This window comes from Eretmochelys imbricata, chromosome 9 (genome assembly GCF_965152235.1).
Source record: "Eretmochelys imbricata isolate rEreImb1 chromosome 9, rEreImb1.hap1, whole genome shotgun sequence".
In the NCBI taxonomy this organism is placed as follows: Eukaryota; Metazoa; Chordata; order Testudines; family Cheloniidae; genus Eretmochelys; species Eretmochelys imbricata.
Window position 1 is genome coordinate 39531587 of NC_135580.1, and position 144179 is coordinate 39675765.

Consider the following 144179-nt stretch of genomic DNA (forward strand, 5'->3'; position numbering starts at 1 on the left):
CACGAAGTATCAGCAGCTCTTTATTTGTTCATTGATCATGTATGCATTGTGCTAGAGGGCGATATAGAATTGTTTAATGGGATAAGTTTTTGAACATTCAAACCTGTTACTGCTATTTTATTATATAATTATTTTATATTTATAGCCCTATGCTAAGGAACTAGTTGAGTAAAGAAGAAGACACAGAAAACTTTTGTATCCTCAGCATCATCAAGATGTTCCTTTTAAAGGTCTCCTAATCTTCTTGTGAGATCTGGCAAGTTCAAGGTCACAATGATATAGTGGAGTTGTATTAACTTTTGTCCTGAAAAGGACATTAAATTTATATCACTTTAAATATGAATTACTGTATCCAATGTTAATATAAAATAAAGCTTTGTGTTATAAACAGCCCTACTCAAAACTAGACCAGATCAAAACATGGAATTTCCATTTTGTGGGAAACTTTGACACTTTTAAATTTTCCACAAAACAGAATTTCAGTAAAATATTGTTTCTGATACACATTGCAGTAGCTGCTGGCTGAAATTGACATTATTCTTGTCAATCACTGTTGCCCACCACTGAATAGCAGTTGTGAAACTGAGTTCAGCCTACATGGTGGGACTACCACAGAGCTGCAGGCTCTGGAAACTCTGGGGACTCTGACTCTGGGGCAACCCACATAGCAAGGCTGCCCATGAGTCATGGACCCTAGAAGTCTGTCCTAGGATTTCCATGCTCTTGGCTCTGCAGCTGCGATCTGGAAGCCCCAGGATTCTGACTCCAGAGCAGTACTTCAGGCAGGCTGCTGAGGAGGCAGGCTAGTGAGCAGGCAAGTTTTGAAAGCTGCCTGCCAGACAGACAGGCTTCTGCCATCCCCCTGTCTATGTTTTGATGGAAGATTCCTCAAAAGTAACACATTTCCACAAACCAAACACTTTCTGATTGGACAACTGTTCCACTGGAAACTTTCCAACCAGCTCTACCCAAAGTGCGGCGTATGTGGGCTGACATACTGGAGCTGTATTTGAAAAGACTCCTTTTTATTCTTTGTGTATAACAATAGCCTCTGAAGTCAGTGAATACTCACAACTTTCATGTGACAAGAGGGTCATTTTTTTGTAGCCCTCAGCCATGTCAATTGACTGGGGCCAGGAACAAGGATTATATAATTAGAAATTTAGAGTGCCTCAATATTTTGAGTGCCTGATTGGACACACCTTTTAGGAAACTATTTTTCAGAGGGTGGATACACATAAGTTTCTGAAAATTAGGCTCCTCTAAGGAATCTCCAGTTAGGCAACCGCTAATTGTGACACTCGAAACCACAAGTCACTTCTGAAAATCTTGGCCCGGTCTCCCACCTGTACTGCTGTATGTCACGTCTTTATTTTACAGTGTCTTCTTTCCCTTGTAAGGATGGATGGATGGAACGCTCTAATCAGAACCTGGTTTATATGAATTATTACTTTTCTTAAATTAAAAAACTAAACGGCAGAAGTAAAAGAGACCAGAAGTTACAATAGAGCAACCATTCCCTTTTGCCCTACACTTCACGTAAAGCTGTATCCATGTACATTTAATAATTTCTGACTTGTATTCTACTACAAAGAAAATATGATAGCAAACAATGAATCAAGCTCTTCTCCTATTAACCTTTGCATAACATAACTCAGTACATAACTGAATAATTAAATTAATATGGTATGCACACTGCAGTATATTGTTGAATTCTGGCTGTGCTTTAAGAACATTTGTTTTCTATTTGGAGATATTTGAAGCACATGCAAGTTATACAATCACATATAGACTCTGATCTGTTATCCGATAATTGATTGCTACTTCTGCTCACATGACAGAGTAAAATTAAGATAATATCCAGATATGACTGAAAGTTCATTGTTTTGAAAGGACAAAGAGTGCATTCTTAGCAGGGAATTCTAAGGGTCTCTCCTCTACCAAAGACTGCTGTCAGTAAGATTTAAGGAGAGATGACTCACCTCACAATTGGGTTTGAAAAGTAGTTTAATTTTTCTGAAATTCAGATCCATGAATTGTGCTGAACTTGTTTTTTCACTGCATTTTTGTACATTTATCGTGAAGAAAAATGAGCAGTTTCTCACACAAACACACACACACACACACACAGTTTTGCTCATCTCCCAGACCTTTCAAGCCTCACATCTGGGTATCGAAAACTTGTATAACAGATGACAGATCCTCCTAGCTAGTTCTCTTGAGAGGAGCAAAGCCTCTTTTAAATAGGACCTTAGTTCACTCATTAAGAATGAGGATCACCTTCCCAGCCTACAACAGTGTCAGCAAGCTCCTTTCTCTCTTCTCAGACATGCTACAGAAGAAGGAACTCTAGCCCCACCCCCACACACTCGGGAATTCCTCTTCCAGGGAGGGAGTCACAAGACCTGCACTGGAAGTTAATATTAACCCACACATTTAGTGCACCATGGGAGCAGCAAGGTATTAGCAACTGTCACCTGTACTCAGGAGTGGGTAAAAGGTGAGAAGGATTCCCTCTTTAGTATTTGCTGGTCCAATGTTAATTTGTACTAACACTAATATTACTGGAATCATTACTATTTACCATAAAATCATTTTTATTTGTGGTAGTGGGTCTGGAAAAAATGGTATGAAACTTTCTTCCTGTTAGTTAGTGATTAGATAGGCCCACCAAGCTTCGCATTTCAATTTTCTGATTGGCCATCCAAATTCAGGGCTGCTCATGTATAGAGTTGTTCAATGTCAGGGTAATTCCTATCTTCAGACCTACGAAGTACGTAATGGGGCCCTAGAAAAGCTGGTGTCCACTTAATAACACAACATTTTAAATAAATAGGATACAGAGAATATTCATGGTTGAACTAAAATGGGGAGGGCAAAGCGCCCAATAATTCTGAACTGTGTAATCAAAAATATTTACAGTGAAGCAATTCTTAGCCCCTCCGAAGGTTGGTTAGTATTACAGTAAAGGCTGACTATAAGGCAGGAAGCATAACCTTCATACAGAACGGTTTCTTAAACTTTTCAATAATGTGGACCATGTTAAGTGTCTTGTGGACATCCATGATTTCACAGATCACCTCCCATTTATAAATACCCAGACTGCCTCTTCCATTCATGATCACATAACATTCCTGTTGCAACTACAATTGCTGACATGGAAACGGAACATTAGGAAAGTGCTGCTATGGTGGAAGATTTAATGGCTGTCATCAAACGGGTCTTTTTTCTGTAGTTAGTCCTCGTTAATGTGTTAGCCATTCTTAATTCAGGGGGGAAAGGAAGAAGTAATTAAGTTCCTTTATGGAGTAAGATAGTTGAAACAATAAAAGCCACTGCCAAAGACACGAGACCACCTGGGAAGGCCTGAGCAAGAACTAACTCCAGAGGGTTATTGATTAATTGAAAATGCAGAGACTGAAGCATTGACCGGCTTGCAGCTGTATGTGTTTGTGTTTGCTAGAAGGAGAAAGCAATGAGACAGCCAGAGAAACAACTGTTATAATGGTTCTGAGAGGTAGCAAAGACAGAGCTCCTTGGGGCACAGTTCTGGCTGGAAAAGCAGGCTTGAAAATCGTGAGCAAAGAAAATGTCTGCTGTGCTGGTGTTAATTCCTACTGTGTTAAGTGAAACAGGACTTTGTGTACATTTATATAAATAAACAGGAATGCATAAAGAAACATCTGACTCCATCATCAATTTCTCCTCTTAGCAAAAGCAACCTGGCAAGGCCCCAAATAATGGCTAGCCACTTGGGTCAAGGGGCAACAGCACTTAATGTATTTTTAGTTGTCTTTTAATGTAATTTAGTAGGTGGAAACAAGGAGGAAGAGCCAGGATTATGTGAAATTTCCACACGGACTACCATCAAGTGCTTCATGAGCTGCAGTTTGGGAACTTACACTGAGGTTAAAACATGCTTTAAGATAAAGTCATTGTGGATGGGGCCAAATCCATTTTCAAATGGAGTTTGGCAAGCATGGTTTTAGCCCTAATACAAATTAGATGTACCATTGATCAAAGAACATTTCTGAAGCAAGTGAGGCTAGGGTATGACTAAGGTTAAGATTTTGTCATGGTTATTTTTAGTAAAAGTCACTGACAGGTCACGGGCAATAAGCAAAAATTAATGGAAGCCTGTGACCAGTTTGTGGCAGCTCGGATCTCCAGGGCCCCTGCCACCTCTGGTGGCTGGCAGCTTTGGCCCCACCGCCCCAGGGCATGGGGCTGAAGCTGAAGCAGAAAATGTCACAGACGTCTCTAAAAGTCACGGAATCCATGACCTCCAGACATAATCTTATCTTTAGGTATGACCAGTGCTTGGTTATGTAAGCTTATAGGTTAACTCTAACCCCAATCACACACACACTTAACCTGCTCACTACTGCCAGTTGAAAAAAGAAAACAAACTGATGAAATGGGCGGGGGCGGGAGGGTGGGGAGGGAGGACAAAGATGGGAATAGTTGGCAAATACCCAGAATTTTTCTGAGGAACACCATCACAAACAAAATTAGTTTGTTTATTCATACAGAATGCAAGTCTCACAAGTTTCAGAATTCCAGAGAGTCCTAATGACAATGTTAGTCCTCTAAGAAACATTTGTAATTTATACTACCTTGATCTGAGAAAGGATTCTGTTATTCTTGACCTGAGACAGTTGATAACCAGATCCTCACACTACCTAGATTTTAAAAACCAGTTTCATAACTTTGGTTAAGCTCATTGCTAGTCTTGTGAATGTTTCCATTACTGAGGGCTACTTACCATCTACCTTATATTCTGTTTAAATAACTTGCAGTCTCTCTCTCCTGTCCCCCCAGGCAGTCAGAATGCTGGAACATGTGAGAGACTTCTACACACAGAGGTAAAAGCAAAGTCCTTTAACATAGTTCACAAGTAAAAACACTCAGAAGATTTTTTGAAAAGATTTAACACAGTTTTTGAGGAGCTTCCTTCCCTCCCCAGCAGACATCAGGGAGACAAACCAGGAAGGCAGTGTAGACAGGATTCCAGGCAGGGAATCAGGAGATTTGGGTTTGTTCCTATCTCTGCCATTGACTTGTCTGATGACCTTTTAAAATTGGTGTGTTTCAGTTTACCCATCTGTGAAAGGGGGATAAAAACATTTACCCAGTTTTGTAAAACAGTGTCAGAAAATCATAGAGATCACATTATGACTCAGAGAGTGAGTTCTGAGATAAATGGAAGCCTTTAATTAGGTTAAACCAGTAGTTCTCCAAGTATTTCATTCTATGCATCATATGAAAAAAGATCCTCTTCTTCCCTCCAAAATCCTCAAGCCTTGTTCATCAAAATGTTAAATTCTGTGGTTCACTAGGAAGAGCTCCATGAACTACTGTTGATCCTCAGATTATGTTTTGAAATCATCATCACACACTGGGCTAAATTATTCCTGGACCTCTTTAGATTTACTTAAGCATGCATTACAAAATATGTTTTATCCCTGAGTGGCACAAACGTTCATTTGGCCCTTTTCTAGTCTTGATATACTGTATATTTAGTATAATACACATACATGTACACACACATACACTGGATATATCAGCTAAACGTCATTATTTTCAACAGTTTTACTCTGTCTCCAAATCAGTAGCTAAAAATATGTCAGACTCCTAGCAACAGAAAACTGCCCTGCTGAGTCACCTATGTTGATATAATTATAGTTGTATAATCCCAACACTTCTGCAGAAATCTGGATTTCTCACCCAAGGCAGAGGACACCAAGCAAGGAGAAGGGCTCTTATTTACAGACCAACCTCCTCCTGACTGTTATACTTACATATCTAAAACTTCTTGGTTTACCCCTCATTACAGAGCTCCATGTTCACATTAGTGGACAGAAGGGACAGGTAAGACTATATGTTATAGAGTGCAACACACTGTTCTCACTATCAGGCCCCCTTTTGATTGAAACAGCAGCAAAATATTTTTTTAAAGACAAAAACCTGTTTGGATCAAGTTTACTATGCCTTCAAAGATAATATCACCTCTCTCCAGATGGCCTCATTTACACCTAAAAATTGAAGAAAACCCCTGTTTTTACTATTCTGGCAAGAAACTGACAATCTCTGCATAGGAATTGATAAATGTATGCTTATTACTCAAACTCCAAGTAGCACAGTATAACATACTTAGGGCTAGTCTACACTACTTTGCGACATCGGCACACCGCTGTAGCACATCAGGTGAAGATGCGCTATGCCAACAGAACACTGCTGTAAGTCGATGTAACTTGCGTCACTCAGGGGGTGGCTTTTTCACACCACAGAGCGACATAAGTTACATTGACGCAAGCAGCAGTGCAGACAAGCCCTCAGAGTCAACAGCAATATCGTCAAATTCACATTGTTCCTGAATGCACACACAGAAAGAGGCAGTCCCTGCCGCCAAGATTTTAGCGTTTAAATACACACGACAAACAAGAAATAAGAGAAAGGATGTATTATTATTTCCCAAATATAGGTAGGGAATTGTGGTAATGGGAGTTAAGCATCTCAGTACCTTTAAGGATCTGAGCTAGAGAGATTAAGGCTCAGCTCCTCAAAGGTATTTAGGCTCCTAACTTCCATTGAGGCTCTGGGACTAAGTGATTTGCCTGAAGTCACAAAGGAAGCTTGTGGTAGAGCTGGGAACTGAACTCAAGTCACCTGAGTATCAGTCCATAACTACAGAATAACTCTTCTTTTAACAGTAACAATATACTATACCTACTTGCAGAAGACCATATTTTAACAATTCAGTTCGTTAAATTTATAAATTACAAATAAGTGTTCACTCTGTGCTTTTCAATTCTACCATTAATATAGCCAACCCAATTATTAACTAATATAATACTCAGTTCAGGTGGGAATGAGCTCTAGCTGTTAATTTCACCAATAAGCAGAAGGGCAGAAGCCTTCAAGCCCCTTCATTGTTCTAAATGATATCTAATTATATTTTATACATTTAAAGTATAGTACATCCGATGCTATTTGAAGAAGGGAGTGGAGCATTCCCTGTTTGAATGGAAGTCCATCAGCAATAGACTTATGAGAGCCGGACTGAAAGGGAAACATTATAATATCACCCTGATTCAGTGCCATGTTCCAACAAATGGCAATGATGAAGAAGTAATGGACAAATTCTACCTTATATTACAGATGGAGTTCAAGAAAGTACCGCGCCACGACCTAACTCTCGTCATGGGAGACCTGAATGCCAAGGTCGGTAAGGACAACACAAACAACAACAGAGCAATGGGAGGACATGGGTATGGCATCATGAATGAAAACGGAGAGAGGCTTGTTGATTTCTGTAATATGAATGACCTAGTCATCGGCAGAACCCTATTACAACATCGTAAAATTCACAAGCACACATGGTGTTCTCCAAGTGCCAGAGATAAGAACCAGATGGATCATATCATGATCAATGACAAATGGCAATGCTCACTGACAGATGTGAAAGTGAGAAGGGGTCCAGATGTTGGCAATGACCACCAGCCTCCGTCAAGCTAAAACTGAGAAATGTGGGTCCACCAAACAAGGGACATAGATGTTACAACATTGAAAAACTAAAGTCCCCTGAAATACAGAAAGCCTTTGTTCTGCAGTTAAAGAACAGATTTCAAGCACTTGCGGACTTTGAGGAAGAGGAGGGGAATGCAGATGAGGAGATCAACAAGAAGTGGGACAAAGTAGCAGGAATTTATAAACAGAGCCGTGAAGCCTGTCTAGAAGAGAAGGAAGGAGTGGATTACACCCAGCATCTGGAATGCCATAGAAAGCAGATGAGCCATGAAGAAAAAAGTTTTAGACACAAAATCCCAGAAACTAAAGGAAAAATACAGCGAGTAGTATAGCAAGGCACACTGGGAGGTCAAACAGCATTATATTGACAATCTGGCAACACAAGCAGAGGATGCAGCTGCTCGTGGTGAACGACGAACCACCTATAAAATGATGCGGCTTATCAGTGGTAAACGGCAGACACCAACAAATACTCTCATCAGGGACAAAGAAGACCACCTACTAACAACTGATAAAGAACAATAAATGTGCTGGACAGAACATTTCAAAGAATTGCTGAACCGGGAGCCAGCTAAAGAGGAAGCAAACATCCAGGAGGCAGAAGAAGATCTTGATATCAACACAGACACCCTAACTAAGGAAGAGATCATTCAAGCCATCAAATCCTTAAAAAATGGGAAAGTTCCTGGCAAGGATAACTTGAATGCAGAATTGTTCAAGATAAATCCTGAGTTAGCAGCATTTATCCTGGCCCCTCTATTTACACCAGTGTAGGAAAGGGAAAAAGGGTCAGATGAGTGGACCAATAGGGATATAGTGAAGATATCAAAGAAAGGAACCCTCAGTGATGGTAATAATTGGTGTGGTATCACACTTTTATCTGTGCCAAGCACAGTATTGTGTCAGATCATAGTTCAGCACATATCAGAGGCAGTCGATAGCGTTCTCAGAAAAGAGCAAGCTGGTTTTCTGTGGATGAACAGACCAGATCTTCACTCTGTGAAACATAATAGAACAGTACTTAGAATGGCAACAGCAACTCTACATAAATGTCATAGACTTTGAGAAGGCTTTTGATAGCATTCACGGGACCAGCCTATGGCACATTCTGTGGGCATATGGAATCCCTCTCCGTTTATCAACATCATCAAAAGCTTTTATTTCAACTTTACATGCGGTGTTGATGACAGTGAGCTCAGTTTTTATGTCAAAACAGGAGTACATCAGGGGTGTGTCATGTCTGCAATCCTCTTTAACATTGCCATCAACGGGGTAATGCAGCGTACAACAGAAGACATGCCAAGAGACATTAAATGGACATCTTTCTCATCCCTTGAAGACCTGGACTTTGCAGATGATCTCGCTCTCCTATCACATATCCAATACCATATACAGAAAACAACAACTTGACAACGCATTCAGCCAGCAAATTGGACTGAAAATCAACCGCAATAAGACAGCTACCATGACCTTTAATATTGCTTCACCATTACCAATATGGACAGAGGATTATGTTCTTACCAATGTAGAAACATTCACATACTTGGCAGCACCATCAGCCAGGACAGTGGAAGAAGCCAGGACATCCGGGACAAAATCAATAAAGCCAGGAACACCTTCCGGGGCTTAAATACAGTCTGGAAATTATCAACATACAAAACCAAAATCAAACTCAAGATTTATCAGCGCTGCGTGCTTTCAACATTACATTATAGTGCAGAATGCTGGGGAATGAGAAAGTATGACCTATCCAAACTGTCTTCATTCCATCCAACCTGCCACAGAAAAATCCTTCATATCTTTTGGCCCAGAACAATCTCAAACCAAGATCTATTGACACAGTGCAGCCAAGAGGATATGATCACCATCATTGCCAGGAGGCACTGGAAATGGATTGGCCATGTGCTTCGGATGGAAACTGATTCCATCACTGGAGGAGCAAGAAGATGGACACCTGAAGGCAAGTGAAAATGAGACTGCCTGAAAACAACATGGTGAAGAGCTGTGGAAGTCTAGCTGAAAAACCTGGGGCACAGCTGGGGAACCATTGAAAGACTTGCCGAAACAGACAGGAGTGGAGGAGCTTTGTTGCTGCCCTAAACACCAGAGAGGTAATGGGAACATGATGATGATGACATCCGATGCATTGGTCTCTGGCTAGGTTGTTCAACGGGTGATTGGAGAAGTCAACAGCTAACTGTGATGCAGGGCATACCCTTTGGGCATTTCTGCTCAAATACTATAAATAATGGAGAAGTGAGTGGGAAGAGTGATTCTTGTTCCAGGATATTGTGATAACTTCATGTTACTGCATGACATCTTGCAACTAAAATCTGTCTCATTCAGACAAGAAGTGGGTGTAATAGCAATAACATGCATGAAAACACTGTTGCTAAATACTGTGGGTGGCTGCAATAATGGGATGGATTGTCTCAATCTCCAATAAAACGTAAGACAGAATTTAGAGAAAGGAAAACTGTGATGATGCCCTTATGGAATGTCTCTCCAATTGCTCCTTTGCAGGGGGTGAGCTTTGATCCCCTGCCGAACAGGCTGAGAAAACTAACCTCCCAAGTCCTACAGTGGCCTCCCAAACTCTCTGGTGATTTTCAGAAGGTCAGGGTCAATTGCATGCATCTGTGCCCTCAGCAATTCTGCCCTCCCCACAAACTGATGGATAAGCTTTCTTTGGTAAACTCCACTTGATATGCATCTCTAACTCCAACTTGTTAGTTGTTCCCCTCTCTCACTCAATCATTCCTCTCTCCATGCAGCATCTCCTTGGTATCTGTACGAAACTGAGTTACAGAGCCTCAGCTCTGCAGAGCATAGGGGAGATCACACACATTTTGGGGTAGGATAGCCCTCATAGTGTGCAGTCTGTCTATGCTCAAGGATTGGTTTATATATGGGTTGAGAAACCATATCCTGAGCAGATAATACATGGATTGAAAAACAATCTGGTGACATTCCAAGTCAAATGGCTGGATTTCTGGAAATAAAAATAATTTCAATAGGGGAGAAAATTAAGTTATAGCCCATAATTTCATGAATAGTTTCCTTTCATCCATTCTTCTTCCAAATTATCTTAAAACACTTCCTTTACTCTTCTCATTATTTTTAAAAATATCTTCTTAGGCTTGAATCACGAGTCTTCATAAATCTTAATTCCACACATACATTATTCAGTCCTGAATAAACTGGTTGCAAAATGGACCATTTTATGAGATCTCATCTGCTTGTTGATTGGCACTGGTACTCAGAAGAGATGGAGCAAGAGGCAAACTACAGGTGAGAATCATCTGAAGAGGGGGAAGAAGAGAAGGAGCTAGAGAATACTGTATATGTATGAAGCGTTTATTTGTAATAATCTCTAATAAACAGCATTTTAATAAATTTAAAAAGAAAGAGAAGCCTTGTTAAGAGATGGACAGAATGCTGAGTCCTAAAGATTTCATGGCAGTTGGAAAGAAATAAAGGAGAACCAGGGAAATGGAGTAATTAGGGGCTTCCTTACCACAGCCCCTGCCAATAAGAGCTAATGAGGGCAGGGAATCAGCAATCATGTGAGAAGGGAGGAAAGACCATTGGTGAAGTCCTGGCCCCACGGAAGTCACTGGGAGTTTTGCCATTGGCTTCACTGGGGCCTGGATTTCACCCCAGGGGCTGTGAACAAGAAAGGGAGTGAGTTTATTAACTTAGTGGAAACTTAGTGTAAAGAAGACCCCCTCACAAGAAGCTGGGACTGTGTGACAGGTGATGGATCACTCGATGATTACCTGTTCTGTTCATTCCCTCAGAAGCACCTGGCATTGACCACTGCCAGAAGACAGGATACTGGCCTAGATGGACCTTTGGTTTGACCATTATGGCCATTCTTATGTTCTTAAGAGTCTGTTAGAGACTGAAGGGATAACCCATTGACCGCAAGAGCCTTTCAAAGATAGGGATTAGTCCTCCCATGTCTTATCCTGGCAGGAATTGAAGGATTAACCCCAGCATTCCCCAGAGTCTGAGGTTAACTCCAGCACTCCCAAGGGTCTGTCAAAGACTGAAAGATTAATTGTATACCTCCTCATACAGAGACAGGAATTTATCCACCCACCCCACATCAGAATTTAACACTAATGGAGAATTTAAACTTCCCTCACTCCTAAAACTTGACAGGGATAAACGATTTTATCCCAGAAGCAGAGGAATTTTATAGATGCAAAGAGAAATGGATTAAAATAGTTCAGAATCAAACCTTCAGTAAACTCAAACTAATCAGTTGGAGGAAACAAATATAATGTTTGTGTGTGTCTGACCAGGGAAAGGAATACTGTGTCACTTAGATAAGCGGGTTGTCTGAGAATGTTAAATATTTCTCTTTTTAAATAGGTTATTTAATATAAATATTATTACAAAGGGAAACGGCTAACCTTGGGGGTTGGCAAAAGATAGCAAAGGATATTTTGGAAAGAATGTTTCATGCAATGGTAAGCAAAGCCATGATTACAATAAGTCCGTGCTTCACATTTGGAGGCATCTTCTCCCCTCTTTTCCACCTAGTGTGGTCTTTTTTTAGTTTGTGCAAGCAATGTTGCCAACCCTTTCTGTTGGAAAATCATGAGTCAGATATGATTGCCCTAAAAATCATGAGGGATTTTTAAAAATGAAATATGGGTTCTCTTTATTTCCCTTCTGGTTTCTAAGCCTTTAAATGTGCTTTCAGGTCACATTTTCAACCTTTCCTCTGCAACCACACAGGCTAGAAACTTACCTTTCTAGTACAGCAGGAATCCCAGCCACCCTTGGACTGGCTGACTGATTTCTAAGGGTATGTCTACACTGGCAAGTTTCTGTGCCGCAAGTTATACCACTTTTATTAAAATGCTAGAATTAAACTGCTGTTGCATGTCCACACTATTCCCCTTGTGACACTGGAGCACATCCACATTAGCAGCTCTTGCCACGGCAGTGACAGCAGTGCGTTGTGGTAGCTATTCCACTGTGCAACTGGCCACAGGGCACTTTGGGAAGCGTTTGCAAGGCCTCATGGGGTAGGCACAGCGTCACACGATACAGGTTTCCTAATCCCATTGCACCATTGGCATCCTACTACATTGTCAGCTGCTTTACAACTGAAGTGGGGCGGGGGCGGGGGGGGAGAGAGTATGTGACAGGGATTGTGTGTGTTGTATGGAGTGGGGGAGAGAGACAGTGTGTTTTGGGGGACAGTGTGTCAGCATGCTGTCTTGTAAGTTCAGATAGCAGCAGGAATCAACCAGTCCTGAGGCAGGGGGAGGGAAAAACCCCTTCAGCCCCCGCCTCCCTCCCTGGGCTCTCTGCACAGCAATCTCTCTCTCTCTCTCTCACCCATCCCCTCCCCCCCCACCACCTCTTTTGTTCAACAGCATGAGCATTCCACATTAATGGTTTACTTTGTGTCCCGGAGCAGATCAGCACAGCACCCAAGGGCTGTCAGAAATGGTGCTTTGAAAGGGGAGGGGCGCATGTCTCCAGGGCAGCCAAGTTCAAAACAATGAGCAGAGCAGTCACCTGAGGCAGCATGGGACAGCTCCGGAGGCCAATTACAGCACAGAAGGCAATCAAGTGTCTACACTGGCAATAGAGTGCTGGAGCCTCTGTGCAAATAGCCTTACGAGTCTCGTCGAGGTGATTTTTTTTGCAGCGCTGCAACTGAGGAGTTTCTGCGCACAAAGTGGCTTGGCAATGTGTACACTTCCGCAGTTTGAGCGCAAAAAGCTGCTTTACTGTGCAGAAACTTCCCAGTGTAGACAAGCCCTAAGTAAAATTAAGCCTTACTCATGATCTTGCAAAACAACTCTCAAATGTCAGGATTTTTTTTCAGCCACTTGCTGGAAAAAATAAATTCTGACATTTGAGAATTCTACCCCAAGATCATGAGTGAGGTTTAATTTTACTTAGAAGTCGTGTCTTTTGTTATGAGTTGGCACATCTGAAACCACTACCCAATCAGCAAGTGAGGATGCTCTGTAACCACACAAAGAGAAAGATTACGAAGCACCAGCACAGAATGCCATGGGCCCACATAGTCTTTATGAAACCAAACAAAATAAAAGAGAGTCTGTAGACAAGAGCAGCATGAATTTTGCTGAATGGAGAAACATGCTATTATCCCACGCTGGGTGGGTGAGGTACTCTGGCCTGCTATGTGCAGGAGGTCAGACTAGATGATCATGATGATCCCTTCTGACCTTAAAGTCTGTAACTGCCAGAGAAGAGCAATAAAAACTAGCCAGCTCTACCTGGATCCATGAGAAAGATGGAAGCAACTGAAAGAGTGTTTCTTCTATGCTTTCTCTTCTGTTAGCAGGACAGAAAAGTTGCTGGCTAAGTTAGGGACAGACACAAAACTGGCTTCTGGTCAGAGGCTGCAAGAGAAAAGTCCAGCAAAGGGGAGAAGCAGGTGGAATTCTGAAAGCTTTCAACCTAGAGAACATGGGAACAAAGGGACTAGTTTTCTCTCACAATTTTTTACACCAATGAAACTCTTCTGGCTTCAGTTACCTAACTCCTCATTTACTCCACTGCAAGAGACAAATACGGCCCAAAGAGTCATCTTCTGGAATTGCTTGAGAATCCTGATATCCAGATATAAGACTCAGCAGGAGGGTTAGCCAGGTTTAATAGTAAGTGTGGGGGGAACACACCTTACAAAGGTTGGCAGGTTAGTGAGGGGTATGGTAAACCAGAATGAACTGCCTCTGTTAGATTTTCTGGTCTCACGCTGACTTCATGTTTACTTTCAGGGAAGTTACTTTATTTCCCTATTTTATATAATTCACTCTGTTACTATGGTGAGGAGGGGCCTATAAATAAGTACTAGAAAGACACAGACTGCCTTCTCCTTTCCCTTTGCCTCCACCTTCAGTTCCATCATCCATGCATACATATGTTCACAAAGACTAGGCTACTGCTCTCCTCCCATACCCAGGATTTTCATTATACATAGGAGGATAGGAAGGGGCTAGCTATATGCAGATGACTCTTAAAGGACCCAGAAGTAAAAACCTGCTAGTTAGGTACTGGTAGGAGTGTCGGTGAGATGCAGCCTGCATCAAAAATAAGGACAGATTAGGACTGTGAGCCGGTTAAAGGGTTTTAGTAAGTGTTAGGGTCAAATAGTCCTAAATATTTTACCTCAATAGATCTTAAAATAAATTTACAAATAGAGCTGGCTGAAAAATAGTGTTTTATTCCCCACAGAAAATGTCAACATAATTTTTTTTTCATTTATATTTAATGTGGAAAATTTTAGCTTTTTGGAGAGATATCAAAAACAAAAATATTCAGTTGAAAACCCAAATAGTTCAATCCAAAATGGTGCTGCAGTGCTTCACCGGAGTTGTAGTTCTGGTGCCTTATGCTATCATTCTCCTCTGTGTGCTGTTCTCTCTGACTAGATCACATCTCCCAGGATGCATCACTCTCACCTTCGTTATGAGGGGTGGGAGTGCATCATAGGAATCCATTGTTGTGGGGGATCATGAGGGATGCAGTCCAGCCAGACAACCCTGCCCATTGAGGAGAATGGGAACCTAAGGCATGCAGCACCATTTTGAATCCAAATGTTCAGGTTTTGGATGAAAAATTTCTGTGCAACATAGACAGACACTTTATATGAAAAAATGTTTAGTCAAAGACCCAATTTTTCTGTCAAAGAGTTTCCATGGAAAAATTTTGAACACCCCTACTTACAATTCTTTCAAGAAACATTCACATCACTTAATAATTTTTAATTTGTCAGTGTCTCCCACATTCAGTACCACATGCAACTATCTGTTTCCAGTTTAGGAGTTCATCTAAGAAGAGCTTTCAGAGTAACAGCCATGTTAGTCTGTATTCGCAAAAAGAAAAGGAGTACTTGTGGCACCTTAGCGACTAACCAATTTATTTGAGCATAAGCTTTCATGAGCTACAGCTCACTTCATCTAAGAAGAGGCAGCATTGAGCAAAAAAGTCTTTGTCATGCCTTCCTAGTTTTTTAATCTTCTTTTGAATTCCTTGGGATATGTGCTCAATGGTCAATGTCACATGGCCCTTTGAAAACCATCTTCTGTTCCTCCTAACTAACTGTAGATGGAAAAACTTGAACTCATGTGACCTTGGAGAATAGATCCTTCGTGCAGCATTTAATAAAATCACTAATGAATGAAAACACTTTTCAAATAATCCCAAATAAATTTAACTGTTATTATTCTCAGCAAATGTAATTATCTTTTCTTGTTAGACACCTAATGCCAAACTCCACATGATCCCCTCCTGCCTCTAGACCTGCCAAGACTTACTCATCTGGAGAAGAAAAACTCTCTCAATGGGTTTAATTTTAAGGTACTTTTGAAAGTCTTGCCATTTTGTTATGAAAGATTTAGCTGTGTGTTTCAATAAGAAATTTCAAATCTCCCTCATTTTCACGCTGTCCCATCTTGAGAGACATTGTTCTATTTCCCCATATGCTGTATACAGTAAAAATATATTATATCGTGCTATATAATTTGTAAAAAAATTGTCCAAGTCATCTTTTGTCTCAACTCCTGCAACTTCTGTCTTTCTGCATCTTAAATGCTATTGTTTCAACCATCTTCATTTCCCACCCTTTCACTTTCCTCTTTGAATCAGTCCACTGGCTTACTCATGCCTTCCACATCAAACCCAAACTTCTCATCCTCATCATATGTTCTCCATGTAGTTTAATAGGAAAAGTGTATAACTATCAAATATGGGAAATTATGTATGTATAGCCTTGCATTTTAAACTGATGAATATGTGTAATTTGTGTATACCTTAATGTTGCTTTTTCAGAAGGATTTTGTATTGTGTTTAAATTTTGAGATTAGTCATAGGTGAGCAGTATTTACTTTGGCTCTACTATTGTGATAAATATGCATTTCAAAGTTGTACCATTGTCATAATTATATGCATTTCCTTTATAGCTGATATGGATAGAGTTTGCTTATTACAGTGGTTCCCAAACTTGTAAAGCCGCTTGTGCAGGGAAAGCCCCTGCCGGGCTGGGCCAGTTTGTTTATCTGCTGCGTCTGCAGGTTCAGCCGATCACGGCTCCCAGTGGCTGCGGTTCGCTGCTCCAGGCCATACCACTTCAGCTTGCAGTTCTTCACGGTCGAGTGAGACGTTATATCACATGCCAAATGTTATCATACAGTCATGTTATTATGCATGTCATAGGGTACTGTATAATAGTGATCTACTGTCTTCTATGCTATATGGTACCACGTGACAGTGATACATAATCTTATTATCAAAAGGATACCATATAATAGTGATGATACTATCTCACACAGCACAGATCGGGGTGGGCAAACTTTTTGGCCCAAGGGCCACATCTGGGAATAGAGATTGTATGGTGGGCCATGAATGCTCACGTAATTGGGTGTTGGGTTGTGGGAGGGGGTTAGGGCTCCAGATGGGGGTGCAGGCTCTTGGGTGGGGCCAGAAATGAGGAGTTCAGGGTGCAGGAGGGGGCTCTGGGCTGGGGCAGTGGGTTGGGGTGTGTGGGAAGGGTGGGGGCTCCAGCTGGGGGTGCGGGCTCTGGGGTGCAGCTGGGGATGAGGGGTTGGGGGTGCAGGAGGGTGCTCTGTGCTGGGACTGAGGGGTTCAGAGAATGGGAGAGGATCAGGGGTGCAGGTTCCAGGCAATGCTTACCTAAAGTAGCTCCTGGAAGCAGTGGCATGTCCCCCGTCTGGCTCTTACGCAGAGGTGCAGCCAGGCAACTCTGCATGCTGCCCCATCCACAGCCACTGCCCCTGCAGCTCCCATTGACTGCAATTCCCAGCCAATGGGACCTGTGGGGGTGGCACTTGGGGTGGGGGCAATGTGCAGAGCTCCCTGGCCGCCCCTATGCATAGGAGCCGGAGTGGGGGACATGCCTCTGCTTCTGGGAGCCGTGCAGAGCTACAGCACACATGGAGCAGGACAACCCCCGGATCCGCTCCCCAGCAAGAACTGGAGGGCCAGATTAAGACATCTGAAGGGCTGGATGCGGCCCCCCAGCTGTAGTTTGCCCACCCCTGGCATAGACAGAACTGTACAATAGTGATATGCCTTCTCCCATACTGTAGATAACATACTATAGGGACACATTATTTCCCATGATGAATGGTATGCTGACGTACTGTATTGCATGCTGTAAAATACCGCATGATAGCAATATGCTATCCCCTATGCCGTATGGCGTTCTAGGAGATCGTGTATGCTTTACAGGAGCATGCCATTGCATTAAGCTGTCCATTAGTTATACACTGTGTCCTCACATCCCTCTCTTCTCCACGCTCCCTCTCCGGACAGCCCAGCCTCCTCCCCACCACCCTTAGCTCTTTCATTGAAGAATTTGCGAGTCCCTCCTCAGGTGAAAGGCGCCTGCTGAGCTGGGCCTGGGCGGTGATGTCACATCCTCCCGTGGGCCAATGGCAGTGTCTGTTTATGTTGGGCCTAGTTTCATATTCATAAGCGAAGGCCTGTGGGGGCACTGGCTTTGCTGCGGGAGGTTGCCGCCGCCGCCGCCGGAGGATTCGGCAGCAGCTGTGATCCAGGCTGCTGTTCTCTCCGCGGGAGGAGGGCAGGAGTCGGCGCTTGGCGGCAGCTCTGACTCCGTGTCTGCTCATTCAGTGCCCAGAGGAGTGAACTGGCAGAGAGCAGAGCGGAAGCGCCCGTCACCTCCCTCCCTCCTTCCCGTTTGCCGCGGACGAGAATGAGAGAATGAGCCAGAGAGACACCCTGGTGCATCTGTTTGCTGGAGGGTAGGTGCAGCCGCTAATGATTACTTCGGCCTCACCTCGTGCCCCATTGGCGTGTGCATGTGCAGAGCCTTTGTAATGTGATTAGCCGGGGAGAGGTTTGGGGGAAATGGGGCCTGTCAAGGAATAGAAGGAGGTAGGGGGACAAGCAATTCGCTAGCGTTTCTCAGGGAGATCCCCTTTGTGGGAGATGTTTCCCCGTTCCTAAGTGTCGGCGAGGCCCGGACATGCAAAGCAGCACCTCTCCCCGCGACTCCTCATTGCTGCAGCCACCAGGGAAATGGCTTCCAGATCTGCAGCCTGGTGCAGCCGCTGGGGTGGGGTTGCTGGCGGGGCAAATCCTCCTTTGCTCTTTGGAGAAGGTACGTGGTTGGGTCTCTACAGCCCTCGCTGTGGAGGGCCGAGGTGATTGCAGGGCGTGGGTAGTGGCGGCAGGGACGCTTGCCTGGAGGGTGGATGGGAGGAGGCCACGCACTGCAGTGTCTGCAGGATCCCTGTAGGGACTAGGGAATGATCTGCTGGGGGGTGTCTCGACTAATTCTCTCCTGGGGGGGGGGGGGTGCGGGCAAAGGATCGAGATGCTTGGGCTGAGAGTGACGTGGTTGGCCTTTGGGGTGAGTGAGATGGCTGGCTGCCGTGCGCGACGCGGAGGGAGGGTTAGGATGAGGACCGTGAACATGCAGAGGGCAGCTTGGGGGGAGGGAATGGGGTTTCAGGGCACTGTAGGTGGAAACTGGCGAGCGGGGATGTCAGAGGGTGTCTTGGGGCGGCGGCGGGGTTTCAGGGGGAGGTATCTGCGCTGCATGGATGCAGGGGCTGTTTGCAGTGCGGAACGCTGCTGGCATGGTGCGAGGTAGCCCGGCACTTTCGGGCAATGTCTTGCAGAGGTAGCTAGACGGGCAAGCGGGTGTCTGGGCCGAGGCTGGTATTGCTTGCGCAGGTACCAGGGTTAAAGACTTTCTCTCACCTCGCTCTTTCCTGTAAGGCGGCTCAGCTCTTATTCTGCAAGCGAGCGGGTTCCTCTCTCCTTCCCCGCAAACCCCAGCCGCTGCCCGGAGTCCCCAGGCCCTAGCCGGCGGCCGTGCAGGTGGCCTGAGCCCGCTGCATTTTCTCTCCCCTCTCCACCACGGTGTGGCTGCCTCAGCTCCGGATCCTGCTCACTCCTAGCCCGCCCCGCCCCTCCCAGTCTCTGCCGCTCTCTCCGGGCCCAGGGGGACCAGACGCCGAGCCGGGACAGCATCAGCGCCCACCCCCGCAGAGCCAGGCTCGGTCCCTCCATTAGTTCCGCTCCCGTTCGTTCCGGGGAGGGGCTGTCACAAAACGGAGACCACCTGGGTCTCTGAGACCTTCAAACGGAGACCGCAGCGTCTCCTGCCCCTCCACGAAGGGAAACCCGCTTTTCTTATCACTCCCAGGGGAGGAAACTCTTCTGCCCTTCCCTGAAAGAGGACCCACCTTTCCCTGCTGGCTGCTCGCCTCTTGCTGCATCCGCAGGGAGCATTAGGGGTGGTGGGGAGGCTGCAAAGGTAGGATCAACCCCCCCCCACACACACACACACCTCCCCCCGCCTCTGCTAGATAACAGCCTCCCTCCCGGAAATCCCTCTCCCACCGATGCTAAGAAATCTCCCCCAGGGGACACCCGACGGCAACCCCTTTTCCACCTCCCCCTGGCCGGGATCCACCCTTTCCTTTCCCTCCCCTCTTCTGAATGTGGAGGAGGCTGAGTTAACTCGTCTGTCTGCACCGCTTCTCTCCAGCCGCCTCTCCCCTCCCAGTGCTGCGGCGCTGGTCATGTGAACGGGGCCGTTGGAGCTGGGCGGCGATGTCACGTCCTGCCGCCCGGGCCAGCGGCGGTGTCTGTTCATGTTGGGCCCAGCTGCGTGTTCAGAAGTCCAGGCCCCTGGTTTGCTGTGGCTGCAGCCGCGGGAGGACGCAGCAACCCCGGCTGCCGTCATCTGTGGCCGGGGGCAGCAGGGGTGGGTTCGCTCTGGACAGCTCTGCGCTCAGCAGCAGTGAGGGACCTGGCAGCCCATCACCTCCTGTCCGCAGGGACCAAGCATGAGAGAGGATGAGCCAGAGACGCAGCCTGGTGCATCTCTTTGCTGGAGGGTAGGTGAAGCCACTAGTTTCTCTCTCTAGCCCCCACTCCTTATACTGCCACATGGTATGGGGGCCTGGCAGGTGAGAGAGGCTCTGATGGTGGGGGTGAATCTCTCTGTTTTTATAAAAAGAAAAGGAGTACTTGTGGCACCTTAGAGACTAACCTCAAATAAATTGGTTAGTCTCTAAGGTGCCACAAGTACTCCTTTTCTTTTTGCGAATACAGACTAACACGGCTGTTACTCTGAAATCTGTTTTTATATGGCCTCTTAGTGGAAATTGGAGGTGTACCTTGGGGGCATAGATGGCAGTGGGGTATTTTATAGTTTGTTTAATGGTATGTTTCCCAGGAGAGGAATGTGTCATGCACACATCTCCCTCCACCCTAAAGGCAGAAGAGATTGAAGAAGTGCTGCAGGCAGAAGCATGTATCTAGCTGGTAGCAGGGCCCATTGGCTGGGATGGTTTTTGAGCAGTTTACTGCACCATTGTATATTCTTGCATAGCGAATGAACTCATTGTCACTCTTGTTCTGCTGGAGGAGTTGGGTGCCAGGGGTCTGTCTTAATCTTCTCAGGATCTGTAATGTGAGGAAACTCTTTAGATGGCCTGTCCATTGTAGGGTTGCTTGCAGGGCCTTCAGACAGTTCTGAGGGTGGGAAGAGGGACCTAGCGTCTGGGTGGAGCAGGAGGAGAGGAGAAGGTTCATCTAGCCAAATCTTATAGGAAAGAAGGGCGACTTAACTGATCTGTGTATGCATGTGTGTAAGTATGGGGGGGGGGGTGTGTGTGTGTGTGTGTGTGTGTACAGATGCGAAGGTCAGGGAGGAAATGGGAACGGATTCAGGGTTAGTCATTTGGGCTTGGTGTTCTGGTGCAGCTGGGAGAGTTCTGTGAGGAATTATGAGGGTGGTCTATCTAGTTGCCCTAGTTCTTGATGGATGGGAGTATGGCCTGGTGGGAGGGCAGGTCTCTCTGATAGATTGTAGATTCAGGCTGAATCAAACTATAGGATTTGGGTGTGAGTAGACACTCTAGGATCTTAATAAGAAAAGGAGTACTTGTGGCACCTTAGAGACTAACCAATTTATTTGAGCATAAGCTCAAATAAAATGCTCAAATAAATTGGTTAGTCTCTAAGGTGCCACAAGTCCTCCTTTTCTTTTTGCGAATACAGACTAACACGGCTGTTACTCTGAAACCTAGGATCTTAATGAGCAGAATGTGTCTGATCCCCAGCACTTTCCTTGTAACAGTGCCTGGGCAGGTACAATTACTTCCAGTTTCTGCCTTCCAGACGTACAAGTGGAAGGAGAGGAGAAGTAATGCAGCAGCAGGGCCCAGGACAGCACCTCCTGGGTTTCAGCTCCTTGTAAAGCTTCAGAAAAGCCGGAGAGAGAGAGAGTCCCTGCTGCCTCTAACATTCTGAACCCTCATCTCAGCATCGTGACTTGACAGCTCTACAAAAGGAAGGCCAAGGGAGTGAGAGAAGTTTGCTTGAGAGTAAACACAAGGTTAAGGTCTGTAAACTGAATCAAGGCCAGATGCAGATTATTAATCTCTGCAGCTAATGAATTTCCCTGCCTTTGAGAAGAAGTCTGGTCTATTAACTTTGTGATCTGGCTACCAGGCCCTTCAAATGAGTCAAAAGTTATGTTGTGCAGAAGGTGCTGAGACACCTTATATTAACTTTTCATTGGGTGCTAGCCACAGATTTGCTTCTAATCCTGGCTCAGCATAGCCAAAAGTATGTATTCATTCATTTAGCAGTGTGAAATTTATTTAGGGTAACTGAACAACCCCTCTGTCACTTTAGTTTATAGCCTGAAGAGTGATCTTTTCTTGAATGATTCCTTTTATTTTAGATTTTGCTGAAGAATATAGAAGAGCACTTTAAAATATTGCTTTCTATCAGGACTGTTACCATATCTAATGCTCTACTCAAATCGTGTGTGGTGGGAACAATATGGGAAGGTAGGAAAACAGGATTTTATTCATCTTACTGGGGTTAATGTAATGCTTATGAAATGTTCCAGATATGGGACCAAAACAGAAAACTCCCAACATCACTAGCTTTAGGAGTGAGGGGGCAGTTCAGTCTTCATTTCCATTTAATTCTTGGCCTCTGTATTGAGACTACCCCTGAAGAAGTCAGTTGTAGTGACTTAATGATGCATACACATCTTCTTAGAACTGAATTGTGATCACTAGCTCATTTCATAACTGGCACCAAACAAATATCTGATTGTAACAGCTCTTGGCCGCTACCAGCTTGGTCTGGATTTTAAATTAAAGAACTAGAGTTGAAAGGATCCACATTCTATTTCTGATTGCCTTCCTCTCTCCACCCCCCAGCCCCATGTACGTGCCCCATATTCACATAGCTCCCTTTATAGCAGGCTTGATTGATTTTGTAGCATACTGAACTTTGAAAATTTATGCAACAACTACAACCTGTTTAGTGTTTTTAAAAATTAAAGCCATTTTACTTTGGCAGTTTCATTTTATGAAAAATAAGCATGTAAAGATGACTGTAAATATTATCAGTGTTTTATGACATCCAACCTAAAATAGAAATAATATTCAGTTATCTAAAAATAATAAACAATTAGGGTACCTCTTCTTACATGGGCTTACGTCCATTGAAATACCCTGTGTATATTGAAGCAACACAAACCTTTTCCTAGTAAACATTCAAGTTTTACTACATATTTCTGCTGGAGTAATTTGACCGCCAGTACATTTCTGCTCCCTCAATAGCTTTATGAAAGTGTCACTACCATTATGTGAAATCTTTATTACTAGTGTCACAGCAAAATTTGCCTTTTAGACTACTATAGATTTCAAAGATGGGAATCTTTCAAAAATATATCAAAATATGGTAGAAGTCACTTTTGGAGCTAGAAAGTCAATAGTGCAGGGAAACATCAAATAAGTATTGGCTTATTTTGATGTGTAGAAGAAAGATGAGTAGGAGATTCAAAGGTGTTATTAAAACAAGAACTTCGTATTTTGTTCACTTTGTAACAGAGAACTTAGTAAATTTTTCTGCTATTGGAACATCTAGTCTTAAAAAGGAAAAGCAATTTTAATAACTTTCAAGGAAATATTGTATTAAATAGCAAATGAATGAATCCTTGCTTTACTATCTGTATACTGAAATACCAGTATTCAGACTTTTTTATTGCAAAATAACAATTACACAGTAGAACCATAATTGGTAGATTCCAAGGCCAGAAGGGACCATTGGGATCATTTTGTCTGATCCAAAATAGAACTTCCCCAAAATAATTCCTACAGCAGAGCTTTTACAAAAACTTCCAATCTTGATTTAAAAATTGCCAGTGATGGAGAATCCACCATGTTCCTTTGTAAGTTGTTCCAAAGATTTTGTTACTCTGTGTTAAAAATATATGCCTTATTTCCAGTCTGAATCTGTCTAGATTCAACTTCCAGCCATTGGATCATGTTATACCTTTTTCTGTTAGACTGAAAAGTCTATTTTGAATATTTGTTTACCATGTAGGTACTTATAGACTATAATCAAGTCGCTCCTTAACCTTCTCTTTGCTAAGATAAATAGATTGAGCTCCTTGAGTCTGTCATTATAAAGCATGTTTTCTAATCCTTTAATCTTTCTCATGGCTCTTCTCTGAATCGTCTCCAATTTATCAACATCTTTCTTGAATTGTGGGCACCAGAATTTGATACGGAATTCGAGCAGTGGTCATACCAGGGCCAAATATAGAAGTAAAATAACCTCTCTACTCCTACTGAAGATTCCCCTGTTTATACATCTAAGGATTACATTAGCTGTTTTGGCCACAGTGTTGCACTGGGAACTCGTGTTCAGCAGATTATCCATCATGACCCCCAAATCTTTTTCAGAGTCCCTGTTTCCCAGGATAGAGTTCCCCATGATGTCAGTATGGCCTACAGCCTTTGTTTCTAGATGTATACATTGACATTTAGCCCTACTAAAACATATATTTTTTGCTTTTGCCTGGTTTAGCACACTTAATCAGAAGCTTTTTAATATTGTACATCAGAAGCACCAAAAGTTGATAAAAAGGATTTGTACTTTTAGATATACTGTCAAGCCTGGGTAGGTGTTACAGTATGCTTGTGCAATCACTGATACTGCTCACTTACAACACAGCCAAAGTACTATGTAAATACTATATTATTATATTAGTACTATATTCTAGACATGCATCAGGATCCACAGCCACAAACCCATGTGCCTATGCAGAGTCCCGCTAACTTCGAGCACCTTGCACTGGGGATTAGAAATCTGATGTAGGATCAGTGCCTTATGTTAGATTTCCAGTCACCTGAAGACTTGCTTGGTTGCACTTCTTAGAACTCTTTTTTTTTTTTTTTTAAGAACTATAAAATTAACCAGGTTTTAGCAATGGCCCTTTGTCTTCTGGTTGAGTCCATGAATTTGTATTCCCAGGTAATCTGGTGATGGGTACTAGATCGGGCATATTAACCCAGGCCAGGAAGGGGAAGTACAGAATATTTAACATTTTAAGATTGGAGAATCATGTTAATGGACTTCTGTATTGAGTAGCATCTAGATTAAGATTTTAGTCCAATCCAACCATGTACATTAAATACGTATGTTGATTGATTATAGGACCTTCTGTGAAAAGGTTCGTAGCAGGAATCATTTTAAAAAATCTGTACAGAAAAGAATGATGTACCTTAGTAATTGATTTTGGAATTCATGGGGGGCGGGGGCATCTTAGTACCTGACTTTGGAATTTATGGTGGGGGAGAAAGGGGTGCTAGAAATTGGAGAGTTACAAATGAAAATTAGTTTAGTAACCAGCATCCATGTTGGAGTGACTTGCTTTCTGTCCCAGAAATGCCCAGGGCCTTGGGGTTGCACAGAGTGAGTTCATCCTTAAAACCGTAGGAACTCAGGCTGTGTGTTCTCAGGGACCAGTCAAGGATAAGGCATTACAGTACTGCATAGGAGGTGGGAAACTTCTTTGAATGAGTGGTGTGGCTGAGCTGTGAAGTTCCTTAACTTTCTCTTGGTTTTTTTTGGTTCCCTGCAGCAAGTTGACCTTTCTCCTGAATAGGTAAACGTGCTGCATTGGTAGTCTCCAGGGCATTCTGCAATCTATACATCTAACCAGAAATCTTTGGAATCCTAAAAATAACTGAAGCTGTTTGTTTGCCTGTAGTTTTTAGTGAATCTCTGTAAAATACTGAAACAGAGTTAAGTCTTTTTAATTCATACGATGAAGGTATACTGTACAGATTAACAGTGTTAGTGTCTAAAAGGAAGGATTCATGCACTGATAGTTCCCTGTGTTCAGTTTAAGATGTTAACTTATTGCTAATTTGGGGGGTGGGGGGAGTTGTTTTTTGTTTTTTATTTTGTACCGGGCCTGTATGATTAGACTATTGGGAGGTCATTCATAACAATAAGGCAAAAAGTACTGCCAGCTTTATTTCAGTTGTCCTAACCACTGGACCAAACCCACTTTCCCAAACTTAAGACTCTTGGCGCAAATTAGTATACTTTGATATATTTCAGATTTAGTCCTGATCCTCTTCCTTTCCTAGGCTACCCCAATGCCCTCCTCCCTGCAACTTCCCCTTCCTCTTTTGCCCAAATAATCCTCTCAGAAAAACCCAATGTATGTTTAAAATTGAGACACTGTAATTTGCTCCATGAATTGGGTGTTACTACTTTGAACTTCTGTGCATTAAAAATAGCTGATGATATTTTGAGAATTGTGGCATATCTAGAATGTTTTGTTAGAAAGCTGATGTTATTTAAAGGGTCACTGTCAACATAACGATGAAGTTATAAACAAATTTATTTACTTCTGTTAGTAACAGAAACTCCAATTTATGTGTTACTATTTATGCTTTGTTTTTGTTTTATTTTCATGTTTTTGCAGTTCTCTCAACTTGGATAATGAAAATCAGTTCAGTGTCACTGCCAGATTCTTTGTGTTTGTTTGAAAGCTATCAGAATTTAAAAAAAAAATTAATTGGGATTTTATTTTTAAGCGGTGGAAATATTCCCTTTTGTTTTAGGCTTTTATAAGAAGGTGTTGGCTTTTTGTCATGTGCTTTTAAAAAAAAAAATTAAGTTTTGAGCTTTTAAAATAAACCAGTAAGACCTGAACAGCTGAATAATGAGCCTTTCTGCTGGCTAATATTGTTAGATCCTTTGCTATATTTTATGGATCAAGTGCATTCCCTGGATGCTTTGTTGTGCTTAACTAGGGTTGCCAGGGTGTTCATTTTTCGACTAGAACGCCTGGTCGAAAAGGGACCCTGGCGGCTCCAGTCAGCAGTGCTGACTGGGCCGTTAAAAGTCTGGTCAGCAGGGCTAAGGCAGGCTCCCTCCCTGCCATGGCTCCGTGCAGGTCCCAGAAGCAGAGGCATGTCCCCTCTCCAGCTCCGACATGTAGGTGGAGCCAGGGGGCTCAGCATGCTGCCCCAGCCCCAAGTGCTGGCTCCGCAGCCCCCACCAGCCGGGAATCGCAGCCAGTGGGAGCTGTGGGGATGTGGCAGCGCCTAGAGCCACCTGCCCACACCTCTGCATAGGAGCCAGAGAGGGGACATGCTGCTGCTGCTTTTGAGAGCTGCTTGAGGTAAGCGCCGCCCAGAGCCTGTACCCCTGACCCCCTCCCAATCCCCTGCCCAAGCCCTGATTCCCCTCCCACACTCCGAACCCATTGGTCCCAGCCTGGAGCACCCTCCTATACCCCAAATCCCTCAGCCCCACCCCAGAGTCTGCACCACCTCACTCCCCCCTGCACCCCAGCCTGGAGCCCCCTCCTGCACCACAAATCCTTCATCCCTGGCCCCAGCCAGAGCCATCACCCACTCCTGAACCCCAGCCCCTGAGCCAGCCCAGTGAAAATGAGTGAGTGAGGGAGGGTGGGGAGAGCGAGTGACAGAGGGAGGGTGGGATGGAGGGAGCCGGGGGGGCGACGGGACCCTCATAAAAGGGGCAGGGCCACAGGGGCGGGGCAAGCGTGTTTGGTTTTGTGCAAGTAGAAAGTTGGCAACCCTATTCTGAACTAGTAGCTCCCATCGACTTCAGAAATCTTTTTTTTTTTGTCTGAAAATTGTTTACCTATTGCTGTCACACCCAAGTCCCTACTCCTGAGAACACTTCCATGCACCTGCTAGCTTTAAACATGTGACTAATCCCATTCACATTAACTCCTAATGTATTTACAGTAACTCCTCACTTAAAGTTGTCCCGGTTAACGTTGTTTCATTGTTATGTTGCTGATCAATTAGGGAACATGCTCCTTTCAAGTTGTGCAATGCTCCCTTATGTCATTTGGCAGCCGTCTGCTTTATCCACTGCTTGCAGGAAGAGCAGCCCATTGCAGCTAGCTGGTGGGGGCTCGGAACCAGGGTGGACCGGCAGCCCCCCCATCAGCTCCCTGCTCCCCTAAGTTCCCCGTGCAGCAGCCTCCTAGCAGGCTATCAGTTGCCGGCAGTTCAGCTGTCCCTCCCCCCACTGCCATGTGCTGCTCCTGCCCTCTGCCTTGCAGCTGCTCTCCAGAGCCTCCTGCTCGCTGTATGGAGGGTGAGGGGGGGCAAGAGGGGGGGCTAATGTCAGGGTGTCCCCCTCCTCCCTGCTCCTGCACCCCGCTTGCCCCATCTCCATAGTGCAGGGGGGACACATGACAGGGCTCAGGACGGAGGGAGCTTCCTGCCATCTCAGCTTGCTGATTAACTTAACAAGGCAGTGTACTTAGAGTGGGGTCAGTGTACTTAAAGGAGCAGTGCGCATCTCTCTCTCTCACACCCAGGGAGTGTGTCTTTGTCTCTGTCTGCCATGCTGTCTCCCCTCCCTCCATTCGTTCTGCCTTGTAGAGTGTGAAGCTACATTAACGAGTTAACCCTTGCAGGCTTAGCCAATTGCTAGTTAATCATTTAGCAGTAAGGCATCCCCTGGGAAATATCCCACCCTCTGACTTCACCACCTCAACCAAGCTTCACACTCATTATGGACTGTCCTGCCTGGCCCCTGAGCTCCGGCTGGGGAGGCTAGCCCCTGGCCCCTCCCCCGCTGTTCCTTCTCCCCGCAGCCTCCGCGTGCCACCAGTGCTCTGACCCGCCGCTCCTGCTGGGCAGCACAGGCACTGTGGCTGGTTCTGGCCAGGTGGTGGGGCTGCGAGCTCCCGCTGCTCTGAGCGGCATGATTGGGGGGCGGGGGGGGGGTGTTTGGATAAGGGGCAGGGAGTTCCGGGGGGGGCAGTCAGGGGGTGGGGAACAGGGGGTTGGATAGGCGTGGGAGTCCAAGGGGGTCGGTCAGGGGTGTGGATAGGGGTCAGGGGAAGGCAACGGTGGGGGGGCGGTGGGTGGATGGCGGTGGGGTCCCGGGGGGGTGGTTAGGGTCGGGGGGGGGGTCTCAGGAGGGGGCGGTCAGGAGACAAGGAGCTGGGGGGGGGGGGTTGGATGGGTGAGGGGTTCTGAGGGGGGCAGTCAGGGAGCGGGAAGTGGGAGGGGGCGGGGGCCAGGCCATTTGGGGAGGCACAGCCTTCCCTACCTGGCCCTCCATAAGAGTTTCACAATGCCGATTTGGCCCTTGGGCCAAAAAGTTTGCCCACCCCTGCCTTTATTGAGACTGTCACTGTGTTAACTGTGCTGGTGTTTGTGGTGCTAATGATATTTAAAAACACGAACAAAGCCAGACTCATTTTTGTTACTGAAGTAAGTGGATAGCCCTTTGAATGCACACAGGAATCAGATCTGTTGTCATGGATGTGCCATTTTTACATACTCCTTTTTTTATAGTAGAGCCATGGTTTAGAAAAGACAGATACATCTCCTGTGTTGAAACTTAGCAGAAACAGGCTGAAAAAATGGCCTACAAGTTTCAGTGTGTGGACAGAGGAGCTTCTCTTGGTCTCAGGAGTCTGCCTGTACCCCATAATTCGCAGGTTTATGGCCATAATTTGTATATTAGGAGGAATAGTGATAGTCTTTCTTCATTTTTTCTTATTTATTTTAAATATCTTCCTACCAGTTTTTGTCTTGTGCATCAGTGGATTTACAGCAAGGTGCCAATTGTGCAGTCTTTAAATCATCAGGGCTCTCTGTGGGCACAGGAGTCCACTTGTGCAGATCAAATTGTGGCTCAGAACCCAAGATATAACACAAAATTACGAATCAGAGGCAAAGTTATAGGCTATAAGAGGAACATGCCACAAAATATTTGCTAAAGCTGATAAGGCTTTTGATAAATATACGTTTGAAAATACAGTACCTGCCAGATGTAGGCCTTAATCTTGTGAATTGCTGTGTGCGAGCCCTGGGTTCAGCCTGTGCAAAGCAGCTTTTCGATATTGGGGTGTATGCGTTAAACTCTCCAATTAGAAACCATTGGTTTTGATTTGCATTGTGACATGACCTAGTACCTGACCCCTTCAAAAAGTTACTCACAAGCAGCTTTACTCACCTGAGTTAGTCACTGGGACTACTGACGGGAGTAAAATTACAAGCATAAGTATTTGCAGGATCAGGCCTTGAAATAATTAACAAAATACTGACTGTTCTATGACAGAGAAGTAAGTGTATCTCTTCTTTTTCATATTGGCTCTCTAAATCATGATTTACAATGATTTGTGTTAAGCCACAAACTAAAAAAAGCCTCCATCCCCATCCCCTCAAAAAGAAGTTAAGTCTATGGGGAGGGTTATGGGAGGAGAATGATGAAGTTCTTTGGTGATAGCAGTTTGGTTATAGCAGTAAGACTCAGACCTTAGTGGTTCTGGAGCTAAATTAGCAATCAACAATACCCAAAAAAGCCACAGTGGTGTGAATTCATTGTTTCTTTTAGTATTTTTATATATAAAAATCAGGATACTTTTACTATGTTGTTAACCAATTGTAATTGATTAAATACTAGTGATATTATTCTCTCAGTGAAATGGCTGAGCAGGTATTACTATTAGGGACAAAATGAGATCAAACTAGCTAGAGACATATAGGGTAACGGGAAAACATTCTACAAATATATTAGAAGCACGAGGAAGACCAAGGATAGGATGGACCTGTTGGTGGTGGGGGGAAGCACGGGGGGTGTTTGGAGGAAACAATAACAGAAAATGTGGAAATGGCAGAGGTGCTTCATGACTTCTGTTTCAGTTTTCACCGAGAAGGTTGGTGGTGATTGGATGTCTAACACAGTGAATATCAGTGAAAATGAGGTAGGATCAGAAGAGGCTAAAATAGGGAAAGAAGTTAAAAATTACTTAGACATATGAAATGTCTTCAAATCACCAGGGCCTGATGAAATACATCCTAGAATACTCAGGGAACTGACTAAGGAGATATCTGAGCCATTAGCAATTATCCTTGAAAAGTCATGGAAGACAGGAGAGATTCTAGAGGATTGGAAGATGACACTATATATTTGCCCATCTATAAAAAGGGAAATAAGGACAACCCAGGAAGTTACAGACTAGTCAGCTTAACTTCTGTGCCCGGAAAGATAATGGAGCAAATAATTAAGCAATCAATTTGCAAACGTCTAGAAGATAAGGTGATAAGTAACAGTCAGTATGGATTTGTCAAGATTAAATCGAGTCAAACCAACCTGATGGCTTTCTTTAACAGGGTAGCAAGTCTTGTGAATGGGGGGAAGTGGTAGACATGGTATATCTTAACTTTAGTGAAGCTTTTGGTACTGTCTTGCACGACCTTCTCATAAACTAGGGAAATGCAACCTAGATCGAGATACTCTAAGGTGGGTGCAAAACTGGTTAGAAAATGGTTCCCAGAAAGTAGTTATCAGTGGTTTCACAGTCATGCTGGGAGGACACAATGAGTGGGGTCCTGCAGGGATGAGTTGTGGGTCCAGTTCAATATCTTCATCAGTGATTTAGATAATGGCATAGAGAGTACACTTATAAAGTTTGTGGATGATACCACGCTGGGAGCGGTTGCAAGTGCTTTGGAGGATAGGATTAAAATTCAAAATGATCTGGACAAACTGGAGAAATGATCTGCAGTAAATAGGATGAAATTCAATAAATACAAAGTACTTCATTTAAGAAGGAACAATCAGTTGCACAAGTACAAAATGGGGGTCATAGTGGACCACAAGCTAAATATGGGTCAACAGTGTTACACTGTTGCAAAAGAAGCAAACATCCTTCTGGGATGTATTAGCAGGAGTGTTGTAAGCAAGACCAGAGAAGTAATTCTTCTGCTGTACTCTGCACTGATTAGGCCTCAACTGGAGTATTGTGTCCAGTTCTGGGTGCCACGTTTCAGGAAGGATGTGGACAAATTGAAGAGAGTCCAGAGAAGAGCAACAAAAGTGATTAAAGGTCTAGAAAACATGACCTATGAGGGAAGATGGAAAAAAATTGGGTTTGTTTAGTCTGGAAAAGAGAAGACTGGGGATGGGGGAGGCATGATAACAGTTTTCAAGTACATAAAAGGTTGTTACAAGGAAGAGGGAGAAAGATTGTTTTTTCTTAAACTCTAAGAATAGGACAAAAAGCAATGGGCTTAAATTGCAGCAAGGGAGGTTTAGGTTGGACATGAGGAAAATCTTCCTGTCAGGGTGGTTAAGCACTGGAATAAATTGCCTACACGGAGGTTGTGGAATCTCCATCATTGGAGGTTTCTAAGAGCAGGTTAGACAAACACCTGTCAGGAATGTCTAGATAATCATAGAATATGGGGGTTGGAAGGGCCCTCAGGAGGTCATCTAGTCCAACCCCCTGTTCAAAGTAGGACCAATCCCCAATTTTTGCCCCAGATCCCTAAATGGCCCCCTCAAGCATTGAACTCACAACCCTGGGTTTAGCAGGCTAATGCTCAAACCACTGAGCTATCCCTCCCCCCCATACTCAATTCTGCCTTGAGTGCAGGGGCCTGGACTAAACAACCTCTCAAGGTTCCTTCCAGTCCTATGATTCTGTCAACTACAGTTGGTTAATAACGTAATAAAAGTATCCTGATCTGTTAATATCTTAGCTTATTAATTAAATCACATAGTGTTTTAATATCATGTGCTGCAAAGAGCTACAGGAGACACCTTAAAGGGCTGCTTGTGAGCCTCAGTCTGAGTAACACGGCTATAGAATCTCTCTTTAGTAAACTATAGTAGTTTGGCCATCTATTAATAGTATGCCCGAACTATGAACACAAAGAAGTGGGTGTTTCTTTCTATGTATTTTTGGTGTCCGTCTTAATAAATAAATTATGTGTGCAATAAATATTGAAGACTAATATTGGGAATTTACTTCTATACAGTGGTAACACGTGTTTCCTATTAAAATGCACTTTGGTCTTATTCATGCCACTGTCAGAGTAACTGACCTATTTGTAAATAACCTGTACAGACATACAAGGAACTTTATGTTTAGCGCATGTCTGATATTTCAGTTCTTTACCCACAGATTCTGTCTGTTGAATCATAGTGAAGGGGCATGGACAGATTTATTTTTGTCAGTACTAACAATTCACATTAAAATTAAATTTTAATTTTGTATCTTTTTTACAATGCATTTATTTTCAGGATCAAGGCTTCACTTAGTGTTTCAGTGCCAGTTTGGTAAGCCTTGTGACTACAGTTAATAACTGCACTGTATTCAGTTCCTCAACGTTTGGAAGTTTTCCTTCCATCCAGACAAGTAAACAGCTGATGCATTATTACAAAATCGCTATTGAACCTTCCCCTCCCTACACCATTCTCTAATCTGGCAGGTCAAGTGCAAAAATCTAGAGAAGTTGATTGTCTGTGTGGTGGTGGTGTGTTTTTGTTTTGTTTAAAAATGCTAAAATAAATATTTTTACAATATTTTTTTACTTTTACTTTTCCCTGGAAATGAAAATGGTTTAATCTCTTCCCATCACCAAAGCTAAATGAAATACAAAAAGTAAACAAGCTAAATGATAGGGGGTGGGAGGGAAGATGTAAGGGCCATTAACTACGCAAGGGCCATTGTCTTAATGTAACTTTTTACCTTACAGTATCCTTTTTGGACAACCAGCTGTACATAGGAGTACAAATCCTGTGCCAAGGAAAAACCAGTGGTGTTCATAAAATCACTGCTTTGATGACAGAGCAAAAAGTAGAGAAAGAGTATCGAAAGCATAAAGGGCTACTTTAGTGGTTGGCTTTCCACTGTCAATTGTACCTACCTGTTAGTTCATATTCTTTCTGCTTATAGTTACATTTTTAATAAGGCTGTAGTATGTGTCATTAAACAGTGTCTGTTACAGTCTCCAGGAATTTAGTGACCAGTCGTTGACTGCAGGCATATTACTCCTGGGGGGACTCTGTGTCAAAAAATTAAATAATTCTGCATATTCTATTTGTCAAAATAATGCAGTATAATAATACCAGTTTCAATTGTTTTGGTAATTTTATTTAAACTACAATACAGAAAAAAGTCACAATAACTATTCAGGTTTCAGAGTAACAGCCGTGTTAGTCTGTATTCGCAAAAAGAAAAGGAGTACTTGTGGCACCTTAGAGACTAACCAATTTATTTGAGCATGAGCTTTCGTGAGCTACAGCACACTGAGCTGTAGCTCACGAAAGCTCATGCTCAAATAAATTGGTTAGTCTCTAAGGTGCCACAAGTACTCCTTTTCTTTTTGTGAATAACTATTCAGTATTTCCTAAACACATGAAAGTTAAGTTACAAACACTTGGTAACTAATACCTTGTATTCCAATTATAATCCTGGATTTTAATTTAAATTACATTATGGAACACCAAACAGCGCAAAAAAAATAAATAGAATGTCATTTTAAATTGCTCAGACTTTCACACATGAAAGACCTACAGTTTTGCTAATAATTGACCTTGACCTGGCTGGGTTCTTTGGGAAGTGCTTGGTTTTGATTGTCCTGACATTTTGACTGCTTGGTAAATGTTTTATTTGCCCTCAGAGTCTCTCCCCCCCGCCCCTTTCTTCTTCTTGCAATATGTAAGTAAAATAAATCCTGAGCTGTAATCTAACTCCATTGTGCCACTTTGGCACAGGAGAAAAGTGAGAAAGCTCATAGATCTTCCTTGCTGATTCCCTTACTGTCATTTATAAGGATTTACATCACTCTGGCAATGTAGGGGCCTTAAAACTCTTACAGGTTTTATGCTCCTGCGGGAATTGACTGAGAATGGGAACAGTTAACTGACAATAGGAACATTTAACAATGTTACTAAGCAGGCAGGCTGCTACATTTCTGCCTGGGGGAAAGAGCTTTCCTGGTGCATAATAAAAAACAAAACAAAACGCCCCTACCCCTCCACGTCCCAGGTGAGCTGCAATAGCAAGCGAGAGGGAGTTTCTCTCTTGCTTGTTGGCAGGTGCGCATGCCCAGCCCACCCCCTGACGATGATCAGCCCATGCCTGGGCTGCCAGGGAAGAGGTGCGTGTCCCCTTGCAGATTTCTTTTGCACTTTTCTTTGCGGGGGGCACAGAAATATGCAGGCCATATGAATTCTGCACTCCTGTAGGGGCACAGAATTCTGTCAGGAGTAACGTATGCATAAAAGTGAGCTTCTTATCTCCATGTACCTGTCTTCTTAGCTACTGTAAGCAGGTGGTTAAATGAAATATTATAATCCTAACAGATGGGCTGTACTGGTACTTTTTTTCTTAATATAGTGAAACATGGTTCACACTGGTTCAGGTGTTGCTGAAGAGAAATGGAAATGCTGCAAGAATCAAGCCCAAAGAGAGTTCATTGTGAACTCTACAAAATTATCCCATGCAGAGTAAGTGGAGAAGGGGTGGAAATAAGGACACCAAATGTCAAGCTCTAATGAAAGAAATGGGTCTGATTTTTTTTTTTTTTAAATGTCTTTTTACTTGAAAGCAAGGGCTGAAACTCCATCTCCAAGGGCCTTGTTGGATGTCAGTGTCACAGCCTGCAGAGCTCGTATGGTATCAAATAGCATGCTACTAACAAGGGTCACTTTCAGGTGGCTTCAAATCAGCTCCAACACCAGCCAAAGAATGAGGAGGTGATTTTAGCCTTAACTTTCCGTGTTACATTTAAAAACTGTTAAAGGGATTTGTACCTTAAGATGAGAGATGGTGGTGGGAATGAATCTTTTCTGTCAGTGTGTAGTGAGACCTCTTTAACATGCTACCCCAAGGCCATTAGCTTATTTTATCAGTGCAGCTGACACATCTCCATACTAAGAGTGTTAGTGTTTGCACAAAGAAAATTGTACACAGTTGCTGTTTATTTGTAGCTGTCATAAGACCTACAGCTCTCCCCTTGTTATGTACTTCCACGTACACAACCATCCGAACACATGTTGGAGCTGTGCAGGAGAACTCTTAATGTGATAACGAAATAGAAGCTTTCACTTTAAAGATCTTCCTATTAAACAGGACTAAAGAGAGAGAGAGAGGATAGTCTTGTGACTAAAGCACAGTCTGTGAGTCAGGAAATCACGGCTGTGTTTCTAGCTGTGTCATGTACTTCTGGTATGATCTTGGCTAGTCATCTAATAGCTCCATGCCTCAGTTTCCCTGTCTATAAAAGTTAATATTTGCATCTCTTCTAATGGTGCTGAGACTTAAAGGTTGTGTAGTTCTTTGACTGATAAAGAATAGCATGCCCTGTATCAGCAATAATTCATATGCAGAGTGTATATAAATCTACACTGCAGACTATGGCATAGGTTATATGAGTTTATTATGTCAAGCATTCACCATATATGCTATCATTTTAGAAATGAGGCACTCTACAATTCTTTATCCTACATCCATGTAACTGTGAGAGGAGAAAATATTTATATCTGTCTCATTAATAAGTAAAATCCAAAAAGCCTCTTTTAAAATAATTCACTGTAATAGTTCTTGCTGTTTCCCTTTCCTATACCCACTTCTAAATTTCTAAAAACATTCACTTACTCTGCATTTAAATGATCTGCCTGCACAATTCTACTTAATCTAAAAAGGGGCACTTTTACTGTATATTAATAAAAGGAAAAAAAGCATCTCAAACCACAATACCTAAATATTGAAATAGCTATATTTGTTTTTTACCCTTATTTTGAAAATAACTTAATAGATTAGTGGTTCTCAACCTTTCCAGACTACTGTACCCCTTTCAGGAGGCTGATTTGTCTAGTGTACCCTCAAGTTTTGCCTCACTTAAAAACTCAGGCTTTGGCTTCATCCCCGTGCAGCAGGGCTTGGGCTTGGCCCTGGTGACCTCATTAAAACGAGCTTGCCCACAGTTTGGGAACCACTGATCTAATATATAGAACAGTATTAAAAAATCATTGTGCGAAATTTTAGTTTGTACTGAGTTTGCTAGTGCTTTTTATGTAGCTTGTTCTAAAACCAGGCAAATAGCTAGATGAGTTGATGTACCCCCTGGAAGACCTCTGTGTACCCCTGGGGATACATGTACCTCAGGTTGAGAACCACCGGCATAGATGATTTAAATAGGGGTGAAGAGATTTCCTAGACGGGTCCTTTGAATGCCAAGTTTCATTCCATTTAATTTCTTTTCCCCTTCAGCAAATAATTTTTAAAAAATGGAATCAACATAGTCTAAACTTATCTGAAGAAATATATGTACTAGTTCCTAATTTAAATTACTGAAACCTTCACAGATTAATGACTTAAACTTGGTAAAAGTTCAAGGTAACAATAAAGAATGCTTTGTAGTTTTGCATTTTCTAAAGCCTGCAACTTTAACTTTTTGGGAAAAATCTTTTTAAAAAAACCTTACTTCAAATGTGTACTGCAAGGTATTTTTGAAAACCTTGTTAAAAATAACTGCACAAATTTTAAAAGGTAAGACTGGATGTTTTACAGCTAGCCTTTGGGGGTGAGGATGGGCACGGGGATGGGCACAGATTTTCAAATTTTCCACTTTTCCAGATTTGTGATTGATTAAGCAGTGGAAGGACAAATAATTTCTCCAATCTTATAAAACTGTGAAAGTTTTACATAGTTAACAAAAAGATTGGGCAAAAATAGTATTAAGTAGGTGGCATCCAATCATTAAAATCACTATAGCAGCCTTACAAAGTCCTAGGGATAGAGAGTAATGCTTAATACTGTTTGGAGGAAAGGCTACCAAACTTTCAGATGTCATCACATAACATCCCTGTGTGAACTACCTACATGTAAACAACTTCTGTAGTTCACACAGGGATGTTACGTGATGACAAATGGGACAGGGGTCCTCCATATGATTGTGGATGAGAGGGGAAGGGATTCAGAAGACAGTCTCCCAATGTGATCCACAAAAGGAAAGTCTGACAATGCCTGGTGCACAGCCCTGGTGCATGCTCTAAATGTGTGAAATAACCACCAGTAAAACCAGGCTGGAATAAAGTTTGTGTGGGAGAGATCAAGATGGCTTCTGATTAGTGTGAGATATATTAATATTTGGTATCTTAAGAACCAACCAGTGTGAAATCAAATGCTGTATTACCAGCTTAGTTTTCTACTGGTGAATAGCATTCATAGGTAGCTTTTGTGGTTGATAAGGTAATGGTTCTGTGTTTGAACCTGGGCTACTATTTAGCAAAGCAAATCCCAGACCTTGGACCTGCAAAACATTTGTTCCCTGAAAGTATAGCCCTGTTCTTTACTCATTTGGATCTTAATATTCTGCCCCTCTTCTCCTGCATCCAAGAAAATGATATGTTTCTTTTCCTTACAAATTGGAAGTACTCAGCAAGCAAAACATTTATGGGATAGAAAGCATAAGTACTCCTTCTTTTGTCCTGGCAATGTGAATCTGAAGCCAGTGTTAGAAATAAATTTATTACTATGACTGTAATGAACGTTGTATCTTTAGTGTTCTAATGCTTCGCCCTAGCTGATGTCATGTACATACCATGAATGGAAAAACAATGCAGGCATTTATTGTATAAGTCTGGTTTAACATGGTAATAGCAGCAGTTTCATATATTCTTGATTGTATATCGCTTTGTGTAAAGATAACACATTTGTTAACATGTTGTAGCATTTAAAATATATTCAGGCTATGGATGGAAAATGTTCCAAATGGCATGAAGTAGAGAGTCAGTGCAAAATAAATTGCACCTCCTTTGTAAAGAACTTTGAAATCTAATGATGAAAAGAGTATATAAGAGCTAGGATAGAACAGGTCTGTTATATATGTATATAGTTGTATGGCTGTAAATAAGAAGTTTTAGTTTTAAAATTACTTTCACTACCAAGTTAAGATATGTGCAGTTAAATTAATAAGCTAATATTCTATCGTACTTCCCTAGGCCAGTGGTTTTCAGCCTGTGGTCCGTGGACCCCTGGGGGGTCCACAGACTATGTCTAAGATTTCCAAAAGGGTCCACGCCTCCATTCAAAATTTTAGGGGCCCGCAAATGAAAAAAGGTTAAAAACCATTGCCCGAGGCTATTTTAGCTTTTCTATGTGTGAAAGTGCTTATGGCCCCATCACTATATTATTTGAACTCCAGTTTTGGAATCTATTTAGTATTTAATACACAGACACTCTTTGTTAGTATGTTGAGACGCCTAATCCCTTAGTGACTGTATAGTGACTCAGGGTGCTGAGAATAGAAATGGTCAAGAAACATGTGCTTCTATTTAAAACTTGGAAGTTAATCTAATTCACTTTAGACTAATCTTGGAATTGGAGAAGAGACTGAATGGATCTGGGGATTGGTAATGAGATATTTCTGGGTCACTCATTTCAATGTAGTATGGGTGAAGATGACCAAACTTTTATTATAACTGTATAACTGTTTGTGAATTTAGTCTAGTGGGATGCAATACAGAAACCATAATCATAATTGGCATGAATTTTGTGGCCTTCTGTGCAGCAGGAAAGGATTGAGGATTCATACAGAAGCTAAACTACGTTTGGGTGGGAAGTATATCAGTACTGAAGCATAGTGGCAGGGTGAAGAAACTCTCACTGTTACCTGTTCTTTGGATAGAGTGGATTTCATTCTCCTGGGTTCTGTCTCTGGGACCTTTCATGAGCATTACATTAATTTTTTTAGAATCACTATCTATTACCGGAAAGTTTTAACTCCTAAGGTGAAATCCTGGCCCTGTTGAACTCAATGGGTTTTTACCCCTAATCATTAAATGAAACACTATATGGTAATATTAACAGGTAGGTGAAAAGAGCTGTTAAATCAACAGAAGTTTTAAACAGTTATCAGTTTTGAGACTTTCCTAGTCTTTCAACAGAAAATATTTGATGGTTAGAATCTTATTCCAAACAATGCCCCCAGTTCTGCCTTCAGCTAAGCAAGCACCACTTCTATTGAATTCAGTTGGAGTACCCCTAGTGTAGCTGCAAGTAGAATTGGTATCATTATATTTAATTTAACAGTAAGGTTCTGACTTAAATCTGCAAAAATTAGAATGATCAGAGTGAAGTCTAGAACTCTGGATTTATCAATTGGGGGATTGTTTATATAAACTCATCTGGGAAGTGGAATAATATTTAAGCCTTTTTTGAGGTTGAGGCATGTACTTTTTCAGCAGTGGTAGCAGTAAAGAACCATTGGTGTTCTTCATGCCCTAATCATGATTCATGTACTTTCTATTTTTACTTATTTTCCCTGAGAGGTTTTTTTTGTGCGAAGTGTGCATTGAGCAGATGGGTATGTAGATATTAGTTAAAGCAATTATTAGCACCGCACAATAATATGAGTCCTTTACAAAACTGTCAGAATGCCATTTACTTGGCTGTGTTGTGCTGCGGGAGGGAGGAGGAGGAGTGATGCAGCGCTTCTCAAAGATGATTGGCGGGACTGTACAGTGAAACTTGAAAGGACCGTGGTTCTTTCCATTTCTAACCAGATAAGAAGACTTTCATTTTCCCAGATTCAGGTCCATTGTGGTCTGTTCTCTGAACAGTAAATCTACTTCCTTGCCTTGAAGAAGTAAGCCAGTAAATTGTCAGAAGACTATTGCTTTCCCTGCTACCATTGCCAAAATTTAAAGCGGGGTTTTGAAATAATCTGGAATAACATAGCTCTTAATAGCAGGGGAGGTAAAGAAACCAGTAAGGCAAAATGTTAACATTTTGCCTTACTGGTTTCTTTACCTCCCCTGCTATTACCTGTGTATAGTGCTAATGTACTGTGTACATATCCTCATATAAACACCCCAGTTTTGCATATTGGGAATGTTAACTGCTTTGGTTTGATCAGGAATGCACCAAAAATTAAGAAGAGAAGGTTAAGTTTCAACCATAAGAAGCTAAACATTTTAGACACTCACCTTCCAGATCAGAGAGGACCTGTATGCACTATAGGTAGTGCACTTTTGCACCAATCAGAGTGACTTGTTTTGGCAGTTAAAATTTTCACTCTTAGTTGTGGGATTAACAAAGAGAAATTGATTAATCAGTGTCACTAGTTCAAGGGCATGTAGTAATAACTACACTACTATCATGAATTCAGATTATTGTTAGCTTCTCTATCACCATGATCCTGAGCCATCTTCCGTTTAGCTAAAGTAATGACCTTTCTAGTTCCTTCATGGCTTAGAATTGCAATAATCTTATTTCTTTTTGCAGATGTGGGGGTACTGTTGGTGCAATTCTGACATGTCCACTGGAAGTTGTGAAAACACGGCTGCAGTCCTCCTCTGTTACACTCTACATCTCTGAAGTTCATCTCAGCACTGTGAATGGTGCTAGTGTCAATCGAGTAACTAGAGTATCTCCTGGACCTCTCCATTGTTTGAAGTGAGTACTATCTGCATGTTCCTGTTCTTCTGATCCTTTTTAATTTTCATGGGGTATTATTTGTTTTTTCTTTAGAGATAATGTCAGACAGCCCCTAACTTTTTGCCTTCTAAAACATAGTTGGTTTGTGCACTGAGGTTTTTGAATGTAAGTTCTTTACAATGTAGTCCTGCTACAGTCTCCACTCCATAAATGGTTATCTAAATGTAACATTTGATCACACTGTGAGAGAATAAGATTGGACTGGAACTTCAGCCCCAGAAGAACTGATCCTTATACTAAGGAATGCCAAACAGTATCAAATGATACAGAATGCTCCTAAATATGCATTTTATTTTCATGGCATTTATGTTTGCACAAGAATGTTTTCAATGACCTTGCTAGCCAGTCAGCACCCTTGTTTCCCTGTAATTTTTCAGATGACTTTGATAGCCAAAGAGATTCTGACCCAGGGAGGAGTTCAGGACCCTAATACAGTAACTCCTTGCTTAACATTGTAGTTATGTTCCTGAAAAATGCAACTTTAAGCAAAACGATGTTAAGCGAATCCAATTTCCCCTTAAGAATTCATGTAAATGGGGGGGGGGCGGTGAGGTTCCAGGGAAATTTCTTACACACACACAGAGTATAAGTTTTTAACAAACAATTTAATACTGTACAGAGCAATGATGATTGTGAAGCTTGGTTGAGGCGGTGAAGTCAGAGGGTGGAAGAGGGTGGGATGTTTCCCAGGGAACTAGCATTCGGCTGAGCCCTCAAGGGTTAACACGTTGTTAAAGTAGCCTCACACTCTACAAGGCAGCTCGAATGGAGGGTGGGGAGACAGCATGGCAGACAGAGACACACACCCTGTGTGTGGGGGTGGGGGGAGAGAGAGATGCTCTTTGCCCCTTTAAGTATGCTGACCCAACTCTAAGTACATTGCTTTTAAAAAGATCAGGAAGTTGAGACAGCAGCTGCGGTCTCTCCATCCTGAGCCCTGTCTTCTCTCCACCATGCCCTATATGGAGAAGGGGTAAGGGGTGGGGGAGGGAGGGGGACACCCTGACATTAACCCCCGCTTCCCCCCTCCCCTGCACAGCAAGCAGGAGACTCCCAGGAGCAGCTCCAAGGCAGAGGGCAGGAGCAGCACATGGCAGTGGGGGGAGGGACAGCTGAACTGCTGGCAATTGGTAGCCTGCTGGGTGGCTGCTGCAAGGGAATTTAGGGGAGCGGGGAGCTGATGGAGGGGCTGCCAGTCCACCCTGGTTCCAAGCCCCCACCAGCTAGCTGCAACGGGCTGCTCTTCCTGCAAGCAGTGGACAAAGCAGGCGACTGCGAAACGACGGTATAAGGGAGCATTGCACAACTTTAAACGAGCATGTTCCCTAATTGATCAGCAACAAAACAACGTTAACCAGGACGACTTTAAGTGAGGAGTTACTGTACAACGTGACTTGGAAACATGGTTATCCCTTGTCTTTCCTCCTCCTCTTATCTCTGATAACCAAAAACTTCATGGTGGTTAGAGAGTAGCTGAAGAATCTCTACCCTGCTTCTGCCAAGATCTGGAAAGCTGCTATTCAGTTTCCCAACACTTTCTGTTATAGGTGTATTATTGAAGTTGCCTGACACTTCCCTTTCCAAAATCCTGTTTTCACTTGCTTACAACGTTTCAAAATTTTAACTACCCGTGCTTGAAATTTTCCACACTTGGGAGTCTCTCAGGCTGGGAAAAATACGTTGTTTTGCACATGTTAAAAGAAAAAAAAAGGAAAAAAAAAATTCAGGCAAACTTTTCTAGCGACCTCACATTTTGGAGCAAGAATTTCAAGTTTGTTAGGGAATGGGGTGGCTTTTGTGTCAGAGTTGTGCCTTAAATTTATTACTTTAAATTTCAGAATAGCAGTAATTTTTATCCCTGCCTACCAATCAGTTAATCAAAAGCTGGATATAGCCACCTGAAAGGGTTCATACCCGGAAGGTTCCACCCAAGTTCTGAATGAACAAGTAGGGTGAAACAACAAAGGATCCAAACCCTGAATCTAACCTCTAGGGCAGCAGACTAGGCTCTAGCATCAAGTGGTGGTGCTGCTGCAACTGGATGAATTATAGCAATGTTCCAGTTTGATGGACTGGGCCTCAATACTGTCCAGTTGTTAATTATTTTATACATGAATGATGTTCCTTCCCTGATTGTTGGTCTACACATTACAGGTGAAACTCTAGCTTCATTGAAGACCATGGGAGTCTTGCCACTGACTTCAGTGTGGCCAGAATTTCACCCTTCATGTCTTAGGCTAGTAACAGGTAGGCTGCATCTAAATCTTACTCCTGGGGACATTCTGTGCCAAAAAATTAAAAATTCTGCTCACAGTATTTTAAAATTCTGCTAAATTCTGCAAATTTTAGTTTGTCAGAATAATACTACAAAATCACACCAATTTCAGTTTATTTTGGTAATTTATTTCAAAATATCTGTCAGCAAGTATGTCTTTAACAATAAAGGCACACTCTCTACTTCTGGGGGAATTTGTGTGTGAGAGTTAAACCCACGATGGCAACCCAGTTCCTGTTTCTCAGGTCCTTTTCTCCCAGCCCCCTGCCCAGAGCCCAGCCATGCTTCCCCCCCTACCCCCCGCCACACACACCCCCAGAGCCCAGTGGCGGCTAGCAGCACTGCAGTCCATTTCTGTGGGGGAAAGGAAATTCTGTGCACACAATGTTAATTTCTGCAAACTTCTGCATTGCACAGTGGTGCAGAATGCCTCCAGGAGTAAAATCCAGAGCTTTCAGTTTCTTAGGTTGTTCAGGTGGCAGTCTCAATTTAAGGATAATTCCATGGAAAAGTTGTAATTGATGCTAATGTTCATAAGTTGCAAAGAAAGAACAATTCTGGGACTGGGGTGTGGATGAGAAGCAATGAACTGCTGTCCTCGGTAAAGCCTTGCAACCTGACCTGAACCCAGTGGTATCTGACTATTAGTGTTGTGGTTGGGTTGGGTCAGATCATCTCTGATCATTGGGTTACCAATAACTGTAGTGGGTAGTTAAAAATTTCAGAAAGAAATGTGAGTTGTTAAGTAGACAGTATTCCTTAAAGGTCATCCCTGATGTAGTTCTCTAAAATATGCTTTTTACCAAAATATTTTAAGCTGATTTTTATCAATGGATGACAAATTGATAAAACCTAGAGCAATCTGAATCTAGCTTTGGTTATTGTTTGTCCAAACGCACCCATTTCCCACTGGATGTGTATATGTGTGTATATATAAGTAATTGAATTTAGACTCCCAGGATAGCTCTCCAGAGATCCTATTCTTGCTCTCCTCAGATGAAAGCCTGAGCTAAAGCCACAGAAGCACTACTGAGTGTTGGATCATATTAAAGAAGTTCTGTATTAAAATAACAAATGAGTTTGATTCCCCATAGTTTAAATTCCAGAGTATTACTAATTAAGAGGTCTCTTGGTTTTTGGTACTGTTTCTCTCCCTCTATGTGTGAAACTTGCAAGCTGCTAATTGTGTTAGTACATTCTAAGACAGAGTCTGTTCTCAAAGCAATTCACAGAGAGAGAGACTCAAAGCAATACTCTAACAACAGAAACAGCACCCAGAGACTCCCCGCCCTTTTGTTGTATTAACAATTGTGATTAAAATAGAGCTAGAGGATGTACGTGGATGGATGCTTGGTGTGGATAATAGCTGAATGATCAGGGAGGTGCCAGCCTAAGAATCCAGTGTCCATCGGCTGAAGAAGGCGTCAAGTGGAAATAACCAGAGGACCCCCGGAGGGCAGACTGGAATCCACCCAACAGCCTCAAGAATGGGAGAACCAAAGAACAAGATAACATCTAGCAGCACGGAGCCGTCAGGAATGTGCTATCTGCTGATTGATTAAGCAACAACATGATGAAGCAATTCCCATAGACTGGCATAGGAAGAAATTCCTATAAAAATAGACTCTAAAAAGTGAGAACTTCGGGGTCTGATTCTGCAAACCAACTTCCAGAAGCATCAGATGAGCATCTGACAAGGCCCTGCTCCCTTCTCATGTCCAGGCCACCTGGCCAGTGGCTTGGCATGAGCAACTCTAAGGCTAGTAACTATGATAACAACCTTGCAGAACCTGTGTGTGTGTGTGTGTGTATTTGTATGAATGATTGTGTAAATAAATATGAGATTGAATGGAATGTTATAGCTATAACTAACTGCTTATTATGATTCTTTCTGTATTCACAATAAATGTGGTATTTTGCCTTTTTCCCTTTAATAAGATCCTGCTGGTTTTTATTTTATTGGTATAACATTTGTGGAAATTTAAAGAGATATTGTCAACTTTATTAATTTTTTTAAAATTAACTAAAAAAAAAATGCAGTTTCTGATGGGACAGCCTTTTAAGATAGTTTGCTATTCTTGATTTGTATTTGAGTAGTATCTACACACGCAATGAGGCAGTCCCTGCCCTACAGAGCTGACTGTTTTAAATGGACAAAGGATAGGAAGGGAATAGAGACACAAAGGGTATGTCTACACTACAGAATAAGGTCGAATGTATAGAAGTCGGTTTTTTTAGAAATCGGTTTTATATATTCGAGTGTGTGTGTCCCCACAGAAAATGCTCTAAGTGCATTAAGTGCATTAACTCGGCGGAGCGCTTCCACAGTACCGAGGCTAGAGTCGACTTCCGGAGCATTGCACTGTGGGTAGCTATCCCACAGTTCCCGCAGTCTCCGCTGCCCATTGGAATTCTGGGTTGAGATCCCAATGCCTGATGGGGCTAAAACATTGTCGCGGGTGGTTCTCAGTACATATCGTCAGGCCCCCGTTCCCTCCCTCCCTCCGTGAAAGCAAGGGCAGACAATCGTTTCGCGCCTTTTTTCCTGAGTTACCTGTGCAGACACCATACCACGGCAAGCATGGAGCCCGCTCAGGTAACTGTCACCCTATGTCTCCTGGGTGCTGACAGACGCGGTACGGCATTGCTACACAGTAGCAGCAACCCCTTGCCTTGTGGCAGCAGACGATACAGTACGACTGGTAGTCGTCATCGTCATGTCCAAGGTACTCCTGGCCACGTCGGCTGGGAGCGCCTGGACAGACATGGGCGCAGGGACTAAATTTGGAGTGACTTGACCAGGTCATTCTCTTTAGTCCTGCAGTCAGTCCTATTGAACCGTCTTATGGTGAGCAGGCAGGCGATACGGATTGCTAGCAGTCGTACTGTACCATCTTCTGCCGAACAGCCATGAAATGTGGATGGCATGCAGTCCTTCTGCACCGTCTGCTGCCAGCCAAAGATGTAAAAGATAGATGGAGTGGATCAAAACAAGAAATAGACCAGATTTGTTCTGTATTCATTTGCTACCCCCCCTCCCCCGTCTAGGGGACTCATTCTTCTAGGTCACACTGCAGTCACTCACAGAGAAGGTGCAGCGAGGTAAATCTAGCCATGTATCAATCAGAGGCCAGGCTAACCTTCTTGTTCCGATAAGAACGATAACTTAGGTGCACCGTTTCTTATTGGAACCCTCCGTGAAGTCCTGCCTGAAATACTCCTTGATGTAAAGCCACCCCCTTTGTTGATTTTAGCTCCCTGAAGCCAACCCTGTAAGCCGTGTTGTCAGTCGCCCCTCCCTCCGTCAGAGCAACGGCAGACAATCGTTCTGCGCCTTTTTTCTGTGCGGACGCCATACCAAGGCAAGCATGGAGGCCGCTCAGCTCACTTTGGCAATTAGGAGCACATTAAACACCACACGCATTATCCAGCAGTATATGCAGCACCGGAACCTGGCAAAGCGATACCGGGTGAGGAGGCGACGTCAGCGCGGTCACGTGAGTGATCAGGACATGGACACAGATTTCTCTGAAAGCATGGGCCCTGCCAATGCATGCATCGTGGTGCTAATGGGGCAGGTTCATGCTGTGGAACGCCGATTCTGGGCTCGGGAAACAAGCACAGACTGGTGGGACCGCATAGTGTTGCAGGTCTGGGACGATTCCCAGTGGCTGCGAAACTTTCGCATGTGTAAGGGCACTTTCATGGAACTTTGTGACTTGCTTTCCCCTGCCCTGAAGCGCATGAATACCAAGATGAGAGCAGCCCTCGCAGTTGAGAAGCGAGTGGTGATAGCCCTATGGAAGCTTGCAGCGCCAGACAGCTTCCGGTCAGTTAGGAATCAATCTGGAGTGGGCAAATCTACTGTGGGGGCTGCTGTGATGCAAGTAGCCCATGCAATCAAAGATCTGCTGATATCAAGGGTAGTGACCCTGGGAAATGTGCAGGTCATAGCGGATGGCTTTGCTGCAATGGGATTCCCTAACTGTGGTGGGGCCATAGACGGAACCCATATCCCTATCTTGGCACCCGAGCACCAAGCCGGCGAGTACATAAACCACAAGGGGTACTTTTCAATAGTGCTGCAAGCTCTGGTGGATCACAAGGGACGTTTCACCAACATCAACGTGGGATGGCCGGGAAAGGTACATGACGCTCGCATCTTCAGGAACTCTGGTCTGTTTCAAAAGCTGCAGGAAGGGACTTTATTCCCAGACCAGAAAATAACTGTTGGGGATGTTGAAATGCCTATATGTATCCTTGGGGACCCAGCCTACCCCTTAATGCCATGGCTGATGAAGCCGTACACAGTTTTTTTTTTTTCTTCTTTCTAAGCTTCACTAGCCTCTGGGAAGGAGAAGATCCTGTGATCATTGAAACACATGCAGCTGGTGGAGAAAAAAAAAGGGACAGCGGTATTTAAAAAGACACATTTTATAAAACAGTGGCTACACTCTTTCAGGGTAAACTTTGCTCTTAACATTACATACATAGCACATGTGCTTTTGTTACAAGGTCGCATTTTGCCTCCCCCCACCGCGTGGCTACCCCCTCAACCTTCCCCCCTCCCTGTGGCTAACAGCGGGGAACATTTCTGTTTAGCCACAGGCAAACAGCCCAGCAGGAATGGGCTCCTCTGAGTGTCCCCTGAAGAAAAGCACTCTATTTCAACCAGGTGACCATGAATTATATCTCACTCTCCTGAGGATAACACAGAGAGATAAAGAATGGATGTTGTTTGAATGCCAGCAAACATACACTGCAATGCTTTGTTCTACGATGATTCCCAAGTACGTGTTACTGGCCTGGAGTGGTAAAGTGTCCTACCATGAAGGCCGCAATAAGGCTGCCCTCCCCAGAAACCTTTTGCAAAGGCTTTAGGAGTACATCTAGGAGAACCGCGAATGCCAGGGCAAAGTAATCCTTTCACATGCTTGCTTTTAAACCATGTATAGTATTTTAAAAGGTACACTCACCAGAGGTCCCTTCTCCGCCTGCTGGGTCCAGGAGGCAGCCTTGGGTGGGTTCGGGGGGTACTGGCTCCAGGTCCAGGGTGAGAAACAGTTCCTGGCTGTCGGGAAAACCGGTTTCTCCACTTGCTTGCTGTGAGCTATCTACAAACTCATCATCATCTTCTTCTTCTTCTTCGTCCCCAAAACCTGCTTCCGTATTGCCTCCATCTCCATTGAAGGAGTAAAACAACACGGCTGGGGTAGTGGTGGCTGAACCCCCTAAAATGGCATGCAGCTCATCATAGAAGCGGCATGTTTGGGGCTCTGACCCGGAGCGGCCGTTCGCCTCTCTGGTTTTCTGGTAGGCTTGCCTCAGCTCCTTCAGTTTCACGTGGCACTGCTTCGGGTCCCTGTTATGGCCTCTGTCCTTCATGCCCTGGGAGATTTTGACAAAGGTTTTGGCATTTCGAAAACGGGAACGGAGTTCTGATAGCACGGATTCCTCTCCCCATACAGCAGTCAGATCCCGTACCTCCCGTTCGGTCCATGCTGGAGCTCTTTTGCGATTCTGGGACTCCATCATGGTCGCCTCTGCTGATGAGCTCTGCATGATCACCTGCAGCTTGCCACGCTGGTGAAACAGGAAATGAGATTTAAAAGTTCGCAGTTCTTTTCCTGTCTACCTGGCCAGTGCATCTGAGTTGAGAGTGCTGTCCAGAGCGGTCACAATGGAGCACTCTGGGATAGCTCCCGGAGGCCAATACCATCGAATTGTGTCCACAGTACCCCAAATTCGAGCCGGCAAGGCCGATTTAAGCGCTAATCCACTTGTCAGGGGTGGAGTAAGGAAATCGATTTTAAGAGCCCTTTAAGTCGAAATAAAGGGCTTCATTGTGTGGACGGGTGTAGGTTTACATCGATTTAACGCTGCTAAATTCGACCTAAAGTCCTAGTGTAGACCAGGGCAGAGAGGTAAAGTGACTTGCCCAAGATTACAGAGCAAGTTGGCGGAAGTCATTGAACCCATGTCTTCTGGGTCCCCATCTTAGGCTGTATTCACGAACTATTCTGCCTGCCAACATGATGTGTGGTGATTTTTTTTAATAATCTTGTTGCCAGTTTATAGTGGCTTTCTTGTTAATATTTATAAGGGTCCCTTAGAGAGAGAGGTGTGACAAAGGCCCTGATTCTGCAGTGTGCTCTCTGGTCAGACCCCTGTACCTGTACAGTGCCCCATTGGCTTCAGTGGGACTCTACAGGAGTATGGATCTGTCTGTACAGACAAGATTGCAGAACCTGGCCCTGAGTATACAGGCAAAACCGTGACTTGCTCAAATGCATGAAGTAAACTAAAAAAGGAGAGAAATGTGTGTAGTCTTTTTCTTTTAGCAGCTATAACCTATTCAGACAGAAGTGTGTTTTTCTCAAATTCATGATGTCCTTTAAATACAACTAGAATGGCTGACCTTGTGTTGTGAAAATATTAGTCAGAATCATGTACAAACTAATCCTGTGTCTACATCCCAGCCTGACACTCTACAGATCTTTCCAGGCTGCTGCTGTAAGAGGCAGCCACAGAGGCCAGTACATATGTGCCTCCTCTCCCTGAAGTTCCAGGTTATCTCATCAACAAGGATGGGGCTTCCTGTTATAATCTAGGCTGGGGGGGGAGAACATGGCCTCATCTCACAGATGAGATTAAAATCAATATATAAGATATTTTATTTTAAATAACAACTGGTTAAATAACAACTGGTCTAACTCCCTGTGACTCTCTTTCAGCAAGTGAGGCCAATCATGCTGTAGGCTCAGATCCTGCCATCTGTCCTTTACTGATGAATGTGTGCAGAGCTGCTTCAGAGGGACTTTGCATGACCACAAGTGTTGGCCCGTGCAGATCAGCTTGTAGGAAAAGAAATTTGGAATAAATCCTTCAATGTGTTTGGAAATTCTTTTTAACATGGCAAATTTGTTTCAGTATATGTTGTTGTAGTGGTTTGCAAAGTATTTTTGGAAAGTTGCTAGCACTTCAGTCATTTCAGTTGAGCACTTTAGAGATTGTGAAATCACCTCTAACTTATTCCTAGGGAAATTCTGTGAGACTGTGCACCTGCAGAACACCCCTCGTCCCTGGCAGAATGCCTATGCTTCCCTGCAGAAAACATCAGGAAAGCATAGTTGCCCCTCCAAAGAGGCAAGGCATGGGTGGGAACAAGGGGTTACCTGCCACTGCTTACCCCCCCCCTTCATTTCTGCAAGTGCAGAGTTGCCCAGCTGAAGGAGGCTGTGTCTTGGCTCTGCTGACTCTGCAGCTGAACACCACCTCCTGGTTCCTAGTGCCTGTCGTGCTCCTCTTCTGTGTGCTGTGAGCCTTCCTGTTTTCTGTGGAACAGTGTGTGCCCATGGTGGGGTGAAGTGGGGGGGGGGGCAAAGGAGGGTGTGCGGGGGGAAGAGGTAGTGGGGAAAGGAGAGGGGGTGGAATAGGGCACAGGGAGGGGAATGTGGAAGTGAGGGGAGGTGGATGGGGCATGAGGCAGTGCGGGAGGGGGATGAGATGGGGAAGAAAAGGAGACGGGAATCACAAGGGGAAGCAGGAACCTGGCATGCGGCATCCCTTCAGCAGCAGCCAAGGTCTCCCCGTTAAGCGGGCCAATTGAACCGTCACCCTGACAAACCCTGTCCCCTGCACATCCAGACCCCCGCTCCACTGAGCCTCAACCAGCTGCACCTGGACCCCCACCCCATCAAGTCCTACTTCCCCAGACCCTTCCACTGAGCCCCCCAAGTCCCCTGCTGAACCCCATGACCCCACACCTGACCCCTTCACACTGAGCCCCACCCCCCCGCTGAACCCCATCTCCTCACATCAGACCCCTCCCCCACACACTGAGTCCCAACCACTCTCACCTGGCTCCCTTGCAGAGACCCATTGATTGTCCCTGCATTTTCAACCCCCCCGCCCCCCAATGAGCACTTGTGCACCCAGAGCCCCCAGTGAGACATCCACACTGAGAGAGCTCACACAGAAACCTCTCACTCTACACCTGGATCCCTTCCACACTAAGCCCCTCCACACTTGGATCCTACTGGGTTAAGCCTGCCCACCCATACCGTATGTGCCTGGATTTGCAGAATTTTAAAATATGCGCGTCAGTTTTATTTTTTTGGCACAGAACTGGCTTAATTTTTTGGCACAGAATTTCTGCAGGAGTACTAACTCATTCTAACTAATGAAGCTGAAATGTTGTCAAACATCTAAGAATGCTCTTATACTTCATAACCAAGAGGGATTGTGATTATATAATGCCATTATAACTTTGTGGAACACAGATGCTTTTTTTATAAACTTTTTATCTAAATTTTTGGTTCTGTAGAAGAAGTAGGGTGATTAGATAGCCAGGGTGAAAAATTGGGAGAGGGGGCGGCGGGTACTAGGCACCTATGTAAGACAAAGCCCTAAATATTGGGATTGTCCCTATAAAATTGGGACACCTGGTCACCCTAAGCAGAAGAGTGTGATGGAGTGGTCACACTTGCTCAGAATTTGACTGTTTTCAAATGTTGGTATTCAGAATAGATTTGAAATCCACTTGAGCACTGTACTTTGTCTGAATGTGCACATACAACTAATGTTTTGAAACCTTTCCAGACCGGGGCATTTTACGCAACAGTTGAGTTTGCAGAACTAACTAATTCTCTTGTTAACCTGGATGTCATTTTTGAACAGGAAATGTGCCTGAGAAGTGTTGTCTGTATTGGATGGCATATCTAAACTGATAAGCTCGATGTCCTATATTGCAACATCGAGTTGGCGGTTAAAAAAAGTCATTTTAAAATGTGAACCTCCAGGGGGGTTTGCAGTGGCTCCGAGATTATACTTGTATTTCCCTGCTTTTTTTAAAGCGACCCCTGAAATTAGCGTCAAAGTTTAGGCTTAAACGGTTTTGGTATGGTCAACAGTGTGGAAGTTCAGAGAGACATTACCATGTCAAGAGATCAGAACAAATCCTATGCTGCTGTACACCTGCCTTAAAAGTCACAACCCTATGGGACAAGTATTCAAAATTCTTATATATTGACATTAATTAATTTAAAGTTTCCCCTTATTGCTTAGTATTTTTTGTCCATTCCTTTGCAAGTCCCTCAAAAAAGCGTGGTGGTCTCCGTCCGCCAACACTATTCCCAGAGCCTTGCTGATAATGGGCTCAATCCTGCAAGACGCTGAATGCCTTGTTCCCGATCTAACAAAACTTTTATGCCTCTGGTTAACTTTAAACCTGAATAGTCCCACTGCAGTCAGTGTGATTACCCATGTGATTAAAGTTTATTACACGCTAAAGGGCTTTCCTGGATTGGAATCAGAATGCTGAGCATTTTGCAAGAATGATCCAAATGGTAGGAGAAATGGCTCCGATTTAACCTGGATTTTCACCCCAGTAACTTCATTGGGAATTCTTGATATACAAATCAAAGAAGAATCTGGCCCCACAACTGCTGTATGGTAGGAGAGGAGCTTCTGGAGGCTGAGGGAAGGGAATAAGATATGCAGCTGAGTTGCATGCTCTCCAATGTATCTGCCCTATCTGTCTCTGTTCATATTATGGTAGGGGAGGCTCAGGCCCAAAATTAGTATTTGTCATTTTCCAGACACAAAATTAAGTTTAAAAATAGGCTGAAGACTGAATACTCCATTGAATATCTGACAGCTCTGTGAATCTTTTGAGTGCTAACAGTATTTTTTTCACACTTTAGAAGACTTGTATTTTGCTAGAAATCCTATTGTGCTAATGAAACATATAATACATTTTTTAAAAATACTAATTTAAATTGTATGCTGGAGGGAAGGAGGTGTTAGCTTTTTGTATGTAATGTGGTATTTTCCTGTAAGTTTCAGCATACATTATAAATTTATAGTTTAAAGATACTATGCTGCTGTGTGTGTTGTAAAGTTGAAGAAATTTTGTTGAAATAACCAGAGATCGTATTTTGGTGTTTGCTTGTTTGTTTTGTGGTGAGTTTTTTGTTTTGTTTGTTTGAGGAGTAGGGAGTGGCTTGCATCTGATTTTTGCCTTGGTTAGATTGGTGATATTAACTGGAGTTAATTTATCCCTAAAATGAGAACCTTTTGGATGTTGGGAATTGTTGTATCCAACTCTCCTAGAGTACATTTTTCTCAAGAACCTCCCCAGGTGTCGTATTTTATTCAGTATTAGGGATAGAGGTTCGTGGGAGAAAAGAACAATAAAATTAAATGTTTGGTCCCACATTCTGAAAACGGTACACAGGAATCTACAGCAAGATGAATAGTCCAGCAGTAATAATAGATGGTAGCCATTTGGATTCATTACTAAAAGGACCCTTTTGTAGCTGGAAGAAAACATTTATATGTTGCTAAGCCCTAGGATTATCTGTGTTCTTTACACATGAAAATGTGAAGTGAAACTGAGAAGTGTGTGTGTAATATAGCAATGATGTTATAAAGAATTGAATTAACTTTTTGTGCATATTTTAGGAAAATTAGGTTCTTTGTTTGCAGTTACAGTATTAAATTGTTAAAAAGAATAATTAGTTTGTATGTAAAAAATGAGCAAATCTTAAATTTAACTAAACTATAGCACTAATATGTAGGCCAGTTATACACTTCTAATGTGTATTTAATGTTTCAAAATCACTTTTTGTTTTCCAGGATGATCTTGCAAAAGGAAGGTCCTCGTTCTCTGTTTAGAGGGCTAGGTCCTAATTTGGTAGGCGTTGCTCCTTCCAGGTAAAAATCTAACCATCTATTCAATAAGTGAAGTAATTTTAGTCTAGTGTTTAAACATGTGTATGTCAAGATTTAAGGCATGGGGGACTTGCTTCAAATGAACTGTTACATCTGATGTGGAAATATTTAGTGGTAAGGCTACTTTTTCCTCCCCTTTGTATAACTTCTAAATTTGAGAGAAACAGGATAGGCCACTCCTGTACAGAGCAACCCCTACTGGGCAACCTCCATACCTGCATCTCTGTATCTACAGTAGTATTTTGATAGTGCCCATCTCTGAACTTTTCAGATGTCCAGTTTTGTACACAGTGAGGTATACAGTATTCTCACCTCCAGGTTGCAGGGATGTACGTGTGCATTATGATGAGTATGTGACTCTGAGATAAAAATAAGGACACCATTTCCTATGATGTAAAGTAGTAAGTAAATATACATTTGAAATCTTCAGTTAACTTGTCCTCTTCAAGAGGACAATGGGGGAAAATACTCCTAATGCATTGGGCCTGACTCACTCTCTGAGATCTGCTAGCAAAACATGGGTTTGAGGCCTCCTGCAATGGAAAGTCCCCTTTGGAACTGGGAAAACGCACAGTAATGCCAGCTGTCTGCAGCCCCCACACCATCTGGTCCTAGAGCCAGCTAAAGCAGCCAAGGAATTGGTGGGACCTGCCAGTGCAGGAGCAGCGTCAGGGCACACGGCGAAAACCTGCTGAGCCCCTGTTGGAACTTAAATCTGCCCTACCCATTGGAATCTGATGGGAGGGCAGTAGTGATGCTGACATTTACCTTCTTCAGGGGTGAATGCTTCTGATATACCTGTCTTGGTAGGCACAGCATTGTGCAGTTGCACTTGCTGGAGAGACTCAAGCCTCATATTTTGAGCAAGCTTAAACAGAAGCTGAGATTCTTTTAAAATAATAATAATAATAATGGATGGAAAAGACCCTAATATCATTTCAAAATAGCTGGTAGGCTGTGTGGTTAATCGGTATGGCTGCTTTCTGTTCAGTATTTGTACCCTATGTATTTACAATTATATCTTCCTAGTGCTGTCTTATAGTCCATTCCACGTATTAATTCCCCTTTTCATAAAGACGTGTCTCCTAAACTTGATTCATTCTTAGCTTCAGCTCATCATCTCTGTCTGTTTTTGAGCCTGCTAACTGCCTGTAGTTTATGGAGTCCCCTTTTTGTATACTTTCCAACATTTTAGGGGAAGATTTCCAAAGTTGCCTAAAGAATTTAGGAGCACAGTCCCTTTAGGTGTCTTTGAAAATCTAGTCATTAAGCCCTAACCCTTTCTCAGAGTTTATAACCCTGCAGACAGTTTATTATCCTTATTTCCCTTGCTTGTACCACTGTCAGACATAAGAGTTGCTGTCATGTGAATAAATACTTGTGTAGATCTTTGGCATGCTGCACGTGGAATGTTGATGTGGTATCTTTCATGACCTGTCAAAATGATCCCAAATGAATAGGCTGTTTAGTATAGCTGAGGGTATGTCTTCACTACCCACCAGATCGGCGGGCAGCAATCGATGCAGTGGGGATCGATTTATCGCACCTAGTCTAGACGTGATAAATTGATTCCCGAGCATTCTCCCTTCGACTCCTGTACTCCACGCCACGAGAGGCGCAGGCAGAGTCGACAAGGGAGCAGCAGCAGTCGACTCACCAAGGTGGAGACACCATAGTAAGTGATCTGAGTACGTCGACTTCGGCTATGTTATTCCCATAGCTGAAGCTGCATAACTTAGATCGATTCCCCCGCCACAGTGTAGACCAGGGCTAAGGATCATATTACTGCTGTAAATGCATTAGGTAAAATGTATCCTTCATGTTACTTCATGCTTTTACCCAAGAATAAACTCAGCACACTGTGCTTGCGAATTTGGCTTCTGTTGTGAGTTACTAGTTCCCAAAATCCCTTTTAGGGACTTTGTCATGCAGTCTGCTGGAACAAGAAGTTAAAAGAGCAATTTATTTCCTACTCTTTTGATTTTTAATTTGTTTAACTTTAGAGAACACTTTGTAGTGTATATTTTGCTTAATTGCTATTAAAATGACTTTAAACATTTTGAAGACTTGCAGAAAAAGTCTATTTAATGCAGAATACTGTGTGTTTTTGTTCTGATCACAAATTCAGCACCAGTGCTTGCAAAAGTATACTAATCCCGCAAGTATTCTTACTGGTCTTTGCATTCCTGGCCCAGACTGGTTGTGAGATACTGGAATGTAAAATTGCATCATTCTGATTATGATCTTGATTGCCCTCACTTAATTTCTGACCAGATTACTGGGAGCAGAATTCTCTTCATCTGCTTGGGTCAAAGTCACCATTTTATACTATCTAAAAGCTGGCATTCAGTGCTTTCAGAGGGTATAAACTTATAGCTAATAAGCTTTTAGCTCCAGCTGTTTTCAGGATACCAACTGCTAAAATTTTATAAGAATTCAAAAGAGGGGAGAATGAAGATTTATAATTAGAATTGTAAAAACTGGAGATTGAAAGTCTCTTAAATCATTAAGTCTCCCTGGAAATGTGGGGTGGGTGGAGATTGTCTTGTCCCTAAACACTCACTCTTGGCTTATGGGAAAGCTTTGGATGTCATTCTTTTAACGAACTGATGTATGGGAACAGTTCAGTTTATTTTCTTTTACTTTATTTTGTTGTTGTTGGGTATCTGTACAAGAACAGAATCTGTTCTGTTGCTTATTTCTCCACTTGATGTCATGAATGTCTGATATTGACAGTGTAATTGGCTTCAGTTGTCATGAGCGATGTCGTAATCAGCTACAGGAGTAGATCAGCATTGCAGAAACAGATTCTGTTTTCATGCAAATATCCCTCATAAGAAATGAAAAAATTCTATTTAGAAACAACTCTTTCCTGTATGTGTGAGATTTTCAAGTTTTAATTTCTCATCAAGTTTTCATGAGACATTAGCAACCCTTTGAAGGTACTCTGTTCTTATTTTAATTAAATGCTTAGATTTTGTTTAAATAGCTTAATTCTTTCACACTTTCAAAAATTTCCCTTCACAGATGGACCTAATTAAAAAGTTTTTGCTTTACCCAGTAGGAATCTCTACTTAATAACTATTGCACACTGTAGAGTAAATGGCTGATCATCTCACAGTCCTTAATTAAATTATCCTCACAACACTACTGTGTCTTAGGGAAATGCTATAAACCAATATTATAGATAAGGAATTGAGACACAGGTCTCTGCCCAACATTACTCAAAAAGTCCGTGATAGAGTAGAGAATTGAATTCAAGTCTCTAAGTCTCAGGCTGGCACCCCAACCCCTGGGCTGCCCTTCACTGCACAATTTTTAGTGGCATATTTTTGATCTGACCTTGTTGTACAGACCCAATATGTAAACCACTCATATACCATAAATTCTGTTGGGTAGTAATGGAGCCTGTGGTGTTAATTACTTTCGCACACCAACCTGAAAACTATTATAAAAATATTTCATGTGTACACAAAATTAATTCTAAATGGATCTCTGCTGTACATTAATTTTGTTACATGGGTTACCTTGCAATCTTCTCTTTTTCAAAAAGAGGCTCAAATACGGTAGCTTGTTTTTTCCAATGTTCTCACTAGAATTGTCCACTCGGTAATGTGTTTAGCTTTATAAATTAGCACATCCTGTTTTTTTCCAGTCATCAGCTTTGATCAAATACTGTTTGTTTCAATTAAGTAATTTGGTAAGTGGCTTTAACAGCAGTTCTTTGTTTGAATAAGCTATAAAGAAGCTTGTTTCATAACACATGCAGCATGCTCAACTTGGTTCAGATCCCATTTAAAAAAATTTACGCAGCATAAAGCAAGCACTTTATCATTTTGCTGGGAAGAAAAATATGTTTGCATAACTAATGAGGTTAAATTAATGTTTATATTTTCAATCCTGTAGATATTATATATTTCTTTAAAAATGCACAAGCCTTATCACCAACCTAAAAAAGGCAGTAAGCATGTATGTTTTGTATTCTTTTACAAAATAAGTTTCGTAGTTGTAACAAGCGAACAGTAACTTTTTAATTGATAAAGAAATTAGTTTAGATGCTAATAAACACAATTTTATATAACTTTGTATTTGATGCAAATTTACAAAAATTCTTTGCTACTCTTCATTTCTTTTACACAGTTAGAAAGTTAAAACGCTTATTCTGAGAGTTTAAAACAAAACTGAACAAGGAGAGAAGACTGGAAGCTGGAAAGGTGGTATTTCCAGTTTACCATGTAAAATGCGTATGTTTAATAAAGCAACTCAGAAGCCAGAAATAACCTTATATCTTGCCACCCTAAGGCGGATCTTACATGTCAGTTACAAATGTTTTACTTGTTCTGTCATTTGGTAATGCCATTAAAATGCATTTACAAATAGCACTGCTTGAACTGCATTGTTGCGGTGTCTGCAGTAACAACTCCATCTGCAACTTAAGCAAAGCATTGCCACTCAGCATAACACAGAGGCTTTAGTCTCCATGTTCACAAACTCCTCTTATATGCACACACCTCCTCTCTCTTTGAGGTCCGTTGGGATTGGATGCATTACAGAGGTAATGAGATAGGAAGATTGTAAACTGACCCCATTCCTTTAATTTTTTTCTTAATTCTGTTTCGTCATTCCTAAATATTCCAACTGCTTTGCAGAATTATTTTTTGAACAGCTTTCTGTCTGTATTCTGCAAATATTTTTTAGAGTGGTAACCGTGTTGGTCTGTATCAGCAAAAAGAACGAGGAGTGCCTGTGGCACCTTAGAGACTAACAAATGTATTTATTTTTATTTATTTTTAGTGATTAGCTAACATCTTGTTGCAGTACAGTAGTATAATGAAGCCAGTGTCTCTCATGCATTAGTGCTACTTGTAGGTACATCTGAGCATAAGGTACAATAACATAACTTGAATCTTATTCTAATTTTAGAGCAATATACTTTGCTGCTTACTCAAATTGCAAGGAAAAGTTGAACAATATTTTTGAGCCAGACTCTACCCAGGTACACATGATTTCAGCTGGAGTGGCAGGTAAGGACCTGTAACTTTTTGCCCTCTTTATTCTAGAGGCTTGCTAATGATTGAGAGGCTATGATGAATGTGAAATTATAAAAATAAGAAGTGCCTGAATGATTCTGGATGTAGTAGCTAGATATCTGTGTAGGTGCCTCTTTCCCCTCCTCCTCTCACTCTTTCTCTCTTCACCTCCCCTCTCCCTCCATGTTAAATAGGGAAGCCAGCTTGAGAACAAATGCATAAAACTTGCCCTTTATGTTAATGGGTGTCTGTAACTGTGTATGCGTGAACAAGCTTCTCTAGGAAAACTGGTATGCATATGGTAATTATTTTTGCTTAGCAAACTAGAAACAATGTTGTCTACATTACTGTAAAATTATGGAGACAAAAATATATTCTATCCCCCGTCCCTTGATTTTTTGTTACAACTTTTTTAATGTGCTGTATGTTTTGGCTTCTCTGAAATATGCTTATAGGTCTTGGTGAAGTGTACATCTGTCCCATGTTCAAATGCTAAAATATTTCAAGTTTGTTTTAGTGTTAAGTAACCCAGATTGTGGCTATGAAGAGGGATTAGAAATTAGATTGCAGAGTACATTGATATATTGGCCTAGCACCTCTTGAAATCATAAAAAGAACAGGAGTTCTTAAAGACTAACAAATCTATTGTAGCATAAGCTTTCGCAGGCTCCCTTCCAACTCTCAACTCTAGGGTACAGATGTGGGGACCCACATGAAAGACCCCCTGAGCTTATTTCTACCAGCTTAGGTTAAAAACTCCCCAGGCACAAATTCTCCCTTGTACCTTGGGTTTAAGTAACGCTGCCACCACCAAGTGATTTAACAAAGAACAAGGGGAAAGGACCACTTGGAGTTCCTCTTCCCCCTCGATGAAGTGGGCTGTAGCCTACGAAAGCTTATGCTTTAATAAATTTGTTAGTCTCTAAGGTGCCACAAGTACTACTCATTCTTTTTGTGGATACAGACTAACACAGCTGCTACTCTGAAATCATAGAATCAGACTTAGATAGATCCAGAATGAAATGGATCAGTCACTTAAATATAGTCCCTAAAATATTTCCACCAGCACAACAGAGATGCCACTCAATGTTACTTGGTTCGTAATCTTTATTTGGGGGTAGTAAACTAGGGGTATGAAAAGTCAGGTTGGTAAAATTGTGTTGGGGAAGTACAAATATCACTTGCCAGACAATACCTGCTGCTTATGATGTCCCTCATATTTAGATGTAGTAAAAAAATATTTTAAAAATACTATTTATTCTATGCATATTTGAGGGCTGAACTTTGGCCGCTTAAGCACAACAGAAATGAAATTGGCTAATTCACACCAAATTATGTAACCAATATATGATATTTCTTGTCTGTGGTATGGGCTTTAAGAATATCAAATGTGCAGTTAATTGTGATAGACCAGTGGATCAATGTGGAAAACCCTGGAATGTCCTAAAGCAGATAATTGACTGTGGCACATAGAATTCAGTATCTAGATGGGAGACCAAAGTGGCATTAGATCTATGCTTATGTAATATAGTGATGGGTGCTACAGAGAAATCCAAGAGAGATAAATAGTAGTGAGGTTTAACCTTCCCATGATAGAATGAGGTGTTCCCTAAGGCCAGAAGTTTGAGGTTTTTTTTAAAAATAGAAAAGGCATGGAACTAATGCCTTCCTGGAGGTTGCAGTATCTTTGCATCACATGGCTGTGGATTTTATGGGTGAGGAGGACTGAAGAGGAAGATAGAACAAAGAAAACTTAATTATAATTCATCCCAATCAATTAACTGCTTCAGAAACCTTGCTTATGTTAAAGCTTTTTCGATTACCTGTGTTCTTTTTTCTTCAGAGAATTTTAAAGAAATGTTATTTTTCTCTTGACAAGGAGCTGAAGACATGAAAATGGATTAGCAATCTTTTTTTTTTTTATTGAAGACCACATATATAATGTATGCAATCCTGCAAATAAATGTAGGTTCTGAATATCCCTGATCTCTGAAAGTTCTTGTACTCATTGCTTCCTGATGAAAAGAACCTCTGTAAATATATACAGTTGCAATGTTCCCAATCCGCAATACTGATTCTGGGTTTGTCAGTTAGTTTTGTATCTGTTCATCGACTTTGTTTCCTACCCCAAAGGCTGATACTGTGATTTGCCTTCATCATTATTGGGTGCTGGATGAACATCCTTGAGCCTTAGTAGCCATCTGCCTGTTTGTGGTTACATTTGGAGGCGCATACTGCACACCAGTTTAATTACTGAGGACACTTTCTCCCATTTCTGTGGCTGTTTTCTTGCAATTATTGTATCAGAGTACTCATGCAGTACTGATGAGCATTAACATTTAGCTTTGCAGTTATGCACCTAAACCACATGGTTGGTGAAACTGAATGCCCCATGCAGATTCACACTGAAGGTAGCTAATTTTCTTTCTTTCTTGAAATAGCCTAGTACAGTATGCTTTAGAAGCCATGTAAAACAAAGTTCTGGGCTAAATATTAATAATCTCTTGATTTTAGCACATTAGGTATTAGTCTGATAGCTACTATAAAGGGCCATAGTTAAAATTTAACATAGCTTCTAGAAAAATGCTAACCTTGTCATTTTTATAATTAATTCTAATAATGTCTTTGAGAAAATGCACTAAAATAAGCTATTAACAATTTTGTGTGCAAGATTTGTATTGCCGTACAATGCAAAGTAACTTGAAAATTAAGAATGCAGTAAATCCTATGATTCTAAATCCCAAGGACAGAATTGTAAACCTCTCTGTAAGTACTAATTTGTTAGCCTCTTGAAACTGTCTCACATTAAAAACTTGTTATGATTGTTTTCTTACTTAAACTGTATGATGATCAGACAAATTACTTGTTCCACCAAATAGTAAAACTGATCAACTTAAATATACATTTTTGTAGCTGCCATTGGTTTCAGTAGTAAACTGAATTAAGTGATTTCACATAGTATGCTTTTTCTGTTCAGATGGTACTTTTTTGTTTAAAAAGCTTCTAAAATTTAAAGACCACATGTTGCTTTTGTACCATGCAGCTCGTCTTCTGAAACGATGATGTATCCATTGATTTGTTATAGGTAATAATAATTTAATAATAAAAAGACAATGATTTGGTGTGTATATATATTTATATCCTCCTTTAAGGAGAATTCAAGACACTTGTCTTTAATGTTCCTTGAATATTACCTATAGCTGTGGCTCAAGAAAAGAACTTTATTCATTGCCTAACAGTATACTGTGCAGTACAAAATTTGATAAGTACCTATATCTTTTTAAACAGTCAAACTTAATCATGGAACTTACGATGATTTTTGTGAGGCCCTTTGTCTGACCGGGGCCTAGAGCCTTGATTCAGCAAAGCATTTAAGCATGTGTTTATGTTCCAGTGACTTAAAATAAAGTTGTGTGCACGTAGCTGAAGTTAGAATTTGATCCTAAAGGTTTAAACAAGGAGTGGAAGAATTGTCTTCTGCACATGACATTTTCGGAGCAAGGAGAAATTAAGGTACCTTCTTCACTCTTAAAGAAAAAGTTCACTGTAATTTAAGGCTTATAATTCCTAGGCCTTACTCTCCCTTTACAAGATACAAGTAACTCACTGAAATCAATAGCAGTCACTCTTATTCTGTGGCAGATAACTTGTGCCACTGGCCTCTATTAGTAATGGAAACCGCATACAAGTGGAAATTGACACATGTTTAAGCTTTCAGGGAGATCTTCCTTGTAACTGTATACAAGCTTCCAACATTCAGTTCACATCACTTTCATTCCTAAAATATTACACTTTTGTATGAACAAAGATGTTTATAATATACAATTGTACTGCATCCTTTCCAGTCCAGTGGATCATGAGGTTTTTTTCATACTTAGGCTGTGACCGTATAGAAAACATTCCTTAATGGAAACAAAGATATTTTTGTGTCTGTAAAGATGTTTGTTAGTTCCAAAGTTAGTTCCTTCTTTGTTCCAAGGTTGTACCAAAGGATTTAGCACACCATATAAATTCTGCTCTCTGTTACACTTGTGCAACCCTGTTGACGTAACTGAGGCTAGAATTCTCCTTGTTTTTGTCTGTCAGTCTGTCCATTTTGCATTTTTAATTTTAAAAATGATCCACAGGTTAGTTTAAATTAAGTACAATTGCAAATCTTGGCACAGTTAAGGAGAACAGAGTCAGTAAACGTTGTTTGAGTCTGGAATGCAGGAGCCAAATGCAGTTTGTAATAAATTTTTGTGTCAGGTTAGATACTAATTGACTACAGTAGGGAAACATTTTGTTTTTGTGATTTAAACTAAGCAGTATGGACAGAGTATTGCTGAACGAATAGCAAATAAATAAATATATTTGTAGGTCGTTACCCCATTGATGTCAGTGACTTCTGGCAATACGAAGCCTGGCCCTAATGTCAAAAGACATCTAACTATGTTTTCTCAGCTCTGTGTGACAAGGTTAGCATTTTTTTAACTGATTTTTTTGGTTTCTTTTTTTAATATGTGATTATAGGTAAGTATTTACAAGATGTCAATTTGAACTGCTGCAAATGGCAGAAATTTCAGTACTCAGTGCATTTTACAAAAATATTTGAATATCTGTGGCCTGTTCTGATTTTTTTTCTTTCTTTTTTTTTCTCTAAACTTTTAACCTGAAAAAGTTAGATCTCACAGTAACTACTTCACAAATCCTTCCAATGGGATTCAATTTGTACACATGTGTCTGATGAGGTCACTGCTTGTTGTTATGATACAGAAAAGCCTGTGTCTATTTTAGGCATTTACTGTACATTTCTCCCGTGAAAAGAGTGAGATCGTGTCATCTCATGCTCCCCATCCGCAGGTCACTTCCTGCAGAAATATGGACTAACTTAAACCTCGTGAGTACTGAACTGAGCGTCTCTTGCAGCCTCTAGTGTAAGAACCACACTTTGGGTTTGTAATATCTATTAAATACACAAAATAAGGTGAATGCACTTTTGTTATCTGAATTCCAATTTATGTGCATTGTGCAAAAACATTACTTCTCTTTAACTCTGGAGTAGAGTTGTGTTTTGTTTTTTTTTTTTAGTGCAGTTCAGGGAAAGGTGGAAAATACCTTTCACTGATAGCTGCCATTTACTTAGCCATGTTGGCTAATTAAAGGTCCCTTGGTGATTATAGCCAGGACATTTGATTTTTCAAAGTATTTCAGAGCTGCATTTAAAATGCTGCAGCTGATATCCTGTGTTGCCATAATGTATCAAAGACATCCTCTTCTTTTACCTCTTTCTTTTTTGGTTGGTTGTTTGGTTGGTATGTTTTATTTTACTACTTTGGATTTTTAATCCAGCATTACGTATTCACGTGCATCTGTGTCCATTACAGTTGTCTTATGGATAAAGCCAAACTTTCAAAGATGATGCAGAATAGGAATACCTGGGATCTTACCTGTTTTTAGGTCCAAGTCAATTGTTTGGCTCCAGAGATAAACTTAAATAATTGTTTCAATCTGAAATTCAGATATAATTTGCAAAAGGCACTAGATAGCAGACAGCAAAATTAAGAGTGTTATATTGATCAGCATCTCTGATCTGTCCATTTAGTGTTCCCTTTACAAAACTCATGTAAAACTAAAATACAGGATATTTTATCAAGTGACAACATTCACTTGCTCCTAACTTACGAATTACTCAGTTAAAATGTTGATACTATGACATTTGGTACTGTTTACATTTTCAGAGTAAAAGCCGCATGAGAGAATGGAGGACACTAGGCCTAGGGAGCCACACACAACACACTAACCTACCCACCTACCTTACTCTGGAACGGGGGAGGGGGGGGGGGAGGGAGAGAGTTTAAGCTGTCTTGTTCTTAACAGTCGCTCTGCCACACGCTTCCTTTGTGACATAAGACAAGTTATTTAGGCCTCTGTTATCAAAAGTGTCCAAAAATTTTGAATGCTTCCATTTTTGGGTGCTTTACTTGAGGCCCACAGGGTCTGATTTTTCAGAAGTACTCACTACCCTCAGTATCTTGTGAGAATCAGGCCTCAAATTGGACACCCACAATAATTGACACTGATTGCAAGATTGGGCCATTCTTTAAAATAGGAATAATGCTTCCTTACCACACAGGGCTGTTGTAAGGTTAAGTTAATGAATGATTTGAGGTGTTCTGATATTGTGGTGATGAGTATAGGAAAGCCCATGAGTTAAATACAACAAAGAACATGTCACAGAACAGCTTAGAATGGGCATTCCTAGACAGGATGGGACCTAGCTACGTCTCATCCCAGCCTGCATGTATTGACAATGGACAGAGGCTAGCAGTGGGTGGAATTAAACTGCATCTTTTCCAAATGACTAGCAAGGGCCATTCCTGCTTCTGCCTGAGGGGGAGGTACAGTAACTCCAGCCGCTCCTACTCAGATGTTGCATCTCCATCTCACTCCACTACCTCCTCCGTATGGCTCCGGGGCCAAGAGCTTTACCTGAACCCTGTGAGATTGATTATCTTGGGTCAATAGGACAGGAGGAGACTTGGAGGAGTAAATAATTATTACAAATGCAATCTAGTGGTAACACAGTCAGGCATATCCTCTTTAATATAGAAGCATTTAATTAAATAGGAAAATTAATGAATACCAGGGGTGAGTGAAATACCTTTTTGTCTTGCTGTCTGATTTTAAAATTTAGTGTGTAAGTGAAAGGTTATAAACCTAAGTCACTGGACCAGAATCTGCTCTCATATTAGTAGGGGCCTACCAATTTCACAGCCGTGTAAAACATGTAATGAACCGTGAAATAAGCCCTTCCCATGAAATCTGATCTCCCTGAAATCAGCCGGGCTGGGGAGGGACAGGACTTGTCCTTCTCCTGCATGGCTGTTATGGGGGGAGATCAGACCCGTCTCCACAGGCGGTGCAGAAGTGAGGGTGATACACTTCTGTGCTGAGCAGCCACAGAGCTGGGCTCCAGGCTGCTGCTCCCCATGGCTGTTGCTGGAGCTCGGGGCACCTGGGCTTGGGGTTATCACTCCCCACGGCTCCTGCTATGGCTCAGGGCATCCTAGCGCTGGGGCTTCCACCCACTGCTCCCCCATGTGGCTCCTGCTGGGGTTCTGGGTGCCTGGAGCTGGGGGTGTAGTGGCTGCAGCTCCTGCCCAGGCTCAGGGACCTGGACTCGGGGCTGCATCCCCCACCGCTCCAGTCCCTGCAGATCCTGCCTGGCTCTGGGTTGCTTCTCCCGCCCGGGCTGTGGGTGCCTGGGCTTGGAGCTGCTGCCCCCCAGCACCATGACTCCTGCCAGGGCTGGAGGCGCAATGACTGCGGGTCCTGCCCAGGCTCAGGGACCTGGACTAGGGGCTGCATCCCCCACCGCTCCAGTCCCTGCAGATCCTGCCTGGCTCTGGGTTGCTTCTCCCGCCCGGGCTGTGGGTGCCTGGGCTTGGAGCTGCTGCCCCCCAGCACCATGACTCCTGCCAGGGCTGGAGGCGCAATGACTGCGGGTCCTGCCCAGGCTCAGGGACCTGGGCTGGGGCTGCCATCCCCCACGTTTCCAGCTGGGACTTGGGGTTTTCACCAGCCTCAGCTCCTGTCCAAGCTTCACTTCCCCCACCCCCACCCTGCCGGTGGCTCCAAATCAGGCTCAGGGTGCCTGGGCTCAGGGCTGCTGCCCCCTATGGCTCCTGCCCAGGCTCCAGGCTGCCCAAGCTTGGGGCTTCAGCTCCTGCCAGAGCTGGGGCACCTATTTTTCAAATTGTCCAGGGGCCCTGGGCTTCGGCCCCATGGGCCCATACGTTAATCCATTACTGGCCCTGACTAGCGGCTTGAAGCCCCTGGGTGGGGTGCTCGCAGCAGCACTGGGGAGATGAGACCTACCTCCACCTCCAGCAGCCTCCTCCAGGTATAGGAAAATCTGCAGCTGAAGTGAGTATGGCAATCCTGCAACCCCCCTACAACAGCTTTGGAACTCCCCCTCCCCCCAAAAAATTCCCTTTTGAATCAGGACCCCCACAATTACAACATAGTGAAGTTTCAGATGTAAACGTCTGAAATTGACCAATTTTAAGACCTTGTAGCTGTGAAACTGACTAACTGTGAATTTGTTAGGGCCTTACACATTAATGTAAATTTTCTATTTTTGGTGCAGATACTTCAGATTAACAGTGGCATGACTGAGAGCAGAATTTGGCCCTGTGTTTTCCTGTTTAGTGTTCTTTTTAACTGAAGGTATTTTTCTGGAAAAGAGATCTTTTCCTGAAAGTTCACATGCTCCTGCTCTAATTTCTCCACCTTAAATCAAAATCTTTGGCTTGAAAATGCATTCCTTCCAACCACAACCCATTGTGATGTTCTTGTGTAAGGATTATGATTTAAGGAAGGGAATAAGCAAATTCTGTTAATGATAATAAATACTGTTACAGAAATTAAGAATATATAAAGGGCTTGGTTACCCTCCACCTCTTACATTAGCATGAATCAGGCGTAACTCCAGTGAAATCCATGAAGTTGCTCTGGTGTAAGAGGCACATACTCTTGTAATAAGAGTTGTTTCTAAGGGGATTTTCTTTTTACAGATATTTTACACCATGCCCTTTTATGGACATTCTAACCCATCACTAACGCTAATTGGGTCTAATTCTCCATTGCCTTCTATATTGTGTAGTTATTTACAGATGTGCCAACTGGGTGTAAAATACTACCATTCTGTTTTGATAGCATTTTACACTTCCTGCACAGGTTTAAAGTACTGTGCATACAGTAACACCAAGGCACTTGTGCTTGTTTAGTTAAACCGAAAATCAAACTATCCTCATAAAACATAATCAAATAAGAGTACTTTTAGGTATATGCACTGGAAGCTTTAAAAATGCAAGTTACATGAAGATACTTAATTGGGAGGGCATTGAAGGAGTTTGTTCAAACACATTGACGTGAAAGGTTATAAACCTAAGTCTGTCACTCCCCACGGCTCCTGCTATGGCTCAGGGCATCCTGAGAGATTAAATTGTGTTTATTCGTTTTCTACCACTTTGGTACAGCACTGCAGCTATATCTTTGGAGGTATTTGAATGATCTTAGTAGCTGTTAAGAAGCATAGGTAGTTAAGGTTATTTTTGTAGTGCAATTTGGGATCTCAAATTAGGATTTAATCCATTTTTAAAAATGTAATAAACTCCAAAATAAATTTTAAAACAGTTAAGATCCTTTGGCATTTCTGTTTTTGAGTACTTCAGTCATTTGTGTACAAGTTTCCAGTGTAAACGTAGATGGTGATTGAACAGAAGTAACTGGTCTGCAAGCAGTTCTGCTTAAATATGTGTAATTGTAAATGATCTTCTTAAACAAACTTATCAAAGCCCTGTTTTGTGTAGCTGAAGTGCACATCAGAAATGCACTGAACAAGATACTCTTTGACACTTTCCCAGGCCCCTGAGTCCATCTGCTTGCAGATATGCAAGTAATGTGTGTCACTCAGGAAACACAAAGTATCAAAATTAATCTTTTGCTGCTTGGCAAATGTCCAGCTCTTCCCTTTCTCTGTTCCCTCCTGCAGACATGTCACCTGATTAATGGTGCATGTATGGTACTACAAAATTAAATTTATCCAGAGTTACATCTTACTCTGCTTGGTTGTGCAGGAGCAAGAGAAGCTTTTTTTTTTTTTTTTCTCAAGTGGACAGAAAACAAAAACTTCGAGAATTAGCCCTAATGCAAACCCAAATAGCTGCTGTCTGACTAGTTAGTAGTAGATATGCAATCCGTTTTTTAAAACTATTTTAAAGTTTTTATGCTTGTACAAGTATTCCTGGGGCCAACCAACAATCCTTGCTTTTGAATTCTAAATAAAACATTGGAATATTAATAAACTCTCCAATTTAACTATAGTTTATAGTTCAATATTAAAAAGTCTTTAATGTCCAGTAACTTGTGCCTTTTAGCTGCATCGTAGTAGACATTATTCAGTTTGCATGCTTTTAAACTCAGATTGTATTTCAGGTAGTAAATTAAGTCTGCAGAGAGTGTTTTTATACTATTTCAATTCACTTCAGTTACATTTGCAATGTGCTTTTATTAAAACATTTCCAAATTAATTGACTAATCTCAGTTTAGCTAGCTAGTCTTGCTGTTCAAAGGTGTCAAAAAGGGATGTGTATGAATAGATTGGCATAGAAATGTGTGCAATTGGGATTTTTTTTTAATATCAAGAACCTTTTTTGCTAAGAATTGAACATATGAAATGTCCGTGTAAAAAAAAGAGAGAGTTTTGGCTCTGGACTTGTAAAAGTAATAAAATATCAGTAGAGGCCTACAATAGAAACGTTTTTAAAAATCAGTGTAGTCTTGAGGGGTTTTTTTTCTCATGGACTGTACTTATTGTGTACATTTAACTTTTAACTAAGTTTGTGGTTTTTTTCATCACATTATCAAACCTAATTTTCTTTTAAATATTTGTTTAGGTTTTACTGCAATCACAGCGACCAATCCGATTTGGCTAATAAAGACGCGATTGCAGCTCGATGCAAGGTAAAGAATCCTTTTAATACTAGGAGGGTTTACCAATTTTATTGTCTAATAATTGAAATAGTAGGATGCTATTAAATTGATTCTCTCCTCTAAACTGTGAGTGGTTTTTATAGTCAGGATTTCAGTTGGTAAGGCCACACATTAACCTGATTCTAAGGGTATGTCTACACTACGAAATTAGGTCGAATTTATAGAAGTCGATTTTTTTAGAAAGCGATTTTATACAGTCCATTGTGTGTGTCCCCACACTAATGCACTAAACGCATTAAGTTGGCGAAGTGTGTCCACAGTACCGTGGCTAGCGTCGACTTTCGGAGCGTTACACTGTGGGTAGCTATCCCACAGTTCCCATAGTCTCCGCCGCCCGTTGGAATTCTGGGTTGAGCTCCCAATGCCTGATGGGGCAAAAATGTTGTTGCGGGTGGTTTTGGGTACATATCATCAGTCGCCCCTCCCTCCATGAAAGCAATGACATACAATCGTTTCACACCTTTTTTCCGTGCGGGCACCATACTGCTTTCAGCAGACGGTGCAGTAGGACTGCTAACCGTCATCGTCATCCACCGCTTCCACTGCCACTCTGCTCTCCTGGTGGTCTTGCAGGGCTGCTTCCGCTGCAACTCTGCTCGGCTGCTCTTGTCTCGCCATGCCACGGCAAGCGTGCAGTCCGCTCAGCTGTTGTGTCCTGGCAGCAGACGGTCCAGTAGGTCTGCAAAACTGATCATCCAACCAGCACTTCCCCTGCAACTCTGCTCTCCTGCAGACACCATACCACGGCAAGCATGGAGCCCGCTCAGATCACTGCGGCAGTTATGAGCATTGTAAACGCCTCTCGCGTTATCATGCCATATATGCAGAACCAGAAGCTGCAAAAGCAGGCGAGGAGGCGATGGCAGCACAGTGATGAGAGTGACGAGGACACGGACACAGACTTCTCTCAAAGCATGGGCCCCGGCAATTCGGCCATCGTGGTGGCAATGGGGCAGACTCATGCCATGGAATGCCGATTCTGGGCCCGGGAAACAAGCACAGACTGATGGGACTGCATCGTGTTGCAGGTCTGGGGTGATTCTCATGCGAAACTTTTGCATGCGTACTTTCATGGAACTTTTTGACTTGCTTTCCCCTGCCCTGAAGCACAAGAATACCAAGATGAGAGCAGCCCTCACAGCTCACAAGCAAGTGGCGATAGCCCTCCGGAAGCTTGCAATGCCAGACAGCTATTGGTCAGTTGGGAATCAATTTGGAGTGGGTAAATCTACTATGGGAGCTGCTGTGATCCAAGCAACCAGCGCAGTCACTGAGCTACTGCTATCAAGGGTAGTGACTCTGGGAAATGTGCAGGTCATAGTGGATGGCTTTGCTGCAGTGGGATTCCCTAACTGTGGTGGGGCGATAGATGGAACGCATATCCCTATCTTGGGACAGGACCACCAAGGCAGCCAATACATAAACCGAAAGGGGTACTTTTCAATGGTGCTGCAAGCACTGGTGGATCACAAGGGATGTTTCACCGTCATCAGCGTGGGATGGCCAGGAAAGGTACATGACGCTTGCATCTTCAGGAACTCTGGTCTGTATGAACAGCTGCAGCAAGGGACTTACTTTCCGGACCAGAAAATAACCGTTTGGGATGTTGAAATTCCTATAGTTATCCTTGGGGACCCAGCCTACCCCTTAATGCCATGGCTCATGAAGTCATACACAGGCACCCTGGACAGTAGTAAGGAGCAGTTCAACTATAGCCTGAGCAAGTGCAGAATGGTGGTAGAATGTGCATTTGGACATTTAAAAGTTCGCTGGCGCAGTTTACTGACTTGGTTAGACCTCAGCAAAACCAATATTCCCATTGTCATTATTGCTTGCTGTGTGCTCCACAATATCTGTGAGAGTAAGGGGAAAGAAATTTATGGCGGGGTGGGAAGTTGAGACAAATCTCCTGGCCGCTGATTATGCGCAGCCAGACACCAAGGTGGTTAGAAGAGCACAGCAGGGCGCTCTGCGCATCAGAGAAGCTTTGAAAACCAGATTCGTGGCTGACGAGGCTACGATGTGACAGTTCTGTTTGTTTCTCCTTGATGAAAACCTGCCCCCTTGGTTCACTCTACTTCCCTGTAAGCCAACCACCCTCCTCTCCCCTCTTCGATCACCGCTTGCAGAGGCAATAAAGTCATTGTTGTTTCAAATTCATGCATTCTTTATTAATTCGTCACACAAATAGAGAGATAACTGGCAAGGTAGCCGGGAAGGAGGGAATGACAAGGCCACACTGCACTTCAAAACTTATTGAATGCCAGCCTTCTGTTGCTTGGGCAGCCCTCTGGGATGGAGTGGTTGGGTGCCCAGAGGGCCTCTCCCTCCCCCACCCGCACCCCGCGTTCTTGTGCATCTGGGTGAGGAGGCTATGGAACTTGGGGAGGAGGGTAGGAAGTTATACAGGGGCTGGAGTGGCGGTCTGTGTCTTTCCGCCAGCTCTCCTGTTGCTCCCGCCACCTGTACTATCGCACATCCCTCATGTCCTCACATTCATTTTGTGCTTTCCTGGACTCTGGCATTGTCTGCCTCCACACATTCTGCTGGGCTCTTTCAGTTTGGGTGGACTGCATGAGCTCAGAGAAATTTCATCGCGAGTATGGGTTTTTTCGCCTTCTTATCTGCGCTAGCCTCTGGGACGGAGATGCTAGTGGCAGTGTTGAAACATTTGCAGCTGCGAGAGGGGAAAAAAAGGGAGAGTAAAATTGAAAAAGACACATTGGCCACTTAAAAGGAGGGGCTGATGTTTTCGGGTTAACATGCAGCACAAACCCAACTAACCCCCCTCTTCCCCCTCCCCCCCCCCCCACACAGACATCCAATTCTCTGGAATGATTGCTTCACCCCTCCCCACACCGTATGGCTAACAGCGGGGATGATTTCTTTTCAGCCACAGGCAAACAGCCCAGCAGGAACAGCCATCTCTGAATGTCCCCTTAATAAAATTCCCCTGTTTCAACCAGGTGACCATGAATGATATCACTCTCCTGAGGATAACACAGAGGGATAAAGAACGGATGTTGCTTGAATGCCAGCAAACATCAGGACCACACACTGCCATGCTTTCTTATGCAATGATTCCAGACTACATGCTACTGGCCTGCTGTGGTAAAGTGTCCTACCCTGGAGGACGCAATAAGGCTGCCCCCTCTCCCCCCCCCCAGCCTCCCGAAACCTTTTGCAAAGGCTTTGGGAGCACCTCCAAGAGAGCTTTATTGAGATGTCCCTGGAGGATTTCCGCTACATCCCCAGACATGTTTACAGACTTTTCCAGTAGCTGTACTGGCCTCGAATGCATCCCAAGTCTTCAGGGCAAATTAATCATTAAACATGCTTGCTTTTAAACCATGTATTATATTTACAAAGATACATTCACCAGAGGTGCCTTCTCCGCCTTCAAGGTCCAGGAGCCCTGGTTGGGAGGGTACAGTCTCCAGGGTGATAAACAGTTCCGGGCTGTCGGGGAGAATGGTTTCTCTGCTTGCCTGGTGTGTGCTATCAACTTCAACTTCCCCCTCCTCATCATCTTCCTCATCCCCAAAATCCTCATCCTTGTTGTGTGAGACTCCCTTGCAGGAGTCCACATATAGAGGTGGGGTAGTTGTAGGTTTTCTTCAGTTTTTTGGTAGGCTTGCCTCAGCTCCTTAAGTTTCACGGCACTGCTGCGGGTCCCTGTGATAGCCTCTGTCCTTCATGCCCAGGTTACTATTAAATTTCTCAGATTCTATCAGTTCAATCAAGGTTCACCTTGCTACAAGTTCAGCATGCCACCCTCCAGTTCAGTAATACTCTGTATCCTTGGAAATTGTTAAAGGGAGTTTTTCTGGTGGTCCTTATGCAAGCAGGAAACTCCAGGTGCTTAGGGCCAACCCTCATTACATGATAATCCACAGAGATAAAGTGATTTTAAGATTTCAACATAAACTTATTTCTAGAATTGCCTCTGAACGTCATCTAAAGCAGTTGTTCCTCCTATCTTCTTTCCTAAACCCTCCTCCACTCCAAGGGAAAAGAAACTGCACACTATGGACATCACCAGGGCCCTGTTATATTATCTGGATAAAATGAGAACTTTTAAAGTACCTCTGCACTGCAACTGGGAATGTGCATCCTGGCTTGGGTAGACAGACTTGCACTAGTCTCGCTTGATCCTGCGCTGAATAGTCCCTATGGTGACAGATAGCTGGATTAGGACTGCCAACTTTCTAATTGCAGAAAACTGAATACCCTTGCCCTGCCCCTTCCTCAAGGCCCTGCCCTGCCACTCCATCCCCCCCTCCCTCCATTGCTTGCTCTCCCCCACCTTCACTCACTCACTCATTTTCACCGGGCTGGGGCAGGGAGTTGCGGTGGTGGGGGAGGGCCCTGGGATGGGGCTGGGTATGAGGGGCTTAGGGTGAAGGAGGGGGCTCCTAGCAGGAAGGTGGGGCCAAGCAGTTCAGAATGTGGGGAGGGGGCTCTGGGATGGGGCAGGGGGTTGCATGGTAGGAGAGGGTATGCGCTCTGGGCTGAGGGTGCGGGCTCTGGGGTGGGTTCAGGGATGAGGGATTTGGGGTGCAGGAGGGGTTCCGGGCTTGGGCTGAGGTGTGTCCAAGCTGTGGTGGCTAGATCAAGCTTCCACCCATGCTGCAATGTCCACACTGATATTTTTAGGTTTCAGAGTAACAGCCATGTTAGTCTGTATTTGCAAAAAGAAAAGGAGTACTTGTGGCACCTTAGAGACTAACCAATTTATTTGAGCATGAGCTTTCATGAGCTACAGCTCACTTCATCAGATGCATACCGTGGAAACTGCAGCAGACTTTATATATACACAGAGAATATGAAACAATACCTCGTCCCACCCCACTGTCCTGCTGGTAATAGCTTATCTAAAGTAATCGTCAGGTTAGGCCATTTCCAGCACAAATCCAGGTTTTCTCACCCTCCACCCCCCCCCACACAAATTCACTCTCCTGCTGGTGATAGCCCATCCAAAGTGACAACTCTTTACACAATGTGCATGATAATGAAGTTAGGCCATTTCCTGCACAAATCCAGGTTCTCTCACTCCCTCACCCCCCTCCAAAAACCCACCCCCATACACACACAAACTCACTCTCCTGCTGGTAATAGCTCATCCAAACTGACCACTCTCCAAGTTTAAATCCAAGTTAAACCAGAACATCTGGGGGGGGGGGGGGGGCGGCGGTAGGAAAAAACAAGAGGAAATAGGCTACCTTGCATAATGACTTAGCCACTCCCAGTCTCTATTTAAGCCTAAATTAATAGTATCCAATTTGCAAATGAATTCATTGTTCTGGTTTAACTTGGTTTTAAACTTGGAGAGTGGTCAGTTTGGATGAGCTATTACCAGCAGGAGAGTGAGTCTGTGTGTGTATGGGGGTGGGTTTTTGGAGGGGGGTGAGGGAGTGAGAGAACCTGGATTTGTGCAGGAAATGGCCTAACTTCATTATCATGCACATTGTGTAAAGAGTTGTCACTTTGGATGGGCTATCACCAGCAGGAGAGTGAATTTGTGTGGGGAGGTGGAGGGTGAGAAAACCTGGATTTGTGCTGGAAATGGCCTAACCTGATGCTCACTTTAGATAAGCTATTACCAGCAGGACAGTGGGGTGGGAGGAGGTATTGTTTCATATTCTCTGTGTATATATAAAGTCTGCTGCAGTTTCCATGGTATGCATCTGATGAAGTGAGCTGTAGCTCACGAAAGCTCATGCTCAAATAAATTGGTTAGTCTCTAAGGTGCCACAAGGACTCCTTTTCTTTTTGCGAATACAGACTAACACGGCTGTTACTCTGAAACCTGCATTATTTGTACAATTTACTCAATACTACAAGAGACCTCTGGTGGCAGAATCTATTTAAGTGATGCAGGTAGCCAATGAATTGTGGATTCATACTCTTTCTGTATAACTCCATGTTAAGTGTATTTTCTCCACTTGTACTTTGTGAAACATCAGCAAGTGGAAACAAGTTTATTAAATTAATCCATTATTAACTGATCCTGTGTTACATTATGTGCGGTATATACACATTGTTTTATTTTCTAATATAAATGATCAGCTGAACTTTCATGTGCAAGTTGGGGATGCTGAGGACTAAAACTTTCTTTTTGTGTCCTACTAGTACAAAATCTGCTGGACCCAGTGTGCATAATTATTTGACCTCAATTGTGGCTTAGTGGGATCAGTTTATATAATGAATTACTGTTTAATGGTTTGTTTGCTCCTTTTGACGTTAAGCTATTGTCTTGTAATAAGTAACATACTGTAGGTAACTGGGGCTTTCAGCTCCTTAGTCTTAACTTTCAAATGGTCGTGCATTTATATACCTTGGTTGTCTCTGGTTCAGGCTGATTTTCGAACTTTGAAGATGAGAAGGTCTGGAGATTTGTCTGAGACTCCACAATCCTTTAAGTATTCAGTGCATCCTTTCACCCTGATTCAGCAAAGTACTTAAGCACGTGTAATACTGAAGTCAGTGGGACGACTTGAGTGCTGAAATTGTGCATGTTCTTAAACACTTTTGAATTGGAGCTTCTTTGCATTGCTTTTCCAGCTATATCCAAAGGTCTCATGTTTATAGCAAAACACTATGTAATTAATCATTTAAAATGATTATTGTGAACCAGTTCAATGTTCCTTCTCTTTCAGGAATCGTGGAGAAAAGCGAATGAGTGCTTTCGAATGTGTGCGAAAAGTCTATCATTCAGATGGAATTAAAGGCTTTTACAGAGGAATGTCGGCCTCCTACGCAGGCATATCTGAGACTGTTATTCATTTTGTTATTTACGAGAGTATTAAGCGAAAACTACTGGAATTTAAGACTGCTTCTAGTATGGACAATGAGGATGAATCTGTAAAAGAAGCTTCAGACTTTGTTGGAATGATGATGGCTGCTGCCACTTCCAAAACCTGTGCCACATCGATAGCATATCCACATGGTAAGAGCAAAGTTGTTCCTTAAGAGCCTGAGCCAAAGCCCAAAGAAGTCAGCAGGAGCCTTTTGATTGATTTTCAGCGTGCTCTGGATCAGGTCTCAGTAAAGGAATACTTTGTTTTAGCTACACTTCTGTCTATTGTTTGGTTTAGAAAATTGGCATGGGCAATTTATGATTCAGCAAATCAGCCAGAGGCTACAGTATTCAGAAATCAGCATAAAAGTATTTCTAAAGAGATATTTAGTCTGATCCCTTTGGGCAGTAACATTAATTTATACCAAGGAACAGCTGCAATCCAGTCCACACGGGTTCAGGGACACTAAGCCTTTGTTTGGACTCCTATATTATGCTCATTATTTGTGTAAGTTTCAAGTAACTAATCAACAGAGCTCTTGCTTTTCCTTTTTAATGTTTTGGGAGATATGTCAGCAAGATCTCCAATCTTTCACTATGCCATTCTTTTGCTCAGTTTTCCCCAGTAATGCTGCTTACTCTGTCTCAATCTAGCAAAGCACTTAAGAATGTGCTTAATTTTAAGGTGAAACAGTTGTGATTATTCACATGCTTAAGTGGTTTGTTTGACCTGGGCCACTCTAAAGCACCATTACTTCACCTCATTAACTGGGCATCTGGAAGTAGCTAAACTTTTAGGCTATTTTGCTCTTGAAAGGACATGGCTTGTCTTTTTTTCTTCCAGATTCCCAGCCCAGGTAATTGCCATGTTGGCTTTTTTACCTACAGTAACTCCTCACTTAATGTTGTAATTATGTTCCTGAAAAATGCGACTTTAAGCAAAATGATGTTAAGCAAATCCAATTTCCCCATAAGAATTAATGTAAATGGGGGGTTAGGTTCCAGGGAATTTTTTTTCACCAGACAAAAGACTATACACACACACAGTATAAGTTTTAAACAAACAATTTAATACTGGTACACAGCGATGATGAGTGTGAAGCTTGGTTGAGGTGGTGACGTCAGAGGGTGTAAACAGGTGGGATATTTCCCAGGGGATGCCTTACTGCTAAATGATTAACTAGCAATTGGCTGAGCCCTCAAGGGTTAACTCGTTGTTAATGTAGCTTCACACTCTACAAGGCAGCACGAATGGAGGGAGGGGAGACAGCATGACAGACAGACAGAGACATACACCTTGTGTGTGTGTGAGAGAGAGAGAGAGGCGCATTGCTCCTTTAAGTACACTGACCCCTCTCTAAGTACATTGCCTTGTTAAGTTAATCAGCAAGCTGAGACGGCAGCTGCTGCCAGGAAGCTCCCTCCTGAACCCTGTCGTGTCCCCCTCCACTCTATGGAAGATGGGGTAAGTGGGGTGCAGGAGCAGGGTGGAGGGGGACACCCTGACATTAGTCCCCCTCTTCTGCCACCCCCTCCCCACACACAGCTAGCAGGAGGCCCTGGAGAGAAGCTGCAAGGCAGAAGGCAGGAGCAGCACGTGGCAGTGCGGGGAGGGACAGCTGAACTGCTGGTAATTGATAGCCTGCTGGGTGGCTGCTGCGCAGGGAACTTAGGGGGGCTGCCGGTCCACCCTGGTTGCAAGCCCCACCAGCTAGCTGCAACGGGCTGCTCTTCCTGCAAGCAATGGACAAAGCAGGCGGCTGCCAAACGACATTATAAGGGAGCATTGCACAACCTGAAACGAGCATGTTCCCTAATTGAGCAGCAATATAACAACGAAACAACATTAATCGGGACGACTTTAAGTGAGGCGTTACTGTACTATCTAAAGAGTGTACAATGTTGAGGGGTTATGCCAGCTAAATTGATTAATTTGTTTTCATTACATTTATTGCAATGTGATGACCAAAATAACCAAGTGTTACTTTCTTTACACAGAGGTTGTACGAACAAGACTACGTGAAGAGGGAACAAAATACAGAGCTTTCTTCCAGACACTATCTTTGCTTGTGCGAGAAGAAGGGTATGGATCCCTGTACCGTGGTCTAACTACACATCTGATTAGACAGATTCCAAACACAGCTATAATGATGTCAACCTATGAAGTGGTAGTCTACTTACTGAATGGATAGCAAGGTTACAAGGCTATCTCTAGGAAGGTGGAAGACCAAAAGATTGCAGTGGACCACCAAATATCAATGCCAATGCGGTAGGCAGAAGAAAATTATCGATCAGGAACAGGCAGCTGTGGACGAAATAGAAGATTGGTTATAGGCAACCATGATCAATTTCCTGCCTTATTGTATGGTCCTTTTGTGACCATGTGACAAAGAAGCTGCTCCAAGGGGAATGCCTTTAAACACATCTTACTTCAAAATTGCTATTTTCTCTCCATGTGTTAATTTACATGATGCAAAACCATGAGCTTCAGTGATTTGGAGGGAGAGGGTCATATATTGTATTCTATTGCAAGGGATAGCTTTGTCCACTCATAATGTTTGGTCTTCAATACATTTTGTTTCAGTATATAATACCTGCTAAGGTGAGGAGGATGAAAGCATAGATTCATAACTTTGTATGTCTGAAACTTCTCTTCAACTCCATCTGAAGTCTCAAATTGATGAGACTGAGCTAGTAGTCGCAGCATGCAACTTCTGCGTTTCTGTCTCAAGGAATGTGGCACAGGGACCTAAAATTGAACTGTTCTGTCGCTACAAAAGGTGATATTGAGGTACATTCTAAGTTATTGTGTGAGAAGTTCTCATTGCTTAACTCTGTGGGATACCGGTCTCTTAGTATTGGCATGCTTGGATTTCCAGTTCTGCTGAGTCCTCTTGTTTTCATTATCATAGATCTCTGCTCCCTTTTAGAATCTAAGGAGGATCATAAGTTGTACTGTTACAACAGATCATGGATTCTCCTCACCTGATCTGTAATGTGACCCATACTACTAACACAGGGAATTGCAGAACAGTGTCTTTAAGGAGTCTTAATGAAGTGTTAAATTCTAACAAGCGAACCTGCTTTACATGATGCAGGATATATAATAATGTTCAATCAAACACAGCTTCATGCAAGCTAAAAGCAGCTTTATTATACTAAAGCTTCTTCCTGCAAGGCTTAGCCTAAAACTAGTGACTAGAGTACCAACACTTCTCCTGGGTTAAAGGAGGAGGGCACATACTTCACCATGTGTAAAGCTATAGGAAAGCACATAGATAAATTTCTGTGTAGTAACAAGTTTGGAGTTGCTGTAAATCATTTTCAGTGAAACCCCAGCTACTTGCAGAGTGATGGAGAAGATGGTAATTGAGAATATTTTGTTTAAACATTCCCCTTAAAAGTTGCTGTGTCCCTTGTTTCAACCTAAAGCTGGGTGCAGAACTGCGGATAACAGTATAACTCTGTCCTTTCAATTATCTGAATATTCAGGCATTGGTTTTAATTGATGTTTTGTAATACTAGTTACAGAATAATGCATTATGTTTGACACCATATGTTAGCTAGTTTGGTTACTTGTTCTGCCATAACTTACCAAATTTTCCAGAGTATGAGAAATAAGTTTCACATTCTGCGTAGTTTTTCAAACTCACACGTAGACCTTGAATACTTCCAAGATTAAATCTGCTGCCCTTCGGATAAGATGTTCACAGTGATTTTTGCGGCAGTAGCTTTCTATCTATAAATGCCACTACACTGGTATAACAAAGCAGTGCAATTAACTCCTCCAGTGTGGTACTTCAGTATACGTGAAACTGTGTGTTTGTGTGCAATGGCTTTATCTTACAAATGACTCCTTATGCACTTTGTGGCCTTTTTTGGCTTGTGATTTTTTTTCCTCCCATTTTAAGATTTTAGATATTGGTCATGCGCAGTTAGAAACAGTGTTCAATACACACAGATCTTTTGAAGCTAAGTGTGGGGTTTGATTTCCAAACACCTGTGCAGAAAAAGACATTGTTTGCAGTAGATCGCTAGGATCGATGTTCAGGTAGTTTTGGAGACTTTTATACATAAAAGTTTGATGCATACTGAACAACTAGTTTCTTGTTTTATTTTCCTTTGAGCATTGTAGTGTCCTTCATACTATGGCAGAAATCTTTTAATATAGACTTGCATCCCTTGGTGTTAGTAATACTCCGTAATAACTGCCTCTCCTTTTAAGGGCCACCTGTAGAGCACAGAGCATCACTGCTATGCCCGTTCAGCCGGGGCTTGGCTGCATTGATGTGCTTTCCTTAAACTGAGTATTCTTACCTGTTTTTTTAATACCAGAAGTGTTCTCAGTATAGCCTGTGCTGCACACATTTAGACTAACCGTGGCAATCTTTGTATTCCTATTAGTACAAGGAGATTATTTTTAAAAAAACACCTCAGTTAAGAAGTTTTCCCAGTGACCTCTCTATGGGAAATCTGCTAATGTTGTATTACTCATAACTAGCCTTCCTGGTTCCAAACATCAGTGGCCAGACTCCTCAGCTCTTGCTGTTGACACCAGCATTTAACGAACAGCAAAAGTTTAAGCGCAGTAATATGAAAGCCAAAAGTGGTTATAAACTAAAAGCTACGTTACAATAGCTAATTATGTGGAATGAATTACATTGAAAACACATTTCTCTTCAGGAGATACCAGGGTAGTTCAACTACAGCTGAATTTTAGATTTAGCAAGCACACAAGGCCCAAATTCATCCCTGCAGTTAATGGGTATAATTCCCACATTTCGATGGGTTGTACCTGCGTATTCCAGGGATAAATTTGGCCCACTAGATCCGGTCTGCCTTCAGTGCACATGCATCACTTGCGTTACCCTACAAGGTTGTGCGTGTGTTCATGCCTCACAGGGAGAGAATAGCTCCCACTGAATCTTGCTTCCAAAGGTGAGATATGTCAGTAGAAAGTTCTATCTTTTGTGCTTTACTCTCCTTGTTATCGACTGAAGAGAGACAATCAACCTCTTGTTCAACTTCTTCCTGGAGTTTTAATCCTTCAAAGACAAAACTTTTAAATTTCTTCAGGGGTGAACTTTTTCTGTAACAAAAACAATTAAACTAAATTATGTGTTGTGTTTTGTTTAAAAAGCTACCACAGTGTACAAAGATGCCTCTGAATTATTTCCCAAAGATTTTGAAATTCTTTACATAGTTTTCTTGGTATCTATTTTGAAAACATACAGAGGCAAACAGAAGATACAACATTCAATAATACTGATTATTACAAAGTTGAAAGAGGCGTGTACTTTGATGTTTGAGTCACCATCTCTTACTTGATTCGTTAATGTAGTTTACATTAAGTTATACCACCATGATTTTCTATCTAACAGAGGTTAAACCTCAGTTTTCTGGAAAGGGTAACATTTGAGAATGACTTTACATATCCATCTAATTTATATAAACAAACACCCATTCTTATTTAAATATGATATGTTATTTGACTTTATTCAACAGCTGGTTAAGAGTCAAGAAACATTGTATAATAAGATTGCAGGTGTCCACTTTAGCCAGACGGTGGCACTAGAGTGTGTGATGCTCACAGCAGCAGTGGATCTATGTTCCATTTAAACTTGTATCTGGTCTTAAACAATTCTCTGTCTTTCTACAGTACACTATATAACAAGAATATTTATAAAATAATGGCTTAGCACTGTAAATTATTGTGGCTGGAACTTGGAAAGCCATGACAGAAAATCTTCAATGGATAGGTCTGTATTTTATAATCCCTCTCAATCAATATCCTGGATTTAGAAATCCTTACGTGCAATGTGCAATGTTACAAAGCAAGGTGAGTTTTGGTGTACCAAATGGAAAGTTCTTCCTAACCTTAAACTGACTGCAAGATCTGCTGTTTATTTTTTCCTAATCTCTGATTTGTTAGCATACATTGTTCTTAGTAGGATCACACTAGTGATTGATGACAGGTTTTTATTTTTCTTTATAATGAATGACTGAAACGTCAACCTATCCATAGGTCTGTTGACATTGTACCTATGTAATTCTCCAATTACATGAGACACTCCACATATTTACTCTTTAATTCAGAGACGTTCAAGAATGACAGTTTGTGCTTTATTGCTATTTTTATTTTTGCCTCCTGATAGTCACATTTGAAACATTCCTTAGATTGTAGCATTTTAAAAAAGATTACTTGCAGAGAATTCAGATTGGAGACACTTTAAAAAATGTTGCTTCCTAAGTGTTTTTTATTCTAGAAACAAGCATAACACTGAAGTGTCCTAGTTTAAATGTATTACTTTCCAATTTTCTGTAATGCAGTTCTCGCTCTGTAAAAACTGAAGTCATGTAAGTTTTCAATTGTTCTATTTAAGAGAGTCTGCAAACCCTGCATATGTGAACATAATTATGCCATAGGAGTTGTAGCGAAACACTCGCAAATGACCATATATGTAGTTGGCTGTAAACTTTGTGCATTTACTCTGTATTTATATTATACGGCTAACTTTTTTTTGTCTGGACTATATTTTAAACTTAAAATAATAAAATGATGTGCTTATATCAAAGATGGCTGTGTGTGGTGTTGGACCAAGATTTTAAAAAAATAGATATCTGTGACTTTTATACTTGATACCTTGCTGGAGAGCTCATGTTAAAAATAAGACTAGCTGGGAAATCCCCACAAATCGTTTTGTCATGTGTCAGTATAAATACAGCTGAAAGCTACAATTTCAATTGTGATGTCTCTGAAAATGTCTGGGTTCTGCCTAGTTACTGTTAAGTGCGGCTTTTGGATGAGATAAGACCTGAGCTCTTGTCTAAATCTACGTGGGTATTAAAGTTCTTTATAACACTTTCTCAAGAGCAGGTATTTGACCTGGAATCCTTGGTCAACATATCCTCATCCTCCACTGTTTTGCAGCATCCTGGCTGTCCATTTAGACAGTTTTCCATGCCACACACGACTGCAATTCACTGGCGCAATGTGTGCCATCTATTGTATATAAAACTATCTGAGATCCTATGGGATAATATGTACTACAGAAGAGTGCTCTAGCGATACAAGCTGTTATATCCTTTGTCTAGTGGCTAGCTTATGCACAGCAATGCTACAATACAGCCCTCTACAGTTCTATAATGTAGAACACGATAAAAGCCTAGAACTAATAGAAATGTAAATTACTTGGTCCATAAAATATTTCCTGAGCCTGTAACTAGACTCCTGCAGCAAGTGTATAGTTACAAAACCTGATGGTGCAAATCTCTCTCTTGCTTAGTTCATCACACCTTAAACACATTAAACTTAGAGAGTGGTCAGTTTGGATGAGCTATTACCAGCAGGAGAGTGAGTTTGTGTGTGTATGGGGGTGGGTTTTTGGAGGGGGGTGAGGGAGTGAGAGAACCTGGATTTGTGCAGGAAATGGCCTAACTTCATTATCATGCACATTGTGTAAAGAGTTGTCACTTTGGATGGGCTATCACCAGCAGGAGAGTGAATTTGTGTAGGGGGGTGGAGGGTGAGAAAACCTGGATTTGTGCTGGAAATGGCCTAACCTGATGATTACTTTAGATAAGCTATTACCAGCAGGACAGTGGGGTGGGACGAGGTATTGTTTCATATTCTCTGTGTATATATAAAGTCTGCTGCAGTTTCCACGGTATGCATCTGATGAAGTGAGCTGTAGCTCACGAAAGCTCATGCTCAAATAAATTGGTTAGTCTCTAAGATGCCACAAGTACTCCTTTTCTTTTTGCGAATACAGACTAACATGGCTGTTACTCTGAAACCACACTAACCCAGCACAACATACTTAGCGCCAGGTTGTGTCCAGATGCTTCCTAGCTGCATGGGATAGGAAGGGTCACCCATTATGAAGCACAGTAACTGCTTCCTACACATGACCCTTTGAATGCAAGACAGCACAAAAGAGACCAAAAAGATTGTGCTCCTTCCCCCTGTGGTCCAGCCAGCTCTGTCAGAGAGCGTTATACTCCCTGAAGACTTGTAGAAGTGAATGTATACAGACTAACATGGCTGCTACTCTGAAACCTGAATTCCTCTTTAGAGTTCATTCTGGGGCTTTTCACCACTGCCAATGTGGAGTGATGCTTAATTGGCTTGACTGAGCCTTTTAGCACCCCCCTGCCCCATGTATACCAAAAACTTGTAATAAGGCTGACAGCACATTTAAAATAAACTCTTCAATGGTATATTTGCGTTTATTGATAACAGGGCTCTATACTGCCCTCTGCTACGCTGTTCAGAAGAAAGGGGGATTTAATGGAAATGAGTGATGACATGCAGAAGGGAAGGGGAAGCAGGGGCTTTGTGGCATGATCTGCTTTCCCCAACCTCTTGTGTCTGTGAAGGTTCCTCCACAGGTGTATACGTCTTGGGCTCAAGACTTTATCCCTCTCCCTGCACCAAATGATGCAATTCAAATACTGGAGTGGGAGGAAGGATTGTTTGAAGAGGGAATGGTGTAACAAGGAACAAAGTAGCTATTAGTACTGCCCCAAAAGTTGATCACCACTGGTTGAGAGTATGTAGCCTATCTGTAGTACCATATATAACTCTGCCAAAGCCTATGGTCAGGGAGGCTAGGTACAAATGCATGAAGTGCTCTATAGATTTCAAGTAAATGGAAAGAATGGGCTCCAAAGTGTTCTGCATCCGGTCAAAATACCAACTAGCTTATCCAAATACACTCAAAGAGCTAATTCATCCCATTGTGTTAGGAAGCTTCTAAGTCCCATCCTCAAATATGCCTCAGGTGCTTAGGAATGACAATTGCACTGAAAGGTGAGGGGCATGGTGGCTGTTCAGGCACTGGTTAAATCATTCCCTGTTCATCTCTTTAAGTTTGCCTTGAAGACTTGCATTTCATTTTGGACACTTCCTTCTTGCCCTCTGTCAGCAGCTGCCAGATCTCTGCACAATCCAAGTGCTCTTTTAGGCCCTGATCTTCCCTGGAGTGGTCATGCAAAGCATTAGTACATATTCATAGCAGGAGAGCAGCAGAACAGTGATTGCACAAATGCGGAGTAGGCTTTATTAAAAAGTAGCTAAATGGACTGAATTACTGTTAATGCCAGTAGGGAAGTCTGCAAGGAAATCTCACAGGCAAGAGCTACCTGGACTAGAAGTCCCATCCACTACTGTTGTCATGCCCTCACCTTAATTTGAGCCAGCTCTTAAGGATACGGCAGACTCGTTGCACAACTGCTGCAATTTTGAAGGCAGTCAAAAAATAAAAAGACATTCCCCTAGAGGAGGATGCTGGCTATGTATCCCACTCTGCACACGAGAACTTGGTGGTCCTGGTTGCCAGAGCAAAGATCAGCAAAATACACAACACTGTGCCCCAGAACCTGCACATGGATGATATTTTTTTTATGGCCAATGTGTTCACTAGTCTGCAGCTATTGGGGGGTAGAGAGGGGTGACCTGTCAGGCCTTACTGTGCAAACAGCAGTTCAATATGGAAATTCTGTATGGGTCCAAACTCTTCTCAAAGTAAGGCTGAGAAACAAAGAGAGGGTGCACAGGTAACTCCATTGCATGCAGATGTACACCAATGTATAACAGCCACTGGACAAAGTCTGAGCAGGTTTACAGTTTACTTCTGTTAAAATGTAAACAAAAGCAAATTACAGTGTTAATTTACTTGTTAATATAAACTCAAGTGTATATCTTAAAATAAATAAAGTAATACAGCTTAGATCTAAATAAGTGTAAATGTCTCTATTTTTAATATATTATTTCTTTCTTACAGCTATGAATTAAATTCATGTCACTTTCACAAAAGAAAGTTCCTGAATTTGGTACCATGATTTTTTTATCAGTTTTTTTTTTTTTGCTAAAAGATTGCTTTTGCTGCTGTCAATGAGCGCTGGATAGTTGGTGCAGACATCAGGAGATCAATCATTTTAATAAACAGTTTTTAAATCTGTCAACATTTCCCCCCTCTCCAAACAAACCTCTTCAGTTTGTCTTTTATACACTATTGCCAGCAAGCTTAATTTGTGCTGATTCAGACCATCATTATCCTTGACGTTTTCTGTCAATGGAGAGTGGTTGCGTCACAAGATGACAGAACTATTTCATAGATATAAGTGAGACTATTCAACATCAGAGGGGCAGAGAGTGGTTCAAAATGAACTGATAAGATGAAAGCATTTGGGATGCAGGTATAGAGGAGAGATTCAGTGGTGAAGTCTGGCACTTTAGAAAAAGAAAAACAGAACTGAAGCTGTACAAAATGTTCAGATGTGACCAAACAGCAACACCTATCACATGGCTATGAGTATTTTCAGCTGGTCTTTTTCATAGTGACCCAAAGGAACTTCTCCATTGAACAAGGATGCAGGATATATTGAAGCAGGATTAGGCAAGTGTCAAGGTTCCTTCCCTACTCTGAACTGTAGGGTACAGATGAGGGGACCTGCATGAAAAACCCCCTAAGCTTATTTTACCAGCTTAGGTTAAAACTTCCCCAAGGTACAAACTATTTTACCTTTTGTCCCTGGACTTTATTGCTGCCACCACCAAGCGTCTAACAAAATATAACCAGGAAAGAGCCCGCTTGGAAACGTCTTTCCCCCAAAATCCCCCCAAGCCCTACACCTCCTTTCCTGGGGAAGGCTTGATAAAAATCCTCACCAATTTGCATCGGTGATCCCAGACCCAAACCCTTGGATCTTAAGAACAAGGAAAAAGCAATCAGGTTCTTAGAGGAAGAATTTTAATTGAAGAAAAAGTAAAAGAATCACCTCTGTAAAATCAAGATGGAAAATACCTTACAGAGTAATCAGATTCAAAACATAGAGAATCCCTCTAGGCTAAATCTTAAGTTGCAAAAAGACACAAAAACAGGAATATACATTCCATTCAGCACAACTTATTTTATCAGCCATTTAAACAAAACAGAATCTAATGCATATCTAGCTAGATTGCTCACTGATTTTCTACAGGAGTTCTGACCTGCATTCCTGCTCTGGTCCCGGCAAAAGAACACACAAACAGAGAGAACCCTTTGTTTCCCCCCCGCCCCTCCAGCTTTGAAAGTATCTTGACTCCTCATTGGTCATTTTGGTCAGGTGCCAGCGAGGTTATCTTTAGCTTCTTAACCCTTTACAGGTGAAAGGGTTTTTTCCTCTGGCCAGGAGGGATTTAAAGGTGGTTAGCCTTCCCTTTATATTTATGACAGCAAGTCATGTTCTTTGGCTTGAAAAATGCATCTTTAGCTTGAAAAGTCATCCTCTTCATTTTAATATTTGACTATCTCTGCTAAAAAAAACATAGGAAGCGAATGCGGTGATCACATCATTTGCTTGGGAAATCCCACAGTGCTATTGTCAAGAACATGCTGTGGAGAGTGGCCCCCCTCTCCGTGTCTGGGAGGGGCTTTGGTGGGGAAGTCATGGATTCATGAGGACATGGATTTGACATTCCCTTTTTCTGTGTGACTATCCCTTCTCATGCTCCTCCATATAAATCCATGAGTCCATCCCTCTTCCTGTGGACATAGCCCATGTTTTCTGAACCTGTCAGTTTCTCTTTAACACAGCCTGGCAAAATTCTACTCATCCATCAGCAGTAATCTTTATTGACATGGAAGTAAAATATGATTAGTTTTCCTTTATGATCATCATCATATGTTAAGGGCAGTCAAGTAGATTTTTTTTCCCCGGGGCTGGTAAATTTTCATGACAATTGTGCTCAACTACTTCCACGGTTATTAAAGTTAAACCAGCTGATCTGTCATTCCCTGGCATGTTTCTTTCTTCTCAACTCCAGAAAAAATAAGTATCAGTAAAAGATTGTAGGTGCCCCCTATATATAATATAGTGTGTGTATACACACACACACACAAGTAACACTTCCAGGCCCTCTCAGTGATTACATTATTCACAAATTACTTAAGAGACTTCCAGTCAGATTGATACTGGAAATGTTTAAAGACTTGGGAATGTAGTTTAAATTCCTGATTAACAAAAATGATCCATTATCACTCACTCATTTCCCTAAGAGAGCAGTTGAAGGCAAATGGTGAAATATGACTGTGCAAAAAGAAAAGGAGTACTTGTGGCACCTGTTTCCAGTGTGGTATAATGCTATTCACTAATTCAGCAAAGCAATGAATGAAGATTTGAAGTGCTTTTCTTGCCATGATAAAAAAAACAAACTAGAATCAGTAGAAAAATATTGACCATTTGTTATGAGAGAGAAGAATAGTTACACCAGCCTCAGCTATTGTAACTGAGAAACCCATTTCCAGATCCTTATAGCTCAGCTGCAGGTGGAATAGTAACTCTCCCTTTAGCAATGGTAGCTCAGGCACGGTCAACACCACACCAGTGTTGAAATGCCATCACCACAAACAGTTTGACTCCCACTCCACTTTCAAAATATAGTTGCCCATTAATCCAGTTTAGCTGAGACTATCCAGGGTTTTTACCAAGGTTGACAGAGGTGGGTTTTTTACCAGAAGGGCAGCTATTGGAGAGTCCTCAAAGATTAAGGGGGCAGTTAGCTGTGGAGTAGCAGCTCTGTGAGTCTCAGGAGTCCTTTTTCTAACAGGCCAGTTATTGCACCAAATTCATGAGGGGAAGGTTCAGAATAATCCGGTTTCCAGGGATGGGGAGCACACAGAGACACTGAGGAGTGGGCAGCGAGCACTGGGACATGGGAACATTTGAAAAGGCCCTAAGGAATAAAGGAAACCCCCCAATGTTTCCAACTCCCTGGAGAAATAAAAGGAGTAACCTGGAGCACCCCAATCTGCCAATGGAAAGAGTGAGGAAAGTGCCCTGTGCACAGGGCCGGACCACCACATTTTTGGCACCTGAGGCTGGGAGCTCAAATGACGCCCCCATGTCTCCTCAGTTGGGCCAAAACTTTGAAAAGTCTCAGTTCTGCCTTCTTCCTGTTCTACTCCTCTTGTGGTACTGCTCCACCTACTCACCTCAATAAAGGAGAACTAACAACTTAAAATGCCTTGTTCAAAAATTTTAAGTAACACTTACATTTTCAAATGCCTGAACAGCAAATGTAACTTTTCTTGTCTGCATAGTAAACACTGGCGTTTTTATCTGTTTGAATAATCAAAGTGGTGCTCTCTGTGCCTTCGTGGCTGCAAAGATTTGACCTGCTTCCTGACCTGAAGGTCCACAGTCTGGGCCAGCTCATGCTCTATTGAGATGGTTGCAAGCCGACCAGCCTCTCCTTGTGGAGGTAGATGTGTTTTTATTAACTTCAGCTTGGAGAAGCTGCATTCTCCACTGGGAACTGTTACAGGAAGTGTTAGAAGTATTTGCAGAGCAACAAAAGCATTTGGAAAGAGGGTGGTCATCTTATTTGTGCACATATATTCCAGAACAGCCTTTGGAGTTGATCCTGTTGAAATGTATCTTGAAAGGGCTTTCAGTTCATCACCTAAATCACTCGCATCAATATCGCGCATGTCATCATATATCAACATGGTCTCTAGTGCCCTGCATTGCTGGTGTAGGTCTTCTTCAGGTATAGTGAGGAGTTTTGGAATATCATAGAACATCCCAAATATACTGCTGTGTTCCCTGAGCTGCATGAAATGTTCTTCAACTGACTGTATTGCACAATCTAGCACCTGGTTAAAGAATTCAACTTTGAATTGTTGTTTTTGGTCTCTTATGGGATTATCCCGTGCCTCGTAATCAAAATGTCTTCTTCTTCGGTGAGTCTTGTATTCCTGAATGGGTGGGAAAAAAGCTTCAGTGTGAAGTTCCTCTGCCAACTTCTGTGCACTCTTCAGAATGTTTTGAAATCCCTCATCTGACCGGAAAGCCTGTAGGTATGACTTTGCTTTGTCCAGTTGTTCCATTGCTCCAGATATATCAAGGTCAACACCTTGGAGTCTCTTGCTTACAACATTTATTTCAAACAGTATGTCATGCCACAACACTAAGCCACACAGAAATTTGAAGTTATGTATGTTTCTGGTGATTCCATTTCCCTCTGCCACTGTTCTCCCATGAACAGTTCCTGTCATAGCATTATCCTCCATAATGGCAACTATGGCATCATCTAGTTTCCCAATTTGGTGTTTGATAGGCTTTAATCACCTCCACTCGACTTTCCCATCATGTGGCACTCAGTGGTTTCAGTGTCAGAGAGGATGTTCCCAGATGTTGCTTCAAAATTTGCCATCGATGAGTTGATGTAGAGAAAAATATGAAGATGTTTTGAATTACATTAAAAAATTCAGCAGCCTCACTAGAAGCTGATGCTGCATCACTGAGTACCAAGTTTAATGAATGAGAACTGCATGGGACAAAAAAAGCTCAAGGGTTTAACTCTCGGATCCGTGTCTGCACTCCACTGTTCTTTCCTCTCCTGTTGGCACCATTATCGTAGCCCTGACCTCTCATCTTCCAGCTTTTTAAGAAGCACATTTGTCATACCAGCTCCTGTAGCATCATCAATGTCAATAAATTCTAGAAAATATTCTCTGACAGTCACCATTGCAGGAACATTTTCACTAAGTTCTGTTATTACAAAATGCACCATTAAAGTCATTTGTTCCGTATGGCTGATGTCAGGTGTGCAGTCCAGAATAACAGAGTAATATCTTGCTGACTTCAGATCTGCCACAATCTTCTGTTTGACTTTTGCTGCCAGTAACTGTATGATCTCATTTTGAATTATTTTTCCAAGGGTATCGATGCTGCAGTAGCTGCCAGGTCACCTGCACTCTGACTAACTGGAAGATCAGGCATCTCCTCACCACACACATCCTCAATGGTGCCGGAAGGCTCACCTTGAACATTTGTGTCTATGTATCTTAGGAGCACTCCTTCCTCCTTAGATAGAAAAGCATCCTTTGTTTTCTTTCTTTTTCTGAATGCTACCCCAGAGGGGCGTTTTCTTCTTTCATTTGTGACTGCTGTTCTGTGCCAGCTATAGTGGCTCTCAACACTCAGCTGAAGGGGACAAATAAGCAGGCTGGTAGCAGGGTCTGAGTGAGGGAAGAGATCAGCGTCTTAAGGGCCTAACTGGCTCCTACTACTTCAGCTGACTGCCTGTTCTCCTCAGGTGGGTTCAGGGAAGCAACAGGAAACAGGAAGCTCCCTGAGAAGCTGGTGTTAATCAGTCCAGGCTCCTGGGGGTGCTAGAGAGGTACATAAGAGGCTCCTCCTCCTCTCTCTCCCTGCAGCTCCTGCTGCTTTCTGTTATTCCCTCTCACCTTTTCGCCTGCCTGCCTATTATGTCTCTTGTGCCCTCCTTCCTCCAGAAGAGCACCCCACCATCTCTGTGCATCTAGAGCAGCGAGAATACAGATGCACCAGCAGCAGACACAGTTTTCTACACTCCGGGTCCTAGTGGTGCCCTCCCTCCCCAACCCTCCACAGTCTGGCACCTGAGGCAGCCACCTCAGTTTGCCTCATGGTAAGGCCAGCCCTGCCTGTACATCTCCCTCCCCCACCAATTCTGCAATTGAGAGAATATACTGAAGAGGCCAGCAGGGAAACAGGCCTGCTCCTCCGCCCTGAAGACAACTGATGGTGGCAAAATAACAGACAGCTAGGCCTCGCCCCTGAAGGAAACGGGAAGTAAGGGAGGCATTGTTTGGGGATGGGCAGGTGCTACTGTAGAGGCTAGGTGCTTTGCTGAAACTTCAAACTGTTGAGGCCTTGAGAATGGGGAAACCATCAGGTGGTCTCTCAAGGCCTAGCTCAGGGATCGGCAACCTTTAGCATGTGGCCTGCCAGGATAAGCTCCCTGGTGAGCCGGGCCAGTTTGTTTACCTGCCGCGTCCGCACGTTCGGCTGATCACAGCTCCCACTGGCCGTGGTTCACTGCTCCAGGCCAATGGGGGCTGGGGGAAGCAGCGGCCAGCATGTCTCTTGGCCCACGCCACTTCCCGCAGCTCCCATTGGCCTGGAGCGGTGAACTATGACCAGTGGGAGCTGCGATCGGCCAAACCTGTGGACGTGGCAGGTTAACAAACTGGCCCGGACTGCCAGGGGACTTACCCTGGCAGGCTACGTGCCAAAGGTTGCCAATCTCTGGGCTAGCTGATTCTCAGCATTATCCCAGAACATGTCTTTGAAATATTGGCAACTAGGAAGGAGGTGAGATTAAGTTACAGCATTGAGTGTCTTGCAGCCATTGCATCCTGCTTCATTCACTGCTGGGGCCTGCCTGCCCAAATCCAGCTTGTGTCTGGAAGAGAAAGTACTGTATAGAGTTGGTAAAAAACAACCCATTTTTTTACCCCCAGGAAAATTTTCAAATGAAAACTTTTCATTAAAATTTTTTTTGCAAGAAAATTTCAGAACACACCCACATTTTGTAGGTTTCCATTCAAATCAAAATTTTTGTTTTGATTTGGTTTTCAAAACTGAAATAACCTAAAATTTCATAATTTGGGTTTTCCCTTTCTCTTTTTTTAATCATTGAATGTAATAGAATGATGGATATCTAGGTCTCCAAACACACACACACTTTGCCTTTACTTTTAATTTTTTCAAATCTCTAACTTTGAAAAAGTTTGAGTTGCAAAGTTAACTTTTTTGATAACATGTGTAATTCAGTGGTCTGAATGATCACTCTCCTGCCATCTATTGATGAACTGGAGCAAAACAATTTCTGAACAGACCTTATTTGTGTGGACAAACCTACTTCCCCAAGGTAATCAACTTTGGCTGTTTAGGGTTAAAATTCATTTAAATCTTGATTGCAGCAGTAATTAAATGGCCTTATCTTTACTGTATGACCAAAGGGAAGCAGAGCTCTACTTCATATGGACTAACTGAAGTCACCATAGCTGATACCTCATTAGCTTCCATGAGGTAGAGAGCCAATACCAGGTGAAAGACAATGAGGAGACAGGTGTTCTGGTCTAGTGGTGAGGATTTTGTGTAAGGGCCCAAGTGCTATGTGATCTTCTGCCTCCAATAAAATATACTCAATTGGAGTGTCCTTGTTTCTTCCCAGTGGCTACTATTGCTAAAATCACTGATAAATTGGACTAGGGGCTGAGCTTTAAAGCTGGTGAAGAGAAAGCAGTAGCAGTGAAGTTCTCCCATCCACCCCCCCGCCCTAGTGAAATCATCAGAACTGAAATCACTAAGAACTGGGCTAGGTGGTGAACCTTAGAGCATAGCATCACAGCTACAAGCAGCATGGTGGGTGACAAACACAGCAGAAAAGGCACTCCCTACCCAGCAAATCCTACAGCTGTGATTACTAATAGCTGGGCGAATGGTGGTTGTGGTGCTGTGGGACAAGACTGGATTAGGCTGCACAAAGCACCCAGAAGAGTGGCAGTGAGAAGCAGCTGTGGTGAAAGGCAGAAAAGCAGTGGCAGAGGTAACAGGGACAAGAGGCAGCAGCAGTGGGGGTATCTGTTCTCCCTCTCCACACAGGAGGGTGGAGTTGAACCCACCTGAATGCACTCCTGGATGCTGGGACTTCGCTAATCTCAGACAACAAACTGTGAGTGGGAGGCAGCAAAGGGAAAGGGGCATGTGTAACTGTGCCTTTGTGGATCACAACTGAGAATACCACATTCAGGACAAACTGCTGAGAAATAAGGTAGACACACCCCAAAGAGATGATTATTCTTCCATAAAATATACCAAACCAGCAAGAAAAGTAAACTTCTGTTTCACCACACTGGTTAACAAGAAGTCATAAAAGCCGTTTTCTGGGGTATTCTAGTCCTTGTATCGCCCCCAAAAACACTGGAGGTAAGGATGAGTGGTTCTTTAAAAAACAAACAATCTCTTCAAATAAAAGGTTCTTCCAATCCCAAAGGACCAGCCACACACCCAGGTCAATATATAACTCAGATCTTGCCCCAAAATCATGCTGATTCCAATTCTTTAGTATCTAAAATCTAAAGGTTTATTCATAAAAAGAAAGGCGAAAGTTAAAATTGGTTAAAGGAATCAGATACATACAGTAATTGCAAAGCTCTTGGTTCAGGCTTGTAGCAGCAATGGAATACACTACTGGCTTGAAAAGTCTCTGGTTACTTCCAAAGCATTGGAAGGACCTCAGTCCCTTGGTTAGAATGCTCCCATTAGTGTAAGTTTAGAGGTTTGAGTAGGAAAGAGGCAAACTGGAGGTTTTCCAGGACCCTTTCTAGCTTCTGCCATGTAGCGGGAAACCCATTGTTTCAAACAGAACCCTCAACACAGCTTATGGAAAATCACAGGTGACAAGATGGGATTTGGAATCACATGGGCCAGTCACATGTCCATGAATGTTTTTGCTTAGACATAGCAGGAAAGTCCATTATCTGTAGATAGGCATCTCCCATGGTCCATTGTGAGGTAAGTATCCTTTTGATGGGCCACTCAATTTGAGTAGTCCCTCCAAAATGTGCTGGCTAGCTACCTGGTGGGCGTTACCCCAGGAGCAAACATTTGAAATCCAGGTATAGAGCCAATGTTCATAACTTCACATTAAAAAATGATACATTCATCCAGATAGCACAATCATAACCAGCAGATCATAACCTTTTCATAGACATCTTACATGCTACATTTTGTACAAGATTTATTGCAAATATATAACAGTGGCTGCAACAATGATCTATATAGTCAGATTTTAATCAGATAATGTCACGGCATGTTAAAAAAGGACATTTTGTTCACTGGACTTTCATATTAAGATAGAAAATAGAGGCAAAGGCCTAGTGCCCAAGATACTATGGGGTGGGTATTTTACTTATTATTTGCATACTTTTGAATCATTGTAGCTGAGTTGTCCCAATTAATGCTACGCTTCCTCTCCCCTTGACTCAGCACTTGTGAATGGGGAAGTATCACCGCAGTGGCACACAGGGGAGTATTTAGTTTTCCCCAGATCTCTGGATGAGAGCTCGAGCTGGTTTTGTAATTTTAAGAGGAACCCCTCGGGTGGTCAATTCTTTTTTGTCAAAGTCCAAACTTCTTGGTCAAGACCTAGTAAAGGTACAGACTCCAGAGAAAATAATAAAGGAACCCCAACAATAATAATAAGTAAATTAAAAGATTTCAGGCTCTGTTCAAAAGCATCTGGCAGACCAGATTTGGCCCATGGGCTGCCTATTGACTTCCCCTGCCCTAGATATTGACCTTGGTCCTTGTTATTGCCAACACCACCGGGCAGAGAGGTCACAAATGGATAAAACCAGCATGCCACTGCTTCATTTTCTTTCCACACAGTAATTACTATTATAGTAACAGTCTTTGATCTGAGGCTTTGCGAATGAGATGTTCACTGTAATGCAAAAATATGAAGGCCATGATTTTTAAAAATGGATGTTTAAAGTTAGACTTCTGAAACCTGATTTTCTAAAGTGCTGAGTAACAATCAGTTCCCATTGACCTCTGCCTGTTTATCCATATAATTTGTATGCATACCATTGGGTATGTACTGGTTCATAAGACTTGGATACTTTAGGGAAGGTGTGGCAACTGTTAAATTGTTACAGGACTATAAAAAAGAGTTCCAGCATATTTAAGTTCATTTGCAACTGATAACACTACCGCCATACAAATGTAATCTGAAATCCTGTAAAATGTACAGTTTGTAGGTGATGGGTGTCATTAGTTAATATATTCCAACCTAGAGCTATCCAAAGGAAGACAACTTCATTTCATGGTAACTTTTCAGGTTTCAAAACTTGTTTTTGTTCTGAATTCAGAGGAAAAATTTCCACCCCAGATTATTCTGAATAAGGCAGAACAGGGACTGGAATGTGGGTGTCTAACATCCAAGGCTAGTATCCTAATCATCAGGCTAACAGGTGCATCTCTCGCCCCCTTCCCCTCCAAATAAAATGTTATAAAATCCGATACGTCTCTGAAACATTTCAGTTCCAACAAAATTTCATTTAGCCAAAAATGTTCTGACGAGCTCTCAAACCCAGACTGATCATGGTTAATGTTAGCCTTGGAAAACACAAGTAACAGTTAAACCACCAAGATTTAGAGCAAAGCGTTAGTTATGCTAAATGTGCCCCAAGGTAGCAGTCACCTTGAACAAAAGGTCAAGGCAGTGACACCACTGCCCTATCATCACATATAGGCTTTCCAGAGGCAAGTTTGAAGTGGTTATCACTTGTCTGGGCATGTTTATCTTTGTGGGTAACAGAGGCAGCAATGGAAATGCCATTTAGAACTCCTTTATAGTGAACAAAGCAGGGGCCAGATTTCTCATACTTTTCTGAGTCATATGTTGTGGAAGGTGGATAGTGAAGCCAAGATGGAACCCAAAAGCTAGGCGAGATATCTTCACTCTCTCTGGTTAAAATATTAACTGAGAATAATTTGTCTGATAAATTTTTGGAATTTTACTTTAAATTATTTGGGGACACAAATTATTTATTTTATTTGCCCAGCTCTACAGGTCAGATAGTATTCTGTGAACAATATGTGCAACTAAAATTTATTCACAAACCTTTCCCACCACCCCCCATTGTTCACCCAGCTGTAATTTACATGTAGGCCAAGCAATTGTCTTTAATCTCATCAGGCTGGGTGGGGGACCTGGGATTTTTCTCATTATTCTTTTAGTCATACCAAGATGTATGATGTTATCACCAGATAACACTGGTTTTGCAAGAAGGTGGTTTTGGATATCCACATCACATTTCATGAGGAAAATTGAAAGTGGTAGGGAGGACAGGACTCAAGCCCAGCTAGACCTGGAGCTGTAGAAATTTGAACCACTCATTAACAATGGTGATCATCATCTCCAGAGAAACCAGTGAGGTAGCAACAACCATTTCCTTTTCAAAATCCTGGGTGGGCAATGCAGCATAGGTATTTCCTTAACACTGAACACTACTTCTCTGTTGGTTGTATTGAGGAGGCTCTTGTCTTGTACAAAATCTTCATGAGGTAATCAGTCAGTTTGCACTCAGTCAAACTGAAATAAAGCATGGGAAGGCACACGCCTCATAAACAGGCACTAAGTGGATGATCTCATCATCTGTCCTGCTTGTAGAGGCCCATAGGGATGTTATTACCTGGATATCCCCTTACACCACTTCCAGATTGCTGAAGGTCTGAGACATGATTGGGATTCTATTTGCCCAGTTGGTAAGGGTTGAGGGGTGACATATAGCTACTACCTATCTTCTCGATGTCACCCCAATTGAAGATGACGACATATTAGTGTTATGTACCAGAAAGCCATGATGGCCCCCCTCTTATGGATCCTCATCCTTTATGTAATTATCGGATCCTCACACATGGGTTCCTGGTACCATTGCACAGTGGAGGGAAAAACAACATGGGGAGCACCCTCCACAGTGAAACTGGCCTTGCACATACCAGAACTATTGTCAATCCCCACCACTGTGGGTTCTTCATTGTCCCTTTTGATTCAGCTGCACGAGGGGCTCACTTGGATGGCTTGGACACTTGAGTAATCTCTCTCCCATCCCCAAATTAATATTCAAGGGTGAGAACCCACCCACCCACTCTCTCTTATTTCAGAGAAACCTGCAAGCCCATTGGATCATAGTTACCCTTAAAGCCCAAGACATCTTGGTCCTCCATTTGTCCTTCTCCGGTCTCGCCTCTCTAGCAAGCAAGGGAAAGAGTCTAAAAGTGCTAGGGACACTGAGGCTTTTTGTTCACTATTTTCTCATCTATATAATTTGGTTAGTCTAGGGACATGGCTGTTGGTGACATTCTGGAGATAACCACTGGCAGTGCATCTGTTTCCCTGGGCCCCAGACTGCCAAGGATGATGCATGTTCTTAATTTACACTTGTAAGTAACCTCAGTGAGTTCAGTGGGATTTCTCTTCTCTGGGGCATAAATTAATTGTGGAATAAGGGCCCTTGTCTGTAGACTCCTCATGGTACAGACTTTTGCTTTGTCTTCATATTGTCTGTGAAGTGTAGCAATCTTCTGGCCCTATAAAAATAATAGCATGGACAATAACCTATCTCCTTTGTCAAGGAGGGACTTTTCCAGTGGAAGAGAATCCTGGGCCAAGAAGCAGGTTTGTGATTCGAGAGTAGCAGGGTAGATGAAAGGATGCCATTCCTTTGGCTTCTGTTTTGGTTTTGGTTGAGGTCTCCTATTACACTCTCCCTCTCAAAATACTAAGTAGAATTGTGTGTGTGGCACAGGGGGGAGAGAGAGGGAAAGGATGATAAGAGAAAGTGCTGTGCATATGGTTGACCACATTAAACTAAATATGATTTAGGAATAATCCCTGATGAAACTGGTCCTTACCAGCAGATAATGGTTATTTTAGAAATACACCAGCCCTTCCGATAAAACAGATTTTAAGAGGATTATAGGTGGTGTGGGTTACAATTGCATACAGCGGTTCTATGATCAAAACTTTACAAATGGAAGCATCATTTCAAAAAATTAACCAATGACATTCAGTGACTTTGCTTCCACCAGCCCAAGGCTATTTGATAATATTGATAATTAAATTATTCATTTCAAGAAATTCTACTGTTGTCATGAGATTTATTTAATGGTACATTTTGGAGCCAAATCTTTACTGGATCTGTACCCAAACTATAAAGCTTTATTACAAATCCCAGTGCATGAAAGTGATGGACTATTCAGACTGTGTCTGTTGTCCCCCCACATTTTGGTATCCAGGTGCTAGATTTTTGGTTCCTAAAGAACTGTTGTTGTATAGTTTTCATTTTCATTTGAGCTCTGCTTCTCTAATACAAGCTCTCTGGATGAAAGCTAATGGATTTACGAAAGGAACATTCTACTCATCTAGTTTTCTGAGTTTTACATCAGTTTTTGCCCAGGACCACTAAAACCAGCATTATTTAGCAAAAACTACTTGTACCAATAAATATTTATACCATCTTCAGCTGAAAGGCTATGTAGAGCATTCTTGTAACTAAATAATGAGTCTGGTAGTTTTTGCTCAAAAGGAATCCAGTGTGGAATGTCAGAGGTAAGGAATGAGGTATGTTGCACACAAGTAAGAGATTGTGTTATTAGAGTACTTGAAATATGTTTCCTAATAATCCTTACTATGGCTGTCCAAATGCAGTAAGGACGAAATAGGGTTAATCACAAAGGTTTATATTGTACTGGTCTGGGATTCTCGAGAGCAATTTTGTGATTGAAATAGGGGGGAAAATCATTCCATGTACGTTGAAAGACAATGTAATAAGCTCTAATTTCCTGCATGTTCTATGGAGTGGTATAGACAGTATGTTGACCTTAGCCTCCTAAACCTTGATTTTACTATATGCATCTGCACTATCAACTACATCTGCATTAGATAGCTATGATATTTATTTGGATAAAGTACAAAACACATCTTCTTACACAACCCATCAGAATTTTGCTGAAGCTGCCTTTTATCCTTCCTGATGACGGTTGTGACCTCATCATGTGCCAGCCTTACACCACAATTTCCTGGAGATGGTGTTTGAAGAGTGATATGGTGATTGAATGTTAGGACATCATGATGCAGCATCTCCTTCCCATAGGACAAATGTTTTTGAATGTTACAATTTTTGATGTCTAATTTGTGTCCATTTATTCTTTCGCGTAGAGACTGTCCAGCTTGGCCAACATACATGGCAGAGGGGCACTGCTGGCACATGGTGGCATATATCACATTGGGAGATGTGCAGGTGAATGAGCCCCTGATGGTGTGGCTGATGTGGTTAGGTCCTATGATGGTGTCCCTTGAATAGATATGTGGACAGAATTGGCAACGAGGTTTGTTACAGGGACTGGTTCCTGGGTTAGTGTTTCTGTTGTGTGGTGTGTAGTTTGCTGGTGAGTATTTGCTTCAGGTTGGGAGGCTGTCTGTAAGTGAGGACTGGCCTGCCTCCCAAGGTCTGTGAGAGTGAGGGATCGTCCTTCAGGATAGGTTGTAGATCCTTGATGATGCGCTGGAGAGGTTTTAGTTGGGGGCTATCGGTAATGGCTAGTGGCGTTCTGTTACTTTCTTTGGGCCTGTCCTGCAGTAGGACATTTTGTAACATTCCAAAACCAGTAGGAGAGCACTTCAATCTCTCTGGATACTCAATAACAGACTTAAAAGTGGCCACTCTTAAAAAAAAAATCTTCAGAAACAGACTTCAACGAGAAACTGCAGAACTGGAATTAATTTGCAAACTTGACACCATCAAATTAGGCCTGAATAAAGACTGGGAGTGGCTGGGTCACTACAAAAAATAATTTCCCCTCTGTTGATACTCACAACTTCTTGTCAACTGTTGGGAATGGGTCACATCCACCCGAACTGAATTGGCCTCATTAGCACTGACCCCGCACTTGGTAAGGCAACTCCCATCTTTTCATGTGCTGTATATTTATACCTGCTTACTATATTTTTCACTCCATGCAGCTGATGAAGTGGGTTATAGCCCACAAAAGCTTATGCCCAAATTTTTTAGTCTCTAAGGTGCCACAAGAACTTCTTGTTGTTTTTACCTAGGTGGCCATCTGACGACTGGTCTGTTTTTGTGCCAATGGAGGATTGTTCCCTATGGTCAATCTTGTAATGGCTTGCCAAGTCAGGTTTTAAATGTCACCATCACATTATAGAGTTTGATTGGGAAATGGCAACACTGTCTTTCTTCTTCTTTATAACAAAGTTTTTATAATTGTGTCCCCATAAATATAGTGAACTTTAACATGTCCCCATTTAGGGGAAAATATTATACTGAAATGGGCCAGATGAGTCCCTGGTGTAAATCCACTGTGCTAGGCCATCTACAAACATATGGTAAAAAGCTAATCACTGTCCCAAAGCGCTTCCAGTGCTGGTACGTGACATGGGGAGGAAACAAACAAATGGGGACAGGATTAATATACAGGTTAGCCTAGTGCACAGTTTAATTTGTTTCCTACTGAGTTGTTATTGACTGGCACAGTGTAGATTAAAAATTGCTGCAGAAGGCAGGGGAGCAATTGGATAGCTGCCCTGTCTACATAAACAAATAATTATTTACCACCCCCAGTGGCAAGGCCTAAAATGCCATTGGCCAAGAAAGTTCAGGATATCTCAAATGGTTCCAGGACACAACGTGCCTGTTAACAATTGCAGCCACAGAGGAGAACTAAATCAAATGGAAGCAGATGCACTCAAGCCAGTAATGATTTCATTCAAAGCCAGATGAAGTCAATGGAAGACTTTCTACTACGTGGTTCAGGCTCTAGTTGAGACAAAAATGAAACAAATTTTACTCCTTTTTTTCAAAAACATTTATCAAGTGACAGAAAATATAAATATTTACTGTGCATTAAGGATCGGATCCAAAGCCGATTTGAATTTAGCTGAAATCATACTATTAACCTACATGGGCTTTGGATTAGGTTGTTGGTTTCTTTTTAGGTATAGTAGACTGCTCTTCTACCAGTTGTTAGGGAACTGGAGATCCCCCTACTATCCCACACCTTTAGTTGCTTCTGTGTTTCCGGTGTGTGGAACCTTTATCCTTTTTGTTTTAATGTTTATCTTCTTAGAAAGTGTTTCACATTTTCCAGCAATAGGGGGAGCTTTAGTTGGGCCTGTCTGGGCACGTGACCATCATAAGGTGCATGTATAACATGAGAGATATAAGTGTGGTGAGGCTAAGAACTTCTCAGTGTGGAGAGGTGATAGACTCTGAACAGAAAGAAAGGTTTGTCTGCCCACACCTGGTGTGCCTTGCGAGACCACCCAGCAGGGAGTGAGATTGTTTATTTACTTTACTTGCTGTACTGTAGTTTAAGATTGTTCATTTGGATTCTGTTGTGGTTTTCAATAAATGGTTAAAATCCACCCGATCTCTCGAACTTCACTGTATTGTTCTGGGGAAAGGGCAGTTTGTAACACAGTGGACCACAGTGAAGGCAGAATCATGCAGGTTACTGGTAATTAGAACCTACAAATAACAAGTTTTTTGGTTTGCTGGGAGTTTAAAAAATTGGTTTTGCTGACCCAAAACAAGAAATTTCAAATATTTTGGAGAATCAAAAATTCGGAAAAAATTATTTTGAATCAAACAACATGTTTTGTTCGATCCAAAACAAAAGATCTCATTTTGCTTTTAAGCTTCATTAATATTTTATTTTAAAAAAAATAAAATAGAAGGAAATTACAAAATAAAAAGTTGTTCTGAATAAAAAATTGAAATGTTTTGAAAAGACTGAATTAAAACATTTTGACCTTCTTCACATTTTTTAAACGTTTCTTGGGGTTTTTCTGTTTCTGCTTTTTTGTCAGAAACAATTCAGCGAAATGCTTTGGTTGACTCAAATCTGAATTTTTTTGCCAAAAAAAATTTCAACCCACTCTACTAGTAATAGACACACACACATCAATTTTCTAGCATTCTCGCTAAGCAAAGGTTCTCTCAGGTGCAAGCTACTTTGTGGTTTAACTTCCACACATCACATTTCAAAATGTGATAAAATGTAGTAGGAGGTAAAAAATTTCCACTTGCAGTATTTGATTTTATATAACAGAGCAACTCAAGTGACAATCTCAAGTGACAGAGCTGTTATTTGCCCTTTTAATCTGAAGCGTTACAACACAGCTCACTAGTCGAAGAGAGACCAGTTGTAAGATGGCTATTTTTGTAAAATGTCACTGTGAAGTTTTGACACTGAAACCTGGGCTTGCTGTTGACCTTGGGATTTCTGATCATGGAAGGGGTAGAGATCAGAAATATTGAAAATAGAGCTATGTGAAACTGCTAATTTTAACTTTGTGAGAAAAATGATAGTTTTGCTAGTAAATGTGTGAATTTGATCTGGCTCACAACTTGCTATTTCTGCCAGTCAACACTGCTTTTCATTGTCTAAATGACTGAAATTCTACCCTGGGCAAAATGGTGAATTTGTTCAGGCACAAGTATATCCTTTCATGGAGAAATTTCATCCCTTTTATGTATTAAAAAAAAAAGAGCTTAGAAACACAGTTTTTCCACTGTTTTTTCTAGTCCTAGGAATTTCTCAGCAGAAATGGTGCTTTGCTCTTTTGGGAGAAGGATGCCAGCTAAAGCACTCATATGGTTCACTAAGCAAAGTTTATGTACTCCTTCTTGGGGGTGCCAAGTTAAGAGCAAGTTAGTAAGACGAGATGAATTGAGGTAAAATTGCCTAAAATGACATGTTCATCAGAACATAACCCAAAGTAAAATAAAATAATCATTTCTCAAAGGCGTTCCTGGTCTTTATCAAAGGTTTCTTAGAAGCCAGCTTCATCAACAGGGAAGAATAAAAATGCAGCCATGCTTTTATGATATTGGAAGAAGACAAAGGTGTCTACTGAAATGAGGACATATAAAACGTAGAGAAAATTGTGCATATCCTAGAAGCATAAAGGTACAGATTTCTGAGTCCCTTCGGACTTGGGGATTATGTGATGTTATTCAAAAGGTAATGTGAAAAATCAGATGCTCTCAAGGACTGATAAGTTAGAGCGATGTCAAGGACAGCAAGGAAAACAATAAAGTACAAATATGATACCAGAGATACAACTTGAATAACTGGGGCTAAGTCTTTAATTGCCTATGTCCTTATCCGTATGCCACCCTGACTCAAACTGAGTAGTACCTTCTGCAAGAAGTCCCATGATTCCAGTGGGACTACTCATGTGAGAAAGGCATCACGTAAGGTGCGTAAGATTGCAGACTTGAGCCCCAAACTTACAGTTCTGCTGGAATCTCATTTGAAAAGATGTCTGATCACAGGATGTTCGCAAGAAAGCTAGATTAGTCTCTTGAGACTATTTTAAATGGCTCTTGTTAAAGCTTGTAGTTTACATGTGCACTGTCTTCATACCATTTGTTTATAGACAATTAAACATCTCTTCACAACTTTGACATAAAAGCACACAGCAGTAAGGAAAGCCCCAACACATTTTGTAAGACGCTTCTTGAACTTAATGTTGATATTGCCATCTTAGTCTTTTGTCATTAAAGTGTTAGCAGCAGCACTATCGGGGTAACTGAACAATAAATAATGGAAGTGTGATATCATTTACAGATTATGAGTTTTAGACAATTTTGCATAAATGAACTGAATTCTTCCTGCCCCACAGAACTGAAGGGAGGTTATGGTTCAGGTTTTTTTCATACTTTTAGGTAGTTTATAAAACTTTAACTATATGGGCTGTTTCTGATCTAAAGTGACAAAATGAAAATATACTTATATGCATACTTTAAAGAAAACGAACAAAAAAAAAACAAAACCCAGAATCTAGGGGCTGGATTTTACCTACTTGTTGGAAATTGTTCTGTGCTGTGGGGAAACTCATTAGGTTTGGCTTCATATTTACCATTACTGATTGTCAGTTAAACTGACTAAAACCCACATAGGTGCTTGACCCAAACCATTACCCTTAACAAAAAAATCTATGTAGGTGTTTGGTACTAAACATAAGATTCAGGCTTAACAAATCAAATGAACTATCTGCTTTACTTGCCGCTGAATCGTTTTGCAGAACTGTCTGTCTGCAACATAGAGTCACTGCTGCTCTCTCGAGACAGAGAGATAAGACTCAAGAAGAGCTAAAGCTGTTTAATTTGCAAGCATGACCCAGACTGGAGATTTTTACTTGGATTCTCAGTGAAGTTGAAATATCATAACAGTATTGTGTTACATGCTAACTCAGAGGTTCTCAAACTGGGGGGTAGTGACCTCTCTGGGGTCACAAGGTGGTTACATGGGGGTCACGAGCTGTCACCATGGGGCTGACATCCCTGGCCCCTGAGCCCCCATTAAATTAAATTACCACCCTATTTTTAAATTTATAATGGGGGGGGGGTCCCACTCAGAGGCTTGCTGTGTGAAAGGGGTCACCAGTACAAGAAGTTTGAAAACCACTGAAGCATGAATCATTCCTCGCCAGTGCATGAGGCCTGCTGTTCCTAAAAATGTTTAGGGCCAGATCTACAGCTTGTGGAAAGATTTCCATTAACTTAACTGAGCCTTGGCTTAGGCCCTTAGAGCTAATTTTTATATAAGTAAGTACTTGAAGTTAAACATCTGCTTAAGTGCTTTGCTGAATAGGGGTGTTAGATATAACTATAATGGGGCAATGTAAGTACTTTCAAACTGATAAAAGCCTTTTAAGTGTGACTGTAGTATCTAAGCCCCTGTGCGGCTCCATCAATGTAGTAACTGAGCACCTCACATGCCTTAATGAATGTATTTTCTCACACCACGGTGAAGTGGACAAATGTTACTCTTATTTGTAGAGTGGGTCAGGACATTTTGATAGTGAAAGACACAAATGAAAATTTTCACTCTTATTTTCTTCTATTTTTTTTTATCAGTTCTAATTTATCCCCATTTTAGAGACATGGAACTGAAGCACAGTGACTTGCCCAAGTCTCTCAGGAAGTCTGTGACAGTCAGGACCCGAGCCCAGGTCTCCTGAGCCACCATCTGGTGCCTTAACTACAAAGCCGTCAGTCTTCCTCTCTTCCCAACTCTGAACAGCCCTCCTCTCTTGGCTCCTGATTCTAGCCCCAGTTACAGTGGAGTTCCTATCAAGCATCTGCCTGTCACCACCTGCCTCCCCCCACCTCGGTAATGTAGCCCAGGAATAAGGCTGCCCTGACCCTACCTCTGCAGCATGCATCTCTATGCCTTCAACTCCTGTTACAGTGACTCTTGCAATTCCCTCTCTTGTGATCTCCTGAAGTCCCAGTCCTCCAGCCTCCAATGTTCAGAACGCTTCTGCTGCTGCCCACTTTCTCACACATGCAAAACTACATCAGTCCTGTTGTCCAGCTTTACCAGAAGAAGACACTGGATGTGGTTTCATTAGGCCACAACTTTGTTACGAGATGTCTGGGAGTACCCAGCAGATAAATTGTACAGAGCAGGTAACTCCATGATCAGTTCAATATCTAACCAGGGCTTCCATCAGCCCCTCCCCTTTCCATCCTGGTCTCTAGCCAACCCACTGCTGGGACCGAACCATCCCTTCCTCAAATGAGGGTTAAGATGAGTTACAAAGGAGGGGGGATGGCTCCCTACTATACCAGTCTCAGGTGCCCCGAACCCCACACCCCCGTTCCACTCCTTTAAATCCTTTACCAAACCATTTATCCGATCACTGTATCGCTCCCTATGGAGTACCTGCACTGGACATCTGCCCCACATTTATGCAATGAGTTGTGACACCATAGCCTAACTCCTGTTCCCTACTCACCCTAACAAAGCCCCCCTCTCAGAATCTGCTATGGGGAAGGCAAACAAACCCTTCCCCCGCAATCCTCCTTTGCCACTCTGGTGGTGAGGGAAATATTCCTTCCCAGCCCCCACAGAAAAGAGCAGCTAGCACAATGTCCTCAGCAGGTCCTGACCAAACCAGGTATTTTGCTGCTTCCAAGGATGGGAGGGTGGGTGCTGCTCTGTCTCGTTCAGAAAAGGTGGGGGCTTCTCCTCCCGGGCCTGCCCTTTATCAACTCCCTGCCCTTTGGGTCCCTGGGGGATGAGTCACCCACGCTCACCTGCTCTGCTTCTGCAGCAGCGTCCATGCCTCTCTCCCCCCTTACCACCTTAAAGTGATATACCCCTTCCCCTGGCAAGCCAGACACTCCCTTCTGCCCCCTCTTAAGGTATGGTGCGGTCATTCACTTCAGCCTTCCTCATGGACCCTGTATCCCTGGTTTCCTCTCTTTTATCCTGTATTAATGCCAGCCACCTCCTTTCCAATCACATAAACTCCCTGCTGTAAGTGAAAGATTCTTTTTTTCCACAGGTCTGGATGTCTTGAGCAGTCTTTCTATATCTTTCCACCTTATTCTTTATTTTTATATCTCATCTGAAAGTGTCTCTCTCACTAGCTGCACTCTCCATCGGCTTTCACTTTTTAAAATTTTAATGTTGACGGTGTTATTTAACTCCAAAGAACATATCTGGATACGGTTTGTATGAAAGATGCTACACCAAATACAGCTCTTCTGTATTATAGTCTTCTTTCATCTTCTCCAATTGCTTTGTGTCTATCAGAAATCCAAGATTTCTGGCAAAATTTCTTTAACTTTCTATTTGGTTATATGTAAGGGAAATAATGTTATACTTTTTTATACTAATACAAAACAAAGGTATATCCACCCTTAAAATAAAAAGTAGGAATTGGGTTATTTTCAAAGGCATAGATGGCATTTAGATGCTTATCCCTCACTGAAAGTCAATAGGAGTTGGGTGCCTAACTCACATTTGTGAATCTCCTTCAAGGCCTTTTTGTATGATTTTTTAGAGATAAACTTAAAAATAAAACTGTACCACTCTGCTAGGGCCTGGCCCTGAAAAAAACCTTTGCTCTCCTTTGCAGTCTTTACACAAGAGCCCTTTGAAGGCTTAGTGGGGCAACGCATGTGAGTTAATGTTTGCGCAGGATCAGGTTCTTCAGGGTGGTCTAGCTTAGCAAAACCTCTAATGTACAGAATACAGTAGTCAGGTTGTTGTGTGTGGCTCATCAAGCTGACTCAAAGCCAGGCAGATGTAAGTAAGGGTTGGTCAAGAGCTCTGGTGGAACTTTCATTAGTCGAGTTTACTAAAGAACATTGTTTCATTGGTCACATTTTATATTCAAATTCCATTTATAAATTCTTTATAAAAGGTTAATAAATATTAATAGAACTTTTAATAAGTGGTTAATTGGTGATTATAAATGTTAAAGGGTCAGTAGGTAGCTTACAACTACCTATAACCTCTTCTGTTGATGTACAATATCACAAAGTGCTTCTGTTAATCTAATACATAATACATCTGTCAATCATTTAATAACCTTTTGTAAATGAACCTTAATGTAAAGTGTGACCATTATATTTATGTTGTTTCTTGGAGTGGAGTGACCTTCACGTATTTTATGGAATCTATTTATTTTATCAGCTAAGAATTTATCAAGCACAACCTGAATTTGAGATGGACTCTCTTGTTTAGCCTAGTCCACACGTGAATGAAGGAATATGGTGTAATTTTAGTTCTATCTCATAGAGTTGTGTCTAAGGCTGGCATAATGCTGGATTTTTTTTTTCTAATCTTCATTTCAGAAAGTCATTTCTCAGCAGCTTCCGTCACTGAGAGAATTTTGGGGAGTTTAGGTATATAAAGTCTTCCATAGGACCTAGGGCTAATCTGAGTGTAGGGACTGCAGCATTGTTTATCAGGGAATCTAAGCAAGAACAACCATTAGTTTGTCCAATCCAGAAATTTCCTTACTCAACTCTCCATTAAGGTTCTGAATCTGACCTCATTTACTCTGGTGTAAATCAGGATATTATTATATATTGTTTGTATTGCACTACTGCCTAGAGCCTAAGGCCTCACTAAGCTAAACACTCTACAGACACATTACACAAATATGGTCCCTGCTTACAATCCCCATGAAAGTCAATAGAGGCACACCAGAATATAACCAGTCTGAGTGAGTCCAGCATCAGCCCTCACAAGTCTTCAAGTTTTTTCATATTCTGTTTATATTCAAGAGCTGAGAAATTGCAGATTTTTTTTTTCTTTTTCAGTTGGGTTTATTTTGCCTTTGAGTTGACAGGAGACGTGTTCTATAAATGCAAAACCAGATGATGTCGGTATGTCCTTTATGATTTGCATAGTAATAATGCTGTCTCCTTTTTTGGTTGTTGTTTGTAGAAATGCAATGAACTATTTGAAAACAACCTGAATAATCAGCCAGCTATTGTGTCCGATAGTTAACAAGTAGCACAGATGGCTAAGCTTTTATGCACCCATGGCAATTAACTCAGATAAACTACCTCAGATTGCTTCAGCTATATATCTCATCAAAACTGCTGGCTGGCAGGAATGACATGCATATTTCTTTAGAAGCTTTTTTGTAATCACATAATATTATATGGACATTACATTTCATCTTTATTTTACGATAAATGGTAATACAATCAAAATGCAACCTCATTTGTAATTATTATTGCATCCTCCTATGAGCCTGATTCTGCAACCCTTTGTCACTTGAGTAAAAATTACTTACATAAGCAGCCCATTGACTTCAGTAACATTGCAGGTTTGTGCTCTAACACCACACTATAATTGTACAGCATTTCTGTATTTTTTGCTAATGCAATCTAATGCTGTCATTAAATGGCTGTCAAAGTGTCCGACAGGCTTTCTGCTGCCCTTCCAAGTTGTTTGCCATGTCTGCTGTCTCCGTGACTCTGCTAAAATGTTTTGGGGAAAAAACAGGTTTTGTTCCAATGTTATCACAAATCGTCTAACCTTCAAGTTCACTAAAGAATTCAGTGGGTGAAATATTTGGCAGGCACATGAGACCTGCTATCAGCATGCTCTTCCACTCCTGACTTTAAAGGTCTTCTGTATATACACACTGATGTGTATACTACCAATGTTTGACTAATCAATTGCTCTGTCATTTTCCTAGGCTTTAATTTATCTGCTCACAGAACAGATATGAAAAGATGAATGTGAAATTAAGTGCATTACACTGAAATTACAGCCTAACAATGAAAGTATTTTGTAATAAGAAAAGGAGTACTTGTGGCACCTTAGAAACTAACAAATTTATTTGAGCATAAGCTTTTGTGAGCTACAGCTCACTTCATCAGATGTATTTTGTACTAGTTACTTTATGTTACAAATCCAGTTACATTATGACCTTTACTGAAAAACTGGCCTTGATTAGCTCCATGTTTTGACTGTGAAAGTTCTTCTGATCCCATTATTTGCCATCATGAACAGTATAATCTATAGAACAGGCTATGGACTTCTGTAGAGATCAAAATCAAGCTGTATTGACTCTGGGAATGAATGTTGATAGAAAAAGACTGCTGTGTGAAAACAACTCGTTTTCAGCCTGGAGGCCCTGGGAAGTTGAAGTTAACCTGCCAATGTTCATTTTCCTAGAAAAAGATTCACTCAGTTTGTCTTTATAAGAACTGCTCTTGAGACCAAAAGGAAATAGATTTATAGCCTATTTCAATGGACTATTAAAAAACCCACCTTTTTAGCTTTTTCCGCATCATGCAATTCACAAGAAAGTGTTTCTGCTAATTTCAGCCTTGAGGATCTTTTATCTGTTTAGCCCAATTCAAACTTGATCCTGTTGTGTTAAAGCTTGTACTGTTACCCTTGGATTTTGCTTGCCTCATGGACTGAAATTTGTTTGTTATAGGAAGGAGTTGACTTAGATATCTGGTTAGTCATCCCTGACTCAAAAGCCTGATCTAATTTACACCATCTGGCAATATCCCTAATGAATGATACCCCAGCTGAGAATTGGGGAATATACCCTTTCCCCACCCTCCCCAGATTCATCATCTGGCTCTGCCAAGCCAGGGAGGATGGCTGGTTTAGGAACTGGTTATGCCAGATTTATGCTGCCTGAGACCTCCCCCAGAGGGGCCAGGGGAATTGTTAGCTGGCCGGCTTCTGGCTGCTTTGCACTGCCTGAGGAGATGGGGAGAATTTGGCCTCTGTGGGTCATTTTTTTTTCTTTCTTTTCTCTCTAAAGCCCAGTCTACCAACTTTTTTTTTTTTAAACTGATTTAGCCATTTCAATCTGAGAGGTGATTTTTTTGACTGAAATAGTTAAATCAGTATAACCCCTCTAATGTGGCTGTACTTATATCAGTGTAAAGGTGCCTCATACCAGTGTAGTTTATTCCCCTTGCCTTTAGCCATAGCTATACTGGTACAAGACACCTTTATGCTGATACAACAGCGCCCATACTAGCAGGGTTGAAGCATTCAGACTTCAGTTACAGTGGTGCATCTTTTGTGTGTAGAGAAGACCTTAGCATACATAACCATAAAAGGGGCTAGGGTCTCTTTCGATGCACTGTGTCCACTAGAGATTTGCATGATTTCTAAAACTAGTATCAGGGAGAATTCAGATGCAGGACACTCCGTTAGCCACACTTAACTTTGTTGCTGGTGCCAGATCCTTCCCATGATCCAAAGGAGGCTGAAACACTCAGGGCTGTGTACGCACTTCAGTAGGTATAAGTTATGTCACTCGGGCATGAATAAGCCACCCCCCGAGCAATGTAAGTTATACCAACCTAAGTGCCAGTGTGGACAGCGCTATGTCGGCAAGAGAGCTTCTCCTGCTGACATAGTTACCGCCGCTCATGGGGACTGGAGTAATTAAGTCGACGGGAGAGTTCTCTCCCATCGGCTTAGAGTGTCTGCACTAGCCACTGTAAGCTCTGTAGTGAAGCCATAGCCTCAGCCTTTTAGGAAACTGGGGTGTACAGTGATTCCTGCTAATACTACCTGGTGTTAGATGGATTTCTCTACCTAAAACAAGGCAGAGGCAGCACAATATCTATAAGTGAAAAGGAAAACCTCCCATTGACTTCAGTGGGAGCAGAACTATGTCCTCTACTGCATGGTAGGTGACTCAATGATCTACCAGGTTATTTCCATTTCTAATTACTACTGAACCCTACCTTTGCATACCATTCCCATCATACAAGTATTGCCATTGATTTTCTGGAGTTGCAGTATGGCCATGCTATTTATTGTCTTATAATACAATACTGCTGAAATCTACATGTTGCTCTTGTTTTCTTGCATTGCTACAATACCTTCTGCTCCTTCATTCAGAAAACTGAATACTGAAGGCAGGAAGAAATAGTGCCATTTTTTGAGCTTTCACATTCTTTGAAATCATATGTCCCATTTACATTGTATGTTTTCTCTAGCATGGAAGACTCACTGTCTTGTCAGAAGCAATGGGGGCGGGAAGGAGAGGGAGAGGAAAGAGGGGTGGAAATGGGAATAGCAGGCTGAAAAACATCTACTGTCACTGAAACCTCTAAGTGACATACACAAATTATCTTGCATATTTCAGCTTTGCATAACAGTATATATCAAGCTAATGTGACCTGATGGGAAGAATTTTTACTGATGCATGACAGTCAAATTATAGAATTAAATGACCCAATTTATGGACAATTTTTATTTGTATTACTTGAATTTTGTTTGCATTATCCTCTTTGGGATTTGGGGAATCCTATTAATTTAGCAATTTTTACACACCTTGTTACTATTATCTCTGATTTCCCCATTCATACTTTATGAGCCTCTTTTCATATTCTTATTACTCAGTTTACCATTGACAGACTAAAATATAATTGACTGCACCACTGATTCCAATCCAAGGCCGTTTCCAGGAAGAAGTCTTTTTGTTTTCTAACTTGCAGTGGCAGCAGAAAGTGTTTTGTGTCTAGACATTCTGGAGTGCAAAAAATACCAATATGTTTATACAAACATTTATGTGTCTGTGGATGAGAGGTAAATGTGCTGAAAGCACATCACATTCCTTTTTTCTGTTTCCAAAATTGAGGGGAAAGTTGAAATACATTTCTGAGCCTTTAGAAAGTTATGTGATCTGCTGCTGTGGTTTTTTAAATTTAATTTTTTTTTTTACTATAACCATTTTCATTTATGTATTTATTTTTTGTATTACACTGTCATATAAAATTAATAATAGGTTTTTAAAAAATACCAATATATAAAAAAACAAACATGTCTATAATCAAAATATAAATGGATCCAGAAATAAACACAAAATCACAGTTTTATCAGCATGCTTACTGCAATGAGATGTTTCAAAGGGAAAATCATTAATTCGGTTTTAGAGTTGTTAGTATAAATACCAAGAGACCCCAGTGGTCTCTTCCTGCAGTTTGTAGTGTTTTTTTGCAATAGAGAAGGGGCACAAGACAGGGTAGAAATGAACAGAAAGGAGATTATTAAGACCACACAAAACCTGTAACTCCCTGGGTCTCTAGTTTCCTTGTGCAGAATTGGAATTAATTTGCAAACTGGATACAATTAATTTAGGATTGAATAGAGACTGGGAATGGATGGGTCATTACACAAAGTAAAACTATTTCCCCATGTTTATCCCCCCCCCAACCCCCACTGTTCCTCAGAGGTTCCTGTTAACTGCTGGAAATGGCCCACCTTGATTATCATTATAAAAGGTTCCCCCCCATCTCCCCCCCCCCCGCTCTCCTGCTGGTAATAACTCATCTTAAGTGATCACTCTCCTTACAGTGTGTATGATAACACCCATTTTTTCATGTTCTGTGTGCATATAAATCTCCTCACTGAATTTTCCACTGAATGCATCCGATGAAGTGAGCTGTAGCTCACGAAAGCTTATGCTCAAATAAATTGGTTAGTCTCTAAGGTGCCACAAGTACTCCTTTTCTTTTTTGCGAATACAGACCAACACAGCTGCTACTCTGAAACCAGTCTTACCATACAGGTTTGACTAAATCCTGGTCTGGAAGAATGGCATGGATTGCCATTTGCTGGCTTAGAGCTAGCTATGCAGAGGGTGAGGCAGCTTGGCAACAGTACTTAGTTGTCATTTGTGCCTTGGAAAAATCTTCTCTTTGATTTGGCCAGCAAGCAGTAGCACAAGTGTAAAGTCCAGCGGGCCTCACACATTTTGAAGTACTTAACAGAACAAGCATGAATGAAATGCTGATAAATTTCACAGCCCTGCTTTGCAATGTAAAACTCATTTATTCATATGAAAGAACTTGACTCACAGACTCACCAGCCCTCACCAATAGGTTATTTAACATACTGGAGTTAAGAGTATTATGCAGCCAAAACTTTGATTTTCCAAACTCTTAATGTGTGCCTCATTTTCTTGTGCTCATTAAGGTGATCAGCAGAAATCTCTTTGCTTCTTGAATTTTGTTGCTTAACATTTAATTATCCTTCTTGAAACCTACCGCCTTCATCACAAAAGAAGCACTCGGTCTTTATGTTCCCTTCTCTTCTGTGACTACTTTGGAAAGACAGCAATATATCACAGCTGGAGTACTGGATCCAATTTTGGGCACAGCGCTTAGGAAAGATGTGGACAAATTGGAGAGAGTCCAGAGGAGAGCAACAAAAATGGTAAAAGGTTTAGAAACTCTATGGTCCTATGAGAAAAGGTTTTAAAAAAAAACTGGGCATGATTAGTCTTGAGGAAAGAGGGCTGAGGGGAGACCTGATAACAGTCTTCAAATATGTTAAGGTCTGTTATAAAGAGGACAGTGATAAATTGTTCTCCATGTCCACTGAAGGTAGGACAAGAAGCAAGGGCAATATAAGTTAGATATGAGGAAAAACTTTCTAATCATAAGGGATGTTAAACACCACACTAGGCTACCAAGAGAGGTTGTGGAAACCCCACCACTGGAGGTTTTTAAGAAAAAATTGGACAAACATCTGTCAGGGATGGTCTATGTTTACTTGGGCCTGCCTCTGCGCAAGAAGCTGGACTTGATGACTTCTTGAGGTCCCTTCCAGCCCAACTTTCTATGTTTCTGTATTACTCCCACTTCTGAGTCTAGAAGCAAATGTGTTGTGTCATTTGCATTAGAAATTTTTCGTTGCACTTTCAAAATTAGAGATTTTTTTTTAAAGATTTGAGAATATAGAAATCAAAACTTTATTTTTCTGTGCCCTACTTTGTGGCTGAACATGAGGAAAAAAGATTGCGCTGGGATTTGGGAGATCTGGGTTCAATTCTCTTCTCTGCCACAGGCTTCCTCTGTGACCTTGGATAAGTCACTTCACTTCTCTGTACCTCAGTTCCCGTTGTAAAATGGGGATAATAGCACTTCATATCCTCATAGGTGACTTGGGAGGGTAAAGGGTTGGGAGGCTCCCAAATACCATCGTAATGGGGGCCATCTGAGTATTTAGATGGTTCAAAAAAATTTGACTTTTCCAAAGCTGAATACTAATTCCAAGTACATTTGTATAGATGGGGTGAAATCTTGGCCCAGCTAAAGTCAATGGGAGTTTTGCCATTGATTTCAATGGGGCCAGTATTTCACTGAGGGCATCCTACAATTAAATCATAATTAAATGCATCATAATGAAAGGATTGATGATTCTTGTATCCAGAATTATGCACATTATTTTGGTATAAGTTTCCCAAACATGAACAGCTGAATTTCTGGTACAGTCACTTGTAGCTATCCACCTGGAGCTGCGATTTCATCCGAGCTCACAACCAAAGCATATTTCAATGCCTGGTTTGGAGGTTCACAAAGAAAGCCAAGGATGTTACAAAAAATGTTGTGGTTCAATAGTAGCACTCTCCCCTCTGTTTCAGTGCTGAGTGACTTTTATTTTTTCCAAAATGGGCAAAACACGAATTGCACTAAGGGCAGTTCAAGACTTATATACCTTCCTGATGGTATATTCTTATGGAAGGGGTTGTTGTAGTTGCCACATGGATGCTATGTGATACTGAATGGGTCTGTGATTGACAGGCACTCTACGAAGCAATCTCTTTGTGAAGATTGTGGTCCATTCTGTGAAAGAGGCCAAGAATCCCCATGTGACAGGGTATACCAGACCCTCTGAGGCCCCTTTTGGAGGTCTTGTGGCCCTGCCACACCCCACCCCAAAAGAGGGCAGCAGAGAAGGTCATCCAAGCTGCCTAGAGTGGCTGTGTGGGACATAGCCAATCAGGGCCCAGCAGCCTAGTATAAGAAGAGCTGCAGGGCCAGAGGGAGTACAGTTCCTTGCTAGAGCTGAAGGAGTGTGGATGGCTGATGGAGCTACAGAACCCCGCATAGGGCCATGCTGCCAGAAGCCAGGGAGAGCGAGAAGGAGCCCTGAGCTGGTCGCGGGGACTCCATCAGGATGAGGTCCTGAGGCACAGGGCCATAGGAAGTGGCCCAGGGAATTACAGCAGCAGCGTGACTTAGCAGCTATCTGCTGTGTCCCTTTATCTATCTACAGGGTCCCTGGGCTGGGACCTAGAGTAGTGGGCAGGCCTGGGTACCTCTAACCCTCAACCACTGGGGGAAGTGGCCTGGACAGTGAGGCACCCCAGAGGGGGGAAACTGAACTATAGTGGCCCAGCTGGAGAGCTGTAGCCAGGAAGCCCCAAGCGGATGAAGACATCGTCTTCAGAGGAGGGACAATCAGAGAGAGAGAGTGTGTGCAGGTGCACACTTGGCCAAGGGGACACTCACAAAAGGTGAGTGCACCCCGTTACACTGGTACCAGAAGTGAGATTTGGGACCGACCCCTGAAACAAGGGAACAAAGGAGAAGTTGGTAAGGCTGCACAGCATCTGTCGTGTATGGCCATCTAATTCTATATTTCTGTGGCAACACTGTAAAGCATGAGAGGAATATACAAGGATGAAATATTCAGCAGGTCTATTGATTATTATTATCTAAAACTTGCAGTGATCTCCCTGATGCTTAATGTAGGGAGAAGTCACAATTGTCAAGAAAAACCAATACAGTAGCTTAGTTAAAGTGAGAGTGGTTTTGTTTAAATTAAAGTTTATGCACAAATATAAATAATTCACATTTGTTTTGATGGGGGGAGAAGGAAGGTAGCCCTTTGGTGCTAAGTCAAGGTTTATGAGATCCCTGTGCCAAATCCCCATGACTACACATTTTGAAAGGTGTATTGAACAGTCATTCTCTCAGACTTCTGGCAGAAGCTGCCAGTTATGTCTCTAAAGTGATCCTGACAAAAAAATATTTGCATGTGCAACTGGTCACACAGAGAGAGGTCACTGAGGCATTAAACAATCCTACCCCAAAGTACCTCAAATCTCTGTCAGTTGGAACCTTACTTGCTGAATTTAATGAAGCAGAAAACAGGCTGCAGAGCTGATGTGACCTTAAAGCTACTACAGAAAATGATGCTAGTGGAGGAAGCGTTGAAAAGAAAGAATTTGAAAATAGTAAGAGAAAAAATAACATTAGAAACCTGGATAGATCTGACACATTGGAAGGGAGATGGATGCATTTCGGCAAGTCGATGTCAGAGGCATTCATCCAGCTGTGGAGAAGGTAATAAGAGAAAAAGAGAGCATCCTTTGAATGCTGGTCCCACACCTCAGTAGACAGATAGGCTGAGACCAGAGGGCATCAAATTACACCCTTTTAAAGACACACTGGCAGCGCAAGCTACAGTAAGGAATACTAGCCTATAAGTCACACCCCAGTCCCAATGAAGGCAATGGGGACTTTTCCATTGACTTCACTGGGTCTGGGATTTGCCTCCATTTCTGTGTATGCAGAAGAATAGATTTATTGAAGTAACTTGGCCCCAGGGAGCCTCTACTTGTCAGAACACAACTTCTCCAAACTGAAGGCTCCACACAATTCTTTTCAAGGAGATTGGGTTTATCATGGTTCAGAAGAAATAAACTGAGGATTGTGTACATTTAAATAATAAGAATTAACAGCTATATAGACCTTGCGCTGAAACCCCCAGACAGCCCTGAGGCTGCTACAAAAGGTACAGCACCATCTTGGTGTCTTGATTCCAGGTCCTCTAAACTAAACTCCTGTTCCCCAGTGGAACTATATATATATATATATATATATATATTTGCAGAGGAGACCAACAGACCTATATTCAATTTGGTGTAAGTGGCTAGATGTTGTTGATGCCTGCACTTCTTACTGCTGCTGGCTATGTTCCTGCTGCTACCTTCTTTGGTCCTGGTTCTGCAGGCACCAGAGCACTGATAGGAGGTGTGGTGAGGCTAAGTACTATTCAGCCTTTGCTCAGTAGCTACTCAGGTGTACGTAGGACCCAATCTTGCAAGATTCTGCAGGCCCTTATTTCTTAATGATGTTGGTAGAAGTTGAGGGTACTCAGCATCTTTCAGGCTTGGGCCCAGAATGTGGACCATTATGCTCAGCAAGGCAAATAAAATTTTGCATCTGCACTGGTCTGAGCATGGTTTGGTAGTAGACACGCTGAGTGAAGAGAGATGAAGGAGCAGTAGGGCTATCAGAGAGCACGGTGTTTTAAGGGCAATCCAGTGAATGCAAATGATGGGCTAAATTTATTTTTTGGGGCTGAGGTGGTCCCTTGTAGGTCACCTGACACACAAAAGTTTGCAGTTGCCATCTTCCACCTGAACATCCTCATGACAGCCTTTCCACTGCAGGGGTCCTCTGCCAGGATCTAAGACCAGCAGAGGTCATCATAGACACCGGTGGATCAATTCACCCCTGTACAGTGGATAAACACAAGGCTTATGCACCATGTAAGTCTCACTTAAGTCCTGTTCAGAAGACTTAGGCGGGTCTAAAAAGGGGGCATAGGCCTTACCTGGGGGAAGTATTGCACTCTGTGTGAACTCAGTCCCATGGGGAGAGCAGCTATTTGTGTTAATCCAAGAGTCTCCTGCATCTGCCCAAAGGCTCTGCTTGCCCCACAGTGTAGTGAACAGCTAACCCTGGGAGGAAATAAGAGCAGGGGCAGTCAAGAAGGTCAAGAAATGTTCCTATGAGACGATACCTGCCCCAGTGACCTGCTTCAATATTCTGGGCACCAGCTTGCAGCATCTGCTTCACTCCGTTTGCTGCTTCTTGTTGGATGATGAGTAGTAAAACACCACGCTCATTCAGCAGTACTTGGCTCAGTGCTGCTGGCTTGTGACCTTCATACAGGCAACTGCACAATAGAACCCTCCGCTTGGGCCAGTAAATATTCAAAGCAGGATGCGGATTTAACTAGGCACCTATCAATGTTAATGGGAGTCATACTGTATCCCCTCTAAGCCACTTTGACAATCCTCCCCATATACAGTTGTGATTTAAGGGGACAAGGGCATCTAAATTCATAATGAAGAGTGACAATTTATCTTCAGGTTTCAGAGTAACAGCCGTGTTAGTCTGTATTTCGCAGAGCTTGGCTGTAGACGATGGATCGTGTGGTGTGGTCAGGGTGAAAGCTGGAGGCATGCAGGTAGGAATAGCGGTCAGTAGGTTTCCGGTATAGGGTGGTGTTTATGTGACCATTGTTTATTAGCACTGTAGTGTCCAGGAAGTGGATCTCTTGTGTGGACTGGACCAGGCTGAGGTTGATGGTGGGATGGAAATTGTTGAAATCATGGTGGAATTCCTCAAGGGCTTCTTTTCCATGGGTCCAGATGATGAAGATGTCATCAATATAGCGCAAGTAGAGTAGGGGCTTTAGGGGATGAGAGCTGAGGAAGCGTTGTTCTAAATCAGCCATAAAAATGTTGGCATATTGTGGGGCCATGCGGGTACCCATAGCAGTGCCGCTGATCTGAAGGTATACATTGTCCTCAAATGTGAAATAGTTATGGGTAAGGACAAAGTCACAAAGTTCAGCCACCAGGTTAGCCGTGACATTATCGGGGATAGTGTTCCTGACGGCTTGTAGTCCATCTTTGTGTGGAATGTTGGTGTAGAGGGCTTCTACATCCATAGTGGCCAGGATGGTGTTATCAGGAAGATCACCGATGGATTGAAGTTTCCTCAGGAAGTCAGTGGTGTCTCGAAGGTAGCTGGGAGCGCTGGTAGCGTAGGGCCTGAGGAGGGAGTCTACATAGCCAGACAATCCTGCTGTCAGGGTGCCAATGCCTGAAATGATGGGGCGCCCAGGAGTTCCAGGTTTATGGATCTTGGGTAGTAGATAGAATATCCCAGGTCGGGGTTCCAGGGGTGTGTCTGTGTGGATTTGATCTTGTGCTTTTTCAGGAAGTTTCTTGAGCAAATGCTGTAGTTGCTTTTGGTAACTCTCAGTGGGATCATAGGGTAATGGCTTGTAGAAACTCGTGTTGGAGAGCTGCCGAGCAGCCTCTTGTTCATATTCCGACCTATTCATGATGACAACAGCACCTCCTTTGTCAGCCTTTTTGATTATGATGTCAGAGTTGTTTCTGAGGCTGTGGATGGCATTGCGTTCCGCATGGCTGAGGTTATGGGGCAAGTGATGCTGCTTTTCCACAATTTCAGCCCATGCACGTCGGCGGAAGCACTCTATATAGAAGTCCAGTCTGCTGTTTCGACCTTCAGGAGGAGTCCACCTAGAATCCTTCTTTCTGTAGTGTTGGTAGGGAGACCTCTGTGGATTAGTATGTTGTTCAGAGGTATTTTGGAAATATTCCTTGAGTCGGAGACGTCGAAAATAGGATTCTAGGTCACCACAGAACTGTATCATGTTCATGGGGGTGGAGGGGCAGAAGGAGAGGCCCCGAGATAGAACAGCTGCTTCTGCTGGGCTGAGAGTATAGTTGGATAGGTTAACAATATTGCTAGGTGGGTTGAGGGAACCATTGCTGTGGCCCCTTGTAGCATGTAGTAGTTTAGAAAGTTTAGTGTCCTTTTTCTTTTGTAGAGAAGCAAAGTGTGCGTTGTAAATGGCTTGTCTAGTTTTAGTAAAATCCAGCCACGAGGAAGTTTGTGTGGAAGGTTGGTTTTTTATGAGAGTATCCATTTTTGAGAGCTCATTCTTAATCTTTCCCTGTTTGCTGTAGAGGATGTTGATCAGGTGGTTCCGCAGTTTCTTTGAGAGCGTGTGGCACAAGCTGTCAGCATAGTCTGTGTGGTATGTAGATTGTAATGGATTTTTTACCTTCAGTCCTTTTGGTACGATGTCCATCTGTTTGCATTTGGAAAGGAAGATGATGTCTGTCTGTATCTGTGCAAGTTTTTTCATGCAGTTGATAGATTTCCACTCCATACGGCTAAATGCAGTGCCTTGCATAATGACAGGTTTCAGAGTAACAGCCGTGTTAGTCTGTATTCGCAAAAAGAAAAGGAGTACTTGTGGCACCTTAGAGACTAACCAATTTATTTGAGCATGAGCTTTCGTGAGCTACAGCTCACTTCATCAGATGTATACCGTGGAAACTGCAGCAGACTTTATATATACACAGAGAATATGAAACAATACCTCCTCCCACCCCACTGTCCTGCTGGTAATAGCTTATCTAAAGTAATCGTCAGGTTAGGCCATTTCCAGCACAAATCCAGGTTTTCTCACCCTCCACCCCCCCACACAAATTCACTCTCCTGCTGGTGATAGCCCATCCAAAGTGACAACTCTTTACACAATGTGCATGATAATGAAGTTAGGCCATTTCCTGCACAAATCCAGGTTCTCTCACTCCCTCACCCCCCTCCAAAAACCACCCCCATACACACACAGACTCACTCTCCTGCTGGTAATAGCTTGTCCAAACTGACCAAAGAAAATAACAGAACGCCACTAGCCGTCACCTTCAGCCCCCAACTAAAACCCCTCCAACGCATTATTAAGGATCTACAACCTATCCTAAAGGATGACCCAACACTCTCACAAATCTTGGGAGACAGGCCAGTCCTTGCCTACAGACAGCCCCGCAACCTGAAGCAAATACTCACCAACAACCACATACCACACAACAGAACCACTAACCCAGGAACTTATCCTTGCAACAAAGCCCGTTGCCAATTGTGCCCACATATCTATTCAGGGGACACCATCACAGGGCCTAATAACATCAGCCACACTATCAGAGGCTCGTTCACCTGCACATCCACCAATGTGATTTATGCCATCATGTGCCAGCAATGCCCCTCTGCCATGTACATTGGTCAAACTGGACAGTCTCTATGTAAAAGAATAAATGGACACAAATCAGATGTCAAGAATTATAACATTCATAAACCAGTCGGAGAACACTTCAATCTCTCTGGTCACGCAATCACAGACATGAAGGTCGCTATCTTAAAACAAAAAAACTTCAAATCCAGACTCCAGCGAGAAACTGCTGAATTGGAATTCATTTGCAAATTGGATACTATTAATTTAGGCTTAAATAGAGACTGGGAGTGGCTAAGTCATTATGCAAGGTAGCCTATTTCCTCTTGTTTTTTCCTACCCCCCCCTCCCCCCAGATGTTCTGGTTTAACTTGGATTTAAACTTGGAGAGCGGTCAGTTTGGACGAGCTATTACCAGCAGGAGAGTGAGTCTGTGTGTGTATGGGGGTGGTTTTTGGAGGGGGGTGAGGGAGTGAGAGAACCTGGATTTGTGCAGGAAATGGCCTAACTTCATTATCATGCACATTGTGTAAAGAGTTGTCACTTTGGATGGGCTATCACCAGCAGGAGAGTGAATTTGTGTGGGGGGGTGGAGGGTGAGAAAACCTGGATTTGTGCTGGAAATGGCCTAACCTGACGATTACTTTAGATAAGCTATTACCAGCAGGACAGTGGGGTGGGAGGAGGTATTGTTTCATATTCTCTGTGTATATATAAAGTCTGCTGCAGTTTCCACGGTATACATCTGATGAAGTGAGCTGTAGCTCACGAAAGCTCATGCTCAAATAAATTGGTTAGTCTCTAAGGTGCCACAAGTACTCCTTTTCAATTTATCTTCAGTTCATTCTACTACATAACTGAGTCCCATCTGCCTTCCTGCCTCCCATCTGCAAGACCAATACAATACCTAGTTTGTCTTAATGCATACTAATTCCCTAGGCAGAGAGTTAGCAAAACACATATGGGCAGTGGTGAGCTGGACCTGGTTCGCACCAGTTGCGTGAACCGGTTGTTAAATTTTGAAGCCAGTTTAGAACCGGTTGTTAAAGGGGTGGGCAACCTCCGGCCACATTCAGCCTGCGGGATCATCCTGTCCGGCCCTCCTGAACTCTCAGCTGGGGAGGCTCCTCTGAGAATCCCTTTTTAATTTTTACTCACCCGGCGGCGCTCCGGGTCTTTGGCAGCACTTCGGCGGCAGGTTCTTCACTCATTCCGGGTCTTAGGCGGCACTTCAGTGCCACCGAAGACCGGAGCAACTGAAGGAACCGGTTCTTCAGCTTTTGGCAGCTCATCACTGAATATGGGCCATTTAAGTCCCACAAAAATCCTTCATATAGAACTTGAATGGTGTCTCTGCCTTGGGCTGCCCCTCTGCACAGTGGTGAATTTCACCCCAAATTAGGAATATGTAAGGGGAAAAAGTTCCCTTTATTTAATTACATTCTTATGTTTGGTTACTCCAGTCCTCAAATCAGCCTCTGTAGAACAAGTCACATATACCCAAGACATGTTTTTCACTTGCAAACATCTTCTGGCTAATAAAAGCTTGTGGAAAATGCAATAAGCATAACAAAAATAAAACATGTTTTTTAAAAAGATCTAGAAATCAATCACATAGATCTTTATACTCATTTAATTTTTGTTTTACAAATTGCATATTTATTGCAAAATGGTTATAATGTATTGATTATACTTATTTAAAAATACAAGTTAAGGTAGAGCCTTTCAGGAACCTAACCTATTTTTTCTAAATTAGGGACAGCTTCTTATTTAAAAAGGCTTCCTTGTTCATTAAAAATGCATCATAAAAACATTAAATCAAATGTATGTCTCTTCTTTTTAGTTCCCTGTTGTGCTACGAATTACTTAATGGAGTCTTTTCCACTATTGTGCAGGTGAAAATGCCCCCTGCCCTCCCCCCCCCTTTTTCTACAATAAAATGTATTGTTTAAACCCCTTACACCATGCTAACATCAAAACACTGTACACCATATCAACATTTTCATCACAGTTTAAATTGCATCTGTAGTGAAACCTGTCTATAGAAAGTGCCATTTATAGTAAAGTATAACTAAAGTCTCAGATTGTTTTCAAACTGTTTAATAGGGTGGACCACATTTTAGGAGATTGTCCAATGGCCACCTCCCTTCCAATTTACAATTGTTCAAACCACTTCTCTTCACATACCAGAAGAATTGCTCACAGTGTATTTTCAGTTTTTGTTAATACAATGGCTGGAAATAAGGAGAGCCAGAGCAATATGACCCTTAGCTCTCTATGGATCACAAATATTCTCCACCTGATAGTATGGAAACCACTGGGTTAATATTATTGTGTCAAGTATCACCCGATGGCACTCTTACACAGGCTTTCAAGTTTTTAGAGTGCAAGCAAATGCTTAGTCTTGGGAAGACACACTGTGTTGTTGTTAGTTTTTGTGATAAGTTTTTGTGTAGAGGTTCCAGTCCTTGGAAAGGGAGCTGCATGAGCAGTAGGATTTTGTTCTCTGCCTTGGTCTTTGATTAGATACAATTCTTGAGACAGAATTGTGCCTGGAAATGGAGCACTGGTGCTGAGTCGAGATTCCTGGAAAAAAGGGTTTCCCTGAATGCTGTTAGATCACCTCTGTTCCAGGACTGGTGTATGCATGTAAATAAAACAAGTTGCATATATCCTAACTCTGCTCACTGATTTCTCCTCTGCTGGGGAGCTGACTTGCAAGACCCCGGACATCTGTTACTGCTTTGCAGAGGGGTGACACTGGTGTCAGAATGGGAGATTTATGTTGAAAGCAAAAGGAGCAACAGTATGTTAAGGGTATATTATAATCCATTTTACTGAATTTATAGGGGCAAATCTCAGCCTTCATCTCCATTGGCACCGAGTACCACCTTATGGTACAACTAGTAGTTTTCCCTTATGAAGGGAATGAGACTACACAGGAGGAAGAGGGGACATGCATAAATGCCCATACTCCCTCTGGTGCACAGTCCCTGCTCCCAGAGGTGGGTGAGGTAAGGTAGATGGAGCCCGCAGGTGCAGTGCTATATGGATTATTATTTTTATAATGATAATCCCTAAAGGCCCCAGCCTAGATTGGGTTCTCATTGTGTTTGGTAGTGGTGTACATACACATAATGAGAGACCTGTCCAAAGAGCTTACAGTTTAAAGCAAGTCACTTCAGCTGGGCTTTGTGTGGGTACAGAGAATGTAGGACTGGGACCATAATAGATGAGAGACTGGGAGAAATGAAGTATTATCCTGATTTTATAGTTCAGGAACTGAGGCATATCAAGATTTAGTGGCTTTCCCAGGAAGTCTGTGGCAGAACCTAAACCTAGAAGAACTCTAGAATCCTAGTCCAGTGCTTTAACCACACAATCATTGTGTCCATGTTCTATCCCTATCCCACGGTGCTGGGTTTTATAATTTATAAGGTTCCATTTCAGAGTTGATCCCTATTAACATATAACATTTTCCCTTTCTGTCAGTTTAATACATTGACTGCCATTGTTTTGACAGCAAAATAGGTAGTTTTAAAGTCACTGTCTTGGCACAGCTCGTTACCCAGTCCTGTTTAAGGATGTTGTGGACTACCTGTAGCTAAAGCCATTAGTACCGCCAAATGCATGAAGTTAGTAACTGGCTCTTTCTGTAGCGACTCGCCTCCTTCAGCCCAGCAACTCACCTGAACCACATGACTCCAGACTATGGGCAAAGTCCTGCCTTTACCTGCATGAGTGAGCTAATGGGAAAGAGGGTGTAGAGATGGCTGACTTCCAGAGGAAGGGAGTGGAAGGTGGAGTCAGGACAATCTACTTTTCAGTTGCTGTTGTTAGCGGTCACTAGATATTCCTTTATAAAAGGCCTGATTGTCTTCAAAAGGAGCAAAATCTGAGTAATTATTTCCAATGGGAGAAGGAGAGGTAGAGGCAACCTGCTCTGGGAATATGTAATTCACATGCTGCAAATAATATGACTATTACATATGTATCTAAGAAGCTGGAAACCAGAGCCTTTGGTTCCAAAACTAGATGCTTGTACCATTTGAGCCAAAGGAGCGCTCTGAAAGTTGACAGACTGAACTCTTCTGTTTATCTACCAAAAAATTATAACATAGCAGCAGCACTGCAAGCTTCCCCAAACTGTCCTGCCAGTTTGCATCAGCTGGGGACTGGTCTTGTGCGGTGGGTATGCCTCCGCTCCAAGTGGACTGAAATACTCCTGTATCATTTGTGATAAACCATCAAATGGATGCAACGTCTCAGTTAAGTTTCTGGGATGCAGTTTCCCAGCTTGTTTCTTCTGTCACCAATCTTAAAACATGAATAAAGGGAAGGTAGGCAGAAAAGAATTGAAGGAAGGGGACTGGGAGGAATAAAAACACCCCTAATGTCCTTCCAGACTTGTGCAATCTACCTCCAGCTTCTGGCAGAAACTCAGCAAATCAGAAGAATCTAAATCAGTGGTTCTCAACTCTGGTCCACCACTTGTTCAGAGAAAGCCCCTGGCGGGCCACGCTGGTTTGTTTACCAGCCACGTCTGCAGGTTTGGCCGATTGAGGCTCCCACTGGCCGCGGTTCGCTGCTCCAGGCCAATGGGGGCTGTGGGAAGGGCGGCCAGCATGTCCCTCGGCCCACGCTGCTTTCTGCAGCCCCTATTGGCCTGAAGCAGTGAACTGTGGCCAGTGGGAGCTACGATTGGCCGAACCTGCGGATGCAGCAGGTAAACAAACCGGCCCGGCGCACCAGAGGCTTTCTCTGAACAAGCGGTGGACCAGAGTTGAGAACCACTGGTCTAAATGAAACCGCAAAGGGTCAGACAAACTCAGAGGGACGGATTCAGACACCTTAATTTTGTATTGTACAATACTCTTCAAATGGTTCCAGTCTATTAGTCAATGGAACTACTTGAACTATTTGTGGGCAACGATGCTACCAATCCCAATGTGAGTAAATATATCAGAATCTGCCCCCTAGAGATTTTTAATATGTACCATCAAAGATTCACCTAGCATTTTTTAAATTTCAGTTCAGTTTTTTCTATGTGACTTTTGCTCCCATGAAACAGACAGACCTAGGGACTGAAATCTTCCATCCCCAGAATGAGCACTGTATTAGAAGCAGCAAGGCAAGGTTCCCCACAGAGGAGCTTCAACCCTGACCTGCTGGGACAACCTCTAGAGAGGAGAGGGGAGTTCAGACTTCATAGCCTTTCATTCAGTGGCCTCTCCTGTAATAATGCAGTTTTGTAATACCACACACTGCACTGATTATTCCAGTGCATTAACCACAGTGACGCCTAGATGATGTCATTGTTCAAATCACAGTGCCATTAAAATGTAATAATTTTAATCTTATTACCTTGCTTCGCTTCAGTTAGACAGCATATATTTTTTTCTAGTGTATCTCCTACTTTACCTTGCATTTGTAGCCTTCTCTATACGTTGTTGCCTAATAAATAAAGTGAACGTGGAATACAGTGCACTTTCTTGATGTGATGCCCCTTCCACCTCACCAAAACAAATTCACTGTAGATCAGTCGTTTTCAACTCTGGTCCACCACTTGTTCAGGGAAAGCCCCTGGCGGGCTGAGCTGGTTTGTTTACTGGCCGCGTCTGCAGTTTCGGCCGATCGTGGCTCCCAGTGGCCGCGGTTCGCTGCTTGAGGCCAATGGGGGCTGCAGAAAGCAGCGCGGGCTGAGGGATGTGCCCAGCACTTCGTTTATAGCTAGTGATTTACATCTGGATCACTGTACTCATTTTGCTGTAAAAACTGATTTATCCAGTGAAGGGCTTGATGTTCTACTGAGTGCAAACTGAACTGAAATAGAGGTTGTTGAATGTTGTTGTCCGCTGTGTTAGACAGAATATCCTGCATTCTGTCATTTTTATGGCTCTGAATAATGGTCAAGTAACACTGAGTAGCTACTGTCCCCACAGGACCCTCATGACAATGAGAGCTGCATAGAGTAAAACCATGCATCAATAAAGCAACGGCTGTGGAAGAGAGTGGCCGGTGGAAGCTGGTCCCAAACCAACAAAAATTGTCTTTCCCCATGCCTGGAGTTTTGGCCCAAGGTTTTGTTCTAAAATGTATAGCTCACAGGCTGTAATTGACACAAACAACAGACAGTTTATTTGAAGAAATAGAAAACAAAAGAAAAGAGAGTCAGGTAACTCAGTCCTTTAGGTCCAGATCATCAAAGTTATTTAGACATCTAAATGGAAGTTGGGCACCTAACTACTATGCGGTTCTCAGCCTCAGCCAATGACTGTTGAACTCTAACTCGTAAGGGGCTCTTTTAGTTTCTGATGACCAACAAACTGCTATAGCATGGACTGGTTTCCCTTTGAGTTTCTGCTTCATTCTGAGCCAGCTTAATTCCTCTCCCTTTTATAGCAGGGGGAGATATTTGAAACACTGTTCACCTTTTACACTGTTTAAATCTGAGTATGAGATAAAATTGATGCACAGAGCATGCATTACACATATACATAGGGAAATGTAAGCAGCACCTTACACTTCCTTGCCTAAACTGCCAGTGATTTAGTAATGAAGTTAGTTTTGCATAGCAATGGAGACAGACCACCGGAGATGCTCACAAAAACAGGCACATTTTCAAGTACTGAAGGAAAAAATTAATAGCTAGGTACATCCTGTGTCATTTCTGTACTGTAAAGTTAGCATCATGAGTATGCAAATACGGTGAAGCTGCCAACAACTTCATCAGGGTTACTGCTGCCATAAATCAGATTCTGATCTCTGTTATGCCAGTGCAAATTGTGCATAAATCCAGTGACGTTAGGGAAGATATGCTGGATTTGCACTGCCAGAATGGAGATCAGTACCTGGCCCCACATGTCAAATTGCATTCATAAAATCAGCATATGCTGAATGTCCCTGCTCTGTATTCAGTATGCCTCCTTCCCAACAGATATTCAGAGAGGAAGTCAACAATTGGCCTTATGCGTGAAATGAATCTTGCATCCATAAATTGTGACATGGGCATGAAATGGGGGGTGGAGGGTGGGCAGGCAGAGTGCAGGAAGTGAGTAGGTGAGCCTGCACTCTGATCACTTAGGCCAGTGGTTCTCAACCTATTTGTCATCGTGGGCTGCATATGCGGCCCACAATGTGTCACCTGGACCACAGGTTGAGAACCACAGTGTCCCCCCACAAACCCTGATGCCCAGTGCCCTCCGCCCAGAGACCCCTCCACAGAGTGGGGCCAGGAGCAGAGCACCAGGCACGGGGCTGGTGGCAGGGACCCGGAGCCCGCCGCAACCCCAGAGCCCACCACAATCCCGGAGCCTGCCTTGCAGGGCCATGCAGCAGCTGGCAGCCCAGAGCTCGCTGCACGCCAGGACAGTTGGGACCGGGCCCTGCAGCCTTTAGCATACAGCTGAGCTGGGCCACAGCTATGTGCTAATTGGGCTCTATGCAGCCTGTGGACCGTGGGTTGAGAACCAATGACTTAGGCTATGTCTACATTACCACTTATGTTGCTCAGGGGTGTGAATATTCCACCCCCCGAGCGACATAAGTTACACCAAATAAGCACTACTGTGCATAGCACTATTTCAATGGGAGCGCTTCTTGTGGAGGTGGGTGTTTTCATGCCGACAGGTGAACTCTCACCTGTTGGCATAGAGTCTCCTCACCACATGCACTGCAGGAGTTGCAGCACCGTACATAACAATGGCCATACTGGGTCAGACCAAAGGTCCATCTAACCCAGTATCCTGTCTTCCAACAGTGGCCAATGCCAGGTGCCTCAGAGGAAATGAACAGAGCAGGTAATCATCAAGTGTCACTCATTCCCAGCATCTGGCAAACAGAGGCTAGGGATAGCATCCCTGCCCATCCTGGCCAATAGCCATTGAGGGACCTAACCTCCATGAATTTATGTAGTTCTTTTTTGAACCCTGTTATAGTCTTGGTCTTCACAATATCCTCTGGCAAAGAGTTCCACAGGTTAACTGTGCGTTGTGTGAAGAAATACTACTTCCAAATACTTACAAACTTTGTTTTAAACCTGCTGCCTATTAATGTCATTTGGTGACCCCTATTTCTTGTGTTATGAGAAGGAATAAATAACATTGCCTTAGTTACTTTCTCCACGCCGGTCATAATTTTATATCCCCCCTTAGTCGTCTCTTTTCAAAGATGAAAAGTCCCAATCTTATTAATCTTTCCTCATACAAAAGCTGTTCCATACCCCTAATAATTTTTATTGCCCTTTTCTGAACCTTTTCCAATTCCAATATCTCTTTTCTGAGATAGAGCAACCACATCTGCATGCACTATTCAAGAGATGGGCATACCATGGATTTATATAAAGGCAATATATTTTCCGTCTTCTTATCTATCCCTTTCTTAATGATTCCCAACATTCTGTTCACATTTTTGACTGCCGCTGCACACTGGATGGATGTTTTCAGAGAACTATCCACAATGACGCCAAGAGCTCTCTCTTGTGTAGTAACAGCTAATTTAGACCCCATCATTTTGTGTGTATAGTCAGGGTTATGTTTTCCAATCTGCATTACTTTGCATTTATCAACACTGAATTTCAGCTGCAAATTTGTTTCCCAGTCACTCAATTTAGTGAGATCCTTTTGTAGCTCTTCATAGTCTGCTTGGGATTCAACTATCTTGAGTAGTTTTGTATCATTTGCAAATTTTGCCACCCCACTGTTTGCCCCTTTTTCCAGATAATTCATGAATATGTTGAATTGGACTGGTCCCAGTATAGCCCCCTTGGGGACACCACTATTTACTCCCTCTCCAGTCTGAAAACTGACCATTTATTCCTACCCTTTGTTTCCTATCTTTTAACCAGTTACCATTCCATGAGAGGGCCTTCCCTCTTATCCCATGACAGCTTACTTTGCTTAAGAGTCAGTGTAGACATGGCCTTAGAGACTAATTAGTGCCCAGGAGAAGCTGATTGGGGTAATAACCTGATCAAGCTAGTGTGCTGGGTGGGGTAAAAACTTAATTGGCCCCATCAGCTAGGGCTGATAAAAGAGGCAACAGGAAGAAAGTGTGGGGTGGAGAAGAAGGGAAGGGAAGGGAACAAGGCTAGCTGGGTCTAGTCATACAGGGGGTCTCAGAGTAGGGAGACTTCTGCTCCCCCCCAGGTCCTGCTGAAAGGGCGTAAAGCTTGGTAAATATTGTAAATAGGTGGGAGTATGGGGGACTGTGGCTATATTGGTGAGGGGGAATCAAAATAAAGTTTCACTGAGAGTACACCTGGTGGAGTGTGTGTGGTTTCTCCAGGGAAGAGGACAGGGCGGAAACAGGCCCCTGCAATAGGGTGGAATCGATTTCAGAGTTGTGGGGAGCAATGGATGCTTATTTATACTGTGGCAATGACCAAAGGCCCCAAGTGCTGGACACTGTAGAAATATATAGAAGGACAAGGAGCTTACTCTGCCAAGATTTTGATTACCCTGTTCCTGTTCCTCCTTGAAGGACTGTAAAATGTAGCAAATGATATTTGACAGATCCTATGTCTCATAAATAGTACATGTTTCTCTAAGAACCTAAATTTCATTTGCACTAAGGCTAACACCTCTCTGATGGTGTAAAGAGGATTTCAGTTGGGTGAACATATAATTCACTCCCCACTTCAAAGCCCCTTACTCTGCCAGAGTCATGGGGCCTTAGAGTACATAGGAATTAAGTAAAATTTAAGGCTAAAATTTTCAGAGCAGCCTAAGGGATTTAGGTTCCCAAATTCCATTGTTTTTAGTTAAATCCCCCAACCCCCCCAAAAATAAGGATGGGGTGAAAACAAAAAAAGAACAACAACAAAAGAAAAAAGAAGAGTAAAGGAAGGAAGTGGGGCAGGGAGAGGAAAGGAGAAGGACATTTCAGTTTCTATCCACTAGGAATTAATCAAAGATTTCTAAGTCAGATCAAACGTTTTAAAATTTTTTGGCGCTCCCTCTTCTTTGAAATATTACCTACTCTTTAGCTGCCAGATCAGCCACGTTGCTGTGCCACGCTTCTATCGCTGGAGGCAGTCTTTTACGTTCAATGGGAGCCGGAGTAGGTGCTAGCTCCCTAGACCCCTTTGAAAATTCCAGCCTAAATGTCAGAATAACTTCAGTGATGCAGAGTGAGGCTCCATTGATGTGACTAATGCAGATATTCAAATGAGATATTTAACTTTCATGGAAGTGGCTAGCTTGGTCTATCTGAGCATGATTACTGGCAGTACGCTAAAGCGGGAGCCAGTGGGATTCATGAGAAATGTATTTTAGTGATGGTGTGTTGTGTTGCAGAAAATCAGAGTGAACATAAAAAAATCACCACAACAGGGGTTCTGCCTTGTTCAAAGGGCATATCATTATGTTGGAAGAGTGGTTATTTCCCAAGTGATTGTAAGTTCCCCTACCATAATTTTCCTATCATTCTGCTGACAGGCTGCTGAGCAAGAAGACCCCAATCCCCTTGATGCAGGATAATCAAATGGCATGATAAGAAGGTTCCCTGTACAGCAATTTGATGCTTTCCAAGTGTTTTTCGGTCACCTTGAGCAATCTTCCCATTCATGCCTCAGTTCTTCCCTGTTTCACTTTAGTACTCTGTGCAATAACGGATTGTGGAATTCAGTTTCACACTACGTGCTTCTTTGCAGCACCCCACCTCAGAAAGAAATCTTTAGAGATGTTTTGTACTCATGCTTCAGCCTCTTGTACAGTAATTTTGGCCTTTTTCGATGTGGGGTGCAAGAACTTAGACTATGCCAGCTGAGACATGTATAAATACAGAACGCAGAGGCAGCAGCTTTCACTTGTTCAGAGACAAGTCATGGCGACTGTTACTACATTGTAGGAGCTTTGGTTTATGATATCAATTAAATTCTGCCCAGTTGTTTGAAATCATACTTATTATTTTATGATCAAACACATTTACCATGCACCCAAAAATGCAAGAAAAAACTCATCTCTGTAAGATACGAGATCTACAAAAAGAGCCAAGTTACTCTGTGGTTAGCTATTTAAATAGCCATATGTACCCTAGAACCCCCCAGGAGGGACAATTGAGCCCCAAATCGGTCCTGTTTAAGTTGGCTATTGTAATGATTTCACCTTTATTTTTATTGAACTAGTTTCATTTTTCCCTACAGTATTTACAACCTATCTTATTAATTTGGCTTTTTTTTCCTGTTGTTCCTATTAAATGGTTTTGATTACATCACTTCTTTTCTTTTATTTGTAGAAAAGTAATTGGGTCAAGATTTAAGCTATCCATACAAATTGCAAATTTTATACACACTAAAGTTGGACAACTGATGAAGACAGGTAACAGGAATGTTGTTGAAAGAGTTGTTTACTGACGACTTCTTAGAGTCCAGCACTCTAACTAATTTAATCAAAGAAATATGCTTCCATGCGTTCCCAGAAGAAATTCTGTTTCATGAGATGTAGCTGGTGCACAACAACTAAGGGCAGCTAACACTATTAATGTTTTGTTGGGAAACACATTTAGGACCAAATTTTCAAAGGGCTCCTGCAAGTATGCTTGCTTTATGGCTGTGTTCAAATTGCATGTAACGTTGGGTGCATTTCCATGTAGAAATTATATATCTAGAGGGCCTGACTTTTTGATCCCATTCACACCATTTTAAAGCAGGAGTAACCCTGCTGAAGTTACATGTCAGTGGTATAAATGAAATCAGTATAGGGAACAAAATATGCTGCAATACCAGTTTGGATCACTTAGGTTTGTTATTTGCAAGGTTTGTGGCCATATTTGGAGGTCCTCTGAAAGTTTGTCCCTTAACAGCAACAATAGTCCACAGATCCAGACAAAGTTCCTATTCCAAGCCTTCATATATATAGGCAATTTTCTGTGGACATAAACTTGCTTTTTTGGCTATTGGGTCATTGCAGTGCCTGTTGTCTTGGACCATCCACACTCACTCGCTCAGCATAAGAGTAGAAGGATTCTTGTAAGTTTCATAACTATGTTTTTTCTTTAACTTTTCTTTAATTAAACATATGGAGGACTGGAGACCACTGGATAGAAACTGCATGATCCTCAGGATCAGAAATGAAACTGGTCAAGTCTGTTCCTCTGTTAACCTCCAGACTTGTTACAGATAGAGATATTTGAAAACTGTGCTTAAATACAATTCAGATACACTGAGCATTAGAGAGCTGCATTTGGCCAGATGGCTTAGGTTAAGGCCAAATCATGTTCAAGGAAATTTATAAACCTATATATTATAAAAGCAACAAAACATTGTTAGTATACCATGCAATAATACATCAACCTGAGAGATCTGCTGTACAGGCCTGGCTCTGTGTCCAAGCACCTAGCCAATTGTGTTCAAAACTGGCTTGAAGGGAAGCTTTGTTTGCACCATGTTTTAAATGCAGGGCTGGTAGCACAGCCTACTCTAAGGTTGCCTGACACTTCCCATTAGAAGACCCTGTTTTCAATTGCTTGAACCACTCGGGCTGAAATTTTCCATGCTAGGTGCCTTTGGCTATTTTATTTTAAAAAATGATTCAAAACAGTTCAGTCCTTTTCAAGAATGAGGCTAGGGAAAAATACTTAGTTTTGTGCATATTGAAAAAAATTCTGGCAACCTCTCTTTGACAAGCTATAATGCCCTCATGCTTTGAAGTAGGGATTTAAAATATGGCTTTTATGTCAGGGATGTGCCTTTTTGCCATCCCCAGGAAAATTTGCCCACATTTGGCTGTTATAAGCCTTTGAAAAACTGCAGCTTGCACATGCTCAGTAGAGACTTGTTCGATTTATGGGCTAAATTCCCTAAAGATTTATTACATTAAAAGAACATTATTAAGGTTATAAATTCAAGCATTCAGAAGTTAGAAAATGCCAGAAGAGGGTGAAATTCTCATGTTCCCGCACATTTGGTCGGTGTTGTCTGGGTGTTCCTGAGGTAGAGGTCAGTCAAGGATCTCTGGTCATTGATGTTCACAATACTGGTAAGCGAGTGACTCATTAGTCAGCTGAAGATCTAACTCAATGAAATCAAACACTATTGAGATGTTTTTAAACTAGAAATCCATATTTCCCTCTTCATGTATCAAACAGTTCACTAAATTTTCAACACATACCAGTAATTATACTTATCATCCAAACCTAGGCCAATCCTACATTGAAATCCACTCCTGCAGACAACTGTGTGGAATGCCATTGGGTTCAATGAGAGTTCATGTGTGTGCTGGGGCCCATGCTAGTGAATCCCAATCCAAGATCAGAAACCTGGTCCAATTTTAACAGTTCTTTGTCAAATAAGCAATTCATACTCAGATGTACAGCTCAAAGTCTGATTTTTTTTCAGGACAATTTCTTGGCATGTAGAACTAGAGAATACAGCATCATTGAACTATATGGCTATTACATTAGTTTTTTAAATTAATTTTATGGACATTATTCAATATATTTTTATTGCATTAATAGACAAATATAGAATTCTGCCGGCAGCTAAATTAATACTTCTGAAGTAAACTCTGGTGACTCCTAAATAATGACTGTGCTGCTTATTGTATAATGTGGTCTGTTTCATGGTTTGAAGGTACTTATTGCAAATGTGCTATGTGTTAACTATATTACTGTACATTTACAAAAAAGGTAAAGAAAAATGTCATCTTACTGTTTGAAAAGAGTACAAAACCCCAGCTGAGACAAAGAATGTGAGCTATGTACACTGTAAATGATCCCATTAAACAGGGGTGGGCAAACTTTTTGGCCCAAGGGCCACATCTGCATGGGGAAATTGCATGCAGGGCCATGAAGGTAGGGCTGGGGCCGGGGGTTGGGGTGCGGGAGGGGGTGTGGGAGGGGGTGCGGTGTGCAGGAAGGGGTTCCGGGCAAGGGGTTGGGGAAGAGAAGGGGTGCGAGGTGTACGAGGGGGCTCAGAAGAGGGTTGGTGTGCACGAGGGGGTGCAGAGTGCAGCAGGGAGCTCAGGGCAGGGGGTTGGGGTGCAGGCACGGTGCAGCAGGGGGGCTCAGGGCAGGGAGTTGGGGTGCAGGAGGGGTTCAGGGTGCAAGCTCCAGCCCGGCACCACTTACCTGGAGCGCTCCAGGGTGGCAGCGGTGCGCACTGGGGCTAGGGCTAGGGCAGGCTCCCTGCCTGCCTGCCCTGGCCCCACGCCTCTTCCAGAAGCAGCTGGCATCACATCCCTGTGGCCTCTGCAGGAGGGGGAAGCAGAGGGCGTTGCACATTGCCCTCGCCTGTGGGTATCTCCCCCGAAGCTCCCATTGGCCACAGTTCCCTGTTCCTGGCCAATGGGAGCTGAGCGGGGAGGTACCCACAGGCAAGGGCAGCACATTGAGCCCTCTGCCTCCCCCAGGGGCCACAGGGATGTGGTGCCAGCCGCTTCTGGGAGCAGCACGGCACCACAGGGGTGGCAATCCCATGGGCCAGATGCAAAGCCCTGACGGGCCAGATCCAGCCTGCGGGCCATAGTTTGCCCACCCCTACCATTAAACAAAACACAGTTATATACGGTTAATGTTGTCTTTCTTCTCCATTTATGGTTCCTGTATATAGGTTTGTTATGGAACTTAGCAAGAGGACCGAGTTGGTCCAAACAGTTTTGTTGAATGTGCCCATCAAAATGGCTAACCATTTCCTTGTATGGATTCATTTATTTATTTTGGTTTGCACACACATTCTCTGAACGGAAGCCCTTTGCTGTAGGTGCTTCTTGGCATGTTTTAATATTACCATTATAAAAGTACACTATTCTTCTAACCCCTTCTTTAACCAATAGCCCAGCAGCTAAAATAACATTCCCGGTCTTTGTGATCTCCCACCAGGGAGCTAGGAGAGGCAAACAGGCCTAGCATCATGAAGGTTGATAAACTAGGGCTATTTCAGACCAGTGAATTTCAAAGTTGAGGGGACCTCATGGAGAATGCCATGCCTGTCCCCCAGCCCTGTTTTATATGAGTGGGGCTACAGCTCAAGCACCCCAATGATAGTAATGGTGGCTTTACGTTCTTTCAGCTAAGTAGGCCCCATACCATTTAATGCTGTTAAGGTCAAAACCAACACCCTACATTGTATCTCATTCTTAATAGGAAGCCAGTGAAGACAGAAAAGTACTGATGTCATTTGCTCCCAGAATACACCCCCTAGCAAATGAGCTGCTGGATTATGCATCACCGGCAAGGTCTATGTAGATTTAAGGTGCTGGTGATGGTGCACAAATGGCAGGTGAACTCTCTGTCGGGGCGGGAGAGGGGGGCAATCTGACCTGTGCCCTCTCTACTGGCTGTTTCTGCAGCTAATCAACGTCATCCGTGTTTTCTCTGAATTGGGTCTTCACTAGCTAGCTCTCATCCATACTCCTGCTGCTCTCCAAACATGATTAATCATCTCATTCTGCCATTCTTTTCTACTGTCACTACTATAAAGCAGGGATAGTAATACTTACCGCACAGGAGAGTCATGAACAACAATTCATGAAGTATTATATACAGTGGCTGCCATTCATTTACAATAGTTGTTACAGAGTTGCCATTGCGATGTCCTATTTTAAGTGTAGGTCACTAGTGCTGTGTCTCAAATAGAACTGAAGGAAAATAGTGATTTTATTTAATGGTGACCACAGTCAATGCTAAGTAGTATTAGGTCTAGGCCATAAAACAATTTGAAAGTATTGTATGCTAAGGTATTATGCATGCCAAGAATAATACATAAATTTAATTCTTAATGACCCTCCTGTGTCTGAAAGAGCCTTGTGCACCATAACAAACTACACAACACTCATTTAAGTGTCTATAGTTTCATTTCCTTGACTCTAACCATTTTTAGTTGTGTAATTAGTTACTTTCATATTTTTGTATTAATTGCTACATGAGATTAAGAAGGGATGATAGTATTAGACATCGTCTAATAGGGTAAAATCTATGGATTCACTCTTTCTTTCCCAGAAAAGCAGAGAGGAGTATCTGTGTTTTCCCCACTGGCACCCCCCTTTAAATATGCCTTGTCCCTGTCTTTAAAATGAGCTTTACAGTATTACATCACTGTATGATGTCTTTGCCATCAAACCTGTAGTTTGACCTGCTTTCAGTTACTTGATCTGTTTGGTTTGTTAGAGTTCAAGCAAACACATCACACAGTCATGTTAATGTAACAATTTAATAAGCTTATGTTATTTCCCCAGGTTAGTATATTGCTGGTGTGCACCATAAAGTTAGCATCGGGTGTTTACATGGGAAGAGAGTAAAACAAATACAACGTTTGTTCTGACTGCTTTGTGGAGTATCATTCAGATCTATGTTCTCAAAGGGTGGTCTGCGGATCACTGGAGGTCTGTGGAATACTTCCAAGTAGTCAGCAGAACTTCTGCTTTCACAATGGTGAACTATCTGTCAGTCTAAAGCAGTGATGCTCCTATCTAGCTGTAGCTCCATCCAGTACTCTTTCAGGATTTCCAGAGGCTTGTTTTTAACCAACTAAACTTAGGAAGGGCATGTCCCACTTTGCAGGTCTGTAGTTGCTTTGTGTCTTTTTTGTCGTTGTTGTAAATGCAGCCATGATCCAATCTGCAATGTATAGCAAAGGTAGAAGGGTAGGAAACACTCAGTATAAAATACATTGGAAAGGGTAGTGCAGTGTGAGCTGCAAAGAACAAGGGGAGATTTAATAAAAATGAACTGCTACACACAAAAAGAGGAAAAGGCCCCAAGACCACAGGAAAGATATAAAATGGGGGAATCAACCAAGATGGCCACTATTGTATTAGAGAGTTCGTTTTAATTTTGTGTCGGTGGTACTTTGCTTATACTATCTTTCTATGTAACCAAAGGCTGTATTTGATGAAGAGAGGATATGAAATAAGGAGTTCAAGGTTGAAAGGGAAGTTTCCATCAAATGATCTTTATCTTCCACGTTAATAAGCTGGAGAAACATTGATTCAGAAACTCCATTTTAAACCTCCAGTAGCTTATCAAAATTCAGTATAAATGTATATCATATGCTACATGTATTGTTTATGTCCAGTAGAATGCATTTTAATATTGCTCTTCAAAGTTCTGGTCTTGAGAAGTGCTGAGCATGCTGCAAATTCCAGGTATTCAGTTCCAAGTCCAAACTCATTAAAGCCCCGACTTAAATAGAACCACCAGCTCCCAGGTGGACCCTTTCGTTCTTTATTTTACACATTCTCAGTCTAATATTCAGCTTTCAGATTTGCATTGGTCATTACATTTTATTAGTTTTGTCAGTTGCCTTGTGTCCCAAGCCTATTATGCAATCAGTCTCTTATTGCCTTCTGGAAACTGAAGGTCAGGATTTCCAAGAGTAGAATTGTCATGAGAATGCATAAAATAGTTTCAGCATTCCTGACTGCAACAACATTCCATGGGGCTGTGTCATAGCCATCCAGGAGACACACAGTACATCTTCTTTCATTAGTAGCTATGCAAGAAGAAAAATAAGCTTTTAAAGATAAAAACTCAGTTTATACATCATCATAGAGTTGGATGCATATGGAAGCTCATTTTAAAATAATACTGTAATTAGCGTGAATTTTGGAGCTTTCCATAAGTTCTGTTTTCACTTCTCTTTTGTTTACCAATTTTTAACAAGTAAAAGGTCAAACAAAAGCAAACCATTAATGGAGACAAATTATGCTTTCTGTGTAGTCCTGCATGAAAGCATTAGACAGTTGCATTCCAGCACTCATGTCCAATCACATATAAATTGGCTGAAAAACAAGAATGAGGATAGTATAGTTTTTTTCATCAATAATAATTGGATGCACTTTAACAGCCTCTTTCCATTTTCTGATCTCAAAGCACACTACAAATATTCAGCTTGAGGTAGGTGAGGAACGTGTATGGAACAGTTAATCCATGACTGGACTAGAACACAACAGCCACTTAGCACAGCAACAAAGCATATCTATTTAGGACAGGAAGTAAGGAAGAGTACAGGCGCTAGGGCCATATGTACAAGGTAATTATGTAGACATAAAAATGGCCAGATCATTTCCTTTTCTGTGAAGCTGCAACATGAATCCCTGTTAGTACCACATAATCGCTCACCCTGCTGTTGATGGCAGCTGGTGTAAAATAAATTGGAGAGATTAGTGCAGTGTGCAGGCAGCTGGTGAGGAGGAGAATGAAACAGCAGCCTCTCTCAAAGTCAGCCACTTCATTTTGGGCCCCATCCAATGCCCAACGGAGTCAAAGGAAGTCTTTCTGCTAACTTCAGTGGGAATTGGATCAGGCCCTAACAAAGGAGGAATAGGGCCATTCAAGGGGAAGAGAACCTCTTATTTAGCTCTTCAGGAGGAAGAGTGCATCATTGTGATTCTGCTGATTTCCTAGACCCAGCAGGAGGCAGTTTCCAACCATCTCTCTCCTTCAGAGTTCCCTATTCTTCCCCTGATAAAAACACACATCCTTTAGCTTTAATCCTATCCCTGACACTGACTTCCTTTGTGTCCTTGAGCAAATCACATAACCTTTCTCCACAACAGTTTTCCCATCTGTAGAAGTGAGTTAATAATATTTACCTCTTTCAGAGAGATGTTATGAAGATTAACGTTTGTAAAGGACTTTGAAGATAAAAACATTATGAAAGTGCTTTGTTGCAAGGGGCAATAAATCCTGATTCAGGCACCTGAATGTTGATTTAGGCATCTGATCCTAGTTTATATGAGAATCTATGTGCCTCACAGGTATTTAGGTGGCTAACTTTGACCAGACAAGTATGAACATTTGAGCCAAGATAGTTATTTTCTTGTCATGAAATCTGCTTGCTAGCAGTAAGACAGTATATAGGAGGAGAGAGAAAGAAAGACAGTCAGTTTTGGCTAAGCATGCATAAATAACGGATAATATCCTTTGGGAATAGCCTTATTTTCCCTGATGCATGACCCCAGTTTTTTCTTCTCTTCAAAGCTTTCAACTGATTTTTTGTGTCAGGGAAAAAATCACAAAGATGTCAAGAAACTCTGAGTTTTAACTTGCTTAGTTTTCCACTTCATAGCTGTGTGGGAGTGAGGGTGAAATAGGCAAGGAGTTCACCCCATACATTTGTGGGTTGAAGCCTGATTCTTAACTGCTAAGTAAAATCAAAGCTAAGTTAGGTCTATGGCCTACACAGGGTGCCCAAACTTCTATGGGACTTCTTTCAAGGCCAGAACCATCTGTATGCTGGTCCAGTGGTTCCATGTAGTGTAGCCAGAGGTGGATTATGATTTTGTGGGGCCTTGGACGACAGCAAGTGGGGGGCCCCTCCCCACCCCTTCAACCTGAAGTCCCCTTCCCACACTCCTGCCAGGGAAATGGGGTCAGGGCACAATGGCTTGCCCCACCCCCACCCCCAGCACTCCTGCCAGGGAGTGGGGTCAGGGTGTGAGGGCGCCCATTTTTCCAGGGCCCCCCAGTTGGCCAGTGCCCAGGGCTGGCCTTACCATGATGCGAACTGAGGTGGCCGCCTCAGGTGCCAGACTGGGGTAGAGGGGGGCGCTAGTAGGACCCAGAATGTAGAAAATTGTGTCTGCTGCTGGTGCATATGTATTCTCTCTGCTCTAGATGCATAGAGATGGTGGAGTGCTGTGCTGGAGGAAGGAGGGCACAAGAGACATAACGGGCAGGCAGGCGAAAAGGTGAGAGGGAATAACAGAAAGCAGCAGGAGCTGCAGGGAGAGAGAGAAGGAGGAGCCTTATGTACCTTCCTAGCACCCCCAGGAGCCTGGACTGATTAACACCAGCTTCTCAGGGCGCTTCCTGTTTCCTGCTGCTTCCCTGAACCCACCTGAGGAGAACAGGCAGTCAACTGAAGTAGTAGGAGCCAGTTAGGCCCTTAAGACGCGGATATTTTCCCTCACTCAGGCCCTGCTACCAGCCTCCTTATTTGCCCCTTCAATTGAGTGTTGAGAGCCACTATAGCTGGCACAGAACAGCAGTCATGAGTGAAAGAAAAAAATGCCCCTCTGAAAAGAAGGAAAAGAAGGAAAGCAAAGGAAGCTTTTCTATCTAAGGAGGAAGGAGCTCTCCTGAGATACATAGACACAAATGTTCACGGTGAGCCTTCCGGCGCCATTGAGGATGTGCGTGGTGAGGAGATGCCTGATCTTCCAGTTAGTCAGAGTGCGGGTGACCTGGTAGCTACTGCAGCATCCATATCTCCATCTCAAATGGCTGTAACCATGCACATTCCTGAAGAAAAGTGTAGATCAGAGAAGAGTGTGGTGGAGGCGCAAGAAACAGCTGCTGCTGAGTTTAGTTCCTTAAGTCTAGATGATCCAGGACTGTGGACCCACTTGAGCAGTAGCCTGAGGGACTTCCTTGCACTGCATGGGCCACAGCAAGTGAAAAACGTCATGTTCCCAAAAGACAATGAAAACAGAAGTTTCCATCCAACACATTACTGGCGTGAAATCCCCAGTGGTGACAAAATGGAGAGGCAATGGCTTATGTACTCAGAAACCCAGAATGCTGCATCCTGTTTTTGTGGCAAACTCTTCCAATCTAATGTTCCAGCCACATTGGGTTCTACAGGAACAAAGGACTAGAAAAATCTGGCTAGAAATCTGGCATGCCATGAGAAGGCAGCAAATCACCAGAGAGCATTCCATAGGTGGAAAGAGCTTGAGATGGGACTAAGGTTAAAGGCCACCATAGATGATCAGCATCAAGAGAAGATTGCATCAGAGTCTCTTTACTGGCAAAATGTTCCGAAAAGGCTCATTGCCACTGTGAGAATGCTTGCTACCAAAAACCTAGCACTGCGTGGCACTTCAGATCAGCTGTATGTGCCAAACAATGGAAAATTCCTTAAAATTGTGGAGCTGATGGCTGAGTTTGATGCTGTACTCCAGGAGCTTCTAAGAAGAGTCACCACCCAAGAAATGTACACACACCACTACCTTGGAAAAACAATTCAAAATGAGATCATATAGTTACTGGCAACAAAAGTCAAACAGAAGATTGTGGCAGATCTGAAATCAGCAAGATATTACTCTGTTATTCTGGACTGCACACCTGACAGCAGCCATACAGAACAAATTATTTTAATGGTGCGTTTTGTAACAACAGAACCTTGTGAAAATGTCCCTGCAATGGTGACTGTCAGAGAGCATTCTCTAGAATTTATTGACATTGATGACACTACAGGAGCTGGTATGACAAATGTGCTTCTTAAAAAGCTGGAAGAGACGGGAATTGCGATCGCTGACATGAGCGGTCAGGGCTACAATAATGGTGCCAACAGGAGAGGAAAGAACAGTGGAGTGCAGACACGGATCCAAGAGTTAAACCCTTGAGCTTTTTTTGTCCCATGCAGTTCTCTTTCATTAAACTTGGTACTCAGTGATGCAGCATCAGCTTCTAGTGAGGCTGCTGAATTTTTTAATGTAATTCAAAGCATCTTCATATTTTTCTCTACATCAACTCATCGATAGCAAATTTTGAAGCAACATCTGGGAACATCATAGATACTAAGGTCAGAAGGGACCATTATGATCATCTAGTCTGACCTCCTGCACAACGCAGGCCACAGAAGTTCACCCACCCACTCCTGCGAAAAACCTCTCACCTATGTCTGAGCTATTGAAGTCCTCAAATCATGGTTTAAAGACTTCAAGGAGCAGAGAATCCTCCAGCAAGTGACCCGTGCCCCATGCTACAGAGGAAGGTGAAAATGTCACATCCTCTGTGACACTGAAACCACTGAGTGCCACATGATGGGAAAGTCGAGTGGAGGTGATTAAAGCCTATCAAACACCAAATTGGGAAGCTAGATGATGCCATAGTTGCCATTATGGAGGATAATGCTATGACAGGAACTGTTCATGGGAGAACAGTGGCAGAGGGAAATGGAATCACCAGAAACATACATAACTTCAAATTTCTGTGTGACTTAGTGTTGTGGCATGACATACTGTTTGAAATAAATGTTGTAAGCAAGAGACTCCAAGGTGTTGACCTTGATATATCTGGAGCAATGGAACAACTGGACAAAGCAAAGTCATACCTACAGGCTTACCGGTCAGATGAGGGATTTCAAAACGTTCTGAAGAGTGCACAGAAGTTGGCAGAGGAATTTCACACTGAAGCTATTTTCCCACCCATTCAAGAATACAAGACTCACCAAAGAAGAAGACATTTTGATTACGAGGCACGGGATAATCCCAGAAGAGACCCCAAACAACAATTCAAAGTTGAATTCTTTAACCAGGTGCTAGATTGTGCAGTACAGTCAGTTGAAGAATATTTCATGCAGCTCAAGGAACACAGCAGTATATTTGGGATGTTCTATGATATTCCAAAACTCCTCACTATACCTGAAGAAGACCTACACCAGCAATGCAGGGCACTAGAGACAGTGTTGACACATGA

The 144179-nt window shown here is 42.4% G+C and overlaps 1 protein-coding gene across 1 annotated transcript; it reads left to right on the top strand.

The window, feature by feature from the left end:
* The first annotated feature begins 20136 nt into the window (after positions 1-20136).
* Positions 20137-83104, top strand: SLC25A36 (solute carrier family 25 member 36). The gene is given in 7 exon segments (XM_077826040.1): positions 20137-20423; positions 40940-41110; positions 54066-54143; positions 59085-59185; positions 69634-69700; positions 76390-76679; positions 78528-83104. Coding segments are annotated over 7 exon segments (1188 nt in total). The 3' UTR covers positions 78722-83104.
* The last annotated feature ends 61075 nt before the right edge of the window (positions 83105-144179 follow it).